Genomic DNA, 144,179 nt, shown 5'->3' on the forward strand with positions numbered 1-144,179 from the left:
AGCCATATATAATCCGGTCCCTACCCAAAACATTCGGATCTAGATCGGATCTGATTCAAGTCCGGATTTAGATTGAGAGAAAGCACCTAAGCATTCTTCATACCACTACAAACTAATTTAATATATGATGCAAAATTGGTTAAGATATGGATGTCATCACCCATATTAAACAATTGTTTCCTTTGTCCTCTTGTCAAACATTAAAATTTAGTGTGTGCTGCTTCCCTTCTCCCGCCTGCTTGGTAAATTTATTATAGTACAATTTCAATACGTGTTGCACGCTTGGCACTGCATGTACAGAGCAGTCAGATTAAAAAATTCTGGGTTCAGAATTCTGGTGTTGCTTTGCATCAATATGTTCTGTCTTCCATGCAACTTGCCCACAGGTGAGTAGGTTACAACAATTGATGAAGAAACGGCTGCTCCCTTTACGGCTTTACCAAACAATATCTTGTTGCAGTCCTAAAGATTTACTTGCCCCAAATCCCCTGCTCCCTTTGCTAATAAATTTGCTCCTAGCTAATTAGACACCAAACCCCCTTTGTCCCAACCAAGTGGCCAAACAAAACTCCCAAACTAACAAATCATATGCCGTCTCCAAGTTCACCAATACTACTTTTTGCCTTTATCTTCTTGCAACCACAGAGGACCTCTTCAACAGGAGAGTAATTTGAAGGTATATAGGTTTGGGATAAAAGCATCTTACGCATCACTGACCAAGTTCAAGTAAGGTGGAGGTGTCGAATTATATCTTGAAGAGTTAATCCAACAGAATAATCCATGCTTAATTTCGAGAAGTTCATCAATGGAAACATCCAATATATGCTACAAAACTAAATCACGAACGAGCACTTGATGGTTGACTATGTAGTAATGATAGGCTTGAAATTTGAAAAGATGCATTCACTTAAAGTCAAGTATAAATAGCCAAACATGATCTAACATAACATTACTTTTTAGTTTTTTAACTGAAGGATATAAGCGAAACTAAAAATATATATGTATGCATGTATCTACTACATCTTTGTGCACATATGTGTGCATATATATACATATATGTACATATGTGATATAATGGATGCATGCATGTATGTATGTAATAAACGAGATAGTTATGTGGGTTCGGGTCAAGTTAGGTATAAAAATCTCAAATTCCAACCCAACCTGAAATTTTCAATAGATTTGACTTTAATTCCGAGTCAAGCACCAGGATTGCGAGTTAGAATGACAACCTTACTTCAAAGTAAGCTCTCACCAACGAATTCAACTTGCGCTATGCTTAAAGAGTCACCTAGGTCCTTCTTAATCTTTTTTTACTTTCTTAGAGATTGTCAAAGGTTTCGAAATTGATTTCCTTAGCATCCTCGATCTTCCGTCTCAACCATGCTAAATTGGGATCTCAATTCATCTTGATCTTGGCCACCCACCATGATACCTGATACTTCTTGATTCGAAAATCATGACGTAGAAACTGTCTATTAGTCAAAATTTTGCTTTAAGTTCTTCATGAGATACCGTCTTATACTCACACGACACGCTTTCATTTAAATAATATCAATAATGCAAACCCTGGACAAAACCATAATCCACTATTTAGGATTCAAATCTGCGGCTAAATTGGTCTCTGATGCACAAGAATGCTTACCAAATTAAAAAAGGCACAACATTGCATGATTGGATAGCAATTACAACATATGTTTTAGAAAAATACAAAGGTCATCGTTATGATATACCAGCAAATTAGCTATAGAGAGATGGAAGGAGTAAAGTAGGGAGAAGAGCTATGTCCTACCATTTCAACTGCCCTCATCTTTTGTTATTCCCATACAGTCGGAAAAGGTTAAATGCAGAGATACAGGAAAGTATGAGAATACAAGAAGTGACCACAAATGCAATCGCTAAACCACATCCAGCCTTGATGCAGAATCCCCTATACAGATCACATAGTTTCATCCATTGAAGCTCTGGTTGGCCAAACTGTGCAAGCAATCCTGACTGTGCACTTGCAGCCACTGCAGCTACTGATACATATGCCATTACCTGAAATAGATGGGTTACACATTATTCAACATGATGTAGTGTATAAGTTTATTTATCAGCTCTGTTTTTTTTTTTTTTAGTGAAGTTTGATCGAAAAAGTGTATAACAATAATAATGCATACAGTATACGAATTAACTAATCTCTAATTGCAAATTTGATCAACATTCATAAGCTCCAAGAGACCATATGAGTAACGAAGGGCCTCGCGCTTAAATGGCAATCACTCGCACGGGCAACAATTTTTATTGGATTAGTAGATGCTGATCGAGTTCACCTTATCAGATTATATGCAATAGGTTTCATCTCAAAATGGTAATTGTTATGAATGCATTTTTAAATGGAAAAAGAAGTCCACTGCAGTACCAAAGACAATTTATACAATATCTTATTTCATCACAATTTGCAGACATCTTAGTTATGTTCTATTTTAAATTTCATTTTAAGGTTGAACAGAAGTAGTTCTTTAAAAGAAATATGCTACATAAAGATGGCTCAATTGTTCAACAAAAAATAGGCATAAATTTTGGTCAAAATTAGCAGCACATCACACATATTGTGCAGCGAGCAGTATTCGCAGTATAACAATTGATGTTGATGTGCCTTTGCTAAGCCAATGTTTTTTTTTCTGTAAAAAATATGTACCAAGATCATAAGGACATGGTAACTATATTGTAGCAAATCACTGTTACCATTTGGAACATAAATATCTTAGGCCCTCATACATGGTCCTTATGCCTCCCATATTGTATGTAGCATCACTCTACACATACCTCACTCTTTAATGAAAATGCACCTTGGTTTTAGCATTTTACTTAGGAGAGAGAAGCAAGGTCCGCCACACGGCCCACATCCGTACCTAAATCTATACTAGTCGGCACCCGATATAGTTTGGTACCGATTCAGTACCGTACCAAATCTGTAGGGCGTGTTGGCCCATGACCGACACACCTTTTTTTTTGGAGTTCTCAAAAAAATTTAATTAGCAATTACTCTTTTTAAACTTTTTTTTAATGAATTTAAGTCTAATTTGATATTTTTTTAATATTTTTTTAATATTTTTTTAATATTTTTTGATATTTCTATCATCCTGGTTTAACCTATATGATGCATCTTATTGCTTCAAGTAGTAACGTGAAAATTAAAAAATAATACAATCAATTACATACATTTAAAGTCCAACATACATACCGGTATTTGAAATCAAGTTAAGGGACGATATCTCTCGTAGATATCCAAATCATCAACATAGTCAGAAGGCACAACAATCCACCCCTCTAATTTTTGGTATTATTTATATCTTACTTATTATTTTTAAAAATATTTTTTTAATATTAATATTTAAAAAATTAATTTCAGCTTAAATTCATGTATAACCCAATAATGGATGAAACATATATGTTTCTAGGCCCTCGGGCATGCATCAAAGGCTACTTATTTCTCAATTTTTTCTAAATTTAGACCTAGGCCACTGTGCGCATAATCACATCAAAACTTGAATAAATGAATACCAATTTTTTATGGAGAGTAGCTTGTATGCCTCTAAATACGTTTAATGCCATACCCAACCCGGTTCGAAATCAGATTGACTCGGTGCGAACCGGCCGGTTGGCACCCATTTGACATGAAACCGACCTGTTTCGGTCGGTAAAGGACCGATGCCAGCCGATCCAATAACGGTTCCAGTCGGAACCAAATAGGATTGTCGAACCGACTCAGTTTTGCACCGGATCTGCTCCATACTACCTGAACCGAGTTCGGCCCAGTTTGGCAAACTCTGGCGAGAAGCGAGAGGAATGGTAACTCCATATGCAAGTATATTTATCATTTGGAATCACAATTTCCAATTCTTCCTTTAATCAAAAACTATCCAAGTCTTTCCTCTCGTGCATAATACCCAACACCAGATATTTAATTCAAGGATATATTTCAGAAACGAGGAAGATGCAGGGCTGGCTAACAATTACAACAATAATCTACTTCATGTAGAATATGTAAGCAAAGTTTTAAAAAGGGATTGGGAGGGATTTTGCATGAAAATATGAATATTAGATCAGTCGATACGCATGGTTCTACAGATCAACATGGCTGGCAAATTAAAGGCACGTATAGAAAATAATCATTTTGGCAAATTAGGCTGACGGCAAATAAGGATCCATCAAAGATAGATTTTTTTCACCTGATCACATAAGAAAATAAGCCAAGCGAAGGGCTTGTTTAACAGAACACTCCCCTTGGTTACATTTACTATACATCGCAGGCCCTGTATAAGACTATAACATGCAGCAATCCCATTAAATATCACCAGAAACCTGCACCCAAAAGCAATGTAGAGCAAGGGAAGAAAACAAAAACAAGTAAGTTGGTGCAAAGAACATTAATTTTTTTATTAATATGACATGAAGAAAGACTTCAGGGCTTGCTTACACTGAAGCCTTCATGTCCGTGAACTTGGCCTTCCTTTCCAGGTAGACGATCCTCCTGGTCTGGGTGTCAGTCCCCACAAGGGCAGCCACAAGCACGGCAAGGCCACATATAACACACCTGAGAGCCACCTCTCCCACCCTCAGCTTCCTCTCCACTGCCTTCCATCTGCCACCCACAGGCACATTCCAAGGATTGCCCATCCTCCCTGAACAAATTCCCCACGAAAGATCCAAAAGAAATAGAAAAGAAACCTTCTTTCTCCACCAATCTCACCAACATGGAATTCAATACTGGAGTTTCCCTTGTATAGGGCCCATGGCAAGCAAAACAAGCTGGTAGGCTGCTGCTACTCTTAATTTCCATTTGGTCTCACCTATTTAATGCGGGCGATTGGGTAGCTGAACATTTATTATATATTAATTTGTTCACCTGTCTTCTTGGACAGCAATGGGTGGGTAAGTGGTCCCTCTAGTGATTTGAGATGCACAAGGTTATGCAGCTGAACCTTTTGGATGGAGTTTACCTCTGCTCCCCCGATTGCTGGTGAGATCCCTCCATTTAAAATAGGGAAAATTAAGAGCCGGCCCATTTTTTGACCGGTCCCTAATGTTTAGTCCATGTTGATCGGTTCTTTAACAACCGGTATAGCGACATTTCGATATTCCATCATGAGATGAAAATACTCCTCACCCTTCCGCTCTTCCTCTCTTTCATGAATAGCGACCTCTTTGTGGAAGACGGTGAGGCTGAGGGGTGCGCTGTCAGACACCTTGGCCGCCGGCCACGGCTTGGCCCCCTCCCTCGGCCGCCAAGGCCCGGCCCCCTTCCGGCACTGCTTGCCTCGCGGGAGGAGAAGAAAGGAGAAGAAGGGAGGAGAAGAAGGGCCGTTGTTGGCCACGGCTCGGCCCCTTTTGGGCGCCGCCGGTCTTGCGGGAGGAGAAAAACTTCACTGCTGACCTTCCACGGCTGCCGCCAGCCACGGCCTGGCCCCCTCCCTCAGCCGCCACAGCTCGGCCCCCTTCCGGTGGCTTCGGCCGTGCGGAAGGAGAAGAAAGGAGAAGAAGAGAAGAAAAAAGAAAGGAAAAAGAAAAATGAAAAGAAAAGAAAAGAAAAAGAAGAAAAATGAAAGAAAAAGAAGAAAAGAAAAGAAAAATAAATAAATATATATATATATATATATATATATATATATACACGAATGAATGAATAAATAAATAAATAAATATAATAAATAAATATATTTCAATGAAATAAAATAATAAATAAAAAATACGAATGAACAGATAAATAAATAAATAGGATAATAAATAAATATATTTCAATGAAATAAAATAATAAATAAATAAATAAAAAGGAAAATAATGTGTGAGCAGTAAATAATTTGATCTTCATGATATTGATAAGTACAGTGGATTTGTCACAATTGCAATTAGTTAAGTAAGCTTTGAACTCAGTTCATATAGTCTCGAACACAGTTAACTCACCATTGCAATTACGTTAGTAAGCCTGATACACAGATAAGCTTAATCTAGCCTGACACATAGTTTATATAGCATGGCATACATTTAAGTGAGCTTCGTACGTAGTTAATTAATGTTTGAACACTTAATCTAGCCTGGCACAGTTAAATCATCTCGGAACACAGTTACATCTTCTCTGCATACAGATAAATCTTATCTGCATAGAGTTAAGATGGCTCAATGTTGCAAAAGGTTTGAGCCATCTTAACTCTGTGTAGAGAAGATTTATCTGTGTGCAGAAAAGATATAGCTGTGTTCTGAGATGATTTAAGTAAGTTTAGGATACAGTTAATCAATATTTGAACACTTAATCTATCCTGGTATATAGTTAAGTCTCCACATACAATTAAGTAGAACACACTTAATCTAGCCTGACACACAGTTAAATCATCTCGAAACACAGTTACGTCTTCTCTGCACACAAATAAATCTTTTCTGCACAAAGTTAAGATGGCTCAAACCTTTTGCATCTTAACTCTGTGCAGAGAAAATTTATTTGTATATAGAGAAGACATAACTATATTCCGAGATGATTTAACTGTGTGCCAGGCTAGATTAAGTATGTTTCAAGTTTATTTAACTATGTGCCGAAAAGACTTATTTGTGCCATGCTCGATTAAGTGTTCAAACATTAATTAACTGCATGCCAAGCTTACTTAAATGTGTGCCATGCTATATGAACTGTGTTATGCTAGATTAAGCTTACGTATATACCAAGCTTACTAACCTAATGCAATGGTGAGTTAATTGTGTTTGAGGCTATATAAACTGAGTTCCATGCTTACTTAACTAATTGCAATGGTGACAAATCTACTGTACCTATCAATATCATAAAGATCAAATTATTTACCACTCACTCATTATTTATTTTATGTTATTTTATTTATTTATTTATTATTTATTATTTTATTTATTATTTCATTTCATTGAAATATATTTATTTACTATCTTATTTATTTATTCATTTATTCATTTATTCGTATTTATTTATTATTTCATTTCATTGAAATATATTTATTTATTATCTTATTAATTCATTCATTCATTTATATATTTATTTATTTTTTCTTCTTTTCTTTCTTTTTCTTTTCTTTTTTTCTTTTTCTTCTTTTTCTTTCCTTTTCTTCTTCTTTTTTCTTTTCTTTTTCTTTTCTTTTTCCTTCTCTTCTTCTCCTCCCTTCTTCTCCTTCTCTTCCCACAAGGGCGGAGGCACCATAAGGGGCTAGGCCGTGGCGGCCGTGGGAGAGGGCCGGAAAGTGGCCGACGGCGACCGCAGTTGGCTAGCGATGAAGTTCTTCTCTTCTCGCGAGGCGGCGACGCCAGAAAGGGGTTAGGCCGTGGCGGCCGTAGGAGAGGGCCCGGGAGGGGGTCGGGCTGTGGCTGGCGGCAGCCACGACCTGGCCTCCCTTCTTCTCTTTCCTTCTTCTCCTTTCTTCTTCTCCCGTGAGGCCGACGGCGCCGAAAGGGGGTCGGGCCGTAGCAGCCTCGTGAAGGGGCCGAGCCGTGGCCCGCGGCGGCCGCGGCTTGTGTGCAGAAGACCAACCTGTTCTTCTTCTTCTTCTTCTTCGACACCTCCCTACCGTGGGGGCGGGGGCATCTTCGGCATTTTTTTAAAAAAATAATGCTCTTAGGGACCGGAAATTAAAGTTAGTAAAGTTATTGGACCGGACATTTCAGTTATAGTCAACAGAGACTTTTTGTTATACCAGGTCCATCGGAGGGTGGGGAATTAATTACCCATATAAAATATTGAAAAGAAAAGAAAAGAAAAGACAAGAGTCCTCACAGGAATACTATATTGATAATAAATCTTGCCAAGGATATTCATGCTGAAAGACAAGTTGCTTCCTGGCACTCTATAGTTGCCAACCAGCTGTTTGACACCTCCGTGTCACAGATGGAGCTGAGAGTAGCTTGGTTCGGACTGAGTTATGTGCGACATGCATTGCAGGCCAGAGATATTCTTCCGGAGGGTGACTTGGCGACGATCATTAGATGGATTCTGCAGACGTCAGGTGGGGTCGGTGATCACCATCCACTGCTGAGGGATATCCGGGCCATATTGTGTGATGGGATGGTTAACAAGCGAAGCATGTGTTCAGGAAGGCGAATGGGGCTGCGGACTAGGTGGCTTTCTTTGTCGCCAACCATTCAGAAAACCACCTATGAGAGTGGGAGGGACGCAGGTGCCTAGTACTCTCCGTGATGTACTGTTTTTTTTTTACTTTCTTGGTTGTATCCGTACACGTTATACATGATACTTCCGTTTCAGCAAAAAAAAAAAAAAAAAATGAAAGAAAATAAAAGATAAGGGTCCTCACCGGAATATTGTATTGATAATAAATCTTGCCAAGGATATTCATGCTGGAAGACAAGGTGGTTCCTGGCACTCTATAGTTGCCAACCTGCAAGGAGAGCTTACTATGACGAGCAAGATTACCAAAAAACATTGTTCAAACTCGTGCAATAGCGTATTATCATCATACTGTTTTGAAGAAATAAGCAGAACCTCATATAACAAAGCATCCCTAGAAATCCGAATGGGGGTACATAAAGATTGAAAGTGATAGAACAACCCTCATTTTATTATGGAAAACAACCCAAGAAAATCACTTCTAACTGTGACTCTACAGGCAAATTAAGATCACTAGAACAAAACAGCTCTATTGGCCCACGAATAACATCATCGAGAAAAGGAGTTGCAGGGACCAGCCATTCCCTTCCCTCATGTTATGAATGGTGTGGAACAAATGGCCCATCAGACCTCAAAGATGTTTCTAAGATTAGGTACAAGGGTTTTAATATACCATGTTTATTCCCAACCAAACCAGGTCAAGTAGAATTATGATTTTGAAGAAGTTTTATCGCTGTTACCCCGCGCTTTATCACATGATGACGCATCGTTGCCATCTTCGGCCAAGCACTAACGAAGAATAACGGGAAGAAACATCCTTTAGTGCATGTACCAAGGAATACCGTATATTTTGCCATATTTTCTCTAACATTTTTTTTAAAACAAATAAAAATCAAATCAGGACGGAACTTCTGCTAACTACTTGAATCTGTCAGCTCAGTGACTTAGGAAAACAAAAATAAAAGGGAAAGCATATGAGTTCCGTGACTTCAAAAAAAAAAACAAAAAAGAAAAACGAAAATCGAATGCGTGAAAAGAGGCCATCTGCCTGCATCCTCTCTTTCTCCTTGTCAAGCCTCTCTCCATCTATCCTCTTCCTCGTCAAGCTGGGTCTCCTATCCGTTAGGCCGTCCTTCTCTACCTCGAGTCTATTTCTCTTTCTCCAATTCGCTCCTTTCTTAGGATCAAAGAAGCTGCAATATATATTAAAAAGCCCGGAAATATGTATCACTTAGCCATATACTGTGTACTCAAAGACATCATATTTTCTAAACTATGTACCGATTTATCTAGAGTATGTAATAAGATGCTAAATAATTATTTTGCTAGGTATGTATTACCTAACTATGTAGTATGTACTGGTGAACACCATGTTGTAGAAACTATGTGATTGATTTATCTGGAGGTATATTTTGAAAAGCTGGATGACTATTTTGTTAAGTGTGCATCACTTGACCATGTACTACATATGGGTGAACACCATATTTTGAAAATTGGGTATCAATTTACCTAGAAGTGTGTATTGGGTAGCAGTTGAGTGTATATTAAAGAAGTTTATAGTATATTTCTAGAAGCCAATAAGTGTATATCGCATGGCCATGTACTGTATACGGATAAAAATTATATTCTAAAAACTGTATATCGATTTACCTAGAAGTTCGTACTAAAATGCTGGATGACTATTTTGCCAAGTTGTATATCACCTAGACATGTGGTATGTACTAGTGAACACTATATTTTAGAAAATGTATATCGATTTATCCAGAAGTGTATATTGAGACGCCAAATGACTATTTTGCTCGGTGTATATCACCTACCATAGAGTATATATTGTGAGCATCATGTTTTAGAAACTACGTATCAATTTATTTAAAGATGTGTATTGGGATGTGGGAGGACTATTTTTACTATGTATCCCTTAGCCATGTATTTTGCATCGATAAATACCATGGTCTCAACGCCCTCACAAGGAAGCACATTTGCAGAAGGAGAAAAGGATTGGGGGATAAGGAGAAATGCCTTACGAGGAAGAAAAGAGAATATAGGTAGACAACTTCTCTTCATGCGCATGATTTTCTTTTCTTTTTTGTTTTTTAGGTCATGGAACTGATGGACTTTGTTTGTAAGAGGAATTCCACCCAATTTGACTTTTGGATTTTTTTCTTTATAATAGATGCTAGAAGAGATGTGGTAAAATAGGAAGCCCGCCCCATATGATATTCTCTGATGTATGCACCAAAATTTTTTTGTTCGAATAAGGCAATCCCAACCAATAAAGTAGAACCTAGGTTGCCTGCCCCTTTTTTTCCCTCATCAATTTCCAACAAAAAAAAAAAACGCCCACATGAATCCAAGTGCATGCCAACTAATAACTAGGGATTGAATTAAGAACCATATACAAGCTAGTTAATCTTACACCTTTTGTTAGAAAAAATTGATTAACCTTGCTCATTTTAACCCATTATCACCACTAAGAATAAGGATGGATGGTATTAGAAGAATGAGAGAGAGAGAGAGAGAGAGAGAGAGAGAGAGAGAGAGAGAGGGGAGGATCGGATGGTTCGTAATTCCATCATTTATGTGTTTGTAATTCTAAATTATATTGTCAGCATTAAAAAAAATAATTGAGAAATATAATAACATGGTCCTTCTTTTACTTCATGCACTTCTATTATCACAAGCAGGATGTACTTTTACAAGAAATATTTTACAGAATGAGACACAGATGGAGCCATGGAGGTTTAGAGGTTCACACCACAACAATAAAGATACATAACTAGGAAAATTCATATGGAGACCACGTGCCACATACAGGTGAAGCTTGGCCTTTCATGCACACAGCCTTCAGGAAATATGTAGATGTTGAAATATATCCAACAACCACTTTCAGCATTTCCACATTATACCTTACTTCCCACAGTCCTCATCTAAAAGCATGAATCAACCCAACCCAACAACAAAACTACCATTTCCCGCTGAGCTTCGCCGATAATTTCTTTCTAATGTTATGTTTCTCAGTGAATCAAGTTCCAATAACCACAAAAGAAAAAAGAAGAAAAAAAAGCTCCAAAAATTCTATGTATTTTGATCCTCCAATGGTCTCAGCTACAAAGAATTCAAGTAGATGGGCGTCGGCCGAAGTCTAGTTGACATTTCCAAAGAGGATGGAGAACACACTTCCTTACTTCTGAACACATAGATATGCAAACTTAAGTGGAATGAGGACATAAATTGATCCATGATGACATGGATGCCAGATTCCTACCTCACCTTGGCTGACTCATCTGCTACAAACTTCATATAAAATTGAAAATACAGTCATAACAGATTATCCAGAATGGTTCGGCAATCTCAGGCAGGATGATCACTATTGAATCCATGTTAATTGTTTTGTGTTACAAGGGATTGACCGTTCCAAGGCCTCTAATAGATAACAAAGATCAAAGGACAAGATAATTTATCCCATATAACTTGAGGACCAAATATTGGAGGACGGCGAAGGAACAGGCACTGCACAAAGGGCAGTGTCAGCACCTTCAAGAAACATCCCACAAGCAAAGGAAATATATAAATTTTACAACCTTATCTGCTTCACTATGGGACAAACACACCTGAGTAATTGTTTCAAGTTCATGGGACTAAATGTTAATTTAGAAGGGAAAATATTATTCACTTCTCATAGTTTGTCATAGCAAGTATATTTATTTCCTACTTCACTACAAAGAGTCTCCGAATTACCTGCGTTAAGGTTCTTTCCATATCCTGCCCATTACTCTGAGCTTCAGCTCCTGTTGATCACCGCCAGAGAAGAAGAGTGCCAGATTCCTGGGGATGAGCAGCCCATCGTGGCTATCACGAACCCTCCTGTGGCTATCACGGATGCTTCTTGGGACTCCCTGCCAAATAAGTTTCCGGTGATTCCCACCTACCTCTAGGCTGTAACTGAAGTCCTTTGCCTCGTCTTCCTCTCCCATGAACAGCAGGAATGCCATGTACATGGGCTCGGTCCCTAGTTCGAAGGCCTCAAAATGCAAGCAGAAATGCTTGTCAAAACAATTGAAGACCTGCACAAAGGATGGAGCCATTGTTTCAAGAATTGACATCAACATTGGGATCTACATGTAGGAAGTTCCGAGAGTTCACACCAACAATGCAAAATCTAGTTTGTAAGGGGACAAGCTACTAAACTCAAGTCCTCATTAGCAATGCAACTGACTAAGTGCTTAAATTAATTAGGCAGATCTCATTTATGGCTCACCAAAGCACGAAAGCCAGGTCAGAAAATTGATTCCAATTTGAAGAACGCATAACCGCATGGATAAGCTCATGCCAACCCGTCAATTTATGGAAATGTCACACAGATGGGTAATCCGGCATCATGCAGCAGTGTATTTCTAGAAGCAACTTAAAGCACACCCAATATCTGCCATGATGTGTGTGTACAAGATATTACAGATAAGACAGTCTCTCCTATTTATATTTGAGGTTTCTATCTTAGGAACAAAAACAATTCCACATGGATAAGTCTAAGACCCATGATTCTATCCTATTACTGGCCTTCCCAAAAATGACACCCCAATACACACCAGAGCCCAACAATGACATCCATGCTCAGGTAACACTGATCAAAATCACCCTTCATATTCCATTGGATGGTCCATGTTTGTATCAAAAAAGGAAGAAAAGAGAAAAGAAATTATAATTAATAATGCAAGCTTAAGGTGAATCCAACAAGCAACAGTGCCAATGTCTAAAAAAAATGCCATCCGAAATCAAGCCTCGTAAAATATATGATTTAGAGTAAAAAAATAAGAATGTGGTTGCGGTCATACCCACATACCACAGGATAGTTTTTTTAGAAGAAAAAGTGTCAGAAAATTATTCTTCTAAAAAATTCTAAAAACTGGCTGTCTGTAATTTATACAAATTTGCATGCAGATAATGCAGACTGCAAACCCCTAAAAAGCGAATTGAGGATAATTCCTTGTCATTCTTCATGTTTTTTCCTTGAAATTTGTCAGGAAGATATTTCACAAAAGTCAGTAACATAAAAAATATAACATAATAAGAATTAACATTAACAGTTTCCTATTTCATCAATTAACAGCCAAAATAACCGATTAAGCAATATTTTTGATATATTTGAGATGTTATAATATTAAATTACAAGGATAAATAAATTTATGAATTTCTGGAAGGTCCTTATATCCTTTTCATAACACCGTGTTCAAAAACCAAACAAAAGTACTGATTGGATTAGAATAAATGTGATAACTGCCAAAATTCACTGCATGTAGCTTACCGTCAGCATCCATGTTGCATTTTGAACCTCAAGTGGGTTGGATTTAACATATCGATGATTGAAGGTGCACCCAACATGCAAATCAACCTTGTGATCATTTGTGAGATGGGCCAGGAGGGTTGAGATGTCTCCGGTGACAGAGCACCGAGATCCAGCACAAGGGCAGTCATATGGACGGAATTTGCACTGAAGTTCATGTCTGAGCTTGTCATAGTAGGGGAATATTTCATGGCAACCATGAGACTGGTAGCTGCAAGGGAAATCCAATGATTGTGCTATCCTCTCCAAAGCTAGGCACCGTATATTGTTAATCTCATGATAGCAAGATGGGCAGCGATTGTTCACTCTATGCTTGCACTTTGAACAAAGAGTATGGCCATTTGAGCACTGCAATAAAGAAAATAAACAGTTAGTCCATGCCATTATAAATAATTTGTGGCATTGTGGACAAAATTTTAAAACCAATGGGATGGAGGTTTCGTGGTTTCTCAAGGAATGGGATGCATGCTATCCCATTCCGTCCCGGTCGAGAATCATGGTCAATACCCTCCATCGTGCTCTCCCCTTCTTCTTTCCTTTACATTTTTCTTTGTTTGTTTCATTTTCTTCTTTTTTTCCTTTCCTCTTTTTTTCCTTCTTTTTCTTCTTCCCTCCTTCCTTTCTCTCTTTCCTTTTTCTTCTTCATTATTGTAACGACCCGTGCGGGTGTATGTTTAGTCCCACATCAGTTATTCGCTAGGTAGATCTTGGATACTTATACAGGATCAAGAAATCCAAATTATACCTTTCGTCCAGCCATTTTTGGTGAGATTCTAGGTTGTTACAAATGGTATCAGAGCCGACCCGGCCCATAACCCATATGAACTAAGGGACGTTGCATCACAGGCTCATTGAAGCTAACCACAGGCTGATCGTGGTACTTGTGATTAGATTTGAATGGATTCAGACCCTTAGCCTGACGATTAAATGGGAAGAGTATGTGAGAACCCGTGCGGGCAGGTGTTAGTCCCACACCGGTAATTCGCTGGGTAGATTTTGAATACTTATACAGGATCAAGGAACCCAAATAATATTTTTCAGCTAGCCTTTTTGGATGAGATCTTGAGTTGTTAAAATTATTTCCTTTCTTGATTGAACGTGGTTCAGTTTATTGGCAAGCCGACTGATAGGGCCACAAAGCGCCTAATGAATTGAGGAAAAAAAAGGAATATGCTTTCTTTCTCTTCATCCTTCCAACCTACCCCTTTTTTTTCTCCCTACCCTTTTTTCTTTCCTTTTTCTTCTTCTCTCCTTCCTTTTTGCTACTTTCCTTCTTTTTGGTTTTTCATTTTAATTTTCTTTCCTTCCTGTCTTTCTTGCCCCTTTCTTCTTCTTTCCCGCTGTGGATGGATTTTAGAATCCCGCCCCCATCCCAGTCATGTTTTCTCATACGAACAGGACAGGATGGCCAGGGCACCCCCCATCCCTGCAAAAATTAAAACCTTACTTGTCTATACCATAAACATTCAGACTAACCAAACAGCGAAAATGAAAGCACTAGCAGCCTTTAGAAGGATATAGTGCTTGCTATCTTTATTGTTTTCCAATGTTAAAAAAAATGAGTGTGCTTTCTCTTTAGCAACTTTCACAAGTAATAGAAGCTGAATACCTTCACTTTGTTTCCTCAAATATTTACATCGAACCAAAATCTCAAGGTTCTCAAAAGTCATTTTCATCTTTGATTAACTATTCATCCAAGTTTATGCACCAATGAAGATGATTGCAGTCATTCTCATGTCAATTGCCTGCCAATTTCAAATTTCATATGAGTTGAAATCCAAGTCCACTCTCCTGTCAGAAAGGATACCACAAGAGGAAAAGAAGACTAGGAAAAGTTTTTTTCTATATAAAAAAAGTAAACTTTCTATTTAAACAGAATACTAAAAAGGTACTTTATTGATTTGCAGAAGTTCATCATGTCATAGCAATCTTCACTGTAAAAATGATGAATCCTGTTTCAGAGTCCATTATGAATATGATTAATTCTATTTAAAGAGTTCTTTTGTCCACTCTGGTTCAACTCTCAAAATCATTCAAATAATGCATGCACCTTCCTTTTGCTTACAACTTTTCAGGCAACAATTGGCACATCACTTGCAAGTACCCGGAAGTGATCCTCAAGTTCAAGGCAATGGCATATTAAAGCTATTAATGGTCTACTATTTTTTTTCTTCTTTCTGGCTTTCACATTCACAAATGATGGTTGACAACTCTCCAATCTGAGTTTTCAATCAAGACCCAATATCTCCGTAGTATGATAAATATACAACCTTTAGATTTTCCAAGGGTGCCCCAAGAGCCAAGCAGCTCTTGGTTGCTCTTGCAGCTCTACATTGCTGATCCTTCATGACTAATCGACAATCAATTTGAAAAGACCAAAAGATTGATCAAAAGTAGGTGAAATTACATATGCCCTCAGGTACCTGATTCAAAACCATCACCTAGGAAAGAGAGTTTTGTACATCTAGATAGTTGAATACTCTCTTAAACTGAAATTCATATTGCTGATGGCTTACACCTTGTATTTTCTCAACTAATTCTAGTATTATGTTATTCAATTATGTACATCATGCTCTTTAAAGCTACCCAATATTTTGATATATGTAAGTCAACCTTCTACTCTTGGATGTGTCATTCATCATCACTTGTAGCATGAAGATAGTTGAAACACGAAGAGGCGAAGTTTGTGAGATTTGACATAGCAAGAAGCAAATGTGGGCGCTTTCATCTTCATGTTCCTTTGTTTTACAACTTTACTTTTCCTGATGATACTCTTCCTCTTCTCTTGACTTCAAGTATTATCACAAAACCTTTTTAGTTATATTATTGCTTGCCCTGTGAGAAAATGAATCCGCTTGATGTCAAAAGTCTTTCAAATAGACTTTCCTACTCTTGTATGTGATATTGCCAGTTTATTATGACATTTTTCATCATATGTTCTGTGCTTGATATGCCAGATACTCACAACAACAGCAATTATCATTGCCTGTTTACTAGCTTAGGCGCATAAAGATCCAATAACTTGTATATTCTCAAAGATTGGGGAACATTCAGCCCTTGGCTTCCCTTTTCTTGACAAGTAACCCATGCATTCCTTTCAAGTGCATCTGTTTCCGCTTATGTGATCTTTAAGTTTCATATGCTTGGACACTTGAATATCAATTAATTAAACATCTGACTGATATGCTATATATACCTATTGATATTTACCCAAATGCATGAGATTTACTTGAGAGGCTCAAGGCATTTTTTTGATTCCAAATAAATAAAAGTTCAACTAAAACACAACTCAGATTTTAAAGTAGACAAATATTAAACAACTAGAATCTCAGTGCCACTTACAGATCTGTTGTGCAGAATTCCTCAGTTGTCATTGCCTTGCATTCTTTTAATAGAATGAATCAGTTTCAATGGTGATTATAATTAGGAACATCAAAGGCTCCCCTTTGTATCAGGTTATATATCAAATATTTTTTTATGTTGTATCAATCATTGAAGTACTTTTCTGATAGGTCCTATGTTGTATCTGTCCCTAAAGTTCTATGATGGTCCAATACAGTCATATGTATTTTGTTTAGCAATGTATGATGAGGATCCATAGAGCTGTCAATATTTGTGGCCCTTGTGTTCTTTTGCTCCCTCCTGGATTTAATTTCTAAAATCCTTGAGTTCTCTGAGCATTGTTAAGACCTGATATTCATTGTTGACCCCTTCTCTAACAGCTTAAGCTTTTGGCATCTACTGGTTGATTAACATGGTATCACAACCAAAGATTAAGGGTTCAAATCCCCATTCAGGCCAATTTTACTCATTTATTACGTGAGGGGGGTGTTAAGGCTTGACATTCATTGTTGACCCCTTCCCTAATAGCTTAAGCATTCTGGATCTTGTGGTTAGTCAACAAGAATTTTCATATATTAAGAGGTTTAAGATTGGTTTTTGAATGGTATTTGTTTACTATCTATCGGTTATAAATATACTATCCGCTGATCTTTTATTTTCTGAAAGCTACACTTATAATCTAGATACAAATGACAATCATAATAATGAAGCCTTTTTCCAACTATTTGGTATCGGCTTCACGGATTCTCATGAGCCAAGTATTCCTATTTAAGGCCACCTCTAATGTTATTCCAAGTTTTTCCATATCCTTCCTCAAAACCTATATGGCTATATCCATATTATCTTAGATCTTTCCCTGCTTCTCTTACCACCTTAAGACAAACTAAAATAAGTCTTCTTATTGGAGCCTTCTTACATTTTTGTTGTACATGCCCATACCATCTTAATGATTTTTCATCACTTTATCTTTAATTCGTGCTACTCCTACAACTCCTTTAATATATTCATTTCTTATTTTATCTTTTCTAATTTTACCATATATCCATTTTAGCATTTTCATTTATGGGACGTTCAACTTGTTTCTCTCTTTACACTCTGAGCATAGCTCTTGTTTCACTCCTTATAGTTAATGTAAAAAAGGGAACTTTGACCTCACCGCGGATTTAACCCCGTCTTCCTATCCTAGCCCCTTTCCCACTCTTTTTTGCTCTTGCTTTCCTTACACCAAGCCAAAATTTCCTCTTTCATTCATTCTGAGATCGAGCGACCTCCGGCATCGCTCATTAAGGCTCCATCGGCTTATCAAAAGAGTTCCATCACTTTGGCTTCGAAACCTCCTAGAACAAATGAACTATTAACTTGCTCAGGTGAGCACTTTTCCTGACTGATGATCTTATAAAAAAATTATCCCCTTTCTGAGATCAGTTCTCGATGCTCGTTGATCCATGAAACTAGGATTTCAGAATGAACTATGGTTATTACTACGAAGACGGACTCAAATTACTTCTTTTTATTGCTTTTTTTGATGATAGAAAAAAAATTTTCATTCCATAGGGTCATTTGGGATAAAATCCCCTGGAGAAGAATGAGTGAAAAATTGAAGTACATTAAAGCTTCTTTATCTCTATCTGCTCCAGTAGCAGTAGCAGAAATAAAGTTTGGGTGGTTTGCAAAAAAGGGGCTCCCTTGCCTTGGAAAGGGTTGTGCCTATCTCTTTCCTTCCTTTCGTCGCCTCTGGATGGTAGGTGGCTAATTGGTCAGAAAACGGGACTAAATTCCAAAATTCCACTTTTTCCATTAAGGCATATGTGGATCATTTGATTTTTTTTAATATAAAACCACTATGCCCAAGAAGGTGGGTAAACAGTGAGTCAGGTGTAAAGCAACAAAGTATTCCAATTTCCATGATCTCAACCCAATCCCAGGTTCCACTATTGGTCCTTTGCCTTATTATCCATAGAAAGAGTGCCAAGATAATTGGATTCTATTTTGAAATTCGAGATGATATAGGTACAAGTCTAACTTTATCCTATCCTCTTCTCTATCCTCTTCTCCTTTGGTCGGGCAAGTCGGCCTCTAAAAAAAAAGCAAGCCAAAGGAAAACAAATCAGATTGGTAAAACAAGAGCTTAGAAGCAGGATGGCTATGGTGGGGACACATTAATTGAGTTGTTGAACTCCTCAAATTATAGCATTGAACATAACTAATTGTCAGAATAGCACTTTGCATCCCCTAAAACTATGCTTGAGTACAGTTGTATCCCCAGATCCGTTGGTGGGCTCTCCCGTTTGTTAGCCGATTTGAAACTTGGATTGCTGCCTTTGTGGAATAAGGGCCTAAATAATAAAAGGATAAGGGAAAGAAAGGATATCAAATTTTTACTAAGACGAAGGCCAAAAAAACCTATTATTATTATGCAAGGGCGAAGGCGTGGGGACAAGCTTCCTACAAGTATAGGTGATGGGCATTTTCGAGATGAAAATGACAATGATCTATCCTCCCCGAGAAGAGATATATTTCCACCACTGCGACCAACACTACTATTATAGAGAAAAGAAAAATCAAGACAATCCAGATAGATAGGAGATAATCATAGTACCACCCGCTTCTTTGCCCACTCTCTACTTTGTTGATCATGAAGGAAAGAGAAAATAAATTTAGTGAACTAGACTGACAATCGAGGACTCCTGGATCGAGCTAATCAACAAAAGAACGGGTACCCTAAGCAGTGCCCGGACATGTATCACAAGATAGAGGTATTCCACTAAATAGGTAGCAAGCAAAGAAAGTTAGAACGAGGAGCATAAAACCGTATTGGCTGAAGGTAAAATCTGTAGAGCCAAAGAAAGCAGAGGGTACCTCGACCTGGGCTAGATAAGTTGATGAATTAACAAAGCCCCTCGGGCTGCAAGAGTGAAGGTAGGGAGGGTGACCATTGCTTTTCCTACTTCTGAATCATTGTCTGCGAGATCTCCTTCCTAGTCGGAGGCAGCTAGGCGCAACTATTCCGCTTGTCTTGTCAGAAGGGATCACTGAATCTTTTGTTAGAGGTAGGCGCCTAAAAAATCTACTTTTTGTGAAAGGTACTAAATTTTTAAAAAAAGCTGCTAAGCGGGATTGAAAGGCTTAGCTTCCACCGAGGCTAGATAGTGTCGGGAGTGGTAAGGAAGAAGTAGAGCAGTGGGATTCTGAAGAAAAAGGAAAGAGAAGGGATTGAAATAGAACGAATTGGCTTAATAAATGCTTACCTCAGCACCTGACGATCACTGCTGGTAATCTACTAAGCTAGCCTCCCGTTATGCACAAATGGTTGAACAAGACCGTTGACCTTTACCAAAAGAAATAAGAGCTATGGGCTAGTTTCCTACGGTTGACCAATACAGCTCGACCAATTGAGACACGGCAGATGCGATTGATGGAAAGGATCTATTCTATAGACATATGCTCAGATGATTTTTTCCACTTTTATGGTTAAGGAATGTTGGTTTGCACTTTTGCCCCCTCTTCCAGTGTTATGTGGCCAAGCCATGAAGAGCAAGGAAGGTAACTAGGGGCAACCAACCACCAGGAGAGGTATAAAAAAGGAAGAGAGAAAGGGGCACAAACATGTCATAGTTCTATGTGCATGAATCAATGTCGATGTGTATGGGTATTTATCCATCAAAAAAAAAAGTGTCATTCCTTGTACTTTTTTTCTATTTTTGCATTCTTCATGATGCATGTTTTAAGAAGCTTTAACAAGAAATGACTGATAGCAACAGTTGACTGATTGACGTTAAATTCTACAAAAGTCAAACCCATCTAACAAACCACACTAATTACCACCAAGTACTAATTGACTTTTTGAGACTAGGCCAATCTGGGACAGCCAGAATCAGATAACAAAGACAATTGTTAGCAAATCAGGTCAACTTGGACAAGCTAAGTCAAACAGATATTTTCATGGCAAACCATGCATATGCACAGTCAAGTCAAAAGGTGATCAAATAAATGCAAAGCATAATATATGATGAATGGCCATCTTATCAGCTTATTGCACAGCAGCAAAAACTTTCCAATAGGTGAAAAACATAGTACTTGAAGTCAAAGTTCTCAGTAACAGTTGCACATCAAAGCTGCTCTTGCACCTGAAATTACATTTTTCTGAACAGAACACAGTCTAACTGCAATGCACATTCAGCCATGGGAAACCAAATAGACCCTTGCTAAAGATATGAGATAATCAAATACCAGATTATAAAGGACATAAATAGCAAAATCAATTTGGTTTAGATGCAGTCCTATCAGTGGAAATTCTTAATTGATATGGAGTTGTTTTATTGCAAAACCTGGTCAAATGAAAGCAAATATTTGAATGTGACTGCAGAATGAGATTTATTCTTCCATTAAATTCAAAACCTAAGCTTTACGATGTACCAACTACCATGAAGGGATTTAATTTTGAGAAAACAAATAAGCCTTAAATGAAACCCTCATGAGTACCCACCTTTCCCCACTGGCTCTTTGTTTTGTAAAGGGACGACTATCTTTCACCTCATAATGGAGAATAGAACTAGTATCATTCTCTTTCACACTCCGCATCATTGGTTTTGGCATTCAGTCCTCTATTGGGATAAATTTAGACAAGATAGTATGCATCGTTCTCTTCTTTCCCCATTCCATTCATTATAAACCAGGAGTAGTAGTCACTCCAACATCATATTCTCCTAACCCTAATCCTAAGATAATGGAAGAGTATTATCATATTTAGCAGTCATCTTTTAGGACTTAATGCAACACATGAGTGCCATGGGATTCTGAGGAGCAGGCAAGATAAGGTTTTCTAGGTTCTGATATGAACCAAACCCAGTAAAAGAAAATAGAATAAAAGTCTGATGATATTTAATTAAGAAAACTGAAACCAATATCTTCTCTGATGTTTCTCCAGTGGTGGAGCAACTGATTATGCAGTTATATGTACCTTTAAAACTACTGAAATTTGTGCCTGTGTATCTTCTAGAAGCAGCGACCATTTAATATATTAAAGTCCAAGGTTGGAGAAACTGGTACCGAGCACCGTATCGGTTCTCCGGTGGCACGAGTCGGTACAGCCGTACATCGCCTGTACTGACAAAAGGCACAGTACCGTGGGAGAGAAGAAAAGAGAGAGAGAGAAGCGGGAGAGAGAGAGGGAGGCTGGCATAGGGTGGCAAATTGCCGACTTTACTTAAAAATCACAAAAAATTTTAATTCGCGGCCGGACCCCTATTTCTTTCGAAACAGGAGAACCGGCCGCCGCAGGCCGCCCCCCCACAGCTTCTGCCGATGTCCTGACCTCTCCCTCTCCCTCCCCTCGCTCTCTTTTCATCTACTTCTTCGGCTCCATCAATGGGTCTCGTTTTCATTGCCGGAACCGTACCAATACAGCTCGGAATGGCCGGAATCGTCCGATTCGGGATGGTGTCGCCAAACTTGTTAAAGTCATTTGCTTTTCCTCCCAGCCCATCCATTTATCTGAACTATATTTTGTTTGCCATTAGCAACAATCTCAATGAGTACAAATATATAGTGTGGCAGTACCTTTTAAAACCAATTCATAGACATACAACAGATGTAAATACGGTCTGCCACGAGAACCGTGCGCCCGCACATAGTTCCCAGTGCGAATCCGCACATGAGCACAGTTCCCAGTGCGCGCCCTGCGCTGCCAGGCGCGGGAAACCGCACACAGGCATGGTTCCCAGCGCGCGCCCCGCGCTGCCAGGCGCAGGAAACCGCACACAGGAACGGTTCCCAGGGCGCACCCTGCGCTGCGCATGTGGGCACTGTGTAGGAAACCGCACGCAGCGTGCTAGGCAGCGCGTGCAGGCGCACGTACTGGTGCGAACCTGCCCAATTCACATAGGTACAATACAGTACCGAATTCATACCAATGCGAACCGGTCCGGTTCGCACCAGTACACGACCATACCGATCGGTTCCGGCCTCTCTACGCTTGAACCGGACCGGTCCGGTATGTGTTGAATTGTTTAGTACAGGCCGGTTCAGCATACCATGATTGACATGGTTATTAGATATTACTCTTCCTGGTTCCTTTGTGTATTCTTTTCTTCTACCCAAATAAATAGCAAGACTACATAGCATTGAAAGTTAATTCATGCACATACAATTTATATGTAACTCCAACTCTTCAGAACTTATTTGGGTTCAATAATGATGTGTACCGGTGTAAGAATGCTGTTGAATGTAAATGCTTGAGGCAACATATGTATGGTCAAATTTGAGATTTCAGTAAAAGCAAGTAGATTGGAAACCTGAAGGATGGGAGGGTACATTGAGCATGAGCAAACAGGGCACTGGAATAGGTCTAGCACACCTCTGGTCGAAAGCACTCTTAGCTTGACACCCAATGCAAAGGTGACCTTCTTTGGTTTGACAGTCTGTTCAAGATCCATAGTTTCAGTTGATAGATCATAATCAGAAACTGTGGCATCGGCCATGAACATTTCTTTGCATGCACCCCCTCAAGATGCCATTTTGCTAATTCGAAATGATAGTATCTTGGTTTGCTAAAATCATGAAGTAAAGCAGCAGCAGCTTGGTTTTAATTCCCTGAATTTCGTGACAGTATGACAGTCATTAACCTGGAGAGCATATTCATACTAAGTTAAAAGTGTTATTTTCAAGAAATGAAGCAAATTATTTACCATAAAGATAAATACCAGTAAATTATTGAAATGATAAATAAAATTACATTTTTATGAAACATAATAAAATTCTTAACTTGGAAAGGATATTATAATAAAAACTAAAAAGAAAACTGCTATCCAACTGTTGCATGTGCAAATTTTGGAAAATTACTGGGTACAGATTTGTTCTACGAACTAGCAGAAAAAAGAGTAACAACTTTTTCCTACATTAAAAATAGGCACGAACATATTTATGAAATTCAGAGGCTAAACAATAAACAGCCAAAACTCGCAACAACTCAGCATACAATATTGCAAACAATACATAGCCAGTTTAACAGCTGTCGGGAAAAAAAAGATTTAAAATTTCATTTTATTTCTTTCCATATATGTATATCTGTTTGTAAGGAAAGGAATTCTCAATTGAACATTATGATCAAGGGAATGCTAAACTAACGAAAAAAGATACTGCAATCTAAAGCAGTCAAATTGTAATTATAACAGAAAAAAGGCATGACTATTTGGAAAGTTTGAAAGTGGCCAAGAAAATTTGCACTATTAACAATTAACATGCTTTATCCATGTATTTTTGGTTGGCGCAGTAGAGAGTACTGCATTCTAACTCTATATTTATTTCAAAAAGACTAAAAGAATAAACTGAAATGCCCAAGGCTTCCCAAGTTAGTATAGATATCAAAGGTAATAAATAGCAGATGATCGATCAATTGTTAGTAGGTCTACTCTTCCTTCTTGCCAATTTTAGGTGAACTTAGATTGAAATTGGGTTCATTTAGTGGATCAAGCTAGACCAAGCTCTTTTGCTGAACCAAGCTTGATTTGAGCTCACTACTAAACAATCTTAAAAATCAAGCTCAATTGTTAAACAAGCTTGAAGCAACATAGCAAACAAGTTTGATTCAAGCTCAAGCTCAAGCTGGACCCATATAGCTCAACAAGCTGACCAAAAGCGAAGCCCAAGCCTCTCAATTTCTACCGAGCCAAGCTTGATTATTTATTCAAGCTTTGCTCATTTGAACCCCTACTCAAAGGATTATCTTCCCCTTCTCATGATTATCTCATATCTATGTTACTGTAAATCTGTAAATTTGACTTTGCATGCACTGAAGTGACTGAACAATGGCTGAAAGAAAATGTCATCCAGATAATGCAATAGTTGTGAGTCTTGTGACTATGTTGTTCTTTATTGAGAAGAATGGCAGTTTCCTAGTAGTCATCTACTAGACTATCTTGAACTATCCCCCATACATAACAAAGGGCAAGGGGGTAAAAAGAGTCGTGCAGTGTCCCTATTTTCAATTTTGATCATAATTGTCAATTTTTCATGATATTACAAAAGAAGTAGACTAAATGCTAAATTGGATTTGTGGAAGAAAGATTTAGCAGGTAAAGGCATAAAAACCAACAGAACAAGAAGAGAGTATATGAAATGCAATTTAAGTAAAAATAGAAAAACAAATGAGGTCTCAATTACAATTTAACATGATATACCATAAAGTGCTAGGTTCTATTATTTGAGATATGCTAGAAAAAAAACTAGAAAGATAAATGAAGCTATATGTAATAGCATTAAAGCTGGTTAGATAAAATATAGATTTACTTTTAGGGTATTGTGTAATCAACACATATCTTGATGACCTCAAGGAAAATTTTATAGAACAACAATAAGGGCTGCAATGTTATAGAGCTTAGAATATTGGGCATTAAAGGGAACCGAGGAAAACAAGTTGAGTGTAACAAAAATTAGAATGTTGAGATGGATATGTAGTAAAACTTGAAACAAGACAGCGAAAAATTAGTATATTATAGTAGATGTTGGAATTACAGAAATTAAGGATAAGTGATGGATAATAAGTTAAGATGGTAATGAACATGAACAACAAACACTTGAGGGGGGTCCAATAAGAAAAGGTACTCTAAGTTATGAGAAAGATTTAAGGTAACATAGATCGAAGAACATGAGAAAAGATATGGAAAGGCTTGAAATATCGTTACAAGGAGCCTAAATAGGAATTCTTAATGAACAAGGATCCATAAAAGACTCCAAATCGTCAGGATAAAGCTACATGGTTATGGCTATGTTTATGTGCTTTCAAATTTTGTCTCCACAATAATCATCCAACAATGCACAAAAAAATGAGAATTTTGATCTTGGGATAGATGTCAACCCCACCTTATGTGAAAATAGTTTTAAAATTTCATTTTGTATTGAACTAGTTTTTGGCTGTTGCAAGTTTTAAATTTCGTTGGATGAGACCGTCCAGCTTTTCCATGGAACATGACACACTGCCTTCCAGCGCCATCTCGACAATTGGGAGGGGCATATCCCGAGATGCCGATCGAGATGCTGAGATGATTGCTAGATGGTCCCATGTCGATGTTAGCATCCCACATATGCCATGAAAATTTCGAAATAATTTTCAGATTGCAGCGGAAAAACATATGCGGGATCCGTTCATCGCATGAACGTGTTTTAAAACCTTTCGTTTGTAGATAGATTAGAATTAAATTATTTTAAACCATTTTAAAATCATTAAGAAGATCAGATCTTCACCTTGTGCGGGTAGATGGTCTCCGCAAATCTGATTTACGTGGTATTTGATCAAGGCTCAGTGGAAGCCGCACACGCGTCCGGCCTCTACAGGTATCCACACGAAGTACTGACTCGATCGAAGCCTTTGGATCTCACCGGGGTGCTAGCTCCCTTGCAGAGATGGCTATGGATGGCTGAAGTCCTCTCCTTTGAATCAACCTTTGATTGGCTTGAGAGGAAAAAGAAGAAGGATGGATTTAGGAAGAAGAAAACAAGACCCGCAGCCTTTCTCTTTTTCTTCCTTTTTGGAACCAAGATGAAGAAGGAAGAGGGCGTCCCAAGCTTTTCTTTTTCTTCTCTTGATTGTGGCTCAAAAGAGGAAGATGGAGGAGGGTGCTCACGGCTGAAATGAGGAGAAAAACATTCATTTTTTTTCGAAATTCCATGCTCCCTTTTAATTAGTTAAGAGATAAGGATGAGTTCCTATTTTTTAGGAACTCATCTTTATCTCTTCTTTTGGCTAACAAGGAGGGGCGTGCGCCCCTCCTCTTTCTCCCACGCACACCCCAAGGGGAGGGGCGTGGGCCCCTCCCTCAAGTTCATTTAAATCTGCTATTTAAATAAATTAAAGGGGGTTTTAATTTGGGTCCATTGCATGAGTCCAATCCTAGTCAAAATAGGATTTTTATGAACCCATTTCAATTTCCTCCAATTTCTAATCCAATTAAAATTTAATTGAGCCATGACTCTATTGAACTCTTCAATCCTAATCTAATTAGGAGTCATGAAATTAATTAAATTAAATTTAAAATTAATTAGGACTTAAAATAATCCTAATCTAATTAGGACTTATTAAATTTCAGCCCTAAGACAATTAGGACTTTAGAAATCCTATTCCAAATAGGATTCTAATTTAATTTGAAATCCTAATCCAATTAGGACTCCAAGGATCCTACTCCAAGTAGAACTCGTGATCAAGTCCAATTAATTAAATTTAATTAATTAAATTAAATTGCAATTTGATTGCAATTGTTCCTTCTTCCAACCACTAACTCTTAGCGGGTTATCCATTTATCAATCTAATTGATTATTTGTGATTCCTAATCACATTCAACCATCGGATCGGTCAATACCTCTAATGTGTGTGACCCCATAGGTTCTATTCTGACTGGTAGTGAGATATATTGCGATCTCTATCACAATATCATTGAAAACTCCTTTCAAAGGGTTGAAACAATTTCAACTCAACTCATCAGGGTTTATCGACCATCAAGATGATCCCTGTGAGTCTCACCATCCACCAGTGACACCTAGCAGTATGTAGTGGCCACCCAACAGAATAGAATGATGAACCTCTAGGTGCAGTTACCGTATGATACAGTCCTTCTATCGTGGATCCCTACAGACCGGAGGTCATGGATAACTCGTCAAACCCCGTCGTCTGTCATATGTCTAGATTTATTTGACTTGAGTTCGATAGTGAAAAACTCTTTCTCCACTTTATATTACTGCCCTGGCCAAGGTCTTAGAACTCAGTCTAATAAATCACATAGGATCACTCCTCTTCTATCAAGGTCGATAGATTCCATGTAAGTGCATACCCTACTCCTACAGTGAACTTACTGCAGCCAATCTACACTACAAGGACCCATATGGCTAGAGACCATGTATACGTGTAGTCAAACTACAATAACCTCACTGTGAGTAGCCGAAGCACCGCAGGTCAAAGGACCAGTCATACTACTGCAACATCAAGCAAGTCACTGACGAGTGGATAGACATCCAAGTGACTTCTTGTCTTGGTCACGCTCAGTACCCTTGTTCTCTAACAAGCACCTGCACTATCACTTCAGTGTCCCTACACTGTGGACTCGAGTCTCGTCCATCCATAAGGAAAGCGATCTGTGCACTGATCGGATCGATCACCGTCCTCGTGATGATCCATTGATCATGAGCATTTAGAAATTAATCACCAATGATACATGGCTCAAATTCTCAACTCTTGAGAATATGTACCATCATCTTATTAATTTCTTAGACGATTCATAGACACATAAACAATATGAATGAAAAGATGCCCATTTATTATTCGATAATAATAAAGTCAAGTACAAATTTATGTCCTAGAATTAATAATGTGTCCGCCAGATTGGCTTCTAGGGCATACATCTAACAGTCGACACATGGGAGGGTACCTCGTTCTAGCATGACGTTCCATAGGGCTTTGAAACCATGGTTTATAGGCTGAGACTAGATGTATAATTACTATGTTACAATTCCAAGAAAAAGTTCAATAGACAGAAAAATAATGGATGGAAAAAATAATGGCAACAATCTTTATATCATTGCTGTTATGATTTATAAGATTCAGCCTTGCTAATATAACTTTCTAGCATTCTCTTTGTTTCGTGCGTGTATGAGCAAATGTAGAGCAAAAACCAAAAAGGCTGATCTTATCCCATGTGCATGAGGGCACAGGTTCACAAAATTAGGTAGGGTAGGCCTTGCCAAGGTTTGTTTAACGTTTAGTCCCTAGGCTGCACCTCATACAGTCTTGTGCCTTATTACACACACATTTATGCATGTTATGTTCAAATATATACTTTTCATACAAAAGTGAGACATGTTTTATATAGACAATGAACTAAAATAGAAGAGCCATCAGAACCAGGGACTGAGAATAAAAATTCTATCTGACAAGCTCTGACCATTAATGGCAAGTAAACCAGGGACCAATTGGAAATTTGCCATTAAACTTATGAGATTTCGGTCATCCATCGAATGCTTTCCACTTGAATAACCAAGTGCAGAGCACATGCTGGCTGCCAGTTATAATTCAAACTAGCCCTAAATTCCTTTATCTCCTTGCTCTCAATGTTGCAACAGCAGCACCAACAGCAACCTCCATAACCTAGTTCATTCACCACAAGGCCACCAAGTTTCCTCCATCCACGGCCAATCTTGCCGTGCGCAGCTACTCATGATTGGTCACCTCACCCAAGTAGGCAACAGTTACCCCTTTCTCCAATACTCTCTCTTGTCTCTTCAACAACTCCAATTCTTTGTTTTCCATTCTCCATATTGTTTTCCGACTTCTTAGACTATCATGTCCAAAGTTTGCCATCTCGGTACTGGACCCCATACCGGAGCCACACTAGCACAATATTTGTACGGTACGGTACGTAGAAAATTATTTTAGCGTACTGATACTCCATATGCTATCTGTACTGGGTACCAGTACCGAATCGATACAGTACAGTACACCCCATACCGTTCGGTTAGGGCCGGTACGGCATGTCCAAGAGTTCCAGTACATTTTGACATCATATCTATAGCTATACCCAAGTTGTGTCATGTCAAAGCAAGTATGTCAAATGAAGGTGCCATGGGCAGGTATAGTTGGCTAGATATGCATAAACATGACCCCCTTACCACATCCTAGAATACAAGATAACTAGCGTCTCTAAAACTAGCAGACAAAAACAAGATAACTAGTTTTAACACATCCTAGAATACTATTGATAAGTAGAAAACTATGAATAACCCATTAAAATTGTAATAGGCATTTGCAATGAAGATCCAAGGAGCATTAGTAAGCACATGTGCCAAATGCCTAAAAGAGTCTCAAAAGGGAAACAATAATGCATTGAAATGAATGGAAAAGCATATTAAAATGAATACACAATATTATGAAAGACTTGAAAAACATGTAGTCATCAGTGCGCATCGCCCCAATACTGGGCACACCCTACCATAATAGTACTGAACTGAGACTCGGTACGAAGGTGTATCGAGTCTCAGCATAGTAAACCGACCTTCGCACTAGGCATACAGATATTGTACTGGTATGGTACCCTCAGTATGGTTGTCCGACGGCATGGGTCGGTATGGCTCTGTGCCGTGCTGGGCCTGTACCGACATAGTAGAAGAGACAGGGGAGAGGAAGAACAAGATAGAGAAAAAAAGAGAGAAGGGGGAGGTCGGCGGAGAGCCAGTGGAGGGCCAAAGAGCCGCCACGGAGAGGTGGCAAAGACCGGAGAGCCTCCATGTGGAGGAGGCGAAGGCCGGAGAACAGCGGCGGAGGAGCGGCCCAAAGGAGGGCCCTTTTATTTTTAGAATTTTTAAGTGAAAGTTGGCAAACCCATTGCCGACTTTCACTTAGTTTTTTTTAAAATAAAAAAACTAAGTGAAGTGGGCAATGGGTTTGCCAACTTTTACTTAAAAATTCCAACAAAGAGGACCGAAAGTGGAGTTTGTCTTCCGCCTCCTCCTTGCGGCAGCTCCCCGACCTCTGCCTCCTCTGCGCGGCGGCTTCTTGGCCTCCGCCGGCTAGCCTTCACCTTCCTCTCCCTCTCCCTCCCTCCCCGCTCTCTCTCTTTTTCTCTTTTTCCTTCTCATTCTCCCTCTCCATCGCCGGTTCTCATTTTCGTTGCCGGAACCATCTCGGTCTGCTACCAGTACGGCTCGGAACGCCTCGAACCAAATAGTTCAAGACAGTTCCGCTGACCATGATAGTACCGGTACGGGATCCAGTATCAGATGACGAATCTTGCTTGTAATAACATCAAAGGTAGCCTTCAATATGTTGGTGTAAAAGGGTTATATAAGCTCGACTTAAATAGTAGGATCTAGGATGGGATTTCATGATTATGGTTTTCCTGCGCCTATTCCCGAACTTATTAGTTACACTCATAAATAGCCCCAACATTCATTAATCTCGGGGTCACAAACTAAGGAAATTCTCGTGCCACTGATTTTCCATGTATTTCATCGTTATTTTTCGATCATTTTTGTTTGATTTTTATTCCTATTGTTCTCCATCTACGATTTGTAAACGGCAATCTTAATTGTTCCCACTTTCATCTGATAATTAGTTCTTGCACTTGATTCACCACATACAAATTACACTCAAAAAAACACTGCCCAACCTTCACCTTTTTAATTCAATATCTTCAAGAGCAATCACCTAGAGTGACTACTTTGAATGAAACTCCATGTCCTGACAACCCTAAACCACCAAAGAAAGCAATTTGTATAACACATACACCCATGGTTAACATAAGCAAAATGTTTTAAGCAAAATATCTTGACAACAAGGCCTGTCGGAGAAGAAAATGTGTAAAATCTATTTCAAGCCCCATCTCAACCTATGAAAAATGAAATTGGATTAACTTCATCGAGAACAGATGATTCCGGAAGGAACCACTTATATTTCTAATGAAACATGTAAAGCACAAGCAAAGTTGTAATGGTATCACTAAAATTTGGTAAGCAAATTTAGTCACTATTCATGATTTTATTCTTTTCCCTTTGAGTTGATAAGATGTGTTCATCTAAGACCTTATTCTTCAACATATCTATCACTAATAATTTATGAAATCGTAATTTATCAATTTCAGAAATATTGTCCTCCAAGTTCTAAACATTTTCGCATCAAATCCATCAAAAGAAAAAGATACTTCAAATTTTCTGAAAAAAAAGTTCCAACTAAATCAAGCTCCTAAACAAAAAGTTTGGACTTTGATGCAGCATTCTGATCCAGGAGGATCACCAAACTCGATATAGACCATTTTGGCCACTATGAATATTTAGAAGGATCACCAAGCTTGACATGGACTAGTTTGGCCACTACGAGTAGGGTTAGACGGGGTCCAGGAACGAGATCCACCACATTAGAAAGCCGAATCGCATGTCAAATTTTCGGAAAGCCATAACTTAGTCATACGATGTCCAATTGAGATGATCTTTTTTTTAAAATGAAGTAGTTTTTCAAGATCTACAACCAAAAGATTAAATTGGGACGAAATTCCACTATTTAGGCACTGAAGCGGGATGGTCAAAACAAATGTTTCCTTTTTGAGTAAGAATTTGATCGGGCTAGCTCTCTATCCGAGAAAAATCTAACAGAGCGACAGAAGATAGAATTGATGTAAAAGTCGAAATCTACCTCCTCAAGAATTTTAGTTTTTTAAAAATATTTTTAAATTTTGGTTTTTTTAAGAATATTTTTATTAGTTATATATATTTTAGGATACCTAGTCCTATTCGAACTAGAAGAAGAGTCCAACCTAAATTGTAAAAGAAAAACTTTGCTAGTATTATAAATAGGGGCTATGTACCTCAGTTTAGGAGGTGTGGATCATCAATAAAAGAAAAAAAAAACTTAAGTCAAACTTTCGCAATTCTTTCATCTTCTTCTAGTTTTCGTTTGAGAGATTCGAATTGAGTATGTTGAAGATAATCTTCCTTCTCTCTAATCAGATCAGGTTGGTATCAAAACTCTGGCCCTCTATATTTGTGAGGGCCTCTGTTCATGGTTCAGATGCGTGAGCAATACAAGTAATCAGAAGGACTATCCATGCTTCGAGTACATCGAAGGACAAAGACGAATATGGCTGCTAGTTTTTCCTCGATGGATGATGACACAACAGGACATCTCATACAACTAGAGGAGAAGATTGCCCAACAAATCGATATCGCCTTCAGATTGGTGATACCTTCAACACAAGCACCAACAACTCCTATTGCGAAGCTATATCCTACGTATCAAGATGAAGATCCACGATATAGCGAGGAGGATGAGGATGAACTACCTACAGGTACGAAAATTTTTTCTTTTCAACCAAAGTTGAGGCTCGAATCGAGATCCCTGTATATGACAGGATTGTTGGTGCGGAGAAGCTAGATAACTGACTAGACTAGTTAGAGACATACTTTACTATCTATAAATACTCCAGTGTCCAGAAGGTAGTTTTTGCCCGTCTTAAGCTTTCTAGCCATGCTCTTACCTGGTGGAATTTATGCATGAGGAACAACGATGTTTCAAATCTGACATGGAACAAATTTTTAAGAACCTAATTAAGAAGCAGTTCTACCCAATTGACCACGAGGAGGATCGGTGGATCAAGTGGCAGTACCTATGGTAAAAGTATGATCAGTCTGTCCAAGACTACACCACCGAGTTCCACAAGTAAGCAATCTTCCTCAACATCTCCATCAACAATCATGCAGTTTTCATAAAGTATGTCAAAGATTTCCACGAGAGCATCCGAAAGGAGATGAAACTCTTCAAAGTTGAAGATATCAACGAAACCAACATGAAGGCTATGGAGATTAAGGAGAAGAATCGGCCTAGGGAAGGTAAAAAGAGTGACAAGTTTAAGAAATGCAGTGAAAAATCAAGCTAGAAGAAAAAACAGGGCAAGAAGAAAGCCAACACGACTCAAAAAAAAATTCTGCGATCATTATAACCTCCATGGATACACCAAGGAGAAATGTTGGAAACTTCATCCCAAGCTGCGGCCACAAAGGAAGATGCTAAAGAATGAGGATTCCAAGAAGAAGAAAAAGACTGTTCTCAATGTTGCAGTCTGCAGAAGTTGAGCTACCCAAGCTTGAGCAAGCAGACTCCAAATTGAGCTTGATGACAAGAAAAATCAAGAGATCAACTGAGGAGAGCATCATTGAGGCTATTGTAGATTTTGAAGGCCTAAAGAATCTCATCTTTAAAAATCTAATTCAGAAGCTGGGGTTGCAGACCAACCCTCATCCATGTCCCTACCCTTTTAGTTGGATTTAGAAGGGCGTCGAATTGAAGATCACCAAGTAGTGTTCCTTTAAATTCGCCATAACCAAAAGGTCTATTGAAAAGTTAACTTGTGAAGTAGTTTCTTTAGATGTTTCTTGGATTATTTTTGGGAGACTGTACCTTTGAGATTGAGATGCAGTATTCTACCAATGTCTAAAGAAGTATGATCTCATAAAAGATGGAAAGGAGTTCATGATCAATGCCTCCAAAGCACAAGGTAGCATTAACATTGCAGCTGCTGCTCAAGCAAAGCGACTCGTTAATGCCTACAGCAAGTTTGTGATGATGGTACGAGAATCTGATACTACTTATGAAAGGCCAAGCTCTCATTCTTTAGTTCCATTGCGGTCTACCAATATTGAGATCAAGGAGTCGTCGTAGTCATCATTGACGAGGAAGGACGATAAGGAGCATTCCTACCACGAAGTTTAGATGCGGGAGCAAAACAAGTGGTTTGCTGAAACTCGAGAATAAAGAAGAGCCAGGCTAGAAACCACGTCCGAGCAAAGTCAGATGCTTCTATCACGTCAGTTTTTCCATCTTCAGTTCTGATTCAGCAGGAGCTAAATCTTTTAACAGGGTAAGCCTAAATCCAGAAGGATCATCAGGCTCAATATGGACCACTTTAGCCACTGCGAGCATAGTATGCCGTACCGGCCCAAACCGGACGGTTTCGAGCCGGTACAGGACGTACCATATTATACTGGTTTAGTATTAGTATCCGATATAGGTGGCGTACCGACACTCGGTATGCCAAAAAATCTCATACCGTACTGACAACGTGCTAGTATAGAACCGGTATGGGGTCCGATACCAAGACGACAAATCTTGACTACGAGTATTCAGAAGGATCACCAAACTTGATGTGGACCACTTTGGCCATTATGAACTAGACTAGACAGGATCTAGGAGCGAGATCTTCCGTATCGAAAAGCCAAGTCGCACACCAAACTTCCGAAGGCCAAACTCGGTCATATGGTGCCCGATTAAGATGATCCTTTTTTTTTAATTTGGTAGCTTTTCGAGATCTATAAGTAGAAGGTTGAATTGGGATGAAATTCCTCCGTTAGGCACTGAAGTGGGTTGGTCAAACCGAAAAAAAAAATTTTAGGTAAGAATATGACCAAGCATAGCTTTCGATCTGAGAATAATCAAGTAGAGCGATAGAAAGCAGAGTTGATATAGAAGTCGAAATCTACCTCCTTAAAAATTTTAGTTTTTCTAGAATATTTTTAAATTTTAGCTTTTTTAGAATATTTCTATTGGTTATATTTATTTTAAAATTCGAACTAAAAGAGGAGTCCAACCCAAATTATGAAAAGGGACCTTGCTAGTATTATAAATAGGGGCTATATACCTCAGTTTAGGAGGTGTGTATTATCAATGAAAGAAAAAGAGACTTAAGCTCTACTTTCATAATTTTTTCATCTTCTTTTAGCTTTTTTTTTTAGAGATTCGACTTAAGCGGATTGGAGAAAATTTTCTTTCTCCTCGATCGGATCACATTCAACCATTAAATGAACAAACAGAAAAAGAAAAGACATGAATATGGCCATCCAACTCCTTTAACTATTTGGACTCTTTAAGCACGAAAGAAAGCCCTTTCATTAATGTTGGAAGCAAGGTCCGCCGGACCAACCGTACCGATGTATCGGTGGGCATCAGTACCGGTACGGTACAAGTTCGGTACCAGTTGGAATCGGTACCAAACCGGAGATGCGCGCACGGAGGCGACCGCGTGCGGATGCCAAAAAGAAGCAAAAAAAGAACGCGTTCACGCGCGGACGCTTTAAATGCCCACATGGGCACGCTGCCTCGCGCGAAGAACTGCACGCAGTGTGATTCGCTACTGGGGAACCGCACTCACGCGTCCGCGCGCGATTCCAAAAAAGAAAAAAGCTACGCGGACGCACGTGGACTCGTTAAATGCCACAGAGTGGCATTAACGGGTTGCCAGCCTGCATGGGCGCTCCTGCGCGCGGAGAAAATGCGCTTGAGCCAGTGCGAACCGGCCCGATTCGCATCGGTACCGGCTTGTACCAATTTTATATGTTGTACCGTACCGGTGCCTGTCGGCACCGGTTTGGTACAGGCGGAACCACCGGTTCCGATCGGTTCAGCATACCATGGTTGGAAGGGTTGACTAAATTAAAATAACTTGGTTTTTGCTCACGGAGACATCAATAATCTGGTTAAATTGATAGATAAAATGGTAATTCCCTTTCATGCCACCGATTATTCCATTACCAAGTTGAACAGTTATGTTGCCTTTAGGCATTGTCCTCGTGTCAAGCACTACAACTATCAAGGGGCCTATTAAAGATATGTAAGAATCAATTTATCTTCTCCAAAATAAGATAAACAACATTGCTATCTCGAATTAGGCACTGTGCTCGTATCAAGCACTACAACTATCAAGGGGCCCATTAAAGATATCTAAGAATCAATTATCTTCTCCAAAATAAGATAGACAACACTGCTACCTTGAATTATACCCAAACTTTAGGATCTCACACTAATCTATCCAGCCCTTACCATGTGACAGTATCAAATCTATCTGATTTTAGCCATTTTCGCTAGGTGGATCTTACTCTGATCCCAAATAAGCCTATTTTGGGCAGTAAATTCAAACAAAGCTAAGTTACAGCTACAGGTAACTATTTTCTGCAATGAACTTGCACTCACGTGTGAAGCTAATCCTGATGCCCTTGGTTCACCCAAACTTCTACAAAAAAGTTGCTTAAAAAAGTTCAAAAGCAGCAGAAACTTAAATACTTACATAGGAAATTTTTGCATGTTGAACAAACTATGGAGAAGGAAATTGGTAAATTCACTTTTCCAATACCAAGACAATGAGGAATTCATTCACCGCATTGATACTTATACTGCTCTAAAACTCCCTAATAGACAGATTTTCATCAGAGTTCTAGAATCTTAGTCACATGTAATTTAAATTTTTTGCAATGCCTACCACAACAGATTAATTTAGCCAAAAAGAATGAGCAAAAAGGTGGCAAGGTCACCATGCATTTCAATGATGAAAAAGATGGGGACAAAAGAGATTCCAGACAAACATTAGAGGGCTCAGGACGACAACCCTTTCAGCCAAAAGATACCATAAGAATTCCTAAAATTTGGCTCAAAAAAAATCATTTCAAAAATCCAGTAAGCAAAGCAGCCAACCAGTCTCCCACCACACATACTATTCTCAACCCAAGCATCGTCTCAAAAGAACTCAAAATAATAAACATTTGGGGGGAAGAGGAGCAGTAAAATCACAATTCGAAGGTTAACCATCCATCAACCTCCAAAACTGATACCAAGATCTGTTTTCACTCTCATAATCCAAACTTTTCTCTCCCTACATAATAAGAATACAAATACTCCAGAAGCATACAAACATTCTATAAATGAAACCATTCATCCGAATCCAACAACGAAATACTAATTAAAAAATGGCAAAAGAAAAAAGAGAGAGAAAGAGAGAATAAGGGATTAAAGATAAGAGAACTCACTCATCTGCTTCAACCATTGGATTGGAAGAAGTTAACCATTGAAGCAGAGATGAAGAAATGGAATTGGAGATCTATGCGATGTAAGTAATATTATTTCTTTTTTTGGGGAAAGAAAAGGGAAAATAGAGGAGAGAAAGGGAGTAAAAACAGAGGACCGATGGATGCGCGTCGGGGTGAGGAGATGTTTTTAACCGTTCGTGGAAACGCCGGCAAGCCAGGAGTTGTCGTCTTCGCACCTTGGAAGACTTGACTTTTTCCCTCTCCGCGTGCAATTAACGTCGCCGCGGTGCGGTCACCGCCGCTTGTGGATCAGGTGCTCAGAGCTGTCCCTTAAAATTGTGGGAAGGGAAATCTCTTGCTGACGCGTGGCATTTAAAAGTTCTGGAACCTTTGATCGATAACCACTATAATGATTATAATAATAGCCATTATTTGGCCTACAATGAGTAATTTTAAATTTTAAATATTAGAATAATTATTATTATAATAGTTGTTATAATAAAATTAATAGATGGTAATGGAGGTCTTTCTTTTTAAATAATAATAATGAAGATGTTCCTGCCGAATCTAGACTGAGATCGGAATGCAGCTCAAATGACCTTAGGGTCGGTTGGAGATGAGCTGAGCAGGCTAGTCGAGATGTGAATGATGGATCTCCTCCGGATGTGGCCTACAAAAAGTTTACTTGCCGAAGAGTTTCCAGTGAGGACTTCAAATAGCTAAGTCAGAATAACAAGGCAACAGTATAAAAGGGACAAAATTTACACAGAGTGCAGTCTCTATGAGTAATATTGCATGCATACCTGAGACCTCTCGGGCTACTTCTTTATATAGGGGAGCTTATTTTGTTATTACCTAGCCTGACGTGGTGTGCAATGATGGCTAGATAACGACCAGTACAATCGAGGCATGGGTGCTAGTTTGCGTGGGCGGCGGGCAATGTTGGTAGGGCACAGGCCATGGTGCTGCCAGAGCTATTAGTTGTTGGGACTATCAATCCTTGATGATACATGCTAATTATTTTCTTCGGCTGATGGGTTCCTTAATTGATTGGTTTCTTGGTTGAGGTCGAGATAGCTTATTTCGGTTCGTCGGCTAGGGCTGAGGTTGTTCTCTTTGGCTTACGTCCAGGGTCAAGAGGCAGGTTCAACCCGAGGTTGGAGTGTCCAATATTTCTCTCAACAGAAGGAATAATAATTGTATATAACGATTCAAGGTCTCAAGTAAAAAAGTAAGCTAGAATATATTATTTAGATTTTTTGGCCCTATATAAATATTCAGGATCTATCCAATGCATAGTTCATATGAGATTAAAAACATGCCTATACAGGTCCTCACTACTCCTCTCATTTAAGCCTGAGTATCATCATAAAGTCAAAATTCATTCAAATCCAATCACAAATACCGCAAGTATAATTATAAACATCATAATCAACCTATAATTAACTCGAATAGGCTCATGTTACAATGTTTCATAATCTATATGAATCATGAACCGGGCATGTTCTGATACTATTTCTAGCAAACCAAGATCTCATCCGAAAAAGTTATTCATAAAGTATTACTTAAATTTTCTGTTTCTAGATAAGTATTCAAAATCTATTTAGTGCAGTACTGATATAACACTAAATGTACATCCCCACAAATTTTCATACTTTATTTTTAAAATAATTATTTAATAAAAATTATCTTTTTAAGTTATGCATATAAATTTTTTAATGCAAACTTAAAAATATATATATTGTTGAAAATATTATTTTACATATAGAAACAGTACATATGAAAATAAGTTGTTTATATATGTGTGCGCGTGTGTATATAAAAGTACGATGCTGCACAATTTGTTATGATGGCTGCTGTCTTTTCTCCGTATCATAAATTAGAATGCAGCACGCATTGGACATGCGACTTTTTTTTTTTTAACTTTCGAAACCTGTGGATTCAAACAATTATACTTCAATAGTACATATAGATATGTAAAATAATGGATAAAAAAAATCTCCAAGCAAGTGCAGAGCTTGCATGAGTACATGAAATAATTCTTTTACCTTACGGTAAGAATTGATTGATGCCAATCATGGCACTTACTGCCAAGTCGCAGCCGGTTGATCTCTGAGTTGCCGAATCAGTAATAATCGGTAGCTGTCGGCTTGACCTTTTCGTGGGCGATTTGAAGCATTTTGCGTTCATTTTCCCCCACATAAATTACAGAGTGGTGATGCGTTTGAGCCGACACTGACGGTGACCAGACCGCGTTGGGGAAGCGGTTCCTTTCCGCGGCAAGTCCAACGCCCTTGGCACGGCAGTCATCGGACTCCGGTCAACCTCACAGCTCTAACTTTATTTGACCAAAAAAAAAAAGCTCTAACTTTGCTAATTAGAGATTATATAGAATAATTGAATTTCTGATAACAATTGGAATGGTCAAGGGAGGCAGTAAATTCTTATTAGACAGGAGAAATATAATTAACAGGCACCTCTCAGAATAGTTTTGCTTCCACATTTTATTGGATTGATTTTTTTTTTATAATAATTGAAGTGAATCTAGGATTAAGGATATTTTTGATGATGTAAGGATGAAATGAATAAAAGGGGATCTTATATCCAATGAGATAGCTTTGTATTGCTATATAATTTTTCATGTAAATTTTATGTGTTTTAAGCATATTTATAATAAGCTTTATACCATTGATGGATACATAATTTAATTTTTCCTTGTTTACTCAATCTACGTAGTAATTTATGTATAGCATTGATTCGATTTTAAACTTTCAAATTAGGTTAGTGTTTAGGGTTCTTATAATTGACGTGACCTAACCAGGCATAATTACCTAGTTATTACATATGCACACACATGCATGCAGGTATGTGTACATATGTATACATGCATGCAATCACATATATCCACACACACATAGTACATGCACATATGTATACATATATAATATTAGTTTCATTTATATGTATTTCAATTAAAAAATAAAAATTAATGATATTTTAGAATATGTTTGGGTATTTATACTTGACTTTAGTAAAGTTAACATTTCAATTTTCAGTCAATTATTGTTATATAATTAACCATCAAATTCTTGTTCTTTATGATTTGATCTTGTAGCATACATTGGACGTTTCATTACAACAATCTTCTTAAAGCATGGATTATTTATTTTAATATTCTTTAAGATATAATATTTGATACTTGATGGTTACCCAAATCTGACCTTTATTTGGCTCGAACCCGAGGCACACTTTTATTTTCCGAACCTAGACTAGATCAATCCTTCAACGAAATAGATATGGAACAAAAATTAGACCGAAAAATCTCAACATATACCAATCTGGATTTAATAAAACATAGATAGGTCCCAAACCAATAATAGCCTTACCGGTGGGTGCCTAGACTCAATCTCCATCCAATTTGAACATAATGCATAATTTTATTATTTGAACCCAAACTTGATCTAATCTTTTGATATGTTGGATGTGGAATAAAAGTTAGACTCAAAATCCCAACCAATATAGGTTTGGGTACAGACAAACCCAACCCTGACCCAATAGCACCCTAAATTAATAATCTTTTAAAAGTGGGAGTCAAGCCCCCCAATCCGAGTTCATGAATTGAAGGTCGTAATAATTGCCGCATACTTATAGGGAAGCCTTTTCACAAGCATTTCAACATAACATCATAAATATGTAGCAGAACAATTTAAATAATATGCAAATTTTATTTTAATAACTGGCTCAACATTTAATTGTTTCACGATTCTAACAATATTTTAGGGTAGTACATAAATTTAAATAAACTCTAATTTAAAATAATTCATGCCATAGTTCTACTAATCACTTTTTTATATTGAAAACTCCAATCAAGCTAGTTCTCTAAATTTGTAAAAAAAATAAGAAATCGTATAATGAGCTAAATAGCCCAATAAGCAATGATCACTTTAGCTAAATAAATCAGACAATCAAATATATAATAATTTATAGAAAATAAGCATATATGCAATACTAATATACGAATCAATTTTTTTTAAAAATATTAAATTTCTATTCATGGATTCAAATTCTTTCAAATATTTAATTTATCTTATCAATCCTGAGCTATGACCACATCTTCTTTGTGGTAAGATCATAACACCGGCTAATCTTCTTACAGTGAACTGTGCATTATCTTACAATAAAGTCCTTCAAGACCGCGTATCTACTTGGGGTATGTCGCTTATCATTTTAGATACAACCTTCAGGATAAATCATGTACAAACATAACCCCCATTAGTAGGGTCCTCAACATAGCTAAATCGAAATTCAAATAGTTCGAGGTTCATATTTCAGTTCTAAAATCATACAGTGTCAAAATAAATTAATCATATCCATAATAAGACCATATATTGTTATAATATTCTAAAATAATATATTCTATAATAATATATACTATACATCAAATTCATGCATCATAAATAATAACATTTAAAGTGAAACATTACTTATCTTGCGGGCGAATCCAAAATATCAGTTTAATCAATTTCAAAGAATTTATCTAAGATCCTAGTATTTAAAAATCGTATTCTTATCAGAATTTTTTTAAAAATAGAAAACCTAATTTCAATACTCTAATAGGACTATCCTAATGGAAGTGTTCGACACCCCGGTCAGTCAAATTAAAATGAAATTTATTGAATCATGCTCGAACTAGGGCACAGATGGTTCAACAAAGATCGGAGTGATCAAATCTAACAGTATTTGGCAAGAGTCAGGGTGGGAGCTGGTACGCTGCCTGACGATCCTGAATTAGGACCCTTCACCTAGGTCGATCAAAAAATCACTAAGAGTCATACTTATGGGGTCCAATCAACTCTAGAGAGAGAAAGTCCAAATAGAGAAAAACTTTTTAGAAGGAGAAACAAGAGGGAGAAAAGATGGGGGAAGAAAAAAAATAGAGAGAAAGAAAGCTTTTCTCTCTAACTAAGGAATAGGAAGGAAGAGGATGGCTGCAGGTAGTGCCTAGGGGCAGGGACCCATGGCAGGCCAACAAGCGGCCAACAACCGACAGCGGCCGGCGACGCTGAAGACAATCACAACAGGGGTTCCGACCCTTCAAGTCATGAAACAAGACAAACACGGTCGTCGAATCGCCGGCTATGACCGTGATCTATTGTGGGGGATCACTTGGAAACCCCAACATCCAACGCTGGTGGAGGAACCCTCCATTGACGAGGAAAAACAAAGGTCGACCGAACAAAACAAGGAATACAGAAGCTTTGCCTCTTCTCAGCCAAAATCTAGCGATCACCTTTTTGAATCAAGATTTCAAAGAGTCCAGGAGGAAGAAAGAGAGGGTGGCTAAAGGGAGACTGGGTCCTTACCCAGTTTTCGGTGGCGACTGGCTGCAACAAGGGTGCAAATAGCTACCGGCAACCAGAGAGGGATGCGAAGAAATCTGGTGATGGGCTTCAATCGGGGATTTAGATTATCCGATGAGATTGAAGAGAAGCTCAGAGGAGCTCTAAATAAAGGTGGAGGAGGTCGAAATCTGCCTCGGCATCATATTCCTCTGGTGAAGTTGGAAGGATCGAGAGTCTCCTTACTTCGTTGCACGTGCAACCCCTTATTTTTTAAAATTTTTTTCTTCTGGCCGAAGCTTTCTTTTGGGCCAGTCAAATGGACCTGGCCCATCTCAGTATCAGACTTTAAAAAAGCCAGTGGGTCATAATATTTTATCATTTCCAAGTTGTCATGTTGAATTAGTATGTGAAGAACTATAATATGTTTTAAGCTTATATCTTTCTTATTAGGGATTTAACCTCTATTATTAAAAGATATTATATATCAGTAGCGTAAAAAAAGTATTTAGTAATTTTTAAGCAAAAGGGACCCTTGAACACCTAATGTGGTGATTTATCACTTTTTGCGCGCGAGCGAAGCTAAAATGTGATGAGTGTGCCCCACATAAGTAGCATGCATTAGGCTTGTTTTATTAAATAAACAAAAAATGCCCTGTAGCATTGGGGGTAATGTTGTCTCTATTCATTGGTTATATGTTAATTATCATCATTCCTTGATATATGTTATTTAAAACACAGAAAAAGAATGTTTGATGGGAGCAGGGCAAATAATACTATAATAGTGATCTAGCTTTTGACTAAATTGCATAATTCCATACTATGGATTATTTAATTTTCTTGATGTAAAATTATTTTGACATTAAATATGGTTTATCATGGAATTGTCAGACATTGTATATCATTGTTGTAACTTTCAACAAACATAAAATTTATGGAGTTAATGTTAAGGTTATATGAAAAGAACAATAGCTTATTTTGTAATAGATAAAACTTTGGCAATATAGCAAAACAAGTAGAAAGAAAGTAATAATTCACATATCATCAAAATTAAATAAATCAATTCTGGTGTAAATAAAGTTATAATTGATGAGCGAGACCAATAGCCTATTGGATAAAACTTAGAAGAAATAAATCATATTATTTTAAAAATGATAGATTCTCAAATTAGAATGTCACCATTTTTTGGTAAATAGGACAAGATTTATAATTTTGAAGATATAATAACAATAAAAGATAAATTTTAATACAGCATACATATTAAATAATTATTTTTTGCATTCATATCTTAATTGTACTATAATCCAATCCCTTATTTTGTAAGTGACTTAAGTTATTGTTTGTCGAGTTTAACCTAACTAAATTTCTTACTGCAATACTGATGGTCTAAGCTTGATTGCTCGAAGTCAATCTATTAAATTAAACTTTGACCCAACATCTAAAGTAAAATATAGTGTATCATGGAAATAAGGTAGGTTTGCTGAAGTAAAGATGCCCTAACGGTGTTGCATGTACTGAATGCAGGATGCTTGCGAGCGGAAGACAGGCCATGATGCACATTGGTCACCTACAAGACCTAAACACACTCTCTTCCACCTAGATAGAATTCAAGGATATTGACACACTTAATCCTTACCAAGTAGGAAAACACAGCAAAGAAAGGAAGAATTGCATTGCCCTTTCTATAATAAGAGAACTAGCATTGAAATTGATCTGACGGTATAGGTCAATTATAATTGAATAGATTCAATATGAAACATATAAAAGTGATTCGAGTTTCATATCTCTGCAACTTTGACCTAAAAAAAAAAAGAATGAATATGTGTTGAATTACTACTTTTATTGCAACTTTGACCTAAAAACAAAAAACCTATCACCTATTTCAATGTTTTGGCTCTTGGACATCTGCTGAGAAGATTTACATCATGTGAAACTACATTTCTTTAGTGTCAAGTATGTTTTGCATGAATAACAAGACTTGAGCATTTGACCCTTTAGATCTATCCATTGAGGCCCTCGGTCACAAAGCTGATGTAAAAGAGTGCTAAAAGGTCAGAGATTTCCACCCTATATTAGGGTCTTAATCCACTATAACCTTTACATTAAGTCCAAAATATAAGCCTAACTGAGTATGGTATAATCCATGAAATTACAATGATTCCCAAAAGATTTAGTGAGGAGCGGCAATAGGTTGGGTCAGCTTGAGCTTGATTGGGTTGACTTGAGGTAAGATAACCACATATAAAACTTTGACTACTCGGCCTGTCTTGAACTTTGGTCAAAACCCATCAACCTATACTATTTTTTGCGACTAACTTCTACAACCTAGAGTAAACATGTCTAGTAGAATTTGTGTACAAAAGATAGTGGTAGTACAAATAAGCTAGAATCCTAGTTGATGCCCCAGATACTTGGGTGCATATGACACAGTCCAACCAAGTGCATCCAACCAAGTGCATCGTTAGCCTTCCTATAAATATAAATGGCCTTGAAGCTCGCAAGTAATGAGCCAATCCTGCAAATCCTTGAGGGGGGGGGGGGGCGTTCATGAGCCAACATCTATGAATTAAAATAACCTATTTTGATCTTAATCTAATATATTTGGTAAGGCCCAATGTTCAATAGACCAAACCTAACGTATCACCGGATACAATCCTTGCAACTCATTTCTCAAATAATTAATATTAAAAAAATAATAATTCAGAAAATATTCTATCCAAGATCATCGTCCACTTTGATCTAAATTATTCTCGTGAAATTATGTCTTATATGGCATGCACCATAGACCGCATTGAGATAAGTCGGATGAACTAATTTATAAAAATGAATGTGATTGACGGAGTCTACGGTCATACTGTGCACGCCGACCGTATACGCCGTGTGGGATGTAATTTTTGTTACCCTCGCTCAAATGCGGCTGTACCCGCATAGCCAAGTCGGCTAAAAACTCCGTCCCATGCCGTCTTTTCAAAGTTCGGGTAAAAAAAAATTGACCCATACGGTCACACCCACCTTACCTGAAAAGCCCGGGCCCACATAGTTAGGGTTCTGTCAGTTATTTGTCGGGTCAACTCACGCCACCCGTGATTTTTTAAAACTGTTATAACACCGTCATATATCTGCTTTAACGGCCGTTACGTAAAAGCCCAGAACCCCCTCTTTTCAAAAAGGTTCCATTTCCGCGCCCAGATAAAGTGAAAAAACCCCACCGAAAACAGAAAAACAGAACAAAAAAAAAGATCCAAACGGGCCAAACCCGTCACTGAAACCCTAGGGCCTGGATCTCCGTCGCCGGCGGCCATGGACGACCCCAAGACCCTCGATCTCGTCAAGGAGCTTGTCCTCCGCCTCCTCTCCACCCGCTCCCCCTCCCCCTCGGGCGACCCCTCCGGCGACCTCCCCCACGCCCTCCGCTACGCCCACCGCCTTCTTTCCAGCCGCATGTCACCCTCCCTTGCCCCCGACGAGCCCGCCATGGCCGAGTCCATCAAGCGTCAGCTCGCCGTCTCCGGAAGATCCGCCGACGCCCTCGCCTTCGCCGACCTCCACTCCAAGCTCGCGGCCCGCTCTGGCCCCGGCTCCGTCCGCAATCGCTGGGCCCTCCTCTACCTCTTCAAGTCCCTCTCCGACGACCGCCGCCGCGCCGACCCCATCCTCCGCGCCCCTGCCGTTGGCGGCCTCCCCGCCCTTCCCCTCGACCCCCACCCCGCCCGCCCCACCAAGAAAGCCCTAGCCTCCTCTGGCGGCGTCCTTCTTGTCTCCAAGGATCCGGAGAACATCCGCGAGATCGCGCTCCGGGAGTACGCGGATCTGGTCATGGAGGAGACCGAGGTCTCGGAGTCGGCCCTCGTCAGGGACGTCCTCTATGCCTGCCAGGGGATAGACGGGCGGTATGTGAGGTTCGACAAGGCGTCGGACAGCTACGATCTGCCAGAATCTCTCAAGCTGCCGAGGTCCACGAGGACAATGGTCAGGAGGCTATGTGAGCTCGGATGGCTATTCAGAAAGGTTAGGAGGTACATCACTGAGAGCATGAGTCAGTTCCCAGCCGAAGAGGTCGGGACCGTCGGCCAAGCCTTCTGCTCCGCCCTCCAGGATGAGCTCTCGGACTACTACAAGCTCTTGGCTGTGCTTGAGTCCCAGTCTCTGAACCCAATCCCAACGGCCGGCAGTGATTCAGGAGTGCCAGGGAACTACCTTTCCTTGAGAAGGCTCGTAGTGTGGCTTGCTGAACCGATGGTTAGGATGCGGCTGATGGCAGTTCTCGTCGATATGTGCAGAAATTTGAGAGGTGGGGCAATGGCCGGAGCAATTCATGGGCAAGCCCAGCATGGGGATCCACTGGTCCAGGAGTTCATGGGCCGGCTCCTCCGGAGGGTGTGCTCGCCTCTGTTTGAGATGGTCCAGAGCTGGGTTTTGGAAGGGGAGTTGGAGGATGTCTTTGCTGAGTTCTTCATTCTCAGCCAGCCAGTAAAGGCTGAGTCTTTATGGCAAGAAGGTTATCGGATCCAGTCTGTGATGCTCCCTTCTTTCATTTCTCCAACATTAGCACAGAGAATTCTGAGGACTGGAAAATCAATTAATTTCCTTCGAGTGTGCTGCGAGGATAATGGGTGGGCTGATGCTTCCGCCAAGGCGGCAGCCCATGTTGGTACCACCACAAGGAGGGATGGGCTGGGTTATGGTGAGACTGATGCATTGGAAGCTCTTGTGGTTGAGGCGGCAAAGCGGATCGATCAGCATTTAATGGATGTAATCCACCATCGGTATCGATTCAAGGATCATTGCCTCGCGATTAAAAGGTACTTGCTTCTTGGGCAGGGTGATTTTGTCCAGTACTTGATGGATATTGTAGGTCCTGAGCTGTCGGAGCCAGCCAACACCATCAGCTCATTCCAATTAGCAGGGCTTCTTGAGACTGCAATCCGGGCATCCAATGCACAATATGATGACCGCGATATCCTTGACCGGCTGAAGGTCAAGATGATGGAGCACGGGGATGGGGACAGAGGATGGGATGTGTTCTCATTGGAATACGATGCGAGAGTGCCATTGGACACAGTGTTTACAGCGTCTGTCATGAAGAGGTACCTCAAAATTTTCAATTACCTGTGGAAGCTTAAACGGGTCGAGCATGCTTTGATTGGGGTGTGGAAGACAATGAAACCCAATTGTATAATTTCCTGTTCGTTTGCAAAAGAAGGTCCAGTCAAAATGCAATTTGTCTCAGTGCTGCGAAGGTGCCAAGTTCTCTGGAGTGAAATGAATCATTTTGTCACCAATTTCCAGTACTACATAATGTTTGAGGTCCTTGAGGTTTCATGGGCACGATTTTCAGAGGAAATGGATGCTGCAAAAGATTTGGATGATCTTCTAGCAGCACATGATAAGTATCTTAATTCAATTATGGAGAAATCTCTTCTTGGGGAGAGATCTCGAGACATTATTAAAACTCTCTTCACGCTCTTTGACCTCATATTGCGTTTCCGAAGTCATCATGACCGATGGTTTGAACGTATAAATGAGTTGCAACTCAGGTAGATTCTACTTTGTATAATCCTTTTTCCATTCCTTTCCTAAATATTTATGCTGATATAAATAAACTTTTTTATTGAATTCACAGAGGGAGGGGTAAATCAAGGTCAAAATCAAAGGAGCCAGGTTCATGGGTTGATGGGGGTAGAAAAGCCATGATACAGCTAGCCAGAGAGTTCTTCCGGATAATGGATGAAGACTTGGACACAATTGCGAAAGAGTACTCAGCATCTCTCGATGCTTTTATTTCTCAGTTGCCTATGCAGCAACATGTTGATTTGAAGTTCCTCCTATTCCGTTTAGACTTCACTGAATATTATAGTCATCTATCCTCTAGCAAGTAAAATCAGGGTGCTGCAGAAGAAACAGTGGAAAAGCACTGATCTGCCATTTGTGCTTGTTGTATGACTTCACAATTTCAAGCTTGCTGACCATTTTGGGCTGGTGGCTGTATTGTTCGTTTCATGTATCTAGATGAAGGTAACTGATGAACTGTTGTCTTACAATGCCTTTTTTTTTTCTCTACTCTTTACATATTCTTTTCCCCATCAATAATGTTCTGTATAAGGATTTAACTTGATCTCCCCCTTCTGTTATAGATGCTTATCTGTTGATTCTGTCCATACCACGGAGGTATTACATCATTTTGAGTAATAGGTAAGTTTTGTTACATCAACCTTTGGATTTCAATATATTTTTGTGTATATGTCATGTATTTGTGAGGGTTCTTGATTTCTTGGCTTATTAATGTGCGGATGTTGTGAAGAGTTCCCCTTTTCCCAGGCTTGTATCCTTTGGTTAAAAGATATACAATTCTTTTAGTTACTGATGGCATCTGCCTTTTCTCTGATTTCTCATGCACATTGCTCCTACTATATCCATGTGTAGAATGTTTTTTGTGCTGATGCCAAGACTTAGGTGGGTTCAGCTGCTTGGTATTTTTGGTTGAGACTCCATCTTATGCAGAAATAATTATAGATTACGAAGCAACATAGTTATTTCAGCCAAAGGACTGATGACTCGAGGACATATTTCAGGATATATCATTTATCAAAAAATTTATGTTCTGCCATATCAAATATCAAACTGCACATCTGATACATTCCAAGTTATGAACCAAATTGGATGCTGACTAATGTCTTATAGTTTTGCTGATTCCATTGCTAAAGTAACTACCAAATTGGATGCTGACTAATGTCTTACAATTTTTCTGATTCCATTGCAAAAGCAACTACAACTAAGTAGTAAGCTTCCAATATGCTCTCTATTACCCTAAATACTGATGTCACATTAATAAAGAAGATCGTTCAAATATGATGTAGGAACCTGGTCAATCTTGGTCACTGATAACTTCAGCATACTGGTTGACTTGGATGCCAACGTATTTTAAATAATCTCTGAAGTTCATGTCATAAGAAATGGACTTCTTTATAACCTTATATGCATATCTTTCATTCTTTTGCTTCATGTAGCTTGACCTCAACCAACATACATGACACGAATATACCTACTGCAAGTGTTGCTTTATCTAAAAATCCCACCACCTTGTGATTGTATCCAATATTCATGTTGATTAGTTGTTCAAGGCATTGCTGCCTGCAATGTTTATCTTATCTTTTTTATATGGTGCATCACTCATGCCACACCTGTTGTAGAGTGAAGATAGATCCCAGCAAAATATGCTAAACACAAACAAACGGAGGACATCTTACAGCCGCTTATCAATTAATCCCATATATTGGGAGAGCTTGTTACGATTGACTGTGCTCATTGTTATTAACTTAGCTCCATACTCAACAGTAAAGTTTTTCTTTGCACCCGTTAGAATTAAGTTCACCCACAAGTGTTTTTGAGGGAAGGTGATCCATTGTATAACCATCAATTATTTTTGTTGTGATTTTGTTGCTACACATTACCTACTCTTGAATATGTTCTAAATCTTGGCCTTCTTAAGGTTGATAATCCAACATAACTTCTTGAAGCAAGGAGTTTACCAACATCACAATGCACATATTCATCTTTATTATTTCCGTTTGCAGAACTGTCTAGCAAGACCAACCCTCAGCTTTACATTGAAGAAGCCATGCGTGCAACCTCAATGCATCTTTGCACCGAAAGAACTTCTTCATCTTTGCACACTTACACTGCATACTTCAAATTTTAAATGCTTCTCTTCTTGAAAAGCGAGCTTTTGGTGTGAGTGTGAGTATTGGTGAAGCGAGAGACTGAATTTAGTTCAGATTCTTGTTTCATTTGCCTATTTATGTGATGGGCCTCATTTGTTGTTAAAGTTCAACATGCCAGCATACTATGTATACAGCGAGATCTTTTAAAAGCTTGAGTTATATTTATTGTGAGATGTCTTCAAACTAAGTGTCTTGTTGAATTTCCTTAATGAAAGTCTAGACGTATTGACCTGTTGAGTCATAATCTTGGTGTACTTTGTATTGAATAACGTAAATTGGTTATGTGCATTCAATAGGAAGAAGTGTAATTTAGACGCTTGTTTCGTCTTGGTCAATGTGCCAAAACTGTTTTTGAACACTCAAGTCTAAAAGAAAGTACAAGTTTATTGTCCATTAAAATTAGCTGATATTAATTATCCAACATTTCCTTTACTGGTACCATCTAATGCCTGAATGATGATTTGATTGACAATATTTATTGTTCTATAAATAGCCATAAAATTCTGGTAAGCCCATTTTTTTCTTGCACAACTAACCTATTGAAGGCAAACTATATTGTTTTACAGATCTCTAACTGTCACTTATCCTTTACCTCTGCAACCCCTAATCTTTTTTTGATGCACATTATTTGAAGTCTAACCTTCTTGTTCTGACATTTTCTTCTGATACGTAATTGTGATAATTCATTGATATTCTTAATGATGTTTCTCTAGTTGATTTTGCTCATGTTCTCCACCAAATTGTCGCTTTTTCTGTTGTGCAACTTTGTGGGTGCATGATTTTGTACAAAGTTCCTTTCATAAACATGTTGATCATGGTTGAAATTTTATAACATGTAATTATCATTGTATCTTAATTTTTTCATGGTATCCTATAATTTGTTTTGCTCATGTTTCTCGACCAAATTATGATATTTTGATGTGTCTTTTCTTAAGTTCTGTAACTGCATTTGGTGTGTGATTTTGTACATAAAGTTTCTGGTACCGTATCATGATAGTTATGTTTTGGCTTTGAGATACTATGGACAAATCTACCTTCTAGAGCACTCCAATGAATATTCTCATATAGGAGATAAAGGTGCTACATTATGAAGGGAAGAATAGCTTCCCACTACTACAATGTTGAGTCATATCAGCTGTTGAAGGAGTAAAGACATCCGTTCAAAACTATAGTTTTTGAAGTAATTGCTGGCAAATTGGTGGATGAGATCATGGTTTGAGGTTTCACCGGAAACTTTGAAATTGAAACCTTTGGTTTTGGCTGGACCGATCTGAAACTGGGCTAGTTTGGGAGTTTTAGTAAAAGTAACTTATTGGACCAACATTTATTCTTCATATGAGGTTTGTATATAATCTTTTTTTTCTTTTCTTAATTATTTAAATGTTGAGAAGCATTTTGTCTAGATTGAACTTTTTGCAACTTTTGAGAATATTTGGATGCATTTCAATGTTAAGTTTCAAAAAGAAATACAAGAAAAGTAAATTTTTGACATAGTTTTGTCTATCCTAGAGCTTAAATCTTCTAAAATTTATGTTGTCATATTTTAGATTGCTATGAAAAAATAAAACAATATTTTCTTCTGATTTTCTGGTTCCAAAACCTTAAAAACAAAAGAAAAAAATTCTTTACATCCAAACCCTGTTTCTTTTTCGAACATTTTAGTTTTCTGATCTAAATTTTTGATTGTTGTAGTCCAGTCCACCAAAACATTACATGCAAAGCTCCCAAACAATATAATATATTTTAAAACTATGCCTAATTTAGTTTTGATATGTTCATTTTTCTTTGTTTTCTTGATTAGTTCGTAATTTTATACATGTATTTGGATTTGTTCATTATATCTAATCAAAGCAAGAGCAAAATCTGCCAAAACTATCAAAATGAAATTAGTTTGGTCTTGCTGAAACTGACACTGGGCTTTTTTAAACCTTACAACCTAGTCATTTGGACAACTAAGACAAGGAGTTACCCATGGGATCTACCATGACAATGGAGATAGATTACTCTGGATGGATTATGGGCCTTGACCTAGGTTCTTTTCTCCATGATCATGAGGAAATTGTGAAAGAGTATATAGTAATTCTAGTAATCATGGGTATGAATTAGATATAAGGAGACCTTCATTACAGTAGATTGAAGCGGTTTCAAGTCATGCATACAAGGTTGCGTTGTTCTTTTGGCCCGTTTAATGTATCTTCCGCATAGCTCTCTATAATGGAAACAAGTTCAAATAGGAAGATTTTAGCTAGATGACCATGAACAGAATCCACAATGCATGGTACATGTATTGCATTATTAATGGAAAGTGTGTGCAAAGGCAAGTAGATATCAAAAGCAAGAATTTACACCAGTATGTGTTAAAAGTTGGGTGAGCTAGCATACATTGTTCTAAGTGCCGAGGCAGTTGCCAAAGCTACTGCTTATGATAAAGACACATATGTTATTGGAAATGAAGGTGCACAAAATAGATGATTTATGCATGGAGAAGCTTTGTTCAATGGGTATCTTTGATTGACTGCTTGGACATAGCAAGATGAGAGGTTTTGAGATTTTTCTAAAACAAAATTCAATGTTGTTTGTACTATATAGGAGAACAATTTTGCCATGGGTGGTGGGAACACCTAGGGCCCCATCTAGAGGGATTTCATGAGGATCTTAATTTTAAATTTGAACATATTAGTGATGCCTTGCTGTAATATATGAAGAATCAACATCTTTTTTTAAGTATTCAATTTTCTAATTTTTCAATTATCTACGTTTACTCTTTAGGTCATTTATGCCTATTCAATCATGATGGGGCCAGGCAAGACAAGTGCAATGGTAAACGGCTTGAGTTGGCAATTACAAAAAAACAAAATTGCCAAGGTTAGGTTTGTCCCCTGTTTGCCCTTCCGAGAATCTTGGGTTTCGCCTAGTAACAATCATGCACGAACCATTTCTTGAAGTATGTTTCTAGATAGCCCAAAGTCTTGATAGTTAACTCTAGGTATTCAAATAAAAAAACCATGTCGATAAAGACAAGCAGGTGCACGATCACATGGCTGGGATTGCAATTTTCCATGAATTTCCTATTTTGCACTCAACGATGGAACTTTGATTTTTTTTTTTTTTGAAGATTGACAAATCAACAATAGATCTTTGAGATATTTCATAAAATGACCAATCCTCACATGAATAGGTAAGGATCCAAAAGTCCAATATTGATTCCTTCGGATGTGTCAATTGGACAAATAAGATCCGAAAATTGGCAGTTCGCCCTGTCAATCTTCCAGGACCCACACAACTCAATTTTCACCCATGAACGATTTGTGTTATTTCTGAGATCATAGCTGCATAATGTGGTTTTTATGCCTATACAATCATGATGCTAAACATAACTTCAAGGCTAATAGATATTCCTTATGATTTCATGGAAGAAAACTTAAAATTCTTTCAAATTTTGAGTTCAAAAATGGTATAGATTTAGAAGCTTCATATGAAAATAAAGCAAACTTCATCCCTCCTATTTCATGTAGTAAAACAATAATGGACTACTTTGTTGCAGGTATGCAAAGTATCAAAGCCTGGTCCAATTTTCTTTTTGTGTTTAAGTACATAAATTAAGTGCTGTATGATGTAGTTCTTAATCAAATGCACTTAGTGTATGGAAGTGATTGTGATATCATGATGCAAATTTTGATATTCGAGCGAAAAATTACATAGATTTTCTGAATATTTAGTTCATGACAAATTAAACACATTATGTGATATCATTATGTGTACGTCTTAAATCTAGTGCTTATCCCGCAAAATTGACATGATCACTTCATCCAATGCAGTTCTCTCCAATTTAACATTTTTAATTCCTTTATGTTCTGTTTCTCAGATTTGGTTAATGATAGGATGGAGACATTTAGTTGCATGGTTGTGTGGAACTTTTCTGTTAAATAGGAAAATCAAAGCAATCAATCTCATTAGCGATATGTTCTCAGGCTTAAAAATTTAATGAATTCAATGTTATGTGTCTTTGTAAACCTTATTAGTGTGGTAATTTTGTGTTGGCTATTGCTCAAAGTCTATAAATCTTGTCTTGGAGGCATTTCGATGAAGATAAATTAGTCTTATCTTGCATAGAGGTGAATATTTTAACTAAAATATATAAAACTAAGTAGACCAAGGGTTTTACAAAAGAAGTATTAGTTGTTACAGCCTTGTTGCATATCTCAATTCAGGGGAGTTCCAAGACCTATTGAGGGCTGAAACAAATGAGATATCATGGGCATTGTTCAAGAAACTTGTTGATTGATGACTGGACTCACAACTAATTGAGTTGAAAGAAGGCAAAGTATAGCTTTCCTCTTAGTCCTTATGTCTCAGTGTGTGTTCTTTTGTGTTTCCTCTTTTCTTTTGTGTGTGCGTGTGCGCATGTATGTGTTTGATGACCAGATATTGACCTGATAATGGGCTTGCATTTATCCTTATGGAGTCTGAGGAAATTCCTTCTGGATCTTTCTACCATATGTGCAAGGTGAAGCTTACATGTGCACCGTGCATGTAAAGTCCTAGGCACACCTTCACATGGAGGGTTGTTTGTGACCCTCCATGTTGAGTTTGTCTTTTTCGAGAGTTTATTTTCTATTGTTATTTCAAAATTCTCTTTTTATTGATTTCTCAGTCTTCCCTGTCTTTGTTTCTTCCTTTCTATCTTTTCTCCAATATGTAGTCTGTTGTTCTGTTAAATGACGAAGATAGGGTTAACTCATGCTAACCATGTCAAAATTTTAGGCTATCTTTTTTCTTTTTTTTGGGGGGGGTGGGGGGGTGCGTGTAGGCATGGTTGTAAAGTGGGCCTAAGCCCTTTTAAGATATGTTCAATAGCATTGCAGCAATAGTGAGTTTGAGAAATTCTACTAGAAAAGCTCAACTCTTGATGGTAGTCAAGTTAATCATCGCTCCATCAACCAATTAGGAGGTGCATTGGACTCTGTATAGTCATGCATCAGATGAAAAAGGCTTGTCACATATTGCGATTTGAGATCCGAGCATGTGTCAGCATCCATGACTCCTCATCACTCATAACTACCTTCATATATTGCATTAATCCTTCCTGAAATTTAGGCCTTGGTAAGTTTGTTCTTTGTGGGTGTCAAATTCCCTCATTGTCCACGTGTTGGACTTTCAGAAAGAGATTATGGTCATGATGCATTGCAACGTAGTCCCTTGCCCATGAACATATGTCAAGGAGCACAAGATGATTTGTTATCCATGTTGATGATGTCATTTGTACCTCCAAAATTTTAGTTGCATCAACATACGACCTTTTGGTCAGTTGTGATCCACCAAAATGATGTAGGCATTCATCCAAATGTTTGAGTATTTGGACTGTTTTGTCAACTAGGATTTGATTGCACAGAGAAAAATCTAATCCTGCATTATTTTGGCAACTTTCCATTTTCATTTGCTGGAATCTGTAACCCCATCTTAATTAGTTGGGTGGTGATGCATCATACAATAGGATGATTGCATGAAAAACATGATGATCATAACATTAACTGTGGAAACTACAAACATGATTGAGAAAGATACTGATTTCACCAAAAAATGACCTAAACTTTCAACCTCAATTATAATTTCATTCTTTAATAAAACAAAATTTACAATGGAAAAATTCCATTAAATTGCAACCTTAATATGAAGATAATTAATTCTAATTTTTCATAACATTTAAACAAAAAGCATAAAAAGACTTGTTTCATCATGGGACTTATATCCAACTAAAGGGAAAGAAATTATGAAATAAGCTCCCATAAACTAGTATTAGCAATGACAGTCATTGTATGGGGCCAACTCAATGCTAATTAGGGATGTATTACCTGACACATATTTAGATTCTCTATCTTTTTCTTTTTTATGGTTTTGCCTACAAGTAGCTCAAACTCCAACTTCTTGGTTGCTTTGACAGCTTGGTGATTCGGACCTTCTTGTGTAAGGTCTAAATTTCTTTGACATGGAGGAAACATTTGAAAAAATCTTCGATGACAAACCAAAATTTTAAGGGTGTTCTTCAATATATTCAAACTCATGACTTACACATTGTGCTTTGGGAGGGAATAAGTATCAGTTTGTACACTAACATTATAACATGATTTTTCCACTAAATATCTTAGCTAGGCACTGCACATCATTTCACTATGATCATCATCCTCACATTTGACTAGCAGAATGTAGTCAATAGTTTTCCACCCTTATAGAAACTGTCCTAGACTTTGGAGAGATATGGATCTTATGCTTTCATTAGGAAGAATTGATTGGAGAAATTCGCTGTTACATGCTACTCATTTTCTGAAATTACTGTTCTCTGATCTCCAAGCCCTTTTGTGGTTTGTCCATCTTCATATCCTCCAGGGCAGAACCTTCACCAACAATTTTCTAGTTCTCTTATCGAGAGTACTTTCTTCTGAAACATCTTCTTCTTTAGGACAAGAAGGTGTTGGTTTCCAAATTTATAGTGCTTAGAACACGTGGGTTTTTCACTTCTAGGGTGCTTCTATTGGATAAAAGGAAATCTAGATTTTGTCACGAGACATGGATGCATAGAAACTTGTGCTTTTGTTTTATCATTTAGTTTATCTGCCTCACTTTGTGGTATTCTTCATCCACAGTTCCAACCCTAGAAGTTACCCCCTACCCCATGACATCTATTAAATTTTGTCTGAAACATGAGTGTGTCTCTGCATTGTCCAAACTAAAAGAGTTCCTGAGTGTAGAAACCTATTAAGTAATATCTTTGGTGATCTGGTTCATAATGGTCAGAACTATAGTTTGATGGAAAGAAGAATGTGAATTTCAGTACACATACAGGCTTTTCTTAGAAGTTACAACATTCATATTTTTAATACATGTGTTCATGCAGTAATTGTGAAAATATTGAAATTGAAATTATTTAAATGATATTGTTTTAGTTGCAAAATGTAGATAGTTGAAGGAGAAAGCTGAAGAGACAAATTGTAGAATTACAAAGTCATTCTCTGAGTAGATATCAATAAATTAGTGATTTCTTGCTTTTCCACATGTTAACATGTTTTTTTGTTTCAACAATATGCAATTTAGTCGTCGCTCCTTTCCAGCCATTTCGCAATGAGTCCCCTACCTAATGTCCATCCATCTTTTGTGGCCCTTGCCGAAGGTTGTCAAATTGCCTAGGCAGTCCTAGGTGCTGACCTCTTTGCAACCCTCTATCAACCTAACATCAACCCTCCATCTTTTTAACCGTGTCTGGGATTCACGTTGGTGAGTTAGATTCTTCTTGTCTAATTGGAAAAGAAATTTAAAAAGGAAAACACGGGCATGAAAATGCTTCTTTGTGTTAAGACTTCAACATACAAAATCTACTACGTGGGATCCAAATCTGAAGGTTATTTGAGATGTAGATCCGATTTTAACCTATCCTTTGAATCTATTCAACCCAAAAGGTCTTCTCTCTGATTCTTGTTTGCTATATGTGCATATCTTCTCATTAGATCTCGTTCAGATGTTTCATTTTACATCTACATTTGATTCACTCTAACAATAGTTTAGATTAGCCTCACTAGTTTTTGTGCTCAGTAAGTCATTTCTTCTTCTTTATCTTTTTTTATTAAGAGTTAGGGAAGCCTGAAAACAAGAAGATGAGGCAAGACTTGAAAAAAACATAGAACATGGTCAAGTCAGTTATGGAGTCCAAAACATCGAAGAACCCATAAAAGTCTTCCTCTTCTTCTTTGGGGCCATTCTTGTCAAATCCATCATGAGAAAAAAGATGCTGTCCAGAACATGTTGAGGAATGCGGCTGCTTGTCGATGAAGCCTCTAGCATGTGCCCAGCCAAACCAACCGGCTAACAACTAAAACCAACGTTTTAAGTCCCGGCGGGATGGGGGGCATCCTGGCTGTCCCATTCTATTCTTGTGAGAAAATGGGACCAGGACGGGATTGGGACTCTGAAACTCATCCATGCGGGTAAAGAAGAAAAAAAGAGGAAAGAAAGAAAGGAAAGATGAAAAGGAAAAGTGAAAGGAAAGAAGAAGAAAAAGAAAAGAAAGGACGGAAGAAGAACAAGAATGAAAGGAAGAAAAGAAGGAAGAAAGGAAAGAGAAAGAAGAAGGAAAAGGAAAGAAAGAAGCAAAGGAAGGGGTAAGAAAAAGAAAGAAGCAAAGGAAAGAAAGGAATGTAAGATAGAAGATAGGAAAGAAAGAAGGAAAAGAAAGAAAGAAAAAAAGGAAAGGAAAGGAGAGGAAAGAAGGGGAGAGAGAAGGAGGGTACTTATGGGATTCTCAACCAGGACTATTGCCGAGATGAGGTGGGATAGTGGGGCATTCCGTTCCATGGAGAAACCAAGATATCCTATCCTACAAGATTTAAAACCTTGACTAAAACGACGACTTCCCATCCTTTTCTCCATCTTCCAATCGTTCTCATGTCATCTTTTTTTAATGGCTTTTTCATGATGTTTTGCAACGTATGAATCATAAGAACAAGCCTGTTAACCGTAAATGCAATTGAGAATGGAGCTGCATGGATCATGGACCATAAAAATATTTATCATGCAATTATGATCTCTAAGCCAGTTAATTTCATGGAGAAAGAGGTTAATTAGTATGCCTGTTTTTGGCATGAGTGGCATAAATGCTTTATTTCAGATCAGGAAATGCATCTTGCAAAACTCATCCTGATGACCCTTCAGAAAAACTAGTTTCCACTTCTGATGGAGGAAGAAATTGGTGGTTAATAAGCTATAAGTTGGAGAAAAATGCTCTGCAAGAAACCATTTGGCTAGATAGCGGCCATAGAATGACAAGGATAGCTACAATTGATCTGGTGCTCAACCATTTAACCTCATCTCTGCCTTAAATTTCTTCTGTTGACATTAATGTGCATCTCGGTCTTTTCCTGTTCTTTCTTTGATGACAATTAGAGCTGAATAACACTGTTTGTGCAATACTTTCCTCAAGTGATATGTTTTTGTGATGGTAAATTAAGGCAGGCTTGAATTTGTGCCTGCAAGTCTGCTTGATATGAATGGTTGCTGTGAAGAATGTAATCTCTTGCAGCCTTTCTGTGCTCTGGTTACTTCCATGATAACTTTTTTGCAGGAGAGATTTGAATTCAAGTATTGGTCAGAATAATAGTACTTTCTCTACATCCAGAGTTTATGCTAGGTTTATTAGTTAACTTAAGGGAATGATCGTGAGGTCAGTACCAATATCTTATTTTGCCATCTAGAAATGCAATTTTTCAATTACTAGGGCGATTTTATGAAACGACAGCACTTTTTGCGACCCCCATCCAACTGTGTCAGGCTCTCATGATGTTTTGGTCACTATGCAGTACCTTCTTTGTACTTTGATCATCCTGCTATACATTCTTTAGAGCCATTGAGAGCATGTGCATCATGTGCAGACCTCCCAAGAATGTTAGAGCTTGGTTACAAATGCTTGAAAAATATATCAATGTCAGATGATTTTGAAGTACATTTATGGTAGAATGTTGTTGCCTGGTTTACGGGGGCAAGATTCCTGCATGCATATTTGCAATTCCTATAGTGATAGCATGATTGTGGGATTTGATTTCGGTCATGTTGCAATCCTATTCTGCATATCTGGTACTTTGATTATGGAGTCCAGGAGCTTGTACTGCAACTTACTAGTGAAAATCTTGTCCCAGCCTCAACAAAAATACATTTAGCACGTACTCTGATCTGGGATGGACACTGGAAACAAGAGGAAACATCGGGAGGTCAGCAGTTAGACTGGGATATGCATCAAGGCTTCTGGTTTACAAAATTTCCACCTTTTTCTTATTCTTTTAAAGCAATCTAGCACGTCATTTTTGGTCGCATTCCCTTGTTACCAGTTATCAAGGTTTCTGCACTACTTTGCAGCTTGACGACGATGAGAATATATTCTCTTGTGGAAAATGCTCTTAGTTTCATGGATAAGCTTCCAAGTAATTGCCAAGCTTAAGTGTGCTGAACCTTCCATCTTTTTATTGTGCTGAGCGTGCTATTCTGTGATCAAACAACACTCTCGTTCCACTTGCAATTGCATTAGCTTCCTCTTCCATATGGTCCGAAGATATCAGATCCAGCTTGCATTAAATAACAGCTTGAAATTACAAGAGCAGATCAAGGCCATGTCCCGTATTTTTCTAGTTGCTCAAAATCAGCATGAATCTCTCATGTGCTTAAATTTTGTCTGGAAGTGGTACATGCATTACTCTAATATCTACAACCGAGGTAGAAGAGGATACATGCCAACCTCTTCCTAGATATTTCGGCAATCACACCTATTTAGATTCGGAGTGAGGGCCAAGAAGGAAACAGGTTCATCGTTGCAATCAGATCGCTGAATAAACCTTAATTTTAGCTGCATGCGCATGCCAAGAAACACATCATAGCCTCTCCACCAAGCAGGGATTACAGATTCCCGCAGCGTCCCATTGCTGCATGAGCCACATCCACAGCTAGCGAAACATTAGGTAGTCCTTGGGACACGGATCCACTTCCTATGGGATCAACTTTTGGATCTGGCAATCCTCTCTCACAGCACTGTTAAGCGAGACGGACAATTTTTACAGGGGCAACAACAAGCTATATATCGATATGTAAGTCCGGGAAGCGAAACTCCCCAACTTCTGCTCCTGCTCAGGTGCAGATAACAGATCCGAAACAAATGGTAAACATAAACGATCTTTTAGGACAGAATCAGCTTGTCGACAATAATATTATCACGGAAGTTGAACAGAAGGATCCAATTCAAAAGTATAGCGCATATGCAACGCCCAGACTTGAAACAAGTGGGGAAAATAATCCTACTTTCAGAGATAGTTTCTCATATCGACCATAAGGTAAACAGCCTAACATTCAGGAGAGAATCAGATCGTCCATAATATTATCACAGTAAATTGAACAGAAGATCCAGTTCAAAAGTAATAACATATATAACACCAGGCATTGCCCTAATGTTCGCACCTTTCCTCACCAATGGGCTACAATATATATTCTAGGTCCAAGTTTTGGTGGTGCAATCTCAATTCTTTGAATTTGGTTAACCTACTATTTGGATCTTTCCTCACTTCTCCCTCCCCAAAAATATGGGGAAAAAAAAAGTAAAAAATGGTGTAACAGGTCCAAAAGGCAAAATATTCCTGTACAGAGTGGATGCCCCTCCAATTGTAGTTTCAATGAAGATGTCAAAATTAACAATTAGCCGGCGCCAAATTGCCAAATTCAAATTCTTACCAGGGAGTAACTCTGGGGAAAAAAAAATAAGAGGGAAGATAGAAGTCCACAGATTGCGCATACTGTCTATAAATAGAGCAATAGGTTATTGCAAAGAATCAAGCCAAGACAAAAAAATTATAGCAGTTAGCAGAAAAAATTATCACGCAAACTCAAGCAATCATATGCTGAATAATGCTGAGGGTAGTGTATAACAGGCCAGTTAAAATTTCTACTATATTATTTAGTACTTCAAGAAAAATCTGAGACCAGAGCATCTTCCTAACAGCTGGATTGGCCTCTAATCACATGCCAGCATGGTCAGATACAATTTACTTCTCTTTCACAAGAACAAACAAGAAATCTCCTTAGGATAACCCTGAGAGCATTTGTAGGATAGAACAGCCATTGATTTAGAGATAACGAGCAAAAATAGCCAGCTTTTCTCAAGTTAATAGAATACTTATGCCATGTTTAGCTTTCCTGATGTCCATCCTTGATCGTTTAACCACTGGAGAAGGATATAGAGGACCAAAACTACTAGGTAGCGAATGGGGTAGATAGCCAAGTTTATGAACAACGATGCAACCAATGGCCTGTCAACATAAAGAAATTAACAAATCTACAAATTTTATATGCAAAACCCCAATTGAAGGCTTACAGGTGCCCGCCAAAGTAGAGTAAGCCTAACAATGCAATATCCAAGCAGTCACATCCACCATTAATGGCAGTAAAGATTAAGATCAATGTACACGAAGTTTGAAAATGCAGGCCAAAGAAATCCGGTAGTCGCATCCAGAATCTCTTCCAATTAACGGACAAGTTTATATTTAGTATAACCTGAATTTATTGTAGTATCCTTACCATTATGACAAATGCCCATCATCCAAATGTCTCGTCATAGATGATCTGAAGACAGATCAAGGTTAAACACCAAAAAGGATTTCGAATGGTATAAACGCAGATAAGATTAGCACTGTGATCAACAGGAGTACATCCGACATCATTAGATAAATAATTTGTATTCTCAAGCCTATCTTTCTAGATCTACGGTAAGGAGCCCACCAAACACATGGAACACAAAGACAGCAACACTCAATGAATTACTAGGATGAGGTGGATGTTAAGTGAAAATCAGGAAACTTAGGGTTAGAAATAAAAAATTGCAGGAACCATACCAAGTTAAGAAGCTTGTTGATAATCTGTCAGGAAATTGACTTGATACAGGTGTGTCCAGCAAAATTTTGGCAAGGCTACACTAAACTATACAATAATAGTTGTCTTATGTTTGATAACTTGATTTAATCAGTTCAAATGAGTTTTGTTTTCTAAAAATGTGTCGATGAACTATGAAACGATTAATATAATATAACAGGATACAACAAGACTTAAACAAAGTCAAGAAATTACATTAAGAATAATTGTAGAGAGAACATTTGCAATATCAGGGCATATAGTTTTGATTGTTGTGGCATCAAAACCATTAAAAAAACTATATAAGTTATTACAAAAGATGTTTACATCAATGCTGTGTGACATATGGTTCCCTACTTTTACTGTTGACATCTTACAAATGACAATCCAAGAGTCAGCATCAATATGAGAAAACAATCATAAATGAAATTTACAGAAAAGGAAAGAAGTCAAGAATTGTACTTTTTTCATTGAAAAATTACACTACTTTCAGCCAAAAAAATACATAATAAATGCATAAGATCTACACCCCCCCCCCCCCCCCCCCCCAAAGCCCAGAACAACTCAAAATTTTTCAGCTCAAATTTTTGAACTTCACAAACCTACAAAAGAGATTTGGAAATCGAGGCCTACAGCTTGAAAAACAACTACTTGAGTGGCCCCATCCACTCCAAAATCCTGCTTTATCCTCTTTTGCCCCCAAAAATTTTGTCAACCCTCAAGGAATAATCCAAATTGTGGGGAAGGTTGTCTTTATACTACCTGGAGCCAAACTCACAGAAGCTTCTAATTTCTCAAAAAAAAACTTGCAAAATTCAAGAATGACCATAATAGGATGCTTATCAGAGTTAAAATAATTTATATATCAGTGTAGGCTGAAAATGCAAAAAATAATTTTGGTTAGTCTCCAGTTCTGCAGAGCCAGTCCATAGCCATACATGAGACCTAGATCAACAATGGCCAAAATTCAAGAAGGAACTTTCTAGTTATGGTTTCAAAAGGTAGGAAAAAGGAAAAAAAAATAATTATAATAAAAATTACTTTTCAAAAAAGCAAAAGGACCACAGATAAGCCATTAAAGTGAGGCCCTCCTATCCTCCTCCACCTCCTTATCATCATATTTTAGATCTAAAATCCATTATAAATTCAAAATAACAGCCATAATTTTGCTGAACTAAATACTTGTTACATCCATAAAAACAAATTCATACTTTTTCAATTCGAAAAAATCCATCAACCCCCTTAGCAGTTGTAAGCGTCATTAATTTGGATTAAAATACAATATAATAGTCTGGAAGCCCCTACAATTGGTTGTCAACTAAACCTAAAGGCACCTAGAGGCATATATCAGCTAAAAGAGTTGATCACAAAGGTAACTCCCTTAATTAGTTTATTTCAGAAGATATCATGGGCAAAGGCATCAAACACGTAGCCATGGGATGGTGTTAGTAACAACTAGATTTACTCTTGCAGAATACAGAAAAACTGCACATGTGAGGCCTAGCCTCATTGGGCCAGCCCGTTGGCCCAGCCCAGCACCCAAACGCGGCCCGAAGGGCCGTTTCAGTCAAAAATAGGGCAGAGCCCTAGTTGATCGCAGCAGAGGAGGAAGAGTCCTCCACCACGAACTCATTCAGAGGCTAGGATAAGCCTAGCCTCCACTCTTATTTAGAGCCCCCCTCGATGGACCTCCACCGCAACCCCCCTCCCCCCATGGACCTCCACTAGCAATCATCAAGCTCCTTTCTCTCTCTTTTCTTCCTTCAAAATCATGGCATCCTGTCACCGTGCCCGACGGAAATCAGGGCCGTAGCACTCACCGGAGTTGGTAAGAACGCCGAATCCTTCTTCTCCGGCCTCTCCTTTCTCAATTGACTGATTGCTGGTCGGATTCCGCCAAGGAATTGATCAAAAATCACTATGAAAACCCTCCACTACTCCGCCTTTGATCTCCTCTCCTCTCCCTTTTTTTCGGCAATGCCTGTCATTAGTGTTCATCACCGAAGCCATCAGCTGCTTCCCTGCATCAATCCCTAGCCGAAGCCGGACCCCCAGTCACCGACGAGCGAGTTGGGATCCGAGAACACCGAGCTAAGAAATTTTCCTCCACCTTGTTTTTAGTTTGATTTTTGGACAGCCGGCCGCCGGCCGCCCTCCGCCTCATATTTCCCACCTCCGATGGCCACCTCGCCGGACCACCATGCCCACACCCACCAACTGCCTCCTTCCTTTGTTTTGCCAAAAAAGAAGAAAGAAAGAAAAGAAGAGAGAAAGAGCCATCTCTCTCTTATTTTCTCTCTTCCTTCTCTCTCATATCCCTATTTCTCTCTCTCTCTTTAAGAAGACCCATGGATCTATGAATCGAGTCCCAACGACTTGATCTATGAACTCAAGTTGATCTCTGAAAAGAGATCCTAAATTGCTCTATTGCCTGGGCCGCCTACTAGACCGATCACTCCGACATTGTTGAATATCCTTAAAACCTCCATCGATGAACCATGTTGATTGATCTTGGACTTATTGAGCCCGATTCATTAAGCGAATTATCTATATTTGATTTACTCGAAACCACCATACGCCCGATCAAATCTTCTCATATTATTTTATTAAAGTCATCAATTAAAAATTAATTTTACTGTTAATATTTTAAATAGGTCTAGCAGAGTTGCCTAGTGAAGTCTGACAGTCTAAGACAAAAGAGATAAGTAGATCTTGCACTCTTTATTATTTTTTAAATAATCATATTTTTCATGCATAAAATTTGCTTGTGCAAATATCATACTTTTTTTAAAACTATGGATCGGCATATGTATTATAAAAATCATGCTTTATTATGAAAAATAATTTAATAAATATTTTAAAAAATAGTTTTGTTTGTGAGATATGAATCTGATCATGTCATTTAGTATTTTTCATCTATTTATGTGCATGTTTTAAAAAAAGATATATTTTTCTAAAGGCTCTCAGATTACTATGACCATTCGTAGAAATGGAAGCCAATTTACAGCCTGGAGCTAACATCCAATGAAAACGGCCCTCAGCTAATGGATTAAAGTTGGTAACGAATACGAACTATGACATTTTGTTGATTACGAAGATGGACCTACCACGGATTATAGTGACCACGGCACGAAATTCTATGAGCAATGTTTTGATCCATGATAGAATTAAATGATGTGAAGAATGATTTACGAATTTATTTTTCTCTCTCTAGACAAATAGGGTCAATAGAAACGAATGATGGTCCAAGCTTAGAGTTCGCGCTAGCAAGCTTGTCAATTTTGTATAAAAATTTTAGTATTTTAAATTGACCAGAAATTTGTAGTCAATAATTTTCTGAATATTAAGAATTATGGATTTGGTATTTATGATTGGATTTAGACACTTTGAACCAGTATTAGTTGCATTTAATGGATAATGAAATTAGATTTCTATTTATTCAATTATCTTTGAGATGAATTTGAAAGCTAAATCATAAATGTAATATTGACTTCACGTTATTATGGGTTGTACCCTTTGGTAGCACGACCATGTCATACTCTGGATCTGGGGCATCACAATTATGGTATCAGAGCACCAGTTTGATCGTGGGTTAAGCTTAAAAGTTTAGTAATGGGTAGAATGCAAGGAAAGAGAATCAGCTAGAAGATCGAGGCTCTTAAGCTTAGATTTATGATTCGTATGGTTAGGCATGTAACAGGTATAGAAGAGTTAGTTTTGATCACAGTTGCACAGCAGAAGCATGGGGGGGTATTAGATGAAGACTCAGTACCCCCATTTGTTTGAGAATGACGGTATGTTAAGTTTTAAGGATGAAATTTTTTAAAAGAGGGAAGAATGTGAGGCCCAACCTCATTGGGCCGGCCTGTCGGCCTGACCCATCACCCAATTGCAGCCCAAAGGGCTGTTTCACTCAAAAATAGGCTAGAGCCCTAGTTGATTGTGGCAGAGAAAGAGTCCACCTCTACCACGAACTCTGTCAGAGGCTAGGATAAGCCTAGCCTCCACTCTTATTTAGAGCCCCCCCTCGATGGACCTCCACCGACGATCAAACATAAATGAAAAATTAAACCTCTTCTAAAAATGATTTAAATTTTCTTTTTCAAAATCAATCATTCACTTTAGATTGTATTTAATCCCAATCAAATCAAACATAAATGAAAACCTAAACCTCTTAAAAATTGATTTGATTTTTCTTTTTCAAAACCAATCATTCACTTCTCATAGCATGCTAGATTGAACCCAAAAATACACGAATACAACTAACAATTGGGTTTGAATAGTTTGGATCTTACTCATTTTCATGGATCTAAATCTGAATCCGAAAATGATTAGTCTTATCAAGTTCGGACATGGGTAGATGAATCCAACCTGGGTATGACCCATCCATAGCCCTACCAGTATTCAATGTCTCGAATCTGATAAAAATTTAATGGGATGATGAAGATACAAGAATTGAGTGTTCATGACGTATAAACTAGCTAGGAAAATGCTACCCAATTAGCTTTTTTTGTTAGAAAAAGAAACTCAACCACTACCGATGTGACATGAGTGTGAAAGAAGTTGAAAAGTTAGTTTTTTTTTCTTTTTTAAAATACGAGGGGTAAACTAAATCACTTATTTTGGTTTTTTGACCCGATATATTGCATTGATTGTTTGTGATAGATTAGCTAGCTAGGAAGTGCTCCTGATTAGCTTTTCTTAACTCACAACTATTACTGACGTAACATGAGGATGATAATAAACATTTCCCTCCAAGCGGTACATACAACTTTCATCAAATATGGTTTTCCACAAAATTCTATATATTTATTAGCATAAAATTTTGTTTACTCACTTCAAATTGAATATCCATTTCTATCTTTTCCTACTAGGATGAAAATTCTATATTTTACGTATCCACATGATGAGTCCTTGGATATCATATAAAAATAAATGTTTTCAATTATTGCTATTTGACATGGACCAAGGTATTTTAAATTGTCTATTGACGCAAATATCGTAAGGGAAAACCTCTAACATGATTTGAATATTGGACCTTTGATTTATAGTAGTTCCAAATCAAATCTCTTTAGAAAGATGATTTTTTGTCTATAGTCCCCCTATGGAACTTTGATTATTGGGTTAGCTGTAAACTTCACATGTTTCTAGTAATTCACATGGCATCATCAAGTGATACAAGTCTTAGATAAGAAACTAAAACATTCCAGAATGCCCTTGTTGATGATTCTTGATTCCAAAAGCATATAGGGTTCCCTAAAACAATGTGACATCTCACACCACCTTTTGTCTTGATTGATGCACCTCATGTAGTCTCCCAGTAAAATATTACAAAAAGAAAGACCGACTAAGGGTATAGGGAAAAGGGATTTTGCCCCGTTTAGTTTGCCTTACATTTATTTCTAGAGCAATAGCATGATGAGAGAGATCACAGCTAATAACTAAGCTTCACAACTTTCACCATCTAGACAAAAAATCATCACATGTTCAGTGTTCTTCCCAAGCTACGGTGCTATAATTCTTTCCAATTGGAAAACAATTTCATTAAACTTTTTAATTTTTTAATCCTGTTATACTTAACTTTGAAGGGCTAGAAGATGAGAGTTGAACTAACAGTTTTAAGCACTCTGGCACAAGTTTTAGAATGTTAGGGTGAAGTTGCTGGAGTTGTTAAATTCCAAAATTTTGTATATTGCCAAAGATGAATAAGCCTAGACAATGGCATTAATAATTTTCTTTTCTCAGTTTCATTAAAAAAGCAGGCTACTTCTCTTAAAAAATCTTGTTCAGTTCCATGTTCCAAATGGTCAAGAACGATCAACTTCACTAATGGATCCAAATCATTTCCTCAGCACTACAGCCTTGATATATTGTACTTAGTAACGCAGTGAGACTTCAAATAGTTGGTCAGCTAAAACATACAAAGAAGCATCCTGAGATTAGCAAAGAATATTTTTTTGCAGTAAGAAAAAATAATTGAACATAAGGAGAGGGAATGCTAACTGTAAAGACACAATAAGCAAGAGAGCAAGGGGAAAAAACAGGCACGATAGACAATCCATAAAATGAAACAACCAACTACCATTCTTTCTTACCTTTTGGAAATTAATAATTATGACTCCCCATAAATTAAATCGAAAATGGAAGAAAAGTGATACCCTTTTAAAGCGTTGAATTTGTTTATCAAGTTACTGTTACATGGACATTATGACGAACCAACCAAACAAAATCTTGAAGTTTCCAGCAGCATTTGCAAGCTAAACAATGATTATGCTATGTTTAGAAGTTCATGCATTTCCTACAATCAAAATTATACGGCATATAAAGATAGTGATGATGCTCGACCCGTTGAAAAGGAAAACAAGAGTCATGCCAGAATGATCAGATTCCAAAACCAAAGATTGCTCGTATCTTGTGAAAGATGAGCTCTCTCCATCCCCTCTCCGTGTTCTCCACCACTGTAGCATTACCGTACCTGAAAAAAAATCCAGCCATGAAATTCAAACAAACAAGGATTTAATAGCATTACATCAATGGTTCGTATATCTTAGTTTAAATTCTTGTTAAAAAGAACAAGAAAAAAAAAACACTTACTTATCTTCCTCTGGCACGTCAGTCTGCGTCAGTTTTGCGATTGTGACTCCTGGCTCCGGCTCATCAAGTATCAGCCGCACCTGCATTCCAGAAACAGAAACATATCAAAAGCCCCAGTCATCAATTGAAAAAGCAATCAGAGAAAACTGACAAAGATTATGTGCATACCGTTGAATGGATCCCTTCGGGCCAGCTCCCAAATCTCCACTTCTGAACAATAAGCTTTCCTTCCTGCAATTCCTCATTCATTCCGGTGATCGACCCATCGAAGAGACTGAACTGACCTCCAACCTCCTTGCTGATCCTCGCATTGCTCTGAGTGAACCCCTTCCACCGGTTCTCGTCCATCAAGATCTCATACAGATCCCTCGCCCTGCAATTGAACTTCTCTGTCAAAGTTATCGTCTTGAAGCCCTCTTTCACCTTCTCCTTCTTCGCCTTCGCCGCCGCTGCATTCCCTGACGCAGGGACCGCCGGCGCAGCCTTTCCTCCCGCCGCCGGCGCCGGAGACGCGGCCTTCCCGGCGGCCGACGGCGCCTTCTTCACCTCGAGCTCGTCCTTGACCGGCCCGCCCTTCGCCATGGCCTGAACGTAAGCGCGGATCTTCTCGAGCACCAGCGACTTGCCCTTGGCGATAAAGGCGTCCTTGATCCGCGCGCCGACAGGGCCGTCGTCGTCGCGGATGGTAATCTTGACCTCGGGGTCCTCGTCAGCGTTCTCGTCGGCGAGGTAGGGGACCTCGAGGGAGCCGGAGACCTTAAGGAGCGGAGGGCCGCCGGCGGGGTCGCGGGCCTCGCCCTCCCAGGAGAGGGAGAGGGAAAGCTCATAGCCGGGGATGACCTTGCCCTTGCGGACGTTGACGTAGGCTTCGCCGTCGACGCGGTCCAGGGTCTTGGTACGGATGGCAAGGCCGCCCTCTCCGTCGAGGATGGTGAGATTGGAGAGGAGGGAGGAGAGAAGGGAGCGCGACCATTCGAGGCAGTCCCGCTCCGCCCAGTGCCAGTTGTGGACGTTGGTGCCGTCCGTCCGGTCCTCTACGATCCACCGCTTGTCAGCCTCGCCGAACTTCGCCATGAAGTCGAGAAGAGAACCGGGGCTTCGCGGAGAACAAAGGGAGAAAAGAGACGAAGGCAAAGTGTTCGATAAAAGTCCCGAGAGGAATGCGAGAGGAGTGAAGGACGAGGGGCTCGGGAGGGCGGATATAAGCGTGGATAACGGGGTGAGGAGCGCTTCTGGATGCTTCGGTTCAGAAGAGTCTGGAAAAACTCATGTTTTTTATGACAAAGGCCGTTGAGGTAAAGTGGTCCTGTCCTTTTGCGGGCGTCCGTATAGCAATTACTATATACGGGAAGATGGATCTACCGTCCATTTCGGCTTTTGTCGATCTGTATGGGCTACTCTCCGGTCCGGTTCAATTTTAGTCCGACCCAAATTGTCTCAGATTTGGAAATAAAAGCACGTGCACGTGCAAAATAAGAAGCAATTTAAGTTAAAAAAAAAATTCTTTACGTAAATATTCTACTAAAAATTTTAATTTGCATAAATAGTCTCTTCAAATTTATATTTATTGCTGTATCCTCATAAAATACTATTTATGCGCAAATACACTTAATATAACGGATCTTCTAATATAAGAATAAAAAAGAGTAGAATAGTAAAATAAGTATTTTACAAAAGTATATATGCAAATATTAATTTTGAAAGAGTATTTACGTAAAATTCGATATTTAGGAGGATATTCGTGCAAAAAAAATTCTTAAAAAAACAAATAATAGAGATTTCATTGAAAATTTAGATTTTTTTTAAAAAAATTATCATAAATCTTTCTTCCGTATCTCCCTGGCTTATTTGAATACCGAGACCAACCAGGCAAAGGACCCATTGGAGATGGAATAGACATTATATTTACTAGTTAAGGTGCACATGGGAATGCATGTGGACTTAATTAATAATAAAATAAAAAAAATTATTGTGCAGATTATTTTGAGAACAAAAAATTATTATGTAGATGTGTTCATTAAATCATTGCAATTTCTAAATAGGAAGCTGATTCCTATTCTCTTACAAATTATATGACATAGTTTCAATTTTTTTCACTTGGATTGAAGGGTTTCTATTATTCCTAAATAAAATTGGAGGATGATTTTTTATGATCTGATGATTTAGAAAAAAATATTATCAATCTAATGGGTCGAGATCTCTCATATGAGTGAATTATAGCCACAAAATTAGCCACCTTGGAAATTCAAATTCTACATACATAAAAATTTACTAGTTGATAATACAAACACTGTTAAAAGCATGAATTGAAGTAATGCTTGCAATGTGTTTGAACTGGGCTTTGCAACTTCATTCTTAATAGGGGAACATAGTTCTTGGTCTAAAGATAGATAAACTTATCGAAATTTTATTAAAATCATGAAATGCTAGTAAAGGCAATATGTGAATCTAGGTATATACCAAGGAGTCTTTGCCGGCTTGGAAGTCAAACACGCTTTATCTTGATCTTTTGTTGGATTATTGTCTTACTTTTAGCCCTTACACAATTAACATTTTATGTTTAGTCTTATGAAGTTAGATCTGAATTTTGTATAGAATTATGCTTGCTTTTCTATGCAATTGTCCCTATTTTTCACACTTATACATGGTTCAAGGATTAAATGGTAATCCATCTAGGGTGTAGCCTTGATTTCCCCTTTCGAAAAGTAAATCTTGTCATACAAGATGTGCTTCAACCTATTGACATGACATATTACAAAATCATACAAATAATAACTCATCTTACAAAATCTCTTCATTAATATTGTGCTAAGTTGGCAAATGCTAGCAAATTAGGCTATTGAAGCAAAGTCCAATGTTAAGTAGATGGGGTCATGCAATTCAGAGTTTTCCTTATTAGATGTGCAACGACCCAGGATCTCACCCAAAATGGCTAGCCGAAAGTTATTATTTGGGTTCCTTGATCCTGTATAAGTACCCAAGATCTACTCAGCGAATAATCGATGTGGGACTAAACACACACTCGCACGGGTTCTTACATACTCTTCCCGTTCAAGCCCTGACGTCCTCGTCAGGCTAAGGGTTCAAATCTATTCAAATCTAATCACAAACACCACGATTGGCCTATGGTCAGCCCCAATGGATCCGTGCTGCAGTGTCCCCTAGTCTACATAGGTTATAGGCCGGGTCCGCTTTGATACCATTTGTAACGACCCAGAATCTCACCCAAAATGGCTAGCCGAAAGTTATTATTTGGGTTCCTTGATCCTGTATAAGTACCTAAGATCTACTCAGCGAATAACCGATGTGGGATTAAACACATACTCGCACGGGTTCTCACAAGATGCCACCATGGTGTTTTTATGCAGAAGTAGTAATCGAGCGCGTGCAATGCATATTTAATCTATGGAGGAGTGAGATCTCAGAGTCCAAATCTGTTTGGGAGTTAAAATGCAAAAAAGGAGACATAATCCAATTTGTTTAAGAGTTTTATGAAAGAGATCGAAAGAATGAGAGAGAACATGTGATAGTCAACGGTGAGAAAACTTATGTTTTTTAAAGATAAATAAAAAGAGTTTTCTCGATGTAAAAAAAACTGATAGAAGCAATCAAGAGGGTATATTCCTTGATTATAAAATTGTTATTTTCATATATAAAATAAGTCGACGTTAAAGCTAAAGCACCATTTTTTGGATGCATCATTAAACTAATAGAGTACTTTATTAGTTCCTTCTACCATTGATAGGGGATTGGAGAGTGTAAGGATACTTAGGACAAGAAAATAAAGCTGACCTATGCCTTGATCGATAGTGTCGAGTGTTGAGTCTTGCCAAAACCATAAGCTTAGACTGCTAATAAAGCTTTAATGATCAAAACAAAGTAGGATTACAAAAGAAGCAACATGACATTCTTATTGGAAGCAACTTTTAAGCTATGATTGTTCTATTTGACAGCAACTGACAAGCAACTCCACCATTTCTAAATGGTGAAATCAAATGCTTCATGTTACAACTTGAGAGCAATTGGCACATATATCTACTATTATCTGAAAAGAATTGCAGGACCTCTTGTTGGCATAAGATCTCATATCTTTGTAAAAATAGATAAGACTTTTAGAATGGAAGGCAAATTAATGATGTGGCAACGGTTGTCTCTGACATATAGAAATAAAAACCTTGCAAATGCTATATGAATGCCACTTTTCCATCCAAATTTGGACATGTTAAATTGTTGGTTCTTGGTACTTCTCTTGTGGTTAGAGCAAGAAGGCTAATAGATGGACATGTTAGGCCTCGATTCATAGTTAACTGCTATATCAGCTGAGGTACATGCAAAACCATACTAATTTTGTTAAAAAGAGAAGTTATTGTTGTCATCCTTCCATCTTGAAGGCTATTAAGGATATGTATTTTTTAATAATAATTATTTATTAACATTGAGAATGGCACCAAGTTTCGTTTTCATTATCAAGCATAACATTTCCTTTTCACCATAAGAAGAGGATGTGTTATGACTTATAAGGTTACCTTTCCAATTATTTTGAACTCACAGATGCATCATTTGGTTGTAGAAAATTTAGAAAAAAAAAACAACTATGCACAAATAAACAACAACTATCATACATGGAATGAAAAGCTTTGGTGGTTCATGTTGTGGGAATAAAGGGGCATGAACTTTTAGTCCCACATCGATTAAACAGCGGAGAGATCCGTTTCTTAAATGAAGGGAGGCTACCTCTTTCTCTTCAGAGGTATTTTTTGTGGGACAAAATCGTGTGTTGGAAAGAGACTATGAAACCTCCTTCAAAGCGGACAATACCTCTAAGGAGAAGCAGTCGCTTCCGCTGTTTAGACCGGTGGGGGTGAGGTCGGAAGGCGGCAGATCTCCCGTAGCGCTGGACGCACGGGCCGGAGGTCGATCTCCCTTGACCTCATCACTGGTGGCCCATGCAGGTCTCCTTGACCCCGGCACAGATCTGCCCACTGGGGGGGCTATGTTGTAGGAATAAAGGGGCATGAACTTAGTCCCACATCGACTAAATAGCGGAAATGTTTGTTCCTTAAATGGAGGAGGGCTATCCCTTTCTCTTCAGAGGTGTCTTTCATGGGGCAAAATCGTGCATTGGAAAGAGACTATGAAACCTCCTTCAAAGCGGACAATACCTCTGAGGAGAAGCAACTGTTTCCGTTGTTTAGACCGATGGGGGCGAGGTCGGACGTGTGGGCCGGAGGCCGATCTTCCTTGACCTCATCAATTCACATAAAGATATACTTTTCTGAGCGAGTCCATTGGTAAGGTGATAGAAAAAAAACCTTTTTACATCCCCCAAAACTTAGTCAATTAAATGAATGCTTATATGGACAATATTTATGCCCCTTCCCCACATGTAGTGTAAATTCTAAAGGCTGGCTAGATGAGAGCCACATGGGTAGGCTAAACGGACTAAAGATGACTGGAAATCTACCTGATTAAACTACCACATGATGTTTGGTAGGCTAAGTGGTATCTAAAAGAATGCCGGTTAAATCAGGCTGAAGGACCTCTTGAAATATAGATTAAGGGACATAGGTCAGGTGAAGGTGGCCCATCCAAGTTATTAAGTACATGACTTAAGGCCAATCAGGTCTAGTGATCAATCTAGAAAAAGATTATCAATGTGGGAGGTTATCAAAAGAATAAGCCATGGAAAGTGGGAAGAGCGATTCGAACTAACCATTATAATTGTCGAAGGAAGGTAGAAGATAGGTAGCGGCAAGTGTAAGCATGAGAAGCAAGCGATTAGTTGGTAGTTCGTAAATGATTGTAAACATATTAGAATGTAACTTCAAAAAGAAGTCTCTTGCCAATCAAAAAATTATCAATTCCTTTATTTTATCTTTTTTTTTTAGTTGCTTTGGCTTGTCTTAGTTTATCCGTAGTCTATAGTTGCTAGCGTAACTCTGTAGTCCCGAGTCGGATTCCTCCTCTTTGTTCCATCTTAAGAGAAGAAGGCGCAAATAGATAATTATAAAGATGACGAAGACTATTCCATACTGAAATAATTTTGAGATTACTAGATCTCTTTTGGTTAAATATATTCTTCTTGGTAATGAAAAGTTATTCTTTGGAAAGACATTTAGTTGGGTGACCTTTCTATTGGCTTTGCCTTCTCTTACCTCTACAATAACTCTTTTCAAAAACATGCGATGATCTTTAGCTTGGGAAACTCATCAAGTCATCATGGAAGCTTGTCATTCTTTTTAGCTTTTTTTTTTTTTTTTTCAAACTTCTCCTCAAAGTCCCGTGGTTAGCTCCTAAAGGGCTGCAATGTCTCCTAATTTATATGAGTCACGCATTGAGTTCTACCTGACACTATTTTCTAAATAATTTAAATGCTCTAAAGAGTCTAAATTCAAGTAGGCCATTTCTGGTTTTTGTTTTCAGAAAAGTAGGCCATTGCTCATTGCATATTCTGATGGGAGTCCATATGCCGGACTTTGATAGATCACCGTTAAAGTAATACAAAATTTGTTTCTGAATTAATTTATATAGGCCATTTATCTTTCAACAAATAAAAAAAAAGGTATTCGTCGCCTGAGAGATTCGAACTCTCGCGGGGAAACCCCATGTACTTAGCAGGCACACGCCTTAACCACTCGGCCAAAGCGACGAGATGGAATTTATTTGCACGTTGTTTTTATGTTACTTAATTGCTTGCGAGGACCCCTCCATTATTCCATGTCCTAACAGGGGCCGGCGAACGCAATGCCTCCATCCCATGGAATAAAAGGCCGTCCGTTTTGCTAGTCCACACACCCATCGCACCAAAGTCTTCCCTATTCCGATTTCTCCACGAAAAGGAGAGGGGAAGAGAGAGAGAGAGGGAGGCGGAGAGCCATGTCGTCCTCCGCCGCCCTTCCGCCGAACCAAAACAACCACGCCGGTGGCGCCGGCGGTGGAGAGGGCTGCGCCGCCTCATCCGGCGGCAGCGCTGCGGCCCATCAACAACCTCTGACCTTCTGGTGCCACGAGTGCGACATGAGCGTGACCCTCCTCCCCTCGTCCTCCCCTGCCCCTCCCCTTTGCCCCCAGTGCCGCAGCGACTTCCTTGAGGAGATGGAACTCCCCCCTTCCCCTCCTCCCCACCGCTCCAATACCCTAACTCTTTCCCTCTCCGACTCCGACTCCGACATGCCCGACCTCGACCTCCTCACAGACTCACTCGACGACCCCCACCGCCGTCGCCGCGTCCCCGCCCAGGCCTACCTCCGCCGCCTCATTCACCACCTCGCCGCCGGCGACGACCAGCCCCTCCCCATGCCCATCCCCCTCCGGGGCCCCTCCCCTGCCCCCAAATCCTCCATCGACGCCCTCCCCACCATCCAGATCTTCGACCCCTCCGTCTTCTGCGCTGTCTGCAAGGACGAGTTCCCCCTTCAATCTGACGCCCGCCAGCTCCCCTGTTCTCACTTCTACCACTCCGACTGCATCGTCCCCTGGCTTTCCCTCCACAACTCCTGCCCTGTCTGCCGCTTCCGCCTTCCCGACGACTCCTCCTCCGCCGCCGCCGACCACCGCCGGCCCCGCATGTCGGTCCGGTTCGGGAGTTTCTTTGATGATGACGACGAGGATGATGGTAGCGGGGCCCTGGCTCTCCGGACCGCGCTCCAGCATATCAGGAGGAGGCACCGCCTGGTTCTGCCGGAGCGGCCCTCGGCGTCCGCGATGGTGGAGGCATCTCCCACCCAGATGGCGCAGGCTGAGACAGGGTCGGCCGGCCCGGCCACCAGCGGGGAGACGGTGTCCTCAGAGTGGCCCGTGGGAGGGGGGCTTGCGGGTGGAAGGGTGGATGATGAGGGGGATGCCGTGATGTCAGATATTAGGGAGGATTTGTTCGATTGACTTGTGGATTGGGTTGGATTCTATGGGTTCAGTTAACTTCAGAACTTTCAGGTACAGTTGTTTTGATGCTTTTTTTTTTTTTTTTTAAATTTTAACTCCAATTACATGGTCCAGTACAATCAGTCATTCTACGTGACATGATGAGCTTTAGAAAGCTGTGATTTGGAGGTAAAGAGTAATGAGATCCAGTTAAATTGATTTTTTTTAGTCATTAGAAATTGCTATAAGATCTTCACTTCACAGTAATCCTGTTCACCTTAAAAATATGATAAGTTTATGGTGAAGGCAGAGTGAATTGTGATATGAAAATGATGAAGTCACGTGTTAGCTGTAATTTGATCCACTGAGTGCAGGTCTTTATTTTATAAGTTATTGCACTGATCTAATGCTCCTTTGCTTTATTTTAATTCTACATTTTTTTTGCTTAAATATTTTGAAAACAGTATTGAAGAATTTGGAGGGATTCATTTGATGTTGAACCTTGGTAGCAAATAAATCCCTCCAATAAGCAGTGAGTGATTTAATTTATTGGACTGCAGTATCATACAGGAGATGCATCTTTGTGGTGTTGTGTACTGATCGGTTGAAGTATGTTGTAATTCAGGTCACTTTGACAGTTGAACTTTTGAAAGCTACCATGCAATCCTGAATATGGAGCTTTAGGCCAGTCTGATACCTCACCGTCATCACTTCGTCGAACTCATATAATGCTGCATATTTCCTGAAATCTCAATGGCATTCATCCATGCTGCTCCATTCTTGATAAAGATTGTAGCATTTGATGAATAAAGACCATTGGTACTCGATGAAAGGAACTATCCTTCATAAGGACTTGCATCTCTATCCACACTAGTATGCTATATCTCCCAGGCTGTCTGTAGGATTCTTGGGGGCAGCTTCATCACATGTATGTTGTGCTTGACAGTTTCGCAATAACGTAATGTACCTTCCTTCTTGGTTCCTAGTGAAATCCTCAATGCTTGAGACGAAACCCTAAAAGCTTCTCATGATTCATCTTCCATAGCTTTCTGAAACCTTGGCTTTCACCAAGTCTGTGTTATCTGCATATCATGTTTATTTGAGTTCATACATGGGACCAATACGGCAGACTATATGGCCTTCATGATAATAGACAACAAGTGTTTCTCCCAAAATTTGTAGCCTTGCAACTTCAAAATATTATTCAACATTCAGAAGGCTATAGTCAACCCTGGGTTGACAGATTTGTTAGATTCATCCATTCAGAAGAAAACAGAGAATTTATGAATTTTTGCAAAACCGAACTTTGTTGGACATTGGAACATCTAGATGGCACTAGTATTCCCAAAATAAGACTTAATAGGACTCCTCCGGTATGAAGACTCTTCTTTGCTCTTTCTTGGCGAAAATAACAATTTATATCTTTCCTAAAATAGCAAAATTTGTTTCTATAGAGACCCAGATAATAAGCCATCAAATTCTATTTGAAACACGATGCCAGTAACTCTCGTTTACTGGCTTCATCTAGACCAAAAGCATGGCCTGTATACAGTCTTCCTGTTCAGAAAGGACTAAAAGCTTGCTAAAACATAGCCCCAAAATTTAATGTAGAAATCATAAGGATTTTGAAAGTACGTAACATTTTGGCAAAAGATTTATATTTCTAGGACCCCTACTAGGTTGGCTTAATAGAAGTGGGGAAATGAAATGAGGATTAGCACTAATTGATAGAGGAAATGGGTCCATGAGGGAGGCATTGAAAAAAAGGAAGAGGAAGAGGCAGCTGTTGATGAGAAAGAGGAGAGGGCAAGGCTGCAAAGGGGAAAGGGTGAAAAGTAGAGAATAGAGAAGCAGGAGGTACTGAGATTATGTATTTAATGGTTCAAAATTTTGTCCTCATTTACTTGCAATAATACACTAAGGTTTTAAGAATTGTTGAGTTGGTTTGTGCTGGTCTAGGTTTGGAATTCCAATCTTGTCGAGGCAACCCTACTACTAACTTGCTCATCCCTCTCTGTTAGCCTGAATCCAGCCTGTTTAATGAACATATTTGTTGAATTAGCCCTAATTAAGATTTGGGTGCTCTACCAAAACCAACTTATTGTATGTCAATTTTTAGTTGCATCCATGGGTCGTGCCCAGGGTTGCCAACCTTAGTCTAGTGAACATAGAGATTTACCATTTATTTTTTTATTGTGATTAGGCCTTCATGATCTAATTGCACATTTTTGTCTTGTAAATCTATTGATTTTTGTGAGTTATGCTTGGTCCAATCCTTGAAATTTTTGCTTCAGCAAAGGTATATGAGTAAGTTTTATTGTGGTTTGGTTGTACTTTCTTGTTCTCTTTGGTATGATGGTATCTTGTTAGTTATCTACCCCACATTGAAATTCTTGCCTGGAGTAGCTAGCCTTTTCAGGCTTTGATTGAGTGGGTTATAAGTTTTGTTTTTTGGTCATCTTAACGAGGAGTTAAAAATGAAGGATATGCTAATCATGAAAATAGAATTCCTTATAAGATCATGGTCAGCCTTTTCCATTGACCTCAATGAGAAAAATGCAACTGGGGACATTTTTGGATAGCTGCTCTAGGAATTAGTCCATGTGATTGGCCTAAGTGGGACATAACGATAGTATAATTGAGCAATAAGAGGACACCATATAGAAATGTAATTATCAACATGGGTGTACTGCTTGGTTTGATGAACTGTGAGGTCATGTGGAAGGAATACCATATCTTGTAATGATCTGATGCGTGAAAGACATGGCGGCGTGCAAGAAGATTTCAAATGGTGGGTATGATGATAAATTTTTTTTTCATATATTTAAAAAGCATTCATAAATCAGAATAGTTTGTCATAACAAAATATTGCATGCTTTAAAAATAACACAGGCAAATTCCATTGTTTAGTCATCATTCAGATATATGCATTACAAGCCACCTTCCATGTGACAATATGAACATCACAATTCTAGAGTTAATTGTCCTTTATATATTCATCTAGGGAAGAGACCCCATACTGTAGAGGTATCTAGGAAGTATCTTTGGTGTTACTTGAGCTTTTTTTCTTTTTTTTTTTTTAAATTTTCAAAATATATGAATGTATTAAAAATAAGCATCAATACTGTGAGGATCGTGCTGGCATGTGTTTAGTCCCACATCAGTTGTGCACTAGGAAGATCTTAGGTATATAGGGCGAAGGAACCCAATAAACTATTTTTGATTAGTCTTTTCTGAATGAGGTCCTGGGTTGTTACAAATGGTGCCAGAGCGACCATGGCTCATAACCCATATGAACTAAGGGACGCTACATCATGGGCCTTTTTAGGACTTATCATAAGTGGATCGTGGTCTTTATGATTGCATTGTTTTTGATATTGGGCCCTTAGCTTGACGAAGACGCTAAGGTTTTTATTGGGAGAGTATGTGAGGACCCATGCCAGCATGTGTTTAATTCTAGATCAGCCGTGCACTGCAAGGAATCTAAATAATAATTGTTGCTTAGGCTTGTTGGGTGAGGTCTTGAGTCGTTACAAAAGGATTTTATGTAAGAACTCGTGCAAACATGTGCTTTGTCCTATAGTTGTGCATTGGGAAGATCTTAGATATTTATATAGGGCTAGGAACACACATAATAACTTTCTATTTGTAACAACCTATAATATCACCCATAAAGGCTAGCAAAAATCTTCCTGGTGCATAACTAATGTGGGATTAAACACACACCCACATAGGTCCTCATAGATACATATCTTAGGTGTTGCTTGGTTGCTAGGATTTATTTATTCATTTTCATAAATCATGTTTTATTGGTAGATTTGATAAAATAGCTTTCATAATTCACGTATGCAAGTCCTGATCTTGTCTATTATTTTGTTTGCATGTACTTGTTAAAACAAGATTTAGATAGTGAGTAGTAATCAAGGAATGCCGTATCGATCAATACTAGTGCATACTGACCATACAGTATCGGTCAATATTGGTACATGATACAAGGGGTGTACGGAGTGTTGATAAGCCCAACCGCCTCCCATACCAAGTGTATTGATACAGTAATAGATTGGTATTGGTACGGGATCCGGTATTTAGACACATACCTTGATAGTAATATAATACTATTTTGTTATCTTGTATTATTACTAATTAAATTGAATATATGAAATATGAAATATGAATAAAATGTACAAATTGATAATCAAATAATGTAACAAAACTTAATTAAATAGAAGGTTGTGTGATTGATTAGAGATACAATAATGCTATGAACTTAGTGTTTTTATAAACTAGAATGTAAATCTTATAAAGCCAACTATAAAAAAAGTAAAAAAGCAATATTTTGTACATAGTGTTGGTGATGAACATAGAGAAGCCCAATGCTCCGAGGTGATTGAAAAAGAAAAATGCCCATCATCCAACCAATGTTATGGTCCTAAAAAAAACCAAGAAAAACCATCCAAGTGACTAACAGAGTGAAGCATGTGTCTAGCAATAGAACCTCTGCACAGCATTCAACAACAAAAGGTATACATCAAAAAGTGGAGGCAACAGTGAATCAAGGAAACAACTCCGTGAGGAGGGATGTTCTCTTGGAATCTAGCAACAAGAATGGAGACAAGCCTAATTAGGTGGTAATACAACAAAAACACCTTGAAGGGGAAGACAGCAATTCGCAAAAAGAGTTGGTTCCAAGGTACACAAAGGGCTTAGCATGATAGACGACTAAGCAAAAGAAAGTTCTATACAGGAAAGGGTTTGTCTACAGGTTAATACTGAGGGATTCTAGTTAGGGGTTATGAAAAAGGGCTTTTGGTGTCAAAAAATTAGAAGAAGAGGAAATATGAGGTGGAGGCGAAGACGTTTGAGCATATGGATGAGGTGAGTGAATCGACTAGTAGAAGATATGAGGGAATGTGGAAGAGGAGGATATGATCGTGCATGGAGGCATTCATACATGATGGGGGTCACTTGATCAATAAGTTGGGTTTTATGAGATCGCATTTTCTAAAATATATGGATCTGATAGTTTTTAATAAACCCCATTTTTTGAGTTTTTGAAAGACCAGGTAAACTAAAACTTGTTTTCTGGGATTTATTCAAACAACTGTTTGGGCAAAACCTGTTTCATGTTTTGTTAAAGGTACTAGTTTTGATAAAATTACAAAATTAAACAGTGCTTTAGCCATGTTCAACAATTATCGGTGTTCGATGCATATCGGATATGGGTGCAACATGCACAATTTGAAGGAGTCATGCTTCCTAAGGGACCTATAATAGGACATCAATCCATGCCTTATGACCCCCACCTTGAGCAGTCGATTATATCATTATACTGATAAAGCTAAATGAGAAGTGAAGATGACAACCTGCATATCACGTGAGTTGTCAGGCATCTTGTCTGAAGTAAATCTGAGACCAGTTTCGGCAAAAAAAAAGAGAAAGAAAAGAACTTGAATTGACTTTACTTAATACTAGAATGATGGCTGGCTGGTAGTCTGGTTTCAGTTAGACAGTCACTTAATCTTCCAATAAGTAGTGTGTGCTGGGCTTTTTCTTTTTAGGAAAAAAGAGCTGCCTTTTGAGTGGATGCAGTTGCTTTCACACTTTTCTGATGAAGTCTAACGACATGGCGGATTCTTTTAACATTCTTCCCACCTTTTGTTAAAGGAGGTTTTGTTGCTGTTTTCTTTTATTAATTTCTTTCATTACATGCAACATACAAGGTTGGAACAAGAAATATAGAGAACGTGCATGGAAAGTTTCTCATTTATAAGTTGCTTTAGTTTTGGATGGTGAGACCTCTTGCTAGGTAACCACCATTCATGAGCACAGTTCATTCGGTTACCCATCCCTTTAATTAAGTATATATGCAATCCAGACTAAAGTGGCTATCCACCTGAGATGATTCCAATGACCACCGAGGAAGAACCCTAGTTGTCTTTGGCATTTTCAATTTCTTCACAATGTCTTCTATTATATAAGGATACAATCACTTCTGCTCCATGTTTTAGTCCTAGAGATTCTGGCAATTCAGGTGCACAGTGAATCCAAGGCATTTCAAAGTAGAAGAGCGAAGATTAAGTTAGTTATTCACATATTGGTAATAGCTTCTGACTTTATAATACATCAGCATACATGCAATTGGCACTAGATTTTGGAACTAAACAGGGCCTAGTCAGGTTTTTGTGTAGCTTGGGCTCGGCTGGCCTGGAAGAATTTTTGAGCTTCGAGCAGTCCAAGGCTTGATTTTTTTTTACAGCACGCGTCCCAAGCCTGACCTGACCTTGAATCTGAACCTGGGAACCCAAACAGGCTCGACCTAAATGGAGCTTAAGCAGGCCGGACCCGAGCCCAAGCTCCTCCATATCTTCTGTGAGTGACTGCATCAAAGTGTGTAGCCTCGGTGCTGGAGGGTGAGATTCACCCACCACGATAGTTGTAGATCTTGGATGCAAGGTCGAAGTTTTAGCAAGATTGGGATCTTGGCCGCTGGCTTCTCGGTGGCGAGGAAGGTCCTAATGGTCGGGGTCGGAGGAGGAGAGGGAGAGTCAGGAGGAGATGGACACTAATTCAAAGTCCGAGTCCCACTAACTCAAAGTCCGAGTCACAGAGCAATGGGAGGCTTAGGGATGAGTTGGTTGGCAGCATTCTATGGTTTTGGCGGAGTAAATACTTAGGAAATTTGAGGTTAGGGTTCTTGGAAGTGGCAACAATGGCAGTGGCCGTGGGTTTCCTTGAGATAGAGTAGCCATGTCCATTGGCTGGAACACTTGGGCTCTGCCATGACTTCAGCCACTTCGATGACAATGATGGCTAGGAGGAGATGGAGGTAGAGAGGAAGAGAGTGGGGTGGGGATTGGCGGTAGGAGGGAGGGGAGGGAGGGCTATGGGATAGGAGGTGTGAAGAGGGGATGACGGCATGTGGTGGGGGGTTAAGGGTGGGGGATGGGGGATTAAGAGGGTTAGTGTTAGGGGCAGTCCATGCTAGGCCAGGTCTAAGTCGGGCTTTGGGCCGGGCCTCATTTTTATTTGTTCTCCACTACCTGGGTCTGAATCCCAGCTTGAACTCTCTTTGGGCTAGGCCCATAACCCACCCCTCTCGGCCTGAGCCCGTTTCCAACCCTAATAAGTATTTGACTGCTTGACCCAATATCAATGTTTGTTGGACATGTGGCACAAATATCATGTCCAAGTGTCTGTACAATTTGGACATGTGAATCTTCAAAAGATCAATTTGTTAGAGCCTGCAAAAACTTCACTTATTTTAACTTGAAAACTTCTTAGGTGTGACTTCCAAGAGTCATATCTTACTGTGATGATATCATGGTTTGTTGATTTAAAGTATCACACTGAATAACATGAATTGTGTATACCAACATGGTACGGTATGGGATGGAGATTGCGAACTTTGTTTTGAAAACCCAATTTGAATTGTCTAGGTAACGCTGCCTAGTATCATCTAGCTCTCTATGCTCCCACTTGTTCAGTCTTCCTTTCAGAAGGTCAACACTGCCAGAATATCTTGCACTTGATGATCAATCTTCTGTCTTCATGCCTAAGAAGCCCTCGATTGTACAGTATGTGCATTGTTAGCGAACAAGGGTATGAAAGTAGAGGAACGCTTCCTTTATTAGGATGCTTGAGCATATCACTCCGTTAGCTGGATCATGCTACAGCGCTATATGCCGAATTTTTGTTGTTGCCAAATAGACAAGGAAGCTGCTTTTATCAGGATTTTGGGCACATCATGTGGTTGTCTAAGTCTGCTACCAGGATTCTGTCCAATTTATTGTTGATAAAATAGACAAAAATGGTTTGATATTTGAGTGGCTGCTTCCTACTCTGTGTTTTTATTCTGACACGTTTATTAGTCCTACGAATGATTTGCATGTCTTTTGACTGCTCCAGATTATTGTTTTCCTGTGATATATTGAAAGTTTGAAACTGTGACTTTGATGAATTTTAACTGTTTTTCAATTCTTATTTGATGACCTCTACCAGTCATTTTATCAGCCTTTCTGCTGTGGTCCTAAGATTTTGTGCATAGTTTTCTTTTTTTGCAGCTTATGTATTGTAGCTGTTACCAGAAATCCGTCAGGAACCGCAGAGATTTGCCCTTTGGGATATGCTTGGATGATTGCAGTCTGCAACTCTGGCTTGTAGTAATGTTATAATTTTATGCGTTTATTTCCTTAGTGCATAGACTGAAGACCTCACTTTCCACAATAATGGTACCGTTGCCCCTTGTACATTTATTAAACTTCTTTTTCCTAAGTAATAGGTATTTGTGTGATTTTGTTTCCCCTTTCGGTTGATTGATGTTCTGTAATTGAACTTATTTGCCCATTTTGTTTCATGTTTGTGAATACTGAATAAAAGTTCTATAAATAATGATAGTAGATTGTAACTTCTAGCATGGATTACAGCAAGGATGACAACTTTCTCAGATGTTGAAAGGTGATGCTGGAGAAATTTTCAGGACTGAGGTCATGTATGGATCAGTTTGAATTTTTTTGTTCCTTAAACTGGTCGCTTTGAAATGTTTGTTTGCAGTAGTTTACCAGCATGAATTACAACTTTGCTTGATGCACTTAGCGAGAAGATGGGAAGAGCCATTGAAGAGTGCAATAAAGGCTCCTGGTTTGATCTGTGGGCAAGACATACCTCATCTCGGTATGAGAATCTACCCTTTCTTATGTCTGCTTGGATATATTAAGCGGACAGAAAATAAAGGAGAAAGGAGAGAAGATCACTTCCAAACAAGGGAAAAGAAGAAGGTAGAGGAGAACCTTGGACAAGAGGGAAAAGAAAGAAGTTTAATAGGAAGAGGAACTTTTGAAGAGATTGAAACAAGGGAAAAGAAGGAAGAGGAGAACATTGGACATCAGGTAAAAGAAAAGAGAAAAATGGGAAGGGGAGCTTCTTAAGAGAGTACAATAGAGGGTTGGGATACGGGGCACTACTCTCCATTTGCCTCACTTAGACTAGCCAAATATAAGACTTTAATTCCCTTTTCTTATCCCCTTAATAAATTTAATGAAATAAGGGAATGTAGCTTAATTTTGTCTTCTCTTCCTAATGAAAACAAGTGATTATTTTTTCTTCTCTCCTCTCCTGCTGCCTCCATTTTTATATCTTCATTTATTATTTTATTTTATTTGATTTATATTTTTTTTCTCCACGTAGGTTGAAATCCAAGTCTCTTTAGACTTGCGGAACCAAGTTACTAAGAAACGACATTCTGGAAGGAGGGTTAATGCCTTTCAAAATTTTGGTACCATTCTTCTTCTTCTTCTTCGTTTCTTTTTTTTTCCTTTTTCTTTTTTTTTGTTTTGCTTGCTTGCTTGCTACAATAGATGATTCATACGCTTTTAATGTAAATGCATCCAAAAAAGTTAAGAGATAACAAGTCTCGGAGTGTTCTAGACAACTAGCCCCCTGTCCTTCCACTGACTTTCTTTTCTGAGGACTCTCATACAAGACGCATTGCCCTTTCACCAACCCAAAGGGCTCCTCTAGAGTAGTCAGCCACAAGGCTATCTAATCTATAGCTCTATTGGCTTTTTTGTAAACATGCTTAACTTGGAAGGCGATGTTTTCACATACTATAGCTCGAATATTGCAGAGTAAAGAGTGGCGGATACTCATGCCGTCAGTGCCTCCTGTATCTAGCCGATTACCGTAGCCAAGTTACCCTCGAGCGGGACTGCGCTGGCTTGCATAGCACACTGGGCTTAGCACAGACTAGCCCAAGCTGCCCTCAGCTCAGCCCGTAGAATAGCTATGTCAAAGATTTGGCATCCACCAGCAACAACCATCTTGGAGTCTGGGCCTCGGATGATGAAACTTGCACCATCCCTCCTGCCACCTTCTAGCACACATCCGTCGAAGTTGACCTTCAGAAAGCTCAGGAGTGGGGTTTTCCAAATGAAAAATACCGTCCGTGGCGCTATAAGAGCAGATGTAGAGCTCCATATGTCTTGAGAAATCTAAGGCCTGTCTGATTGACTTGCATGGGTATATGCATGTATCTAGGCTCGCTCCACGATGAACCTAGGTGTAGGGCTGCTCTCTCCAAAAATTCAGGCATTCTTAGCCAGCCCGATATGGTAAGCAGTATAAGTCGCCACAGTGGCCACATATCGAGTGTGAGGGGTGGTGGCCCACCGTCTGAGTGCCTGAGTGAAGGAGCCCGACTGGCACTGAGCGTCCGACGGGATGTTGATGAGCCTCCAGACCCTCCTAGTTTGCTTGCACTAAAATAGAGCGTGGTCTACGGTCTCCTCCACCTGGCACCCTGGGCACTAATGTTGGATGCCCACTCTCCACCCGCTTAGCACCGATCTCGTTGGCAATCGGCCCCAAACCACCTTTCAGAGGAACATGGCAACCCTCAGGGTGAAGATCAAACCTTCAGATCCAAGCATAGTCCTACCTCGAATGCTGCTCACTCTGAAGGAGACCATAAATGTCTCACTGTGACTCTGGGGATGCAAGACATACACCAAACCCTCACATCCGGACTAGCACTCTTCGAAGCTGGCAGCAATCGGACTCTCTCTGCGAGGTGCTTCCTAAATAGATAGCGATTCGGCTAGTGTCCCACTCCACCTCTAAGGGTGTTGAAGATCGCAAACTCGAAGTACGCTCACGACCTCAACGTTCACCATAGTCGGCCAGAGTCTTATCGGAAGAGTATCCACCGAAGGGTCTACTACATACACACTGCACTCATCGCCGATCAGCCATCTGGTGTTAGCCAAGACAGTGGCACATACCTACAGATCTCCTGCCAGAGGAAGGAGCATCTCCGGCCACTCTGAGCTGCCTCACCTGTCGTCATCGGTCTATAGCAGGCAGTCATCACCTGACTCTAGAAGCACGTGGCTCAAGTACCAGTCTTACGGCATGCCGAGCAATCAACGCTTCTCTCCTTATAAGAAGAGGCTGGACATTCAACCCTCTCTCGAGAGTCAGCTAGCAGATTGTCTCCCATGCCAATAGATGCATCCCATGACCGCCGCCATAAGAGCCCCACATGCAGTATTGAAGAAGCCGTTCAATCCTCATTAACACATTCTTCAGGACGATTGTGTTGGACATGATATACCGGTATGGAGCTCAGGACCGACCTTACCAGCATTAGCCTACTCATCATGGATAACGAGGCCGCTCTCCAGCCCTCCAACCGCTCCTAGATGCGCTGCACTATGTTGGGGTACTCCGAGAGCCCCAGTCTCCTCTTCGTAACAGGAATACCCAAATAACTCCATAGCCTCTCTTGCTTCCTCATGCCAAGGACTCCCTGATAACCTGCTTCTCCGATTTTTTAAAGTGTGCAGTACGATATCTAAACTAAAGTTTGCTGGTTATATTGTCTCCAATTCAACTAATCAGAACAGGCTGTCAGTGACATGCGATGCATTAGTGGATTGGTTTTTGTCGGTGATATTCGTTGCTGATGACTTTGGCGTTTCTTCTTGCACGGAGTTCATAAGCACATGTAGAAGAATAATAGAATAAAGATATCAGATCTTACCGTCGCGAGGCATCAGCTGATAAAATACTAATATTTTAGCTGAGATTTATTGGCCTTTCTTTTGTCATTTTATCATGAATTATTAGGGCCAGACCATAAAACAACTGTGAATATTCTTCTACTTTATTACTATTTCATAACGGGCTCTTTCAGCACTGAATATTTAAGACCAGGGCATCACTTGTGAATCCGGTTTCCATATCCTGTTTGTGATATATTAGTAAGATAGATGGATTTTTTGATAAGTAAGATAACTTCAGCCTTTTTCGAGTGAGATAAATAAGCGTGTGGGTAGTGATGACTGAGATTGTTGACATGTCCAAGCTTTACTGGGCTATGGGCAAATTCTCGTGTAGTGTTACATGATCGAAACTGATGTCTCATATGAGGACTTGGAACTGTGAATCCCTCACGCTCATTCCACGTGCTTGAGTGACTTCTGAGTTTTGATTACAAATATACCATCTTTTTTGCACTCTAGGATCTTGATTCCTTCACATCCATTCCACCTGCCTGAGTAATGTGTGGCAGATGTACTTAAGCTGCTTTCTCCATTTGAACTTTGTCACATTTGAGTGTAGATACATAGTATAGCATTTGCATTATATTGGTCCGTATATCATATCGGAATCCTTTTATCTTTTTCTTGCTAAGCATATGATAACCATTTATTAAATGAGGGTTTGCAACTTTCCATCAAATATCAATTAGGTGCATCCTACAGTGCCATATAATAGTGTATCTATTGATGCAATGGCAACCGTTTCTTAAGCACTTGTTCCTTTTAAAATAGGCAGGTGCATGCAGGGATATCAATGGGATGGATTCAATATAGTTAGTGAAAAACTGAAACCAAACCCAAGATCTATCACTGCTCTCGGAAACCGAAACCGAAAGTGAATGATTTTTGAAATTAAAAATCATAACTGCCGCAAAAAAATATCACAAAATTGAAATCAAAATCAAAAAATTAAAAACCGTCAACTTTTCTTATTCATTTCAGAATTTTCACATATAAAGGCCAAATTAACTCAACTTAAAAAATATATCCAAAAATATTAAAACAACTATTCAACAAATTTAATAATATAAATATAATAATACAACCTTTCAACAAACACAATAATTCAAGTTAAAAATAAGTCCAACTACATCAAAAGAAATTTTTCAATATAAGCGAATTTTGATGAACAATCCAATCCTCCATTTTGCCTTCACTAGTCCACGAACATATTATGCCTAATAAAAAATAAAAAATACAAAAAATATGCTCAATTAATAAGATAATTTATAATTTAATTTATAACTAATTATTCAAAGTCTTCAATTTTATTAATATCAAGAAATATTCTATAGATTACCTCATCAATATAACAGTCATCTGCACTACTATCATCATGTAATGATCGATGATAATATAATATGGTGGTAGAAGAATCTATACTAAATACAAAGAAAGCTAAGGGTATTAAATAGGGTACGTTCGATTTTGGTATCAACTTCGGTTTCAGATTAGATTTGAATCGAAAAATTCACTGTCGAAATTAAATATTTTTATTTTTTAAAATCATTTTTGAAACCATCCCATTTAATTTCTACTAAAATATTTGATTCTATTCAAAAATAGATAAAATATATGGATTTCCGTTCTTGTTGACATCCCTAGGTGCATGGAATGTGATAAGCCACTTGCATTATAACATTTGTATAGAATCAGAAAATGCGAGGATGGCATGTTCAAGAATCTCTCTCTTTTTCGCTTTTGTGGGTCTCATGTTATTGTTTAAAGAGCAGTACCACGAGCCAAATGGAATCCAACCTTCTGGAAAAAAGATCGCAATAAAAGGAACACGCACATGGTTATTTTTCTCGTGCCGTATCGGCGAAGGGACAAGTACTTATCCGTCGGTGTCAAACGCGTCAAATGCCAGGTCATCGGTCAAAGAAAGACAGCGCTCAAAACAAAAGTCACCAAAACAAACTCAGGATATTGGCTATCTTGGGATTTGGTCGGCCTACACAAATCAAAGATTTGCCCATAAGCAGTTTCGTTTGGTCCACTTTTGCTAGCTTCAAACTTAAACTAAAACTTCTCTTAGATGTCATGAGTCAGAGAGATGGTCCATCACATTTCTATAGCCATCTTAGATCAGAGGTCGAGAGCAATGGAGAAATGGATCAAAGCGTTGGAAAATGATTTGAAGACCTTCTCCCATCTTTAAGGTGGAAATATATTTGATAGCTGCAATCCTATTAGATTGTTTTAGAGGTCAATTAAAGATTTGATTGCGTGTCAAACTATGAACTGTCGACAAGAGTTAATATTCTAGTCACTTGAATAAAGCATGAGAAGCTCATGAAGAAGTTTCTTCATATGGTGACAGTCAAACCGGCGGATGGAAACAGTGATAACTAGTCTTCTGTATAAGAAGGCCCTCCCTTCCAACTGTTATCCCATAACACACACCATTTTCTCCTCCTACTTCTTCTTCTTCTACTCATTTCACAGTATTCCATTCAAGTACAGCCATGGCCTTTGAAGAATGGAGTGACTATTTGGTGAAGGTAGGCCTGTTCATTCTAGTCCAAGTTCTCGTCTACCTTATTCTGGCCAGCTCTTCCAATGTCTTCTCCAACACAAAGATGAGATCCTTTAGCTTCCAATCCACTCGATCGCTGAGCTTGCGACGTATGATTGCCTCGCTCCGCGACTTGCCTGCGGGCGTTGAGCCATCGCCCCGGTCCTCTGATCTCAAGGACTAGTTGTGTCCGTATATTGGAGCCTCCTCTCTCCATGGGAAAGGTAGAATATACCAGCCTAGAGGGCCTTGGTTGTGGTTAGTTTATAAGGCATAGGAATTGCTATTTAGGTTGTGATACATGAGGCTGGTTGATGTAAAATTGCTTTGCCAATTGTCTTTTGATGGTAAGAACTGCGTCCAGTTTTTCTTTGTAATTCTTTTTTCTCTTCAAATTTTTCCCCCTTTGGAATCAGTATCTCTTGTATCTGGTATGCTGTGGTAAAGTGGATCCAACAACAGGAATGCATATTGATGTAATTCCTAAACTATTGATGTAAAGCAAGGAGCAATGTCTCTCACCCATTCCATTCGAGTAATGCTATCAGCCACTCCTAGTATCAATAACTTTCTTTTGCACCATTGGGATGTCATACGGCACAGGAGCATAAGTGCAAACATTATTCTCGTGCCATGTTGCATTCCAGTAATGTGGAGAAAACTCTATGGGGTAATATAAAAAATTTTGTGTGAGAATTAACGACTCTGGTTCAGGAAGCAATAAAGTAGTGCACATAAGTAGTCAAATAGGAAATAACAGTCTATATGTTCTAGGTTAATATTTACAGGAGACTGGTAACTGATTCAGTTGGCCAAGTCACTGGAGATTGAATACCAATGATTCCAGTCAGACTTTCTCCAATTCTAATTCTGAAAAATTAATATTCACAAATATATAGCAAAATGCATACATGAGAGACTTGAGGTGTAGTGGAGTAAATGTTTCTTTTGATCTATAAGGAAAAAATTGGAATATGAAAATGTAGCAAAAATAAACACCACAAATCATAAAGTAACAAACATTTTTATATGGATTGTACCTCGAGAAAAGCATGGTAGGTAGCCCCAAACTATTTTTAATTAATGGGTTTACAATGTGATTTTTTCCCCTCTTTCTTAGGCAATGTTGGTTAATATGAAAATTAATGGAGAATGATGCTCTTGGAGCACACCCTTTTAGAGGTATTCTTTTTTCTGATAAAGCTTTTAAAGATCAAATTAGAGGATAAATAATAACAAGAGACTATATCTAGCACATAATAAAGATAATGTTGTATCAGACTACTTGTCTCCTTGTAGTTGGATCCCCAAGTTTTTGAAATGTTCCAAATTCCACTTGAGCATCCAAATCTGGATCAATACCAGGAAAAACATCTCTGAACAAGGTTCTAGCACCATGCCAAATGTGTCCAAAAAAGAAGAGCAAAGCAAACGTAGCATACCCAAAAGTGAACCCAAGATCCCAGCATAACGATTCCATTTCTGTCTAAATTTCGGAGTAGCACATGAATATTCTACGATAGTAGGTATTGAGGGATTAGTACATGAAATTTTACTAAATTTGAAAGAAATTATATTGAGAAGTAATCTGTATGGAGTTATAGACGCATCCATCTGCGTCAGGGGGCCTAGATACGTAACCGCTAAAGATATTATCTCACCACCTTATGTGAAAATAGTTGACACGACACAATATATAGCTAACCTGACGGAACCATTTGATTTGTGTATTGAATTACAAATCAAGAGAGATCAATTAGGTCCGCTTGCCTAGGACTCGATTTTGGTACCAATCCATAACGGTCAAAGTCGAATCGCGAGCCTATTAATGAAGCAAATTCAAAGAAACAACAACCGGTACTTTCTTTTTACTCAGGATCCTGGATTTTAACATATCAAACAAAGATTTACCCAAAGGGATCTCTTAAAATCCTTTCAGAAACATGGATCTGAGATTTTGGAACCTATAAACATAAACTTGTGAATGAAATTTTGCAAATTCATCGACAATCCTTTTTCTTCTTATCGCTCTTAGAAAAAGGTTTATTTAACAAAATGAAGTTATTTGTGTTTTTTACCACATAGGCTTCCATAGAACAAATCTAAATGAGCATACCCGCAGGTCCTAACTTAATTCATTTTCTTCACCAAGAAAAGATTTTACACATGCTCAAGTAAGGAAATAAATGTTCACTTATCAAATAAAATTAGTTATGAGCTTATTCAATCTACTTAAATTAGACTAACAAAAGGGGGGCTTGGTCTCTTTACCAGAGACCAACATGTGAGATGCACATGAGAGGATGATAGAATGTTCGAGATGTATGAGAGAGTCTTATTCTTTTGAATTAGATGGGAAGGCATGAAATGGCATATAGGGATGAGAGAGAGAGAGAGAGAGAGTTCAATTGGCTTGAGGATAGGGTTTCATTTGAGGGTGGGATGGGTGGCCTAAATCCTTTGCTTTTTTGTGATATTTCCGTTGCTTTAATGAATTGGATGTCTCAAAGAAAGATATATGCCAACTTTTAAAAATATTATTTTATTGTACATTAATGCACTATTAGTTCAACCAATATCAAATTTAAAATTGGATTATCTAGGGGCAAAAAATAGTTTAGATTGCAAATGGAACCACTGCAATCAGGATAGATATCCTATTAAATAGCACTCCCCATCTGTGGTTGCAATTGAACTGAACATGTTCAAGGTTGGATTTGAAAATGCATGGGTTTAAATTAATTTTGAGCTTGAAAATTAAAATCAAGCCTGATTTATTTGTTTTTGGATTAAGCCTAATTTCAAGATATTACAAACTCGAACCCCTTTCGAGTAGCTTCTTAACATTTATCAAGTTAAAATCAATTCAAGTTTATCCTACACTTGAACCAAGCTTGAATTGAGCTCGATGTTGACTCGACTTGAGCCAATGGTTGATTATATGCTATGCCGACCAAGGATAAGTATTGGATTAGACCCAACGATTAATTATACATTAATTAACAAAAAATAGTAAAATATTAAAATTCACTTTGCCAATGTTGAATAGTAGCTGAGCATTTTGAGGCTTGGTTTGAAACTAATTTCAAGCTTATGAACTACGTTCGAGCTCGATTGCCTTAACCCAAGCCAAGCTTGACTTCAGCTTAATCCTAATGGAGCTCAAACCATGCTCGAGCTATGCAGATCAATTAACAACCCCAACATCATGGACTCTAGAAGGAACCATCAAGATCATAAACCTTTCTTAGATAAGAAGAAAAATATAACAATTATGTCTTCCTCCTTGGCAATAAAGTAAGGCCTTGTTAGAAACTATATACTTCAAGTAACGTGCACCTATTAATTTGTTTCTAGATGCCTTGTGAGTTTGCCTAACCACGTCAGCTACATATATTTCAGCAAAAGCAACCCTTGCCGTCAAACGAGCTATTAGCCTGCGACCTCTTGTTAACGGTTTCCACGTTCAAAATTCGAGTAGTAGTCCCAAAATTCCGGACTCGGACAGCTTAGAAGAAATTAGACTTCGATTATGAGGGACGGCAGCCATCCCAAAATACCCTTGCAATTGGACTTCGCTCATGCTTATTTTATTTGAGTGTTCCAGAAATGCCCCCTTTGCAGGATGCTAAATATATCCATAAACTATGTTTGTTTATATATTTTGTTAGCAAATTTGTGAGAGTTGTCGATGATCAAAAATTATATAAATTTTATATTAATTATACCTTTTAGAATAGTACTACTCTTGATGTGTCTAGTAATAGCTATCTTAAAATCATGATATTTGCTATATTTTAAAATATATTATGAAGGATTTTTTAGATAAATAAAAAAATAAATTATTAAACTATTCAAGAATAAATACATTCATGAGAATCAAAAAATAATATATTCCAAAATTGAGCAGAAAAATCTGATGTGGAATCTTGTAATGTAGTCCCAAAAGTCAATTATGAAGGTTATAATGGCTTAATGCCTAAGCATACACAATTTATATTATGAAGGTTTTGAAAGTTGGAAATTTCCATGATGGATTCAATGGTTGAATTTTAGGTTCATAAGCTACATCGACAATTTGGGCAGACTTTATAGTTTTGGATTTATCTAGTACAATTGGTTTGGCTATTTGCCTTTTTCTTTTTGTTCTTTCTTTCTTTCCTCCCTTCCTATAAAATGCTTATTTTTTTCTTTAATTTCTTCCGTCATTGAATAAGAATATGCTCACTTCTATGTTAGCTTGCATATTTTTTTTAACTAGCTTAGCTTAGAATTTAGACTAACTAGTTCTAGGATGTCATTTCTATCCAACTACAAAAATATTTTATTGCTACCAAGAGAAAAAATAATCAAAGTTCCAATTACTAAAAACCATTTTTAATTTTAAATGACGCAATCCCTATCCGGTCTCCTTTTTCCCTCGCCAACAAGCCAAAACGTGAACGCTGCTTCTTGCTTTCCAAGCCATGCATGGAACTTGGTCGTGTCATTGCTTTCGTGGCCGTTAGAAAAGTAAACCATTACAAACTATATATAATGAATGCTAAACCCATCCAAGACCCCAAAAACTCTCCCAAACCAATCCCGTTCTGTCCTCATATTTCGTTCCCACGGACATAAGCCCACAACCATGGCCATGGACGCCTTCTTCTCTCCTGACCTCGCCGACGTCTTGACAAAGGTGGCCGTGTTCTTGTTGGTCCAAGCTCTGGTGTATCTGATCCTCACCAACTCATCCAACATCTTCTCCTCCCCCCCTTCGAGATCTCTCAGCTTCCGGACTGTCGGATCGATGAGTCTTCGCCGGATTCTGGCCCGGTTCTCCGACGTGCCTGTTGGCACCGATGAGCCATCCTATTCCAAGTCCCCAGATAGAGAGGCTTCTTCCGGCGACAAGGTGGACTAATTCTTTGGCAGATGTTAATGGCCTGAAGATTCTGATGCTGTTATAGGTTTTGAGAGTTTCAACCTCGAAGTAATGAAGTGATATGATTTATGAAAAAATAGCAGAGTGATTATTTGATTGTGGACAAGGGTTCTTTTGTTTGTTTGGATTGTTTATTTAACAGTTTCTACAAGTGATTGAAGGAGATTTTATGTGTAAATATTTTTGATGAATTGTGGCATGCTGTAAAAGATTGCTTGTTTTCTTTGTTTTGGTAATTAATGATTGCTTGTTTAGGAAGTATTCCTAAAGCTTCATGCATGAGATCTTTTATGTAAATTGATAAATAGAAATAGTGTTCCCTCCCACCACTTTTCTTAGTGTAATTAAAGAAAAGAAGGGAAATTTCGCCGTTCATTCTCGATTTTAAGCATTCCTTTTCTTTGCAAGTTGATGAGGCAATATGTGACATGAATTCCTTTCGATCATATGCCGCTACATTAGTGCATGAAAGAATGAGCATAAGTGTGTGCAAGAGTATATTTAGACAACCAATATATTTTGCTATGATTGAGCATGAAGAGTAAGTTTAGCTAGTTTAACCTAGATATTCCTAAAATTCTTAGAATGTTTGTCTTAAGAATTTTAGTTTTCTTCTTTAATCATTATAAAATTAACGCACAACATCATTTATTTACTCCTTAGTACTATAAGAAAATGCTAAGAAGAGAGAAATAACATATCAAATATAATTGTGGATCATCTCTCGGACCTCATCCATTACTAGCCAGCTTTATGTCCTCCAGTTATCTAAGCTTTCCATTCTCCATCCTTCCATAGCTGCATGTAGCAGCCATTTCCAATTATTCTCCTTATATGAAACATTTCAATTAAAAAAAATAAATGAGAGAATTAATACCCACCTTAATGGTTGGCTTTTTCTGAAGAAAGCCCATATAAAAAATAGGAAAGAGAAAACATAAGATTTAGAAAACACATATATAGTAGTTGTAATGACAACCATTATATTATAAAGAGTGATGCGATAAAGATAAACAAAGAGTTTATGGCGAACTCACAGAAATGTTCCCCGCTTCGCCAGAGTTTGAGAAACTTTGTTAATGCCTGCATAATAAAATTTAATTTGGCAAATGAGAATAAAAGTTGTAAACAAATTTCAGGGCAATGTATCATAGGAAAAAAAAATTAGAAAGTTAAATTTTCATGTATTCTCCCTGCAGCAGCGACCGCATTGCCTTATTGTCAATGTGATTCGAAATCAAATGCATACTTCCTATTTGGCTACTCATGTTTGCTTAGCTGAAAAAATAAATGATTTTTGCATACAAAGAAACATAAATGATTTTACCCAATTCATACCCAACATTTGTTTTGTACTTTCGAAGAGGTATAAATTAACTGGCCTTTGGAGAAATAAAAGGATAGGAGTTCAGCAAAATATTTCCGAGCTAATTTTCTACAATTAGGATAGCTTTTTAAAGGCATATGGAAATATTGCATGGTAACTAGTATACATGTGCATAGTTGATCAACTTAAATAGAGAGTTACAAGGATTGGTGCAATCAACTTCAAATTCACTTGCTTACTTCAATTTCTATTTAAAATTGGGTCAAGTTTGGTCAAGTTGCTTTCCCTTTTCTGAAGAAAGTTCGGTCAAGTTAGCCTATTTCATTCAATGGCACTCTTGACACAAAAGATAATATTGGTCAGGGTAGGTAAGGTGATATCCTATCTAGGTCCAACTGGAGCTTTCAGGTGATCCAACATGGAGGCAACCTAAATAGAGTATAATATTGTAATCAGCTTATAACACATAATGAGGATGATAATATGTTAATTGAGTGTTAATGGCATCTACTTGTGCAATTGTCATCATCTCTTTTTAGTTGAGTTCCCACTAGCAGGAATGAATATATGATAGGTTTTAGGCGGACAGGGACTCTGCCAAACTAGTTTCTATCTCTTTCCTTTCCTATCTCGAATTGATATCTCTCAGCGACTGGCCTTAGTAGACCGGATTCAATTGGATAACTTGATTGAGACCGTCCTTTGCCTGTTCTCTTAGTCAGGAATTTCACTCCTTGCAAGTATATAATTTTAAGTTAAAGGGCACAATTAGATTCCAACAAGGCCCCTCTTTGGGCTAGCGTAAGTTTTCCCAACTTTGTCTGGAAAACTAATTGGAAAAACATATCAAGAGTCCATTTGGGCCTGATGCTTCTTACTCTCTGCTCTTAACTTGGCTTGGTTTATCTAATGCCAATATTATGTTGATTTCTTTTCTGAAATAAGAGAATGGACTGGGTTTTATATTTTAGAAACAAATAGTCATGAACATTGAAGTTTTCAAAGTAGCTACGTGCTACGCTGCATTTTTAAGTTATTTTTTTTAATTAATATGATTTGGGAATAGGCCAGAGGTAGAGAAAAATACTGACCCTCGGTGGAATTCAGCTGCCAGATTTTCCAGCTTGGGCTTCAAAAAAGTGCACTCTTAACACCAAGCAGCCATCCTGGCCCAAGACAATCACCAATAACTTAGGTGTTATTGCACTCAGTGGTGGCATTGATTAGCTTGCAGGAGTTACGTTGACATGCACTCAGTGGTGAAGATAGGAATATACAATTGATGATAGAACTAGAAGTGATGGTGCAAATAGGATCAACCTTTCACTAAGCCATTTGGGCCAGGTCGGTAGAGATGTATTGCAATCATTTTGCATTTGAGTTGCATCATGCTAGATACAAATCCAATCTTAGTTTTGGTATATGCAACCCTAACCCAAACCCAGTTGCATCCCAAACTCTACAATCTCCAATTTGGCTAAAAAGAGTTATACTTTTACAAGTAGCAACCTACTAACCAGCACAAACAATAAATGTAATGACAACCCATGGAAGAGTTAGTAGAATGTTGAGGATTGATTACAAGATTTTTCTTTACCAAGGCCTTATTTACCATCACATTATTGTCATTATTTATATCCATATCACTTTCTGTCCTGCAATTGTTAGAACTACTTGGTAGATAGAGATAAGAGTGGGAGGAATTAGCTGAGGGTATTTGTTATGTCTCCGATCCGAGATCGCGAGCTGGGGGTCGCGGCAACCGCCGCACACTCATAGAAAACTCTCTCCATGAGCATGCAAGGTATCTCATCATAATATTATAACTATACAACGGAATAATTTAACTAATAATATACAAACTTTATTTCATTAACTAACTCAACTTACAATATCTCACAATTTTAACATTAATCTAAGGTAAAACATCAATTTAATAAACTCTAATTTAAGATAAGTTGTGCCACATTTCTATTAGTCGCTCTCCTATATTGAAAACCGCGGTAGGCTAATTTTCTGAATCTGAAAATATATCAAAACATGTCACAGGAGAAAAATGCATTTTATACAAAAGCGATACGAGAATGACAAATAACATTAATAAGGTCCATGCTATATTTATAACCATATTGGTTTTATAAGTCATGATGAGTTATAAAAGTAATAGATTTGATAATGCCTAAAGCACATAATGCTCACACATGCCATAGGTCATGGCTAGTCACAAGAGTAATAAATTTAGTAACGCATAAATAGCATATATCTGATGCATGCTATAGGAGGAGAATGCAATTATGGAAACGCAGTACGAGAATGAAAAATTCCATTAATAGCATGCATGTTAAATTTGTGACTATACTCCTTTCATAGGTCATAGCAAGTTATAAGGACAATAAATTTAATACCACATAACCACATATATCATGTGCATGTTTTATTATCTAGAAAAGGTCTTATCATGATACGAGATCATTTGCCAGAGCAGGTGGACAAAATCCGAACCAATGAACTCTACTCAATCAAGAAACAAGATCGGACGTGATTCCGGTTCGTCTCCATTTTAGTGACACTCTTCCTCAAGCAAGGTAGCCGATAAGTCATCGAAGGGTTTGTGTGACTAATAGACCGGTAAGCATTACTCATCGTAGCTCTCTCACTTAACCTGACCTGCCTACCACTTAGAGGTTCATTTTCTAGCAAGGGAGAACAAAATAAAAAAAACTAATTATACACAGGTTGTATGTTATAATCATTTCCTTATATTTGTCTAACAATCATAACGATAAATCTAGCAAGGTATGAACCATATGTGCTACTAGTCTCCAAAACATCTTGTTGGTGAAGTCCCCACTAATAGGCAAAGCTAGTTTTTGTTGTTGGAAAATTAGTTGTGGTAGCCATTCTTTACCAACTGTTGATATTGTATGTTGTATAAGAGGAGATTTTATTATACTTGCCACAAATGCAAAGTGAAGATAACATTTAGAATTAATTGTTCACAAATATGAAACGCACGTTACTATGGGATTGACATTGTTCAAAACACAAAACTTGTACATTCTTACCATTTTAAGTTTACATATCAAAATAATCTGCAAAGTTAATGTCAACCTTCATTTTATTGGTGAACGGAGAAAAATCAAATTAAGAGCTTATCTAATCCGATCAAAGAGAAGAAATGCATTTAACTCGAAGCTCTATATAAAAGAGAATAATAGATAGAAACATGTAAATTTTTAAAAATAAGGTGCGCGGTACCCTAAACCTGGTCTAAATTATTTTGAGCAAGCCCAAGCCTAACCTAAGCCATCTTAGGCTAGAACAAGTCTAACTTGAAATGGACCAACATCACAGACCTTGGGCCAGTCTAGGCCCATTGACAGACTTATCCTTGACCCTCTTTCCCCTAGACTACAATCTGGCTTCAAACCTTAGGGCTCGTTTGGTTCGCGGGAAGCATTTTTCCTCCTGGGAAACAAATTTCTAGGAAGAGAATGCTTAGGAAAGTACTTTTGACATATTTGGTTGACCATGAAAAAATAACAAATTTCCAAAGTGCTTATGTTTGGTTGGCCATCCACTTTCCTGGGAAAGTTATGTATAATTCTTATTATGCCCTTAATAAAAATTAGGTCTTTAATGCCTCTTTAATGCTTCTTTAATGCTGAAGGGCCTTTTTGGGAAAAAATAAAAATGGAATAATTTCCACCTCATGAAAAAGTAACTTTCTCATGTTTCTCATGGGAAAGACTTTCCCATGAAATGTAGAAATCATATTCCCATGGAAATACAACTTTTCCATCTCTCTCCTTTGAAAATTCCAACCAAACAAGAGGCATCTCATTACTTTCCCGTTGACTACACTTTCCCCCCTTCTTTTTCCGCGAACCAAACGAGCCCTTATTCTCATCATGCTTCGTTGTCAACCTTAAACTTATCCTTGTTCAAGCCCTAAACCCCACTCTTGAGTCCCACTTCCTTGCTACCATGCCACCTCCCACATGTTACTGCTCTCTCTCAGCCCTTGACCCCACCTTGTCCCTCCTCTTTCTCCCAACCAATCACATCACCCAACTCCTCGCTTTGTCTTCCTTAGTCTAATTAATATCTAATAGAAGGTTTTAATAGCATCTAGTCTAAGCATTTAAAAATCGCATGACAATCTGAAAGTGACTTTTTATCCCATGAAGCATGTTAATACAACAATTATGCTTGATTATAGGAGTCATAAGCAGAATGATTTTTCGATGATATCTTGATTGCTGAAGTCTTTCGGTTTGATAATTTTCCTTTGAGTGTGGCCTCAACAAAAATCCTTCAGTATTTTAAACGTTATCCTTATGCTGATCTTATCCTGATCAATCAATATGATCATCTTCACTTAAACGCAAGAGCTGGACTCTGAATATTCTGGGATATTTGTATAACATATGCATAACATTGCAGCAGTTCAAAGTTAGTCTATACACCCAGTAGTTAACCTGGAATATCATTGGTTTCTCATTTATTGTTCTTGCACTCCTTTATAAATGTTCCCTCATAGATGTAGTCTTTAGTTTGTTCATATATTGTATGCCTTTTTGTATCGTTAATAACTCATGTAAGATGATCTCATTTTTGTAAAACTTTATCATTATTTTTTGAAGGCTGCAACATTCATTTTGTTGGCATGACCAGCAATTATCCTGAACTCTTGATCCTTTGGCAGGTTAGTGTAGCTCAATTAATGCAGTGAATCAATCCTGGTCCTTGGTCACAATCTCATTGAAGGATCTTGACTTTGCCTATGGTTTTAAAAGGTAGCTGCTGCATGAGGGCCATCAAGGGACTGTGTAATGCATATCCAAAATATGGACCACATATATATGTGGATGCATATACAGCTACTATTTTCTAAATATATTAAAATAAATATAAGAATGATAGATTTTTTGGGAGGGTGCTTGTGATTTAGTACCTAATACTTAATAGCAATAACTGCAAAATAATTTAATAATTTTAACATTACTGATACTCATGTCAAGCCCATCTCAAATCTATATCAAATCTAACTATTAGTTTGAACCTGCTTCCCCTACTTTAGGTCCACATAAAAAATTGTATGTGTCTCCAAAATGCTAGCGGGCTCACCAACTTTTTAGGTGTACAATGGTAACGAGGCCAGTTATTGAGCCGCAAATGCTAAGTGGATCATTTTTTTTTCTATCTATTTGCAGTATGACCTCATATTATAATCATATATAGGCAATGTGGTACGGTCAAAGGGTCAGAAACATATATGCTGCGATGGTATGCATCAATCTTATATATTGTTACTTCAGTGTCCCAGGTCATATGCTCCTTTCCAAGCCTGAGACCAATGACCTATGAATCTACTCATGTTTAGCTGCTCATATTCCTCTCTCATCATCTAATCTTGAGCTCGAGTTACTTGGCATGAGGTTGACTCTGATTCTTCAAGAACGTTTTTTCTTATGTTCAAGATCCTTTTGCATAGACTTGTAGTGTACTTTAATAGTTATATGGAGAGATCGCCTCCTTTGTTGCTCAGTATTCAGAAAAGATTTGCTGGTCATGTCTAAAGGCCATCCTACATAGCTTTTTTATTTTCTTTTTCTTGAATCTGCTGGCTGCACTCATGCTAGAATGATATGAGCAGCTGTTCTACCAATATATATATATATATATATATATATATATATATATATATATATATATATATATATATATATATATATATATATATATATATATATATATATATTCATAACAATTTTGACCACGTCTTTATTCTTAAATAGCTAAGATGCTTCCCTGTTCTTCCAGTATTTTCCATCTTCTCGGAGAGGTCTATCTACTGAAGGTAGCTTCTCTTTTTTCTCTGAAAGGCATGACATTTTTACTTGATGCAGTCACTTTTGTTATTCATAATCTATGAATAATGAGTAAAAAACACTTTTCTTATTCACCTCCATTTTCTCTAATATTTTCTACAAATTTTAATGGTTCACATCATTCTTTTAGTAGTTGATCCTTTCCAAGTCAATGCTCAATATGAAGTAACAAGTCTTCTTTATTTATGCACTTGCTAATTTATGACGTAGTGATTCATTTTAGTTGCATTACATTATTTATTGTTTATGCTCTCTCGTTTCACCAGATAGATAATAACTTCTAGGTTTCTTAACTTTTGTCATCATCCTCTATAACTGTTTTAGCCATTTCCATTTAATAATTCAATTGCTTTCCGACTTTCTTTGTCTGCAATTCCTTTTATGCGAAATTTTACAGTATTTAAAATTCCATTGCACTGCATGTAGGATGCCGAGAATGCAACTAAACATGAGTTGTTAGAGCAGAATAAAGTTTGATAATGGGGTTTGGCAGATTAAGCGTCTTGTGCTGGGACTTGATAATAAAAGTTTGTGCTAAGTCTTGGTTGTTCCAAACATTTAGTAGGAGTCTTGTTTGTGTTTTTTTTTCCAAAAAATATTATAAGTTTGCGTTTCAAAATAGCCTACAGGCTATTGATGTGTATCTTTTAGAGAAATGCCCTACCAACTGGCATATTAGGTTTAATTGGCAGGTATTTTCTTGTCCAAAGATGCCTTGACCAAGAATCCTTTAGCTATTTTGTGGGTTGTCTTTGTCGAAAACTGGTCATAAAACATTATCGAATCATGAATCATTCATCTTATAAATTTCCCTTTTTTTCTTTTTTTATGCAAGCATCCTATAAATCTTTAATGCTCCTAGGTATATTTAATCAAATTAATTTAATTTAGAGATGTCCCAGGTGCAAAAGATCTTGTACAATGTTACATTCTATCAGAGTTCAATGGAAAAAGCAATAGTTGGGTTAATTATGAATTTTGTTCATAAAGAGGAATCATTTTTATGCTATCATGTACCTTGAGAAGTGGTTGTGTTATATTAGCCTTATGGTCGAAGTTTTCTTCCACATGATAAATAGTGGGGCAGCTAATGTTCATCCTATAAGTTTTGGATCAATGAGAACATTACCTTTTTCCTAATGAATTTAACATATTAATTATCATCAAACATAATTAGAACTGTGGGTTCGAAATGCTCCTTTGGACTACTTAATTACCGGAGCATTTTGTAATATGTACTTCATCTCTTCTTCTTCAACACATTGGTGAAACTTCTGTATATCTCCAACCAAATGGTAAAGTTCTTTTCAATTTATCAGTATTTTTTATTTGAATTTTTTTTTTAGATGATAGCATACACCATTTTGTTGGGGGACATATTATTTGTCTGCCCGCTTGCTCATCAAGTTGTATGTCATTCGCCTATTCCAGCTTACATATGTGTTGTGCTCTATTACAATGATCTTGTAATACTTACCTCAACTAATAAGAAACTAAATCTAGTCCACTTGACCGGCTGAGATATAAGAGTTAGAGTAGGAGATAGACTCCTCCTTCCCGATTTCCTACTAGAGTTTAAAAAACCTAGCCTCTAATGGCTATTTAAAGATCCACACATCCTCTTTCACCTCACCGCCAATAGGTTTTACCAATCATCACTGCTAGACAACCATTGATTCCCTCTTTTCCTCTTCTTGACTCCCAACGGTCTTGGCTCATGGTGCTCACTGAAAAATTCAGTCAAGTACTCGTCCGAGTCTTAGGTTCTAAGAGGGATTGTCGAAATTATTTAGACCTATAGTTTCGTTTCACTCAGCAAGGATCTTCATTTTCTAGATTTTTTTATTTATATAATTTTTTTTACATCAAAGAAAATTGTTAATCTATTTATATGTGATTTATGTATTTTATGAAATGACGTTTTGAATGAAAAATGGATATATAATTTGAAGTAATAATTTTTGGATTATTGTTATATTTTCTACTGACCTTACATCATATATGCATATTTTGATTGAATTATAATATATATATTATTTTATAAAAAAAAACTTTGACATGTATTAGATTTGAACTTTTAGTCTGACTATGCTCTGGATCCTGCCAATTAGGGGTTATGCATTGGCTCTCTGACTATTATTAAGCTCATTGATTCTACTTCTAGCCCCGTCACTGGGTATACATACAGTATTCTGTCCCAATTCTTAGGGCATAAGTGCGGTTCTATTTTTAGTCTAGCTATAGGGTATAATTATGGCCATAGGTAAAGGCTGTTGAGTTGATTGTGATCTGTTTGGAATGAGATTTATAAATACGCACATGAATATTTAAAAGATATGAATTTTAATGGATTTATTGTTTGAAACTGAATTAATTATGTTTTTACACTGATTTGTAGTAATTTATGTCTTACTATTGCATCTTATGTTACTACATGAACTACTTATTAGGCTGTCGAGCTCATTATTTCTTCTTTTTTTTTCAAGATTATGATAACTAAGATGGTACGGGTTATGTTCGAAAGAGTAACTAGAGACAAAACTTGACATCTTTAATTTAAAACAAGATTTAATATAAGATATTTTAAATATTGATTGGCATGTGACACATTAAAATTTGATTCTACAATCTTTTTAGGGTTATTATCTGAAGTTTGAATTATATAAGACTTAAATTTTGTTTGACAATTGGATTTGTTAATTAATTGAATTATGGCTTTTAGTTATTTTAATTATCTTCACTGCATTGTATTTGATATCGCATTGGAATTGGAATGCCTTGTATACTTATAGAGAGAATCTCTATGCAGCAGTTACCGCGACTTCTCATTCGTGATTTCGGATCAGAGGCATGACATATCTGAATTTAACTCAAGCTATCCTTGTAGGTATTCCACAATGCCCTTCTATTTAGGCCCTGTTTGGGGGAGCTTTGGGAGGGCCAAAAAGCACTTTCTGACCCTCCAAAAGTACTTTTAGACAAAAAATGGTGTTTGGTAAAATTTTCGGAAAGTTGTTTCAGCTTTTGCGGGAAGCTGAAAACAGCTTTTGGGGAGAAGCTCCAATTTGGAGCTTTCCGAAAACGCTGTTTTCAGCTTTGTCGGAAAGCTGTTTTTTGGACCAAAATACCCCCATTTAAATCACACTTTTTCCTCCAAAACCCTTATCCTCCCTCTCCCTCTCTCACCTATCCTCTTCCTCTCCCTCTCCCTCTCTATCTTCTTCTTCTTCTCAACGCCACCACCTCTGTTCCTTCTTCCTCTTCTTTTTTTTTCTTTTTTTTGTTTTGGAAGCTCGTGGCTGCCCACGGTGGCAGCCACCATGCCGGCCACCACCCATGGCCGGCGACTCCTTTATATTTCAATGAAATAAAATAATAAATAAATAAATAAAATAAAATAAAATAATGAGTGAGTGGCAAATAATCTGATCTAAATAAATAAATAAATAAAAATATTAGTAATTAATTAACCAATTTTATCACCTAGCTAGAAAATTTGTTAGAGAGATAAATGGTTATTAGAAGGATGAAAAATTAATTTACACTAATAATTATAATATTTTATATATTTATTATTGTATTATACTATAATATAATATTATATTACATTATATCATAATACATTGATATGTTATGTTAAATAATTTAATATTATATTCAATTATTATTCTATAATACATAATGTTATAGTACTATATTATAATAATATTATATTACATTACACTAATATTATACTATATCATATATTTATGTATTAATACATATTATATTTTATTATGCTCTGTTATATAATACTGGTAATGTCCTTTATCGTCATTTTGTCACACAAAAGTACTTTCTCAATTTGTTTACCAAACACATGTTAAAATGCCACAGCACTTTAGAAATGTAGTTACCAAACAGCAAACGACTTTTTATAAACGCTCTGCTTCAGACAGCTCTACTTCCAACAGCTCTACTTCCAAAAGCTCTACTATTAACAGCTCCTCCAAATATGGCCTTAGAGGCACAGCTGCAACGAAGCTTCAAAGTAATATGGGCACAAGAGACATTATTCAAACGATGGAAAAAGGGCAGTGGCTCGTTGGCCATATGAGGTACCTCCCCGATGTCACAATCCACATTCGGCGCGATTAGTCGGTGATCACGGAGACAATGAAATCTGCAGTCTGCACCCCCACCTACCTCGAAAAGCTTTCAGATGTGAAAAGAATGGCTTGCTGGATCCCGACCCAAATGGGACAGCAGAAAAATGTACAGTCCATGTCCCGTGACCATTGTTGTCTTGTGCCATGGGACCCGTCTTTTTACTGCCTTGTTCTTCACAAGTGCTGAAACCAAGGACATCCTGTGTATGTATGTATGTATGTATGTATATATATATATATATATATATATATATATATATATAGGATTTTTTAAGAGTGGAGCAGTGGGTGGGCCAAAATCACGGTATTGTACCTCTCTTGTTCTATTGTGAACGGAGTCCCTCGTGACCGGCACCAAACCAAAAAAAAAAAAAACTCAGGTGTAAAATATTTTGACCATCAGACTCGATGTAGATAATTTTGATCACTATCTGTATATAAGAGTATTACTAAACTCAATGTGAAACACTTTGGCCACTACGACCAGAGCTAGATAGTGTTCAGAAACTAGATTTAGTATATCGGAAGCCAAGTCGCTTGTCAAACTTTCAGAGGTCATAACTTGGTCATACGATGTCCGATTGAGATGATCTCTTTTTTTTTGTTGAAATTCGGTAGCTTGTTGAGGTTTATAACTAGAAGGTTAAATTGGGTTGAAATTCTATTGTTTAGGCTCCGCTGGTCAAGCAAAAAATTTTCTTTTTAGATAAAATTTTGACCGAACGTAGCTCTCTATCGATAAATACGTTGTCCTATTCGAACTAGAAGAGGAGTCCAACCCAAATTGTAATAGGGGAGATCTCACTAGTATTACAAATAGGGGCTATGTATCTTACTTTTGTGTATGGAGAGTTAATAAAAGAAAATGATATTTAAGTCCTTTAGAGAATTTTTCCACCTTTTTCTATTTTTTTTAAGAAATTCGAGTTGAACGGATTGAAGGAATTCTTTGTTCTTCTCGATCAGGCATTCAACCTCATTCACTAAAATAAATCTACTCTGGATGTGTGTAAGACCTCGGACTTTCCACCTATACATATAAAGCAGCCAATATTGCCAAATGAGACAGGCCTGGAAGAAGTGCATTAACAATGGCCATTAAACATTACACCATTTACAATATTGAACAATACCTTACAAAATACATTAAAGAGCATATAAGATTATAACATATAATAATATAAAGTTGCGTTCAAAATCAAAGAAAAAAGAACAGGTGAGCAGTGGAATTAAAAGACAGCGAGAGATGATTTTGTAATTTCTAGAGATGATTGGATAAGAGTTAGTGGCGAGGAAGAGCCGAAATGTTTGATCATAATTAAGGTGGCGACATTAAGGCTTGTGACTTTTTAATTTTTTATGGTGACTAGAGCTTATTATTTGCATCAGCGATGGAATTATTTTAGCTACTTGGCGATAGTGGCAGACCATATGCTTGTGTCGGTGTTGAACACCAGGATATGCCAATGAATGATGACTTATATTTAGGTAATTAAGCATCTATCGGTATAGTATTCAAAGTTTTGGGTTATTAGCTATGAACAATGACAAAGATAGGTTTAGGTCACCTTCAAAACCAGTGGAAATGTTGGACATTTGAGTCCCTGAATTGCCATTCCATTTGTTTCTGCCGACCATACCAGATCTTTCTAATCTTTATTAGTAATGCCCCCAAATCAACATGGATAAACTTAAATCTTGTTGACATTTTTAGTAGCTGCTTTTGCTTGGATTCTCCAATCTTTTTGTTCCATAGCATGTCGGTGGGTAATTTCTATTTGAAAGCTTTGAACAGATCAAGATGCCTTCGGCCATGTGAGCCTTCTTTTCTCTCGCCCTCAGCCCAGCTATGTCTTCTACTGTTCTTTTTTTATTTTAAAGCATGGCATGCTTCCAAAGTTGAACCACGGTCCATGTGAACTGTGAATCTGTGATGTGGATTTTTTAACTCTAAAAAACAACTATGGCGTGAAGTGGAAGAGTATATATCTAGTGCTTTCTTTTGTGACAATTTGCGTGCAAGGAGATCAAAAGTTTGATATGCATGCATGCTAGAGACATAACTGGATTTTTTGGAAATGGCCCTGATCCCACAAAAGGGCATGTTGCATTATTTAGCTGCAAATGTAACAGGTTCAAATCTAATTATGTGGTTCCTAATATGGGTCAACCTGCATGGTCCGGAATGTAATGTACTTATGATTCTCCAAACTTAAAATATTAAATAAAAATAAAAAATGAAAAAAACTTTCTATATGATACCATTATATATACAAACATGCATACCTATATTCATATCTATCTATCTGAATGTCTGTCTGTCTATATATATATATATATATATATATATATATATATATATATATATATATATATATATATTATTGGGTAATTAATCAAGTGAGAGTGCTGGAGTTCGTTAATTCCACCTTATTTTCTAAACCTCCCTCATCATCCTTCCATAAGTTGATAATAAGGGTTAGAATCAAGAAGCCCTCATCCAGCTTTTGTCATTTTAAAATTTCCTTGATATGCTCCATCAAAAAAATTCTTGATATATGAAAAAATTGCAATAATTCTTTTCAAGAAAATAAAATCCTGTGATTCCATGCATAACTGCTTGGACAGGCAAACTCGTATATTCTATGCTGGTAACACAGAATTTATGATGAGAGAGAGAGAAACCTGCAGGCAATATATATATATATAGATATAGATAGATAGATAGATAGATGGATGGATGGAGAAACCTGTAGGCAGATTCTTCTTTGACAAAAACTATTTAACCTCAATAGGTTGTGTTAGCTTCAGACGGGCTAGCAGTGACATGAGCGTCCAGCATTACATTGTTATTTAGAAGTTGGTGAAACAAACAGGTTGAGAGCAAATGCAACATTGCGACGTTCCCTTACTCAAAAGCAAGTTAGACGGCCCTAAGTATCATGCTCTTCAGTTCGACAGCAAGTACTCTCATCATTTTTCTTTTTGATAGAAGACAAGAAGTACTCTCATCGATATCAGATTGCATGAGATCTGGGACTGCTACCATGCTGGGCCACAAGAACAAGCGGGATTGTCAGAAAAATTGATTGAGCCAAATGGAATGGAGTTGGATGTTCGTTGCTTGAGTTCTAAGCAAACATTGCAGGCAATGGACTGTTATTGTTCTGCACTGCTCTAATGGCCTAAAACCTTTTGACCATGACTCCAAAAGCTAAGTCCCCAAGTGACCATTGTGACACTAAAAGTGCTGGTGCCTGCCATACTCGAAGCCTCCAGATGTTTCTCCATGATTTCTTTACAACCTATGGTTCTTTCAGAAGTTTAACCCACCATCGATCTTTTATGTCTCATGGGAATACTAGAAAATATCAACCAAAATCACCAGCCAAAAAATGCCATTTTCCACAAAAAAATAATTAAGCAACGGAGTCCGTTTACTTTATTTTGACAGTCAGCCTAGTACAAAAAGACATCTAATACACTGAGATCTCTATCAGCCAAAACCATAATTAATTTCAGTAGTAAGTTCACATTATTACAAGTAATGTAGTCACTACATTAGAAGTTGGCATAGAATCTCAATTGTAACCTGAGCCATTAGGTGTGGGGCCTAGGAATATGAGTGTTTCAAGCAACTGCTTGTGTTCCATCCTCTCACCACTTTCCAAAGGAGAAAAGGTGGTTTTGCTGCCGTGCTTGTTTGCTCTTTCAGTTGGTAGGCTGTGAGCTTGTAAGCTATAGTGGAGTTTGGTAGTTAACCATCTCTTTAATTTATCTCCTTCTGCCTTGGTGTGTTTTAATATTTTCACCCTATAATGCTAGGTCGGGGATGTTGCCTCCTTTGCCTACTTTTTGCCCAGAGGCTTAGATCATCTAGAGCATAGGCCGGTTCCATCAACTCACTGCCAACTAAATCAAGAAATAGTTTTCACTCTTAGTTTCCATATGGTTTACAGATAAGATATTGGTTATATACCATCTAGATATTTTACTCTCACTTGCAAGTGATCCAGAAAGATCCTCGTATTAGATTTGGACCATTTTGGCCACTATAAGTAGAACCAGATAGGCTCCAAAAAGAAAATTCATTACATCGAAAAGTCAAGTTCTTGTAGGTCTAACTTTCGAAGGCAATAACTTGATCATACAACATCTGATTGATATTATATTTTCTTTATATATAAATTGAACAGTTTTTTGAATCTATGACGTAATACCACATCTTTAAGGAGGAGGCGCCCCTATCGATTGAGTCTAAATTACATCGTTTTAGGCCTGAAATTGACCGATTAAACCGAAAGTTTTCTTTTTGGGTAAGACTTTGAGCAGACGTATGTCTCCATCTGAGAAAAATCAGATGGAGCGACAGAAGACAAAGTTGATGTCTAAATAGAATTTGAAAAAGTATCTTACTTCCTCCAATTCACATAAAAAAAATAAAACAAAGAATGAAATGCACCTCGATGATAACTATTCCAAGAGAGAATGAGAAAAGAAGAGAAGCACAATTAAGCAAGAATGTAACTATCAATTCTCTAACCTGTTTAGTAAAATGTATGCAATGATTGCATGTATCAAATACTAATAATGAATGATAATAAGTCTTGAAACTTCAGTAAAGGTCCAGGATACATGTGGTCTTTAAGAAAGAAAGGTGCAATGAAATTAGGAAGATTTACTCTTATTTTTTCTCCATGTATTTTGTTGTTACTTGACAGTAGAGATACAAAATCAGAGCAATACTGCAGAAAGAAGAAAATAATACGAAGAAAAAACAACAAAACAGACTTGATCTTGGTCTCTCTACCAAAGCAGTCTTCCTTGTATCTCTCTTCCAAAATTTTGTAAATTCTCCTGATCTTTGAACTTTGATAAAAGCCGGATGACTGCTCTTCCAACCTCCTTTATCATCAAAGAGGAAAAAAAAAGGTACCCTTGTTGATATAGAGAAAGAAATAAGTGATTTTGTGATATAATGAGTTGCTTATAATGGGTCTTATGGGCAAACAACTCGAATACATGCTCCTTATCCTAGCAGGTTTTCATTATTCACGAAGATGAAAAATCTTGCTAATGAAAAAGCCAAAAAAAAAAAAAAGAAATTTCAAGTGCAGTCACCTTTGTAAAGTCATACTCTTCTACAGCAGGCATAAATGAGCCTTGTAAGATTTAAACATTGCTTAGTAATCTTCTTTCAAATGTGCTTTGGATTGTCAAGTGAATTTTTTAGGGTTAAGACCACTTGTTTTTTCATTACAAAATTAAAAGTTTGTCATCGATAAGTTGACATGTTGCAACTTGATTGGCCATAAGGAAGCTTATAAAATATAAAGTCATATGTTATCTCAAAAGAAGAAGGCTGAACAAACTAAACAATGTGACTGCTGGGTCAAATTCGTTATACTTCCTAACATGTCTCATGATACAGACCAGGCATCACAAATATGCCGGGTTGGCACTCAAGTATCAATGCTCATCCAGTATTACAACGCATGCACGTATCTTGAGGCAGCTTTACAGCACTTCTAGATTGTAGGGTCAACCTACTTCCATGACAAAGTTGGAATTCAGCAAATCATATTCGTTCTCAATTAGAGGTAAGTATTTAGCTTAATTGAAGAATGACCTATCTAACAACTTATTAATTTTGAAATCAAAGAAATACTTGATTCATTACCGGTAGTCAAACCACACCAACTTTTGAAATTGGAGTCCTTTTTTCACCATTTTGAGGGTGGACTGTGGAGGCCATTAAGGGATGACTTTTTTTTTATCACCATTTTGAACTCTTCTAGGATGATTTATGTGCATCATCAACTAGAGCAAAGCATGTATGCCACTCAATATCATCTATATCATATATAAAATTGGAAGTTTCAAAATTAAGAAATAGTTCACTTATTTTTTAATATCTTTTTTAGCTCTAGTTATTGAAAAAGTATCAAAAAATATCAGAAAATTAATAGTACAGTGAATTAAATATCTAGTATATTGCCTATCACTCGGACGGTGTCCTGTGCGATTCATCAACTTTAGGTCCAAGACAACTTTGCAACATTTACCTCTCTGATTCTACTGTATGCGTTCATTTTAGAATCACAAAAATATGACCATCCTTTCAAAAGAAAAAAAAAAGAATATTTAGAAAATTCAACAACATGCAAATACAAAAAAAATTCTTAGAATGCCTATCACATTCAAGAGTAACAATTTTAAATTAATTAAAAAATTGATCTGATAAAAATATAAGAAACTTTGAATTGCTTCTGAAAATATATTTGATAAAATAAAAAATATTTCATAAATCAGATTATTCCGCTAATAATTATTTTTAAATATAGTATTATTTTTTTCCATGTAAAATTTTATAATTTATGTGTAATGTAACTTTCAATTTTATAATTTACTTATGTGGAAAGATCAAGACCTTCCATCTTCTAATGGTATGAAAATTTGACGGCTCTTAATTCTCCGCGTCTCACAATTTAGGTTCAATTTTGCCAGAGCTGGGACCCGCTTATTGTTTCGTTGAGGCTCCAACGGCTAGGGGCGACGCGCAGATGACGCGGAGATGGCTCGGTAACTGCAGAAAAGGACAGGCAAAGGCCACATGAAATCAACCCCACTTCACCGAGAGAAACATGGATTTAGCGTGTGTTTTGGCGGCCCACAAATATTAAAAGATCATGCACACTTACTCATTTGTCCCTTCTGCTTCTCTTTATTCTCTAATACTCGTTCGTTTCTTAAGCCAGCATTTTTGAGTATGTATCGTAATATAGCACTAATTTAGAACAAAAATCAGATCTATGCGGATATATATTTAGTTTCATATTAGTGATACAATCTTAAAAGTTTATATAGAGCTAAAAAATCTAAATAATATATTTCGATTAGTTTTTTTTAGTGAGAATCTAAGTTATTACAAGATCAATGAGTTAACAAAGTGCAATACACAGCAAAAAGTAATTAAAAATTAATTGATGCACTTCAAATGTTTCTAAATTTGATGCCACGCTAGCTATATTAATCTATAAAAGTAAAATAAAATTTACCACGTTAACAAGGCACGATAGTTATATTGGTTTAATTGTTGTACATTACTTAAAATGTAAGTTAATAATTTATTATGCCCTGCGGAATATGATCTCATGCACTAATACCATATAATAATAGAGAATAATAATCTTGATTACAACATGCAATAAATCTCAATGAGAAATTTGATTGCATATTAATTATAGGTAAGCGCTTAACTACCACCAAAACATATGTCTCGTCATAAATTAATGTATCGTGACAAGGCACTGCACCATCAACATGCCATGTGGAATGAAGGAATTGGTGCAACCAATAAAATTGATGCAGTATTTATTGGAATTATAATATAAAGTGCCAACCTCTAATCGGGGATTAAAAGCTTTTTCCTAAATCAATTAGACCACAAATCTTATCTATGAACACCCTAACATATCTTCAACCAGTGCTGTTGAAATCTTAAACTGATTTTAGGTATAATCTTGAGGGCATCCCAATGTTCTCTACATGTCCATTAGATTATATTTTTTGATTGAAGCTATTTTAGCTTTATATATATATATATATATATATATATATATATATATATATAAACCAAAATATTTATGCTAAAATTATATAATTATAGAAAATGACTCTTTAAATATTCAAAGTCATATCATAAGCACTTTTCACCTCCAAATGCGCAGATAAGTGATAAAACAAACCAGTTAGGATCTGGTTATATCTGCTGCATGGAAATTTTAATTTAAATATTTAAAGCAGTTATTCCATGATGAATCCCACCAATCCAGGAATAACTTCAGCGCGGATGGCATAACCGAAAATATTGTAGAACAAGGAGGCTTATTTGTCACGCGTGAACGGACGCTGCTCGTGATCTGGTCACCGCCACCCTCCACCGTCCCTCACTCCCAAATAGCACTACAACCACCGCCACTCTCTCTGTCTCTGAGAGAAATATTGGAGGCGCCTCTTCTTCTCTCTTCTCCTCTCCTTTTCCTCTCTTCTTCTCGGCGATGAAGGACGCCGGGAATCTCCCAAAGTCGTCGAGCTTTGGCTCCGGACTGAAGGGCCTTTTCGCAGTGGTCGGGACCCGGCGGACGAAGCTCTTCGCCTACGGCTTCGCCTTCGCCTTCGTCGCCTGCACTGCTTTCCTCGCCTTCAATCCCTCCAGCAATGGCTCCCCCTTGTTCAACAACTTCTTCACCTCTTCCTCCTTCTCCTCGTCCACGGCCCCCTATAGATCCCAGATTTCCTCCCTCTTTTCATATATTTTCCCCAATTCCTCTTCGCCCTCTCCTGGAAAGTCGCCTCCTTTGCTTGGTTATGCTGCCAAGGAAGGATCGGCGGGGGTGAATCGGACCGGAAATAGCGTTGAGTTTCATAAAGACGAGATTTTGGGAAGTAAAAATCACACGGAACCCGGAATTGGGCTGCAGAAAAGTGGAGTTTCCGACAAAAACGGGGTTTCTGCCAAGAAGCCTGTGGGGGGTGGAGTTGAGACGAAGAAAGGTGGAGACTTGGCGGCGAAGAACCATACGGGAAGCGGAGTAAGTGGAGTTTCTGGGAAGAACCAGACGGGAAATGGGATTCCTGAAAAGAATCAGGCGAAAGTGGAAGCCGGCTCCAAGAAAGATGGAGTGTTGCCGGAGAAAAACCGGACAGCAAGTGGAGTTCTTTCAGAGAATCACACTGGAAAAGGAGTTGCTTCGAATGGAAATGGAGTTTCGGGAAATAATCAGAAGGAATCAGTAGCTAGTCCTCAGGAAAAAGGAGTTTTGAAAAAGAAGCAATCATCCCATGGAGTTTCCGCAAGTCCGAAGAGCAGCGAAGCTTCGACGAAGGCCGAGCAAAGAGCTTCAAACCTGACAGCTTCACTCGGAAAGCAAAATGATTCGATTGCATCGACCCCGAGCAGTGGCGGTCAGAAGGGAGACGACTGGATCAATGCTTTGAAGGGCTGTGATATATTCCAAGGGAATTGGGTGAAGGATGATTCATACCCGCTTTATCCTGAGGGATCTTGCCCTCACGTTGCTGAACCTTTCAATTGCTATCTCAATGGAAGGCCGGATCGAGCTTACCAGAAACTCCGGTGGAAGCCCGATGGTTGCGACATCCCGAGGTAAGAAAATTGAGAACAGAAGTTTGATAATTATGCAAAGTTTGATTCAGCTACGTGCATACAATTGTTTTTATACTATGTTCAGATTGAATGCAACTGATATGTTAGAGAGATTGAGGGGAAAGAGGCTAGTTTTTGTCGGTGATTCGCTCAATAGAAACATGTGGGAATCTCTGGTTTGTGCTCTAAGGCACTCTGTCAAGGATAAAAAGAAGGTTTTCGAGGCGTCTGGTAGGCATGAATTCAGGGCTGAGGGTTCCTACTCTTTTATATTCAAGGTTGGTTTCTTCCTCCCAAGTTAGTATCTCCATTTCTTCGCAAAATCGTCCTCTGAATCTGTAGTAATGCATTCCATTCTAATTGGTATGTAGGACTATAACTGCTCTGTGGAGTTCTTTCGCTCCCCATTTCTTGTTCAGGAGTGGGAGATTCCGGTAAGCAATGGGAAGACAAAAGAAACGCTTCGGCTCGACACAATTGAGAGATCATCTCCCAAGTATAAGAATGCACATGTCATCGTCTTCAATACTGGGCACTGGTGGACGCATGAGAAGACCTCCAAAGGGTAATCTGGAAATATAGCTTGTGGAATTATATTCTATATGCATGGTTCAGAGTCTGGATTTAAATAAGCTTACTCCCAACAGGAAAGACTACTACCAAGAAGGTGACCATGTCTATAGTGAACTCAATGTTGTGGAAGCATTTCATAAGGCTCTTAATACATGGGCAAAATGGGTGGACGCATATGTGAACCCTAAGAAAACACTTGTTTTCTTCAGAGGCTACTCTGCCTCCCATTTCAGGTAACTAAAGCTTATCTTTGATTAGCTTCATCAAAAATTTAGATTCAAGAGGTCTGTTATCTATCGATTCGTATAGCGAAATTGATTGGTTTTTTTCTGCATGGTTTAGTGGTGGTCAATGGAATTCTGGCGGCCAATGTGACAACGAGACAGAACCCATTAAGAACAAGAACTATCTCTCTGCCTATCCACCAAAGATGCGCGTCTTAGAAAAGGTTATCAAGGGAATGAAGACCCCTGTCTCTTACTTGAATGTCACAAGAATGACCGATTACAGGAAAGATGCTCACCCTTCCATATATCGTAAGCAAAATCTCACCGAGGAGGAGAGGAGGTCCCCTGAGAGGTACCAGGACTGCAGCCACTGGTGCCTCCCAGGAGTGCCTGATTCTTGGAATGAGCTACTATACGCACAGCTGTTGATTAAACAACTTCAACTATTACAGTGAATCGACAATAAAGAGATGGATATTAAATCGGTGGATGCTTGTATATTAATTCTATATCGCAGAAATAAATAACTAAGGAGCGGATCAAAGTTATTCTGTCTTCGTAAAGAGAAATAAAGTGAGTTTTGGTGAAGAAGCAAGGTTTAGATGTAAGTTCTTGATGTACCACAAAGAGGAAAGTCAGCTGTTTTGGTGACCTCCCTCACCTACACACAATTCTTTTGAGCCTTTTTAGGCTAGTAGATTGTAAAGTTCATGTAATGTGTTAATTTAAAATAAAGAATGCCATATCTGTGATTATGAAGCATTTTGTGCCTATTTCATTCCTTTCTTTTCTTTTGCTTTGCCTTCTCAGTCATGAGTACATTCTTTTTAAATCACCACTTATTCCAAAAAATTAAGCTGACAGGATGAGATAGATTTATTTATATATTTTATATTTTCTTATACTCTTCCTCACATGTGGGCCGGACTTTCTTTTAATGGGTGAGCCCAACATGTGAAATTTTTAATAATGAGGTTAAAAAGTGTGGAGATAGGATTCGAACACAGGACCTCTGCTTTGATACCTTGTGAAATTTATATATTTTATATTTTTTTACACGTTCAGCAAATTGTTTTACCATATGTGGGAGTTGTTTCTTGTTTTTAACTTACGTACTAATACACACTGACATGGTAAAGCTTTCTAGAAGATGAAGTACCAAGGCTTATTTTCCCAGCATCCATTATCGACAGCACAACTTTTGGTATCAAAAATGTTGCATGTACCCATGGCCAAAGAGTTGAACCATGCAAATTTCTGTTTCGAGGTATCTTCTAGTTTACTTCCTGCTGCTTACCAACCTAGGCCAAGAAATGTGGGGAGCTTGCTGAGGATCATCTTATGGGCTTGCCTTTCAGGTTAGTGTTATTTGATTGGAATCTTTGATGTTATTTCATTGCTTGCTGTGATGGCTTCAATGACTTAAAAAGTACTTAAGTGGATTCTTTACATGACATTAAAAAAATTTCATCTATTTCAAAATCTAACTTATATCTTGTTGTATTGGTCGATGTGGAAGGTACTTGGAAGGCTTGTTTTTGTGTCATTAAGATGGCATGTAGTTGTAAGTTTGTGCTTCTCTCTTTTAGTCAGCCTTGTTCCACAGGGAGGATATCTGGTCAAATATTTATCAAATGTTAGGAAGAGTTTGTTGGACTTCACAGTCATTCGCAGCACAGGTTGGATGATGCCAGATTTTTGTAGGAAATGATGCCACTGGAAAGGTGTATGAGCATCTAGAAGAGACCCCCTGTGGCTCCTATTGCCATTAGAATGTCACAACAAAGGAGTCTTCATCCATTTTGTTCACTGAACCATTTATATTTGTTTCATGGATTGTGAGAATTCTGTCTTCTGCTTTACATCAACATACATTTTGAAAGCAAAAAGATGAGGTTAATTTTTACTTTGGTCTCTTACCTGAGATAGAAGCTGCGTATCGAGTTAATTGCAATTCCACTAACTAGTTGTTATTTCTGATGCATGAAGGCCGTCCCGAGGGATGCCTCCATGATCATTCATTGACAGAATGCAGATGAAGTTTATGCCGTTCGTTTATTCATTAGAGGACGAGTGTTGGAAATTCTATGCTTCGTCCTTCTTATATTTTTCATCACTCGTTTGTTACGTTTGTGGTTGTCACGCCCCCGCCTGTGCGGGGCACGTGAGGCACTAACTGCCCACATGGAGGCCACATGAGGGGGGAACATGGAGCTTTTCTGCAAGATATTGTTTGATTCCGGGACCCGCACGCGCCGCTCAGACTCCTCTTCGGTTTTGTTTTCCATCCAAAACGTGTCTGCAGGATTTGAAGACACCCGCTTCATATGCCTAGGCTCTGTAACGAGTCTTTTCGATGTGGGACTATTAAGCCTCACACCCTTTCCACCATCGGCACCCAGTGCCCATGTGGGGGCCACATGAGGGGGAACACGGGGCTCTCCTGCCAGATATTGTCTAGTTCCGGAGGCCGCACGCGCGCATGCGCGCCGCTCAGACCAGGTGGGGTTATAACCGTCTCAACAGTTGGCGATCATGGCCATTGGTTTGGGTTTCCATATGGACCGCCGATCAGGTCGGTCTATTTGGCCCGGTATTTACAGTAGTCATGCATACTGGTGGCGGAAAACATCCACCACTTGTTACGTTTGTCAACGTTTTTGGGCAACTCAGGGAAGACTATTTCTTTTGTTTCTTCTTCTCTGGCTTTCCGTTCATTGCCAAATCGTGTAACTAAAGTTGTTTTGTTTTATTTCGTTATTTCATAGAAAATACAGAGCTTCATTACTTATTGATGCTTACAACTTGAATTCAAGTTTTAAGCCTTTTCCACTTTCATCCATTATATTAGATTCTTGTTCTTTAGATATATTGGAGCTAAAGATGAAACAGTTGTGAACAGTTGAAGATCTCGGATGGGCTTGGAGTTGTAATCCATTGGCCAGGTGGCCCTAGTTTGTATTGGCCTTGGTTTGAAATAAACGACCAGGAGCCTAACAGATTGGGCCTTGGAGGCAATATGTTTTGCTCTTTGAACTAATGATTTTCCCATAACCACAAACTCACTCATTGACAGGTCTCTTCTTTTTCCATGGAGCAAAACAAGGGGAAACTGCGTCTTATTTCATCTAAGTAATCCTGTAGCCCTTCTCCCATCTATGTTAACTTCATGAATCTGTTTCCTTTTCTGGCCTTACAAAACATATTGGATACTTTACCGTCTTAAGTAAGTTGGCCAAAACTTTTTCCACAATCATCGTGTTTATGCGATTAATCACTATGCTGAAGACTTCCAATTTCAATCTCTAATGTTATCATCAACCAGATAAAATTTAGGCTGCCTTTCGAGAAAGTTATAGATCTCTTGATGGTGTTGGTTTATCTAGAACTATGCAATGTAATGCATAAATCTATTATTATATAGGTAGTGCAGCTAAGAGTTCAATTAAGAATAGTTAGGTAAAAGCTGAAGGATTTTTTAATAGTATTAGTAGTAGTCTAGACCTCTGTTTTCTTCCATTTTTCCCCATTCTGCATATGATGTCTGGTTGCAACCATGTAGGAGCCATCCTGCCAATTTATAGCAAAACATATGGAAGAGAAGAATGAGCTCTTGGTCAGGCATATCTGCAAAGAGGGGTGCTTTGGATTGGATGTATTCATATTAGATATGTATGATCTATATCTTAGCAGACAACAAAAAAAAAGAAAAAAAAAAGGAAGAAAAGAATGAGCTCTCAATTTTTTACTTGGAGGAGAGCTTTTTAATAAATGGTCATAGAGATTGGTGAAGCTTGATCAGTTGCTCAAGAGCAGGAAAGTATATATGATGAGGACGTTGCACCTTGAACATTCATACATTCTTTGAAGGGTTTTCTGTCGAGCCAACTTCTACTGGCATTATTACTGGGACATTTGTTTTGCAGAACGTTTGAGCACAAAATTATGGAGAAAGATTTTGATTCGAAATTCTTTTGATGAAGGCTGATGTTTGTCCGATTCTTATTGGGTTTAGTAAAAATAATATCACCATCATCCTGCCAAGTTCTCGGTCCATCTGGTTGCATGGCTTTAACTGACAATATTATTTTTTAAAAAATATATGATGGCCTATAGATAACAGCTGTATGTCCAACGTAATGTTATATCTTAACCATAAGAGTTAGGGATGCAAATAGGTTGGATCGGGTTGGGACATGAGTGACCCCGACCCGACCCGATTTCTTATATGGATCCTAATTTTGGATACAGACCCAACCCAATAGAAGATCGGGCCGGATCGGGTTCACCTCTATAATATTTGATCCAAAGGGTGATTCAGGTCAGGTCATATATAATCTAGATCCAATCCAAAAAATTTGGGTCTGATTCGAGTCAAGGTCAGATCCAGTTCGGGTCAACCATCCATGGCTTCAGAATTTGTTTGCACAGCCCGCGTGCCCAAATAATTTTACAGATTCGGGTCGGGTTGGGTCGTCGAATTGACAATCCAAAATTATCCAAATTTCAAATGGATCGGATCGGGTTAGAATTTAATAAATTCATACTTGACCCAGAAAATGGAATGAGTCCAAATTAGGATCCGATCCGGCCCACGGGTCAACCCAACCTATTTGTAACCTTATAATAGCTGCATATAAATACAAGACTTCGATAGTTTTGCCTGCAGTTTTTAAGAGTTCTGGTGTATATTACTGTTTTCTATTTTATCTTCCTGTTCAATAGAACCTGTCATGTACCAAAAAAAATAGATGTATATAAATGTATTAGTTGTTTCAAGAATTTGGTTTTAATTTATTTTTTATTTATTGTAGTAAACAAATTCAGAATAATGTTACGTAGGTAATATAAAATTTGAAATGCTGCTATGTTAGCGAGCAATGCTATTATAATGAGATGACACTATACAAATTTCTTAAAATCTTTCAAGTTTAGGAATGTCCACCCAAGCTAAGTCCATGTACTTATTACATCAATCTATTTCAGTTTAAGGCATGGTCTATATATCTCAACAATACGCCTTGACTGGGAGCATCCACAGGAGCGAATGACTCTTTTTTTTTCCCCTTTTTTTGAGCGGCAAGAAAGAGATGAAAGGCCTTGTGATGACCATGAAGGCGTATTTAGTTCTTGGGTACTGAATAGATTTTGGGTTCTTGTATAGGATTAAGAAATCCAAATAACACCTTCCGGCTAGCTTTTTTAGATGAAATCTTAAATTGTGATAAATTGTATCAAAGTGAACCTAGCTCATAGTCTTTATGGATTAGGGGACACTACAACATGGGTTTATGAGAGCTGACCATGGGCCGATCATGGTACTTATGATCAAATTTGAATGGATTTGAAACCTTAGCCTTGTGAGGATGTCAAGGCTTAAACGAAGAAAAATACGAAGATATGTCCGAGAATGTATTTAGTTCCAAATTGGCTAATACACTAGATAGATCTTAGGTACTTGTAAAGGGTTAATAAAACTAAATAACAACTTCCGACTAGTTTTTTTAGATGAAATCCTGAATAATAATAGGCCTACCCTTATGCTAGTACCTTGGTTTTGTGATTGCTTTAAAGATAGCTAGCCTAATCTCATCGATTGTATCTCTACAACCACACCTACATAGATGAGCCTAAGAAGAGTGTGATGCAACTTGTAGACTCCTAGCATAACTAGATATAGACTAAATTAGGGTAATCAGCCTTCCTCTTATCATTACATTAAAAAATGCTTTTAATAAGATGGGACTACGAAGCAATATATTCCGAATTTTTTAGTGCTTCTGTTGTCACCCTGAAATAACTTGCTGATCTCTTGAATTCTTGTCTTGGGATCTCCAATTATGAAGTTTTGGTTGCCATTGTTAGGTGATTAGTTAATAGGTTTCACTGCCATCCCTTTTGGTAATTCTATAGATTTCCTTCCTGAAGTCTTCTAGTTAAATGGAATTGCTATATTATGGATAGGGTTTTTTTGAAGAAGAGGCGGAGAAACAGGACTTAGACATTGATTGTATGTAGGTATGGTTGGGCCTTGGGTTATCTGGGCTTGGCTTGGGGTAAGGCCTAGTGTCGCCCCGAGCTCAGTCCAAAATTTCTGCCTTATTTTTTAGGTGCCTATGGAACAAGCTGATATTTTTGAATTTTAGTGGCAATTTACCGAGAAATGTCCAGGCTTACCACAAAAATAATAACTTTATTTTTATTTTATTAATATTTCATTTTGGCTTGAGCTTTTTTTTAAAAGTTTTGTTGAGTGTTTCTATTATTAAATTTTCATTGTTCTTTTCATCTACTGCATCCACCTTATGTTGAAAATAATTAGACAATTTTTTTCATTTTTTCCATATTTTTCTTCTATCTGAAGTGACCATTCATAGTTAGCAGATCTTTTTTATGTTTCAGGGATAAGGTAAAGAACTTTGATATTGGGTAGATTTAACAAAGACTGCAATGAGTTAGAATTTCTTATCAAGATTGATTTTCTTTTGGCTCATTTCATAAACCAACGCTTGCAGTCCATGAGTCCACTAGAAAACCAAGCTTCCTCGATCATGTAATATTATGTTCCAAATTCTCATATTCTCTACCATACTTTTGTTTTGATGCATGGCCATAATTTTTATGCAGTGAAGGTGGTGCAGTATGTGTCACAAAGTGTATTAGAAATGTAGATAAAATTATATTGCGATAAATAAAATCTTCCTTTAAATTATGATTGTGTGGTGATGGGTTTTGTAGTTGAATCTATAGTGGTTGCGGTGGTATCCCCAAATAGCCCTAGTAGGCCTACCAGGATTAAGATTTTCAATGGTAGGATATAATCTTGAAAGTGTCAAGTAATAGCCTAAATAGCATTTCCAGCTTCCGAAAATTTTGCTCAGAGAATTTGTCTTGCAGAGGTGATATTATCTAAACTTATATGCCGTAACTGCAAAGATATAGTAAACAAACAATTCTACTATAAAAGTATTGAAATTTTTTAATCTATTTTTTCTTGATTAATTAACGAAAGGCTTCTACAGATATAAAACAGAAAGAGAGAGGGAGAGAGAGAAATTAAGTTTTAAGATGCCACCAGGTTTAAGGCACATTATTGAGCTTGTAGTTCAAATAATCGATAGCAGTCTACTCAAAGATACAATGAACTATGTCCACATGAATCTGAACCAAATTCCAAATAAAATGAAAATCTTTCTTTACTCTTTTCAATTTAAATTTACCCTCTCTTCCCAAGTACTCAGAGTGCATTATAGTTCACGCACTAAATGTTGAAAAAAAAGGCACTATCACTAGGGATTGAAGAGAAGCAAGTCAAATAAACAAGAGAAGATGGGTCAAGCACTACACCAAAACTCATGCATGTTTGGACAAACTAAGTCATGTTATTTGCGGTCATGTGTAGCAGTGTAGGTGAAATCTGGGGCTCTACCTCTGCTTGTAGAGCATCCTGTATGGTGTTTTTACCTAGGAGCCTCCACCTTCGAGTTTTCTCAAGGTTAACTTCGACGGTTGTGTTCTGCAGGGCGGTGCGAGGGGAGGTCCGGGCTTTGTGGTTAGAGGTCCGGACTCCAGGGTGGTTGCTGCTGGGGGCTGCCAGCTATTTGACATGGTCTAGTTTGTGCTATGTGCGGCATGCTCTGCAGGCGAGGATGGTGATCTTAGAGGATGACTCTGCAACGATCATTGGGTGAATTTAGCGGTCTTCAGGGGGGATTGGCGATTATCACTCGTTGTTGAGAGATATTCCAGCCATGGTCCAAGATGGAATGGCCATTCAGGCGAAGCATACTTTCCGTGAGGCGAATAGGGCGGCCGATTGGGTGGCTTTGTTTGTTGCCAATCATTCTGGAGGACACCTATGAGTGGGTGAGGCAGAGTTGCCTAGTGCTCTCCGAGAAGTACTGCTTTTTGATTTTCTTGGCTGTATTCGTACTCGTTTAGTATAATTCTTCCAGTTTAGTAAAAAAAAAAATGATATTTATTTTATCTTATTCCTAATATATCTGATAGTTAAATTTAGAATTTAACAAATTTATAGAAAACCAAGAAATATGAGACTATTCCAATAGTGTCATGACTCGGTGTTCTAGAAATGGACTCGCATGCAAAGTGAACCGGTTCACTTTAGCTTTTTTGTTTTGAAAAAAAAATAAATCATTATGGAAATACAATAACTTTGGCAATGAAATGGAAAATAATATTGAAAACATGATATATAGATCTGTCACAGTGTCCACGATGCAAACCAATAGGATGGAAATGTAAGTTTCCTGCATAATATTATGTCAAGAGATTCTCTAGAACCAATATTTCTGATATGCTTCTCATGTCTACCGATATGAGGATACGATAAGATGATTAGTGTTTGTAGCTTGTCTTAGAAAAGTACTGAAATGAATGATTTGAGAGAAGATGGCAGATACGTCCATACAAGAATCTCTTTCAAGCTCGTTACTCTTCCGAAGGATGGCATCCGAGAAACATCACGCAGGCATGACATATAGCATGGCCAAAAAGAAGGAACAATGGCCAATGAAAAGAGTTACTGTTTGGGAAGTTGAGGGAGCTTGGAACGGAAATCACTCAACAAGGGACAATGGAATAGTTAGTCTAGACCACCCAATCTCATAATCCAATACCACGCATGAATAAAATGTAATAGACATAGAGATGATGAAATTGAAAATTATTAGATCCTCTTAACTGTTTTGAACATGTCATGCAGCAATCTAGAAACTCACATAAAAAGATTAGTCGGAAGGTATTGATGTGGGGTCGGAACCCCGACACCAGCCCACACACCGGCCGAGCAGGAAAAGCATCCGCGTCCTCCCCGAGGTATTGTCCGCTCTGGGATTGCCGCTTCGGGTCTCGGCGGGAGGTCGCCCAGGGCCGTGGCCCAATGACAGTCACCGCCGAGCCCTGACGGCGCGGGGGGCCGCGGAGGTACTACCCCTACCCTCACGGTTTTGTCCTACAAAAGGGCCCTTGGTAAGGAGAGGTTATTGAGCCCCCCATTTAAGGCACAGACCTTTCCGCTGATTAGCCGATGTGGGACTAAACTGGGAACCCCATCCCACAACACAGCCCCCCAGCGGGAAGGTCTGTGCGTGGCCGGGGCCCTTCCTCTAGCGCCATCTGATGTGGGGTCGGAACCCCGACACCAGCCCACACACCGGCCGAGCAGGGAAAGCATCCGCGTCCTCCCCGAGGTATTGTCCGCTCTGGGATTGCCGCTTCGGGTCTCGGCGGGAGGTCGCCCAGGGCCGTGGCCCAATGACAGTCACCGCCGAGCCCTGACGGCGCGGGGGGCCGCGGAGGTACTACCCCTACCCTCACGGTTTTGTCCTACAAAAGGGCCCTCGGTAAGGAGAGGTTATTGAGCCCCCCATTTAAGGCACAGACCTTTCCGCTGATTAGCCGATGTGGGACTAAACTGGGAACCCCATCCCACAACACAGCCCCCCAGCGGGAAGGTCTGTGCGTGGCCGGGGCCCTTCCTCTAGCGCCATCTGATGTGGGGTCGGAACCCCGACACCAGCCCACACACCGGCCGAGCAGGGAAAGCATCCGCGTCCTCCCCGAGGTATTGTCCGCTCTGGGATTGCCGCTTCGGGTCTCGGCGGGAGGTCGCCCAGGGCCGTGGCCCAATGACAGTCACCGCCGAGCCCTGACGGCGCGGGGGGCCGCGGAGGTACTACCCCTACCCTCACGGTTTTGTCCTACAAAAGGGCCCTCGGTCATGAGAGAGTGCTGGAGCAGCTCAGCTCAGAGCGATATGGTATTGTCCGCTTTGGGAACCGTGGGCGCTTTCGCTCGCACGGTGGCGGACCCACCTGCAGGCGCGTGGCAGCTGGACAGGTGTCCCTCACGGTTTTGTCCCCCCGTAGGGGGGCCCTCTTACCTCCAGCCCGTGGGCACAACAGGTATTATTTGGGTATCTTGATCTTGTATAAATACTCAAGATATATCCGATGCATAGTAGCTCTTATGTTCTAGCAAGGCTAAAGATTTAAATCTAGTCGAATCTAATTACAAGTACCACAAATTCAATTGTAAATACTATGACCAGTCTATGGCTGACCCAAATAATCCCGGATATCTCTTAGTCCATATGGGTCATAAGCCGAATCCATTTTGATACCATTTGTAATAACTCAGAATTTTAGTGACATAAAAGGACTATAGCTGAAAGATGTTACTTTAATTAGTTTCTTAAACAAGATAATTCGCTGGAAGGCTATGAGGGACATCAAAGACGAGTCCCCACAAAATATAGAGAGAGAGAGAGAGAGAGAGAGAGAGAGAGAGACTCAAAGAGCTAATTAATGTATTAGATGAAGTCCTTAAGGACTAGGGACGGAGTCTATGCTCATGCCTGTAGGCTTGATGCCCAGCCGGTGCATAGCAGAGTGACTTTCTACTACATTATGAATTAATTTAGTTTAAAAATAAAAACAAAACTAAGACACAGCCGTGAACCTTTTTCTTCTCTCTTTAATGTCGCTAGCCCTTCTAATTATTAAAATAACGTGATATTTGTGTCTCAGACGTCACATTTGCGTTAGTACCCAAAGTTGCTATTGGCTGATCTGAGTTGAATTTAGAGGACCCCTTTCTCAAAAAAAAAACGAGTTGAATTTAGAGGTCATTCTGGCCAATGACCCAACAATTAGACTCTCCTCTTCTTCAAATGTATATTGGACTGCTGCAGGCATAATCAAAACGTTGACATAATAAATTGATTATTTTTGAAATTATTGTCCAGCCATTTGTCATTTCTCACATGATGCAGACAAGCATTTCCCTGTACAACATCACTTATATCATATTAAATTATTATTACTATATATATATATATATATGTAGATGTATATGAAAGAAAAGCATTTCCCTCAAAGTAAATTTCTTGTATTTCCTTCAAATTTCATGTTACCCTCCTGTATCATACACCGAGTGACAACCATGGGATCCTTAATAATAATAGATATCTCTATGTAAACATACATATTAGAGGCATGGGAATTATGACGACGTGAGAACAAACAAAGCTCTTTGCTGTTGCACCCAATTGCCAAAAGGTTGGGTCGGATTCAACCAATAAAGAAGATGGAGTGAGACCACTGCCTCTATCTTTCTCCCTCGTTCGGAAGGATCCTTCCGAGAAGTCGACGATCAAAATGCCCTTCTTTTTCCGCAAAGGATTCTTGAATTCTTGGCTCCCAATCATTTGCCTCTTGCGTGCGGGGAAGCGCTCCCCTTGAGAGGACTCGTCATCCCTTTCACGCGCCACATACACTTTTGGCTTCGTTGAACTACGGGAGGAGCTTCTTCTCTGAAATCACATAGAATATAGCATGGGGGCTTACGTCTCTACCCTAAAAAAAAAAAACTAACGTCATGCATGCATGTATCCCTATCAAAAGAGCCCAACCTAACTTGGGCACATATCATCTTTGATATGATGTGAATTTGTTTTATGTGTGCCTTTCTTATGGGCATATCCATGATGGAAGTATTGGCTACGTATGCGCTAATTAGCAGAAGCATTTCCTCATGGTCGGTATTTTAATATACATCGACACCATAATCGGTGCATACAAAATTAGTGATAGATTAGTGTTGGTCTTTTATAATATTATCTAAAAGCTATATTTTAATTGAATATTTAACTAATAGCTTCTGAGATTGATGATTTCAGCAAAGGATTTCTTTGGCTGCATGTCTTTGTCAAATTTGATCTTGCGTTCTTACGTAAAAGATAATTTTCCCGGTACTAACAGTGTTTTATATATGTTTCGTTTCTATCCCTCATGAAGACTACAATTCCATAAATCACAGCCACGAAGAATACAGGCAAGAAAGATTTTAGATTTTGAAAAGAATTTTATCAATGACCAGCTTGAAAGTATCTTAAGCTAGTGCAGAACTGAAAATTTGGTTTGCGCATTAACTAAGGTATATACTATATAGTTTATGGAGTCATACTGAATAAAAGGGTTGCAAGTGGGTTGGGTGAAAACCTTGATCCAACTGACACCTGACCCAACCCACTTACAAGCAGGAGCCTTTGCTTCTCTTTCATGCAGTCATCCACAAAGTCCTTTTCCAAGTTAATTATTTGTTTTGAGTGTGCCATCGGTTTTGGCTCATATACGAAGTCGTCAATTTCAATACTTAATTTCTTTTTAGGTGGGCAAGGCCGATGAAGCCGTTAGGTATGGGTTTCAAAGAACTATAATGATTACCTCTACAGTACTGCGCCTGAAGTTCAAACAGTACAAACTAAAAGTTCATGAAAGCATAGTTTTCCTAATCATACGTCTTGAGAAAATTGCAATAGGGAGGATCAGGAAACAGTCCATGTGCATTCTGTGGGAGCAATTAAACCATGCCACTGAAGTCATGCTATAGATGATATCATCCAGCTCCTAAAATTGTCCATATAAATGTGTGGCCAATGGACTCAGTCGACCCTCCAAATATGTTCCTCATGGCCATAGGTGTCAACTAAACTATTTGCTTTTCATTAATATCATAAACTTTTCACAATAATAAATAGATATTTTTGGGTACATACCTTCTTAAATATTAGAATTTACATGAGTACCCTTCTGAAATTGATATTTAAATATATACCTTTATAACATATTTATTTTGTATGTATACTTTTTTTTTTAACATATGTACCAATGTTATCTAACGCAGTTAAAAAGTTAGCAGTTTAAAATTGAAATGACGAAAATATCCTTAACGAGTAAGCATTCAAAAATAAAAATTTATAAGGATATACATGCAAATAGCAATTTTGAGGATATTCATACAATTTTATATATTTAGAAGGATATACACGTAAAAAAAAAATCTTGAATTTTTGTATAAATATCCTCCTAAATATTGAAATATGCATGAATATCCTTTCAAATTGATATTTATATGCATGTCCTTACAAAATACTATTTTTATATGAATTCTGTTAACATAGCGATTCAGCTGACATGGTTAGCTAAAATCATATTTATTTAAATTAAAATTAATTAAAATTATAAAATTATCATTTTACCTCTAAAGCGGGAAATAGGTTAACGGATCTTGCTAGAAACTAATATCTCTACCTTCTTTGAGAAATTTTTCGATCTCTCTTGATCCCTATTTTGACTCCTTCGTTTGAAATCAAAATCATATCCTCGACACCTTTCTCCACTATAGGCAGCCCTTCTCTCTCTTTCATTTGTTGGAGTTCTTGCCACCAAAATCTGAGTCCCTCTTGTTGCTGCCGAAGTTCTCCCTTCATTATATTCTTTTTTATATAAAGATTGTTAGGTCGTGTCTTTCGCTTTATGAATTATTTAAAGAAAAGTGATACGAGGGATTTACAATATTTATCTTTTAGTATAAGAGATTTGCAATGTTTATCTTAGAGTTAGAAAAAATTTCATGTGCCGGCTAGTGGCAAATTTAAAATTGTTGTGATAAGATGGACTCCATATACTAGATCTTTTTTAAAAAAAATCAAATATCCAAAAATAAGTGGCTTAAGGTACAAACGTAAGAGGTGGCCTTCTACTATATTGCTACAAAGGTTGTCAATAAATTTGAAGAGTTTTGAAGTCCAATAATTTTGCTCGAGGATGATTGATGTTGTTCTTCCACCCATGAGCACAACAGTAGCAAAAAGCTTGATTATTGCAATCTATCGCATGGCTTTAAGAGATTCTAATCCCTTTATATATTCTAATACATGTTCTCATATATATATATATATACATCTATAATAATAACTATTACAAGTTGTGTTTCGATAAAATAGGATATAGTGATTGTTATAAATAAAAAAGAATAAAATATAATAATTCATGATTAGTAAAAGAACTTCTATAACTTTTTTCATTATCTAATTGTCGAATCAATCTTTTTGTGAAGCAATATTTTTGCAGAAAATATAGAAGAGTAGGCACTAGACTAAAATCCGAGTGCTAAAACAAGTTGAAATAGGCAAAAATAAAAATTGAATTTTTTGCATGTAAACTTTTTTAAATATGTGAAATTTCATAAATACTATCACAAAGTTGTTATTTGCATGCTTATTCTTATAAATGTGTCTTTTTGCATATCTATCTATTAAAAATATTTTAGTTATTTTTAGCTCTAAACCGCTAATTTCTTAATGGCGTTAGATAGTGTGGGCAAATATGTAAGAAAAAAAAGTATATATACAAAACATATATTTTATAAAAATTATATATAAAAATATCAATTTAAAAAATAATAATTATATAAATGTTAACATTTAGAAATATATATGTATATATAAAATAATGATTAACATATCGACCAAAGGATGAGGCGGCTCATCTCGAGAGATCCCATTCAAAGTCCTTGAGCCTTCCGCTGTCTCATGCGGTCATTCATCCATGTCGTATCTTATTTTTCAGTGCACAAACAAACGAAAGCCGCTCCTTTAGGCTCCCTGGCCAAGCAAATAAGAGGGAATATATATATATTTTCTACTCCTCCATTGTACGTACGTGGAAACTCGAGACCAGCCTTCCTCCCCCTGGTCCAGTTTTCTTGCTAAAGTATGCTTCTTTAGACCCTTAACAAGCTGCATGGAAGTGCAACTGTTAAAACTAAGCCGACCATCTTTTAACAAATTAAAAGCATCGATCAAAGAAACCAAAGCATTTCAACCTCCACATAAATAAATGAATGATTAAAGGGATTTCAACATCTAACAGTGCGTGACATGTTTTGTGGTTCCCAGCTTCCCAACTGTTTCAGAAGGGTCATTTGACCCGTCTCCTTTGATGGACAATACATGTGCACAGTACCAAAAGCTTGAACTTTTTAGTACTTCATCTAACCAAAATAAGTTTGGACCTTGTCTGGCGGAAATTTATGTAAGTTAGGTGCGTCCAAGGTACTGACATGATGCCATTTGTTCTGGATACGCATCACACTTGCATATCTTGAAGCTTTTATGATATATATATATATATATGTCTCTCTCTCTCTCTCCTTTGTAATTGGTAGTATTCAGTATTGGAGGTTATGATTGCTTTAGGCCAACCAATGCAAGAATCTAATTGATCGTAGAGGGCTCTATACTTGTAGAACAGTACTGTTAATGGTTTAATACCGTCCTTTCTTGTTTCAAATTTCTGTTCTTATATTGGTGCGACATCTAATGTAGTGTTTCCTCTGATCTTGAATGCATAATTTATTGCCAATATATTGTTGTTTTAGAAATCCTTGAAAGAAGAAAAGTTGTAATTGGATACGTTTTATTTTGTAAGAACATAAGAGAATTTTGTGGAGGGAAACAACTTCAATTTTATTTTTTGCTAAAAAAAAGGTCATTTTACTTTTATAAATGGCTGTTTTGACTTTCCTAGACTATTGTGTGCCCATATGAATTCGTGACTTATAATACTAGATGCATATAAATCATAAAGTGGAATTGTTGTAAAATTACCTAGTGAAAAACTATTTCTGATTTTGTGGGTTGCATTCACACCTGTTATATATGAGCTGCCGTTGTACCAAATAAAAACCATTCAAAACTCAAATAAGATTGGCTAAGCTTCTTAGTAGCGATACCAATAAATCAATCTTTTTTTCATTTTGATTTTTCATAGCTATTCTTTGACGTACCATTTCCTCCTGTTCCTTTTCTTTTTCATATTGCCAATCCATGTCATTGGACCTTGATGCTAGACTTCATGTATCAACCTAATGAAGTCGTAAAATAACATTTTAGAGGTCTTTGATTTGGTTTGCAGATTCAAAACATTTCACTATAAACTAAATCCAAGTCCTTCAATCCTGTGCCATTATTCTTGAATTATAAACCCTTGCTCACAGCTTCATGGATATGACATGCACAATAATCATAGCATAGCATCATAGCATTTTGTCCAGTATGTTTCTAGGGTATAAAGGAAATGACTAGTTCTTCTTGCCTGTTAAAATGTTCTTTTCTTCTTAACTGATATTGTAGATCTATTGTGTTGATACAAGGTACTCAATTTCAATCCTATCCTTGCTCTGTTACCAATGGAGCTTCCACCATATTGCCTTTAAAGTTAATCATAAACGAAAGATCTTATCTTCCATAAAATGCATCATTTCAAGTGATGCTTGAATGCGCTCCAAGGCCTAGATTGAATCCTTTCTAATTCGCAAGAAGTTGTGGATTCAAAATGATCTTGGTGGACATAGCGGGTAGAAATACCAAAGATAAGAGGGCTTGATCATACCTGAATGCAAGATTTTGGATGTTAATGCGAGGATCCGTGTGGACGTATGCATAGTTAGCTATGTACTATGTAAATCTTAGATATTTATACCGAGCTAAGAAATCCAAATAATTCTTTCAGACTAGTCTTTTTGGATGAGGTTTTGATTTGATAAATGATATTAGAGCAGATCCGACTCATGCCTATATGGACTAGAGGATACCGCAATACAGGCCCATTAGAGCTTATCATAGACTAATATTGGTTTTTGTGATTATATTTGAATAGATTTGTACTCCTAGCCTGACGAGGACGTCAAAGTTTAAAGGAGGGCAGTATGTGAAGATCCATGTAGGCGTGTGTTTAATTTTATATCAGATATGCACTAGATAGATATTAGATATCTATACAAAACTAAGAAATCCAAATAATACTTTTTAAAATAAGGTCCTGGATTGTGATAGTCTATTTGATTGGCACCACACTTTCTTGTTGGACGCACTCATGTTGTGGGGGGGAAGAAAACTTCGATATGTGCTAATTAAAGGTGGAAGTTTGGGCCGTATTCGCGACTTTGACATGGCTTGTTTGATCACTTCAGCCCATTAACAACCCGAAAGTAAAAATAAAAATGTGAATCTCGAGCTACTAAAAGGTAGTGGCTTGACCTGGTGCCTTACTAAGCATCTTGCAAACAAGTTCGTACTATAGTGGTTTTTGGCTGTCAAAGTATCTCTAGCTAAGAGAATTCCATCATTAGAAACTATGAAGAAGCTATTCATCTTTGAGCAAGGCTCTTAACATCTTTATCTCGGAGAAATTTGTCAAACCTTTTTCCACACAAGAACTTGCTAATGTTCTTCAGGAATGCAAAATTTTTATACGATCATTCAGTATCTTCATGCTCAAAATCTCTTAAAGATTCAAAAAAATCTGTGTTAGAAAAGAGATCTACCATGAACTTAATGACAGGACTGATACCCCAGGAAGAAAAACATATAACTGCATGGCTTGTGTTGCTGCCAAAATCCGACCCAAACCTAGATGTGCTTTAAAATTAGTGCTTAACCAGCTCGGTTATGCTCGAATAACTGACCGAGCACACCAATCTTGAAGCACATTTAAGTGGGGCCAAATTTTGGCAGCAACAGATTGTACACCTAAATAAGCCTCTAGTCCCTGAGAAATTCATCAAAAGTTTATTAGTCTTTCGATTTGACCAGCCTATAGACATAGAAGACCTTTCGATTGATCATAACATGCAAATGCTTACAACATGGTTCATGTTTAACATGGTGCCCGTACTGGTGGGTCAGGCAGTGCCCAAAGGCCTGTCAAATAGGTGAGAACCTCCAAGACTCAAGACATATTTGGTCGAACCAAAAGCATCACAGAAATGGTGTTCATGGATATGTCTGTAAAACAATGTGGATATGTCTGTAAACAATGTGAACCCTCTAGTTTGTACTCAGCTTGAAAGAGCCCATGCACATATACATTCATTAGAAAGACACCTATAGGTAGGTGAGACGAAATTAACTAGGTTCTCTAGAATATTTTGTATTTTGAACTGTATTCATATATATTTGGTATGATACTTTTATTTTTAGCCAAAAAATAATAATAATAAACCTCAGAGACATTCTTATCACACACCATTGCCTTATGCAAATATTGATGCCATGAAAGAAACACGGTGTCACTAATTTCACATACAAATTGCCTCTTTGATCAACAAACGGCAAATGTGATAAGATCAACAGGCCATTAACACCCATCAACTCAATTGCAACAGTTCACACCTTTTTTTTTTTCAGCCACCAATAGAAACCTCTCTTTTCGTAATTGCTCTTGGCCATTTGCAAGTACCGTCAAACCTTTCTATCAGTTTTTTTTTCCTAATTACTTATCTTAATAATTTAAGAAAAAAGTGCTGAACAAATAATATGAACACTCAAAGACAGCTTCAGCTTAATAAGCCGAAATTTTATATTTAAAAGAAAAAAAGAGCAAAGTCTGTTAACAATATCAGCAGTCTCTCTCTGGAAAAAGGAACAAGAGAATCCATAAAAATCTCCCAAACCTCCATCTTTTTTTTTCAAAAAAAAAAGGACAAATAAAAATTAAAAAGACAAAACAAGGCCTTTAAATCATGAGTATTTACAAAAAAAGCCACCAGGGGCGCGGACCGGCGATCACGAGGCAGCCGATGGCTGGTGGGTGGGAGCAGGGTGGGGCGCCGGGAAGGAGCGGAAGCGGGGTTTCGAGAAGAGGGAGGCGAAGGAGGATGGCCGGTGGTCGGCGGCCGGGGTGGCGGAGGCGGCGGGCGTGGTGTCTGCAGCGGCGGCGACTGCGGCGGCGGCGGGGGGGACGGTGGTGGTGGAGGCGACGCGCTCGCAGGAGGGGCACATAGAGAGGGTGGTGGCAGGGAGGTGCGTGTAGAAGGGGTGGGAAGTCTTGAGAGCGCGCAGCTCCGCCAGCTCCTTCTGGAGACGGCGGTTCTCCTCCGTTAGCGTCTCGCAGCAGCGCTTCAGGTACTCGCAGTCCACCTCCGTTTGCTTCAGCTTCGTCCTGTTAGATGAAGCAGACCAACGATTAAAAAAAAAAAAATCTTAGCTTGAGAGGTGGGTGCTGAGATAATTAAGCGAGATGAGACACGAAAAAGATTGGATTTTTTTAGGTGAGAGGGGTGATAGAAATATTTGTCAGTAGAGAGTGATTGAGAAAAAAATTACCATGGCTAGATACAAGCATATTAAACGAGGTCATGAAACTCTCTTATCGAGGTGATTGTTTTCTATGGGGAAAAAGAGAAGAGAAGCCCCCTACAATCTCAAATAGGATGATAGAACTGGTTCTTTTTTCGGAGAAAAACAGATCAAAATAATAAAATAAATAGCTTTTATTGCGTTAATAAAACAAATAGTTAAAAATGGAAGAGATTTTTAAAAGAAAAAGGGGATGAGAGAGAGGAGAGACAGAGCTCATCCAACATGGCATAGACTCACTAAAACTTGGAAGGGAAAAACACACACACACACACACACAGAGCCATTACAAAAACCTTCAAAAATTCTAAGAAACAGAGTAAAATAAGAAGAATAAAGGGGAGAGAAATAAACACCTGGCTCTTCTGTTCTGAAACCAGACTTCCACTTGCCGGGGTCGAAGATTTAGTTGCTTAGCCAGAGCAAGCTTTTGTTTCTGAAGATTAAGACAAGAAACAGAAAATTAATAGGGGTTTTAGAAAGGAAAAAAAAGGTTCAGATTTTATCATAGATTCAGGTATACTTTTCATTATGCTTCATTTTTTTTTCCTTTTAGCAACACATAAATAGGGTGGTGAGAGTTACCGGGTTGAGAGTGTTGTGCTCCTTAAAGCTTTCTTCAAGGAAGGCGGACTGCTCCTTCGAGAGGCGGAGCTTCTTCCTTGCAAGCCCGTTCTCCTCCTCATCGCTGGCCCTCGAGGAGGACCTCTCCACCTCCCCTTCGCTCCGGCCGGCCGCCGTACCACCCTTCTCACCGCCTCGACCCCTGGCGGCGAAGTCCATCTGGAACGAAGAGATGGTGCTGTTCGGTGACGACGACACCGCCGCTCCTTCCTCCACTTCCGCCGACGGCGTCTGGTTGACATCGAATCCCCGCGTCGAGACCTCCCAATTTCCTACATAAATGTTCAAATAAAATAACAGACAAGAGTTAAAATCCATCAATATGCACTGTAAGATTCCTAAAAACGGTAAAAAAATCGTATTTTTATCTTTAAGCTTCCGAAGAATAAACGGTAAAGACGACGATTTGTGATAAAAAAATAAAAACCAAAAACAGATCGTTTTATATATCCTATTTTAATTGATTGTTAAAATCCAACAAAAAAAAAAGATCAACAGAGCACGTATTGTTTAAAAAACATACCCCCCCCCCCCCAAAAAAAAAAGAGAGATTTTTGTAGTTTAGTTGGAGTTCTTACTGGTCTCGGGCGCCCAAGGGAACCCCAGCTGGGGCGTCGAGCGCCGTGGAACAGGAGCGAGAGGAAGGAGGTCAAGCTGCACCGGGGGCTCAGCAGAACACCTCTCCTCTCCCCCCTCTCTCTCTTCCTCCTCCTCCTCTTCTTCCTCCTCCCTTCTTCCTCCAAGCCCAACTCCCAACCCCATGCCGAACCCCAGGACCAGCCCTCCCCTGCCTTTCACCCCAGCCTTCTCCGACGCGAAGAATGCCTTCGCCGGCGCCTCCCCCAAGCTCAAGCCCAGCTCCATCGCCACCGGAAACTACTAGAAACAGAGACAGGAGGGAGAAGGAAGGGAAAGGTGATCAAAAGCGAAGCAGGCTAGAATGAGAAAAGGCTTCGGGGTTTTTATAGAGAAAGAGAGAGAGATCGCTTCGGTTTGCAATCGATTGCCAGGGCAAGCGAGTTTGACCGACAAGCCCCGGTTGACAAAACACACGTGACCCACAAAAAGGACGCTAGAAGCCAAATAAAATAACAAAAATAATTTTCTTCAATTAATAAAAAAAATCAAAACAATTATATTAATCATCATTCATGGATTTCATTTCTTCCCCCTTAACATAAAGAACCCATGCTGTCATAAGAAAGTCATATCCACAGTGGCTCATAAATATATGGAAGAAGTTTTGAACTAATGGTTAGGAGCTGTCCTAAGCTTTGGTTTGAGTCCAGTTCATTTATGAGATGGAGCACTTCTAATCTAATGCTTATCTTACCTTCCCAACCGTTGTATTAATTTCCTTTGCAGCTGCCATAAGTATTCTATAATCTTATTAAGGATTTATTTTGTTTATAAATAATGGTTAGTTTTGTTGTTTTGTTTGTTTAAAATGGGAACGGGATTAGGGGCTGTTTGCTAGCTGCAATCATAGGTGATGATAGCTACTGTTATAAGTTGTGGGTGAAGGAGATGATGGCTGCCCCTGGGAATGATATATGATGGGCGCACTCCTTTCATGCAGTATGTGTTTAATTATTAGTTTAATTATTAGCCTTTTATGCATATAGGTCCTTAGAGGCATGGTTTTATATAGATGCCCATCAAATTTTTGTAATTCCAAATACAATAAATAGTCATGGAGCATAAGGCCGACAAGGGAGACTAAAGATTGTGAGCCATGATTTCATTTCCTATTGCATAATTGCATGAGCCCAAGGAACAAGTTCTTTATACCCAAGGCTCCTCATTGGAAAATTTTCAATGGTCCATGGAAATTTCATAGATGATGACTCCAAAGTTCTCTTTGCCATTCATATTATTAATTAGCAATTAATCTTTGGAATTCAGAGGCCAATGAATTGATGAATTAACTATTATAATTATGTTTGTTAAAACATACACTTTGATCAATTACACCTATAAACAATCGAAAGATAAACTCAATGATATTACCCAACTGTCCAGTATCATCATACATCACAGCTTATCAAGCATGACCGTTTCACATTACGCATATTAATTTATGCATCTATTCATTTATTTTGACTATTTTCAATTTTCCAATATATATCCTATGTCATTAGTTGCTTAGCGTGCTGATTAGAGGAATCTAGCAAACTCTTTAGAAAAATTATAATGCATATAAAAAGAAAGTAGAACGAATAAAAAAAAAACATAAATTATCTCATTGTTTGACATTGTATAGTCTAATGATAGATGATGACAGCAAAATCACTAGCCAATGACCATCCAATACTAGACATTAGATCTTTGAATTGTTTTCATATTCTCCCTCATAAACTAATATCCAAAAGAACATATAGAAGAAATTTAGAGATTTCTGCAAACACAATTAGGATGCGGTGACCACAGCTTCCAAACTATTACGGCTCCAACCCATGAGCTTTAAAATGACCATTTTCTTTTGAATGGCATGAGAGGCCAACAATATGTGCCAAGAAAAATCAATAATTAGATATTCATCGAAATATAATGGCTTATATTTGTTGTCTTTCCAATGTATTACTAGTAAAAAAACTATTTCACGACAAGCATAACTGAAATACTTAGATCGTATCCATTCATACACAAATTTGAACATCAAGTGCATTAATACTTAGATATCCATTGTAGCTAGTTTAATTAATTCAAGTCCTCTCTGCATGTAATACATAAAACAAAAATTGGAGGGTCTATTTTTAAATGCTTTGCTTGCTGGAGGCCTGCGTGCGAACAAAAGGAGGAGCCTCACAGCAGCACGGCAAGAGCAGCGGTTGGAATCAAAACCAAGTGTCAGAGTGAACCGTCCATGGGAACCTTCCTACCCCCAACTTCCTCCCGGTGGCCTACCACTATGTGACGAGGTCACGTGCCATGCCCCAGTGTCATAAATGGGCTCTCCCAATTTAAGGCGGACCTCAAATGCCGTGCGCCCCAAATTAACTCCTCGCATCTGAGCTCCATCCGATCTGGCCTCCACCTCATCCTATCCCTCCGTTTGTTCCTCTCTATTTTTGACGCTTATTTTAACTTGGAGTCAGATGGAATTTATGAGCCCGGGTTCAATTGTTTAGGCTCGGGCTCGCTTTGCCGAGTCAGCAACGAGTCAAAGCCGCTGACCCGGCCGTGGCCCGTCGCTGACCCACGAATCGCCAGCGAGGCGCAACACGTGTCCGGGTCCGGGCTCCCGCGCGGATCGCTGGCTCTGACCCCAATTCCGTCCCTTTATAATACCTCCAACAGGTCGAAGGAGCGGCACGCCGGGCGGGCCCCAACGAGACCGGCTACCGCCGGTAACCGCGGGCGGTCGCGCTTGTCACGCCTCGGAGATCATTGCAATAATTGAACTCATGCTTCGGTTAATGATAGGGGGCACAGGGGACGCATGACCTCGACCGACGGTGACCGGATAGTGGCCGGACATACCCCGAACCCTCCTCCCATCACAGCCGTCCATCATCGTCGAATCAGACGGTGAAGAGGAAGTTTGCAGTGCGATGCGACAGTTGAGGTAGTCGTTGTGAGGAGGGTACAGGGAGAAGGGGGGTGTATGGTCCGGTCCCATCACCGGCTTTTACTAGGAAATCTTTGGTGCGATTCTCCGCCTGTTCCAGAATCCGGACCGGGCGGCGTCGCAGTCAAAGCGGTGATGGGATCGGGGCGGGGTTCGCTATATGATAGGGTAGCCGGCACCCGTCTGATGGAGATCAGAGGGCTGCCGGCGGTAGATTATGTCCTGGCAGGGGCGCTTGAGAAGGTACTGAATAAATTATTAATGGAGTAAAGGTCGGAAGCGGGGACGTGAAGTCAAAATCTCTGAAAAGAGGGATGGGCCGGTGCCGAGTTAGTCGCCACCATTAATTCCTACTGCTCTTCGTTTTGGAGCGTTAAAACGGAAAGCATTTATTTGGAAAAATCCGAGGTATTTATGTTGTACCTTGTTGGGGGGTTATGTCACTAGATTTTTCCATTATTACCAAGTACATCAAATTATTTAAGATGGCTTGATACTTCAATCTAACCTTTAAAAGGCCTTCAATCTTTGCTGGTTTAAGCTAGCACACCCAACTCACATTTTATAATATTCTTCTTAAACAAGCTTATTTGTATTTATTCATCTTTCCTTGTTTATCGGGGAAGAATTAACTAGATAAATCTGAACGAGAAGTGTTTTAGAGATATGTTAACTTGTTAACCAAAGCGGTATGATTGATGCCTGATTCTTTGTAACATAGCTGGTTAATAGACGAGAATATACGTAGTTTTCCGGAGCATATATTGGAGCGTCAGTAAAAAGAATGCTGTATGAGACTTTTTCTGCCAGCAGGGGTCGTACCCATCCATTAATACATGCCTTTACACGACAACACTTAAAAAACGAAGGCTACTATGGCTGAGTGTAAATAGCTAGGTCAACGTGGCCCTGGTGGCTACCGTCACTTCTAAATCAAAACACGGACGGCCAAGATATCGTGGTGATCTTTAGTACGTCTCTGATTGGGCTCATAATGTGCCAAGAGATGCGTCATTAGTTTCGGAAGAAGACAGGTACTGTTTGCATAATCCAGCCAGCAGAGCTCGTGTATCACAGCCTATCGTCCGAACAGAAAGAAAAACAGGGTACGCGCACCTCCGGTTACCGCATCTAAATGATAATCCGGGAACAGGGAAGCCGCCTTAAAGGTCGGAAATACCCTTGCTTCACGGGATACCACTGCGGCTGCGCGCCGGGCTAGCGGGGGCATTTCGGTCCAGCGACAATTAAAGAGCTTCGATGGGTCAAAGTAAAGGGTGGACTCTGCAGCGGTGACACGGAGAATCACGTGACTGTGGCGTGCGGGCGTCGCGGATGGGGCGGGGCGTCACGTGGGGCGGGGAGAGCGACGCAATCATAACGCCCCTGCGGCGAGGCGGGGACAGCTGTCCGTTTCGAGGGGACAGCATCGCAGGAGCAATCATTAGTACGGTCGACTTCATGCCCCCCGCCTCCGCCCATACGGTGGTCCCCTCCCCGCAATTATTTCCGCCTGATTGATCTGGTCCCCGCCCTTCCCTCCATACCTTTTCCCACTTGAGTTTTCTCCCCTCATCTCCTCCGTTAACCGATCCGGTCACCACAACCATCCCAGCCGTTCGAGGACCAGACTCTCTAGGCTCTTTTTTTTTTTTCTTTTTTTTCGCGCTGGACGGCCATCTCGTCCCTCCTCATCATCCCGATATCTCGAACCAAGAGGTGGTTTGTGCTCTCACCCTCATTCTCTTCTGAATCCATCCGATGACTGTGGCCGAATCGTCCTCTAGGACAATCGAGCCGGCATGCAACATCTGTCTTGCATGTCGAAAACCCATTCAGACAACTCGCAGCTCTACTCCGAGGACCGACGTGCTGAATAACTGGCAGCTACCTGCTGCCACCACTCTTAAGTGTGGTTTCTGTATTACAAAGTCCGCACCATTCCGCGTGCCTCCGAGGCCAGACTCTATAGGTTCGTTTGGTTTGGAAAAAAAATAAGAAAAAGTGGTGAACAAAAAAGTAATCACACATCTTTTGTTGGTTTGAATTTTTTTAAAAATAAAAAATTGTATTCTAATAAAAATATAATTCTTACGTTTTATTAAAAAAATTTAATAAAAAATATAAAAAAGTTATTTTTTGGTGAGCCAAAAATCATTCTATTTTTATTTTTTCCAAAAAAACTCAATAGCATCAAATAAAAATTAAAAATCTAATTTATATTAAAAATATAATAAGAATTACACATAATTTTTTCATTAAAAATGTACCGAAAGTACTTTTTTAAATATTCTTTTTTAAAAAATTTACTTTTCAGAATTATATTACTAAGCAAAAAAATATTTTCTGCAAACCAAACAAGCCCTCCTCAAATGTTAAAATGCAAGGAATGTTGGTCCATCTGGCGCGACGTTTAAACGACCATTGCAAGGGTAAATTACTGTTTTGCCGAAATGCCGTCATAACGTCGTTAAATCACAACCTTGTACCCCAAGCATGATCTCCGTACGGAACCTGACGTCGCCGTGCTGCGACGCGCGTGACGGACCGTCAATTATAGCTCCACACGACACCCCTCCTCTCCCTGTTCCCCGGTGGCTACTGGGACGGTCATCTCCCTCCCTCCCTCGCCTCATCACCACCGTCCTTTCCCATCTAGATATCATCACATCCGGATCCGGTGACCGCCCCGCTCCAGCTCCAAAGCGCCATCTTCATATGTAATGCGATGTGACCCGGCGGAGCATCTCTGACCGTCCGTTCCGCCGAGGCGGCTACGGCGCCCTACCGGCTCGCCGTGCACCCTAGCTACCCCCGCACCCACCTTATCCGGTGCTGCGGAGCACCGCACCCCGTACATCCCATCCTATTTCGTGGTAGAAAATGTCATGCAACTGCTGCGATTATGTCCACCAATAGCTTGATGACACGTCTCGTGTCCAGACGCTGAGTGCGGCAATTTATAGTATTCCACAGTCCCATCATTCTTTCATATGATTGCTCCAATACTATATTGAGCGTAAGTATAGGCTGTGTGGTTATCAAAGTGATAGAATAAACCTAATATGTAGTGTGGATATGGAGATTGGGAAAGGGAAGAAGATCTTGTCTTCCCATGCCTCGGATGCAAGCTTTTCCATAAAAAAATAATTTGTTGAATAATTAAAAGGGTGGCCACGAAAGTTGATGGACAGGATGATTGGATATTTCTCATGCATCATCATCAACATCATCATTCATCTGCCTCTCATATTTCTCATTAAAGATTCCCAGCATGCCACCGCTTGCCCATTATCATAATTCATTAGTATTATATTGAACTAATTTTACTTAGTTTCATACATACTCTGTTCATCTTTGTCCAAGCATGTAGAGGAGGCAATGCCTTCTTGTCTCCATCTCTTTAATGTGTTATTTTACTCAGAAATCTTTAGGATGTGAGACAGAAATAATTGGCTGTACACGACTCCAAAGCATGGAATATCTGCCTCCCTAAAAATTCTGTTCTAATATAATGATTTGGTGAGGTGT

General features: G+C 38.4%; 8 protein-coding genes and 1 non-coding gene across 15 annotated transcripts; 4 read left to right on the plus strand and 5 right to left on the minus strand.

Moving 5' to 3' along the window:
• Window positions 1-1,641: 1,641 nt before the first annotated feature.
• On the minus strand, window positions 1,642-4,809 carry LOC103708628 (CASP-like protein 2B1). Its single transcript, XM_008793648.4, has 3 exons — window positions 4,466-4,809; window positions 4,218-4,350; window positions 1,642-2,040 (listed from the first exon to the last, which is right to left on the minus strand). Exons 1-3 carry the CDS (start codon window positions 4,663-4,665, stop codon window positions 1,807-1,809), a joined length of 567 nt encoding a protein of 188 aa, XP_008791870.1. The 5' UTR covers window positions 4,666-4,809; the 3' UTR covers window positions 1,642-1,806.
• A 6,648-nt stretch (window positions 4,810-11,457) lies between these two features.
• LOC103708627 (E3 ubiquitin-protein ligase SINAT2-like) lies at window positions 11,458-37,362 on the minus strand. Of its 3 annotated transcripts, none has more exons than XM_026805237.2 (4): window positions 37,125-37,362; window positions 23,115-23,425; window positions 13,422-13,808; window positions 11,458-12,183 (listed from the first exon to the last, which is right to left on the minus strand). In XM_026805237.2, exons 2-4 carry the CDS (start codon window positions 23,121-23,123, stop codon window positions 11,863-11,865), a joined length of 717 nt encoding a protein of 238 aa, XP_026661038.2. In that variant the 5' UTR covers window positions 23,124-23,425; window positions 37,125-37,362; the 3' UTR covers window positions 11,458-11,862. The 3 variants fall into 3 exon arrangements, with proteins under 3 accessions (XP_026661038.2, XP_008791866.2, XP_008791867.2); XM_008793644.3 differs by having other exon boundaries at window positions 23,096-23,425; XM_008793645.4 differs by having other exon boundaries at window positions 23,096-23,393; window positions 37,125-37,336.
• An 8,309-nt stretch (window positions 37,363-45,671) lies between these two features.
• Window positions 45,672-62,762, plus strand: LOC103708626 (gamma-tubulin complex component 3). 4 transcript variants are annotated; one of them, XM_008793643.4, is made up of 4 exons: window positions 45,672-48,000; window positions 48,087-48,478; window positions 48,598-48,655; window positions 59,865-62,762. In XM_008793643.4, the coding sequence occupies exons 1-2, from the start codon at window positions 45,764-45,766 to the stop codon at window positions 48,340-48,342; spliced, it is 2,493 nt and encodes an 830-aa protein (XP_008791865.3). In that variant the 5' UTR covers window positions 45,672-45,763; the 3' UTR covers window positions 48,343-48,478; window positions 48,598-48,655; window positions 59,865-62,762. The 4 variants fall into 4 exon arrangements, with proteins under 4 accessions (XP_008791865.3, XP_038985345.1, XP_038985346.1 ...); XM_039129417.1 differs by lacking the exon at window positions 59,865-62,762 and adding an exon at window positions 59,294-59,721; XM_039129418.1 differs by lacking the exon at window positions 59,865-62,762 and adding an exon at window positions 54,396-54,915.
• Window positions 62,763-68,679: 5,917 nt separating this feature from the next.
• On the minus strand, window positions 68,680-70,442 carry LOC103708625 (activator of 90 kDa heat shock protein ATPase homolog). The gene is made up of 3 exons (XM_008793642.4): window positions 69,376-70,442; window positions 69,208-69,287; window positions 68,680-69,088 (listed from the first exon to the last, which is right to left on the minus strand). Exons 1-3 carry the CDS (start codon window positions 70,279-70,281, stop codon window positions 68,995-68,997), a joined length of 1,080 nt encoding a protein of 359 aa, XP_008791864.2. The 5' UTR covers window positions 70,282-70,442; the 3' UTR covers window positions 68,680-68,994.
• A 5,332-nt stretch (window positions 70,443-75,774) lies between these two features.
• On the minus strand, window positions 75,775-75,856 carry TRNAS-GCU. Its single transcript has one exon. It is a non-coding gene; the product is annotated as a tRNA-Ser (tRNA).
• A 122-nt stretch (window positions 75,857-75,978) lies between these two features.
• Window positions 75,979-85,480, plus strand: LOC103708666 (E3 ubiquitin-protein ligase RING1-like). 2 transcript variants are annotated; one of them, XM_039129420.1, is made up of 2 exons: window positions 75,979-77,139; window positions 85,112-85,480. In XM_039129420.1, exon 1 carries the CDS (start codon window positions 76,084-76,086, stop codon window positions 77,086-77,088), a length of 1,005 nt encoding a protein of 334 aa, XP_038985348.1. In that variant the 5' UTR covers window positions 75,979-76,083; the 3' UTR covers window positions 77,089-77,139; window positions 85,112-85,480. The 2 variants fall into 2 exon arrangements, with proteins under 2 accessions (XP_038985348.1, XP_038985347.1); XM_039129419.1 differs by having other exon boundaries at window positions 75,982-77,139; window positions 85,128-85,480.
• Window positions 85,481-90,995: 5,515 nt separating this feature from the next.
• Window positions 90,996-91,746, plus strand: LOC120111668. The gene has a single exon (XM_039129421.1). It carries the CDS (start codon window positions 91,133-91,135, stop codon window positions 91,364-91,366), a length of 234 nt encoding a protein of 77 aa, XP_038985349.1. The 5' UTR covers window positions 90,996-91,132; the 3' UTR covers window positions 91,367-91,746.
• Window positions 91,747-115,449: 23,703 nt separating this feature from the next.
• Window positions 115,450-118,218, plus strand: LOC103708665 (protein trichome birefringence-like). Its single transcript, XM_026805253.2, has 5 exons — window positions 115,450-116,647; window positions 116,733-116,925; window positions 117,019-117,212; window positions 117,295-117,453; window positions 117,563-118,218. The coding sequence occupies exons 1-5, from the start codon at window positions 115,539-115,541 to the stop codon at window positions 117,900-117,902; spliced, it is 1,995 nt and encodes a 664-aa protein (XP_026661054.2). The 5' UTR covers window positions 115,450-115,538; the 3' UTR covers window positions 117,903-118,218.
• Window positions 118,219-135,632: 17,414 nt separating this feature from the next.
• LOC103708623 (homeobox-leucine zipper protein HOX11-like) lies at window positions 135,633-138,019 on the minus strand. Its single transcript, XM_026805252.2, has 4 exons — window positions 137,656-138,019; window positions 137,039-137,349; window positions 136,810-136,889; window positions 135,633-136,256 (listed from the first exon to the last, which is right to left on the minus strand). Exons 1-4 carry the CDS (start codon window positions 137,939-137,941, stop codon window positions 135,881-135,883), a joined length of 1,053 nt encoding a protein of 350 aa, XP_026661053.2. The 5' UTR covers window positions 137,942-138,019; the 3' UTR covers window positions 135,633-135,880.
• Window positions 138,020-144,179: the final 6,160 nt, after the last annotated feature.

The sequence above is a fragment of the Phoenix dactylifera genome, chromosome 8, assembly GCF_009389715.1.
Source record: "Phoenix dactylifera cultivar Barhee BC4 chromosome 8, palm_55x_up_171113_PBpolish2nd_filt_p, whole genome shotgun sequence".
Classification (NCBI taxonomy): domain Eukaryota; kingdom Viridiplantae; phylum Streptophyta; class Magnoliopsida; order Arecales; family Arecaceae; genus Phoenix; species Phoenix dactylifera.

Coding starts and splice junctions, on each gene's coding strand:
- LOC103708626 (XM_008793643.4), top strand. CDS start 45,764: ATGGACGACCCCAAGACCCTCGATCTCGTCAAGGAGCTTGTCCTCCGC. Junction 48,001..48,086: donor ATAAATGAGTTGCAACTCAG/GTAGATTCTACT, acceptor TTGAATTCACAG/AGGGAGGGGTAAATCAAGGT.
- LOC103708627 (XM_008793644.3), bottom strand. CDS start 23,287: ATGTTCATGGCCGATGCCACAGTTTCTGATTATGATCTATCAACTGAA. Junction 13,809..23,095: donor TGTACCCTCCCATCCTTCAG/GTTTCCAATCTA, acceptor TCTTTATTGCAG/TGCTCAAATGGCCATACTCT. Junction 12,184..13,421: donor ATGCAACATGGATGCTGACG/GTAAGCTACATG, acceptor TCCTTTGTGCAG/GTCTTCAATTGTTTTGACAA.
- LOC103708628 (XM_008793648.4), bottom strand. CDS start 4,665: ATGGGCAATCCTTGGAATGTGCCTGTGGGTGGCAGATGGAAGGCAGTG. Junction 4,351..4,465: donor ACGGACATGAAGGCTTCAGT/GTAAGCAAGCCC, acceptor TTTTGGGTGCAG/GTTTCTGGTGATATTTAATG. Junction 2,041..4,217: donor TTATTTTCTTATGTGATCAG/GTGAAAAAAATC, acceptor CATCTATTTCAG/GTAATGGCATATGTATCAGT.
- LOC120111668 (XM_039129421.1), top strand. CDS start 91,133: ATGGCCTTTGAAGAATGGAGTGACTATTTGGTGAAGGTAGGCCTGTTC.
- LOC103708625 (XM_008793642.4), bottom strand. CDS start 70,281: ATGGCGAAGTTCGGCGAGGCTGACAAGCGGTGGATCGTAGAGGACCGG. Junction 69,288..69,375: donor CCGAAGGGATCCATTCAACG/GTATGCACATAA, acceptor TCTGGAATGCAG/GTGCGGCTGATACTTGATGA. Junction 69,089..69,207: donor GACGTGCCAGAGGAAGATAA/GTAAGTGTTTTT, acceptor ATTTTTTTTCAG/GTACGGTAATGCTACAGTGG.
- LOC103708665 (XM_026805253.2), top strand. CDS start 115,539: ATGAAGGACGCCGGGAATCTCCCAAAGTCGTCGAGCTTTGGCTCCGGA. Junction 116,926..117,018: donor CCTACTCTTTTATATTCAAG/GTTGGTTTCTTC, acceptor ATTGGTATGTAG/GACTATAACTGCTCTGTGGA. Junction 117,454..117,562: donor TACTCTGCCTCCCATTTCAG/GTAACTAAAGCT, acceptor TGCATGGTTTAG/TGGTGGTCAATGGAATTCTG.
- LOC103708623 (XM_026805252.2), bottom strand. CDS start 137,941: ATGGAGCTGGGCTTGAGCTTGGGGGAGGCGCCGGCGAAGGCATTCTTC. Junction 137,350..137,655: donor CCCTTGGGCGCCCGAGACCA/GTAAGAACTCCA, acceptor ACATTTATGTAG/GAAATTGGGAGGTCTCGACG. Junction 136,890..137,038: donor AGCACAACACTCTCAACCCG/GTAACTCTCACC, acceptor CTTAATCTTCAG/AAACAAAAGCTTGCTCTGGC.
- LOC103708666 (XM_039129420.1), top strand. CDS start 76,084: ATGTCGTCCTCCGCCGCCCTTCCGCCGAACCAAAACAACCACGCCGGT.